This window comes from Ambystoma mexicanum, chromosome 2q (genome assembly GCF_040938575.1).
Source record: "Ambystoma mexicanum isolate Mex_15411 chromosome 2q, UKY_AmexF1_1, whole genome shotgun sequence".
Classification (NCBI taxonomy): Eukaryota; Metazoa; Chordata; class Amphibia; order Caudata; family Ambystomatidae; genus Ambystoma; species Ambystoma mexicanum.
The window spans coordinates 326235139-326379317 of NC_090924.1; the positions used below are offsets into that span (position 1 = coordinate 326235139).

The 144179-nt window shown below is 45.5% G+C and overlaps 1 protein-coding gene across 1 annotated transcript; it reads right to left on the reverse strand.

Moving 5' to 3' along the window:
- Positions 1-52039: 52039 nt before the first annotated feature.
- LOC138568944 (high choriolytic enzyme 2-like) lies at positions 52040-118549 on the reverse strand. Its single transcript, XM_069646704.1, has 12 exons — positions 118412-118549; positions 114789-114834; positions 100602-100655; positions 92973-93125; positions 90032-90149; positions 66020-66198; positions 63774-63858; positions 61556-61683; positions 59819-60277; positions 57046-57155; positions 56301-56520; positions 52040-52144 (listed from the first exon to the last, which is right to left on the reverse strand). The coding sequence occupies exons 1-12, from the start codon at positions 118475-118477 to the stop codon at positions 52140-52142; spliced, it is 1623 nt and encodes a 540-aa protein (XP_069502805.1). The 5' UTR covers positions 118478-118549; the 3' UTR covers positions 52040-52139.
- Positions 118550-144179: the final 25630 nt, after the last annotated feature.

Below are 144179 nucleotides of genomic sequence, written 5' to 3' on the forward strand. Positions count from 1 at the left end.
AACTGCTAGGCCAGGTCCCCTCTGCACAGAAAACCAAGCAACCCCAGACATTTTTCGGCCTTGTTGGACCTCCTCAGTGAGGTGCAGCCTGGTTTCCTGTGGCGCAGCGAGCAAGGGACCCACGTCTGGGCATAGCCTCTCTCACAAGGAGAAAAAAACTGACCACAAAAGTGATGGGTGGAAGGTTTCGAATGAATCTAAACCACTGGCAATTGCTCTGGGCAACCTTCCACACCACCGTTTTTTAGCCCGTCTGCGCCATTGGAAAAGGGGACCAGCCATGTGCAAATCAGTCAGCAGCTGCCGCCACCGAAGGTAGCAGCCCAGCCCGAACTGCTAGGCCAGGTCCCCTCTGCACAGAAAACCAAGCAACCCCAGACATGTTTCGGCCTTGTTGGACCTCCTCAGTGAGGTGCAGCCTGGTTTCCTGTGGCGCAGCGAGCAAGGGACCCACGTCTGGGCATACCCTCTCTCACAAGGAGAAACAAACTGACCACAAAAGTGATCGGTGGAAGGTTTCAAATGAATCTAAACCACTGGCAATTGCTCTGGGCAACCTTCCACACCACCGTTTTTTAGCCCGTCTGCACCATTGCAAATGGGGACCAGCCATGTGCAAATCAGTCAGCAGCTGCCGCCACCGAAGGTAGCAGCCCAGCCCGAACTGCTAGGCCAGGTCCCCTCTGCACAGAAAACCAAGCAACCCCAGACATGTTTCGGCCTTGTTGGACCTCCTCAGTGAGGTGCAGCCTGGTTTCCTGTGGCGCAGCGAGCAAGGGACCCACGTCTGGGCATACCGTCTCTCACAAGGAGAAACAAACTGACCACAAAAGTGATGGGTGGAAGGTTTCGAATGAATCTAAACCACTGGCAATTTCTCTGGGCAACCTTCCACACCACCATTTTTTAGCCCATCTGCGCCATTGCAAAAGGGGACCAGCCATGTGCAAATCAGTCAGCAGCTGCCGCCACCGAAGGTAGCAGCCCAGCCCGAACTGCTAGGCCAGGTCCCCTCTGCACAGAAAACCAAGCAACCCCAGACATGTTTCGGCCTTGTTGGACCTCCTCAGTGAGGTGCAGCCTGGTTTCCTGTGGCGCAGCGAGCAAGGGACCCACGTCTGAGCATACCCTCTCTCACAAGGAGAAACAAACTGACCACAAAAGTGATGGGTGGAAGGTTTCGAATGAATCTAAACCACTGGCAATTGCTCTGGGCAACCTTCCACACCACCGTTTTTTAGCCTGTCTGCGCCATTGCAAAAGGGGACCAGCCATGTGCAAATCAGTCAGCAGCTGCCGCCACCGAAGGTAGCAGCCCAGCCCGAACTGCTAGGCCAGGTCCCCTCTGCACAGAAAACCAAGCAACCCCAGACATGTTTCGGCCTTGTTGGACCTCCTCAGTGAGGTGCAGCCTGGTTTCCTGTGGCGCAGCGAGCAAGGGGCCCACGTCTGGGCATACCCTCTCTCACAAGGAGAAACAAACTGACCACAAAAGTGATGGGTGGAAGGTTTCAAATGAATCTAAACCACTGGCAATTGCTCTGGGCAACCTTCCACACCACCGTTTTTTAGCCCGTCTGCGCCATTGCAAAAGGGTCCAGCCATGTGCAAATCAGTCAGCAGCTGCCGCCACCGAAGCTAGCAGCCCAGCCCGAACTGCTAGGCCAGGTCCCCTCTGCACAGAAAACCAAGCAACCCCAGACATTTTTCGGCCTTGTTGGACCTCCTCAGTGAGGTGCAGCCTGGTTTCCTGTGGCGCAGCGAGCAAGGGACCCACGTCTGGGCATAGCCTCTCTCACAAGGAGAAAAAAACTGACCACAAAAGTGATGGGTGGAAGGTTTCGAATGAATCTAAACCACTGGCAATTGCTCTGGGCAACCTTCCACACCACCGTTTTTTAGCCCGTCTGCGCCATTGGAAAAGGGGACCAGCCATGTGCAAATCAGTCAGCAGCTGCCGCCACCGAAGGTAGCAGCCCAGCCCGAACTGCTAGGCCAGGTCCCCTCTGCACAGAAAACCAAGCAACCCCAGACATGTTTCGGCCTTGTTGGACCTCCTCAGTGAGGTGCAGCCTGGTTTCCTGTGGCGCAGCGAGCAAGGGACCCACGTCTGGGCATAGCCTCTCTCACAAGGAGAAACAAACTGACCACAAAAGTGATGGGTGGAAGGTTTCGAATGAATCTAAACCACTGGCAATTGCTCTGGGCAACCTTCCACACCACCGTTTTTTAGCCCGTCTGCGCCATTGGAAAAGGGGACCAGCCATGTGCAAATCAGTCAGCAGCTGCCGCCACCGAAGGTAGCAGCCCAGCCCGAACTGCTAGGCCAGGTCCCCTCTGCACAGAAAACCAAGCAACCCCAGACATGTTTCGGCCTTGTTGGACCTCCTCAGTGAGGTGCAGCCTGGTTTCCTGTGGCGCAGCGAGCAAGGGACCCACATCTGGGCATACCCTCTCTCACAAGGAGAAACAAACTGACCACAAAAGTGATGGGTGGAAGGTTTCGAATGAATCTAAACCACTGGCAATTGCTCTGGGCAACCTTCCACACCACCGTTTTTTAGCCCGTCTGCGCCATTGCAAAAGGGGACCAGCCATGTGCAAATCAGTCAGCAGCTGCCGCCACCGAAGGTAGCAGCCCAGCCCGAACTGCTAGGCCAGGTCCCCTCTGCACAGAAAACCAGGCAACCCCAGACATGTTTCGGCCTTGTTGGACCTCCTCAGTGAGGTGCAGCCTGGTTTTCTGTGGCGCAGCGAGCAAGGGACCCACGTCTGGGCATACCCTCTCTCACAAGGAGAAACAAACTGACCACAAAAGTGATGGGTGGAAGGTTTCGAATGAATCTAAACCACTGGCAATTGCTCTGGGCAATTGGGTTGCCCAGAGCTTTGCCCGTGGTTATGATTTATTCAAAACCTTCCAGCCATCACCTTTTCGTTTTGCTAAAGTCACCCCGAGTGGGACGGGTATGCCCAGACGTGGGTCCCGATTCTGCCGGGCCTAGAGACCCAAGCTACTCCTCACTGATGACGCCCAACAAGGCTGAAACATGTCTGGGGATGCTTGTGGTCTCGTGCAGAGGGGATGTGACCTAGCAGTTCGGGCTGGACTGCCCCTTTTGGGGTAGGACCATGCCTGATTTGTATATGGTTTTTCCCCTTCTGTAATGGTTTGGCAGACTGAAAAACAATGGTCTGGAGGATTGCCCAGAGCTTTGCCCGTGGTTATGATTTATTCAAAACCTTCCAGCCATCACCTTTTCGTTTTGCTAAAGTCACCTCTGGTGTGGCCTGTTGTTGTTGGTGCTGCACTGCTATCATGTAGTCAAGGCTGTCATGTCATGCTGCTGCTATTGGGACCATCTTGGTGTGGGAAGGGGTGTGGGTAGGGGTGTGGTGTGCTCTTTTGTGCTGCCTGTCTCCATTGCATGCACCTGTGCTGATTGTGTCCACCTATAGTTGATGGGTACACTGCTCAGGTCTCTTAATGGGTGCTTTTCGATGCCGTTATTAGCGCCATTCCGGTAAGGGGTTTTTGGGTGTTTTACATGCCGCTAATACCATGTCCGCATGGCTTGTGATGGCCTGGTATTAGCGCCATGGCGCTAATTCCGGCCTGGGGGTCGCGCGCCCGCGGCCTTGCCGCCATTAGTGACACCGTAATTAACGGGTGCGCAGATAGCGGTGGGTCCGGGTCGTGATTGGCTTAGGGAATTAACGGTACCGGTAAAACTTTACCTGTACCGGTATTCCATTACCGCACAACGTGTAATGAGGCCCTATGTCTAGAAGAGAGGCCAAATTTACCATCAAGCGTGAAGGTCCGATTGAACTGTTACACGCAGGCTTTCATCCTGGATTTTACAGCAGTATACAAGCTTTGTTAGAGGCTATCAATAAAAGTCTCGCAAACATTGAACGCCATTCTGATATACAGTTGTTTCTGGATAAGGTGCAGAGAAAAGTATTTCTAAAATCGACGGATTTTACCACCGAGTTTATATGTACTGGGAAACCTTTTCGGGTTTTGGGAACCATTCAACATGTAAAAAGTACTGAAGATTTGGACAGAACACGTGCTGATATTGATGGGGGCTTTTACAGTTTTATGATCTACAGTGATATAGTAGAATATCAAAGGGTCGGTGACTCCTACGCCCCCTAATGACAACAGCCCAGGTGAAAGGTGAAAATAATGGCATTGTTAATATACAATATATTAAACCTGATTATATACCGATTTCTAAGAGTCATTTTGACACCATCAATATATAGATATGGGATGATCAGGGGGAGTTGGTTCCATTTAAATACGGGAAGGTCCTTGTGAAACTACACCTCCGTCCTAGGAGAGAAAAAGACTATTAAAAACATGGTATTTATGAAAAACTACGGGGAGCTGTACGTTTATAGGGATTATTACCGCCGACAAGCTGGTTATGGCAATCAACCTTACTTTCAATGGGCGCCTGTTATTTATGGAGTGGGTTTAGGAAGTATTTTTAGAAGCCCCCTTCGAAGGGCTATGCCGTTTCTACGAAAGGGGTTTGAATTAGCCAAACCACATGTGAAAACAGCAGCTACAAATATTGCTAAGGATGTGGTGTCTATGGCTACAACCTCCATTGCAAATCGTTTTAACCAACCACCGCAAGAGGGTTCTGGCCTTGTTTATGTGAAAAAAACACAAACAAAAGAAAAAGGAGAACATCGCACAGATGGGGGCCTCCAGGGATGCATAAAAAACCAGGATCAGCAACGAAAACTGCTCAGAAGAGAAAAAGAACTTGCAAGAACAGATCGATCAAGAAAAATAAAACTAGCCCCGGCATCAATATTTTCTAAAAGATGGCATTTATCCATTGTGCGTCGGGGGAATGTGTCAAATCTGAACTCGATCTGTTTGCTGTACCCCCGACACAAACTAGCATCGAAAACAGCTTTTTCATGGAAGCGGCTCCCCTTGCTGCACTATCTCCGCTAGCGCCTATAGAGTTTTAGATATCAGGCTCAATAGAGATGTATCTGGATTTAAATGACACGTCACTTTACCTCACTTGTAAAATAACAAAGGCTGATGGATCAGCTATCCCAGCAACAGCTAAAGTTGCTATGATTGCTTACCCTGTGGCTACCCTCTTTAATCAGGTGGATATTACTCTAGGCGACCGTCTGATTACACAGAGCGACAACATGTACGCCTATAGGGTCTATATAGAAAGCATTTTGAACTACAGCAATGATGCTTTGGACACTCAATTTACAGCGGGACTTTTCTATAAGGACACAGCAGGCCATATGGAGGATTATGCTCTAGATGGGGCTAATGCCGGTTTTATAAAAAGAGCAACACATGCCACAGGGAGCAGAAATTTTGATTTACTAGGCCGTCTATACTCCGATCTATTTTTCCAGGAGAAACTAATTGTAAACAGCGTTGATCTGAAAATTAAACTTTCTAGAAATAAAGATGCTTTTTGCCTCAACAGCGATGATGCTGAAGCCTACAAGCTGATCATAGTATCAGCTAGTTTATTTATTAAAAGGGTGAATGTGTCCTCCACGGTCAGATTAGCTCATGCTGATGCTCTACAAGTATCAAACTTAAAATATCCGGTGGAGCGGACATATTTGAAAATGTTCAGTGTTCCAGCGGCTAGCCGTGTCGCCCGTCAGGATAACTTATTCCTTGGACAGTTACCGAAAAATAATCATCATTGGTTTTGTGGACAATACAGCATTTTCTGGGGCTTACGCCAACAACCCTCTTAATTTTAAACTTTACAACATCAACTACGCAGCTCTTTTTAAAGACGGGGTCGTTATATCGTCTAAAGCTTACAGCCCCAGTTTTCAACAAAAAAATACAATTAGGGAGTATTTGGGACCATCAGCGGTAAACACTTGCATGATAAAGGTTTTGTGATACCCCGTGATATTATGATGGTGGTTATACTCTGCTAGCTTTTGATTTGAGACCTGATAATACATCAACCGGACATTATAATCTTATTAGGAATGGTAATCTACGCATAGAGGGACGCTTTGCTGAAAATGTACCCAACACTGTGAATCTAATTATTATGGCTCTATTTGACTCGGTTATGGAACCCAACAATCAACGACAAGTATTGTACGACATGTAATGGATACTTACCAGATCAAACGTTTTCTAAGTAAATACAAACACGCTAAGAAAACATTGAAGGGTGTGTATTCATGTGATAACCTTCCAAGAGACATAAGTAATGAGCGACCCATTAGTCTTCTGGCGAACACCGATCCCCAAGATCAGGAAGGCACACATTGGATAGGTATGTTTATTAACAAGGATACAATAACCGTCTTTGACAGCCTGGGGCATTTCCCAAGCCACCCCATATACAGAGGCGCAATCCTGGACTATGTGAAGGATATAGCTCCCGTCATACATTATAATAGAACACCTGTGCAACATCCTGAAGACATCATGTGTGGACAGCACTCCTGTTACTTTGTATCTAACATGTCTGAGAAACACTCTCTGATAAGGATTATGCAGACCTATTCACTGGGCCTCCGGCAAAATGATGTCATGGTTACTGCTTTTGTGAATAAGAACAGCTTTCGGAGATCCCCTGTAAATGTTTTTGATCGTTGGCAAAAATGTACTCTTGTTACTAAACCTTAAAATTGTGCACACATATAAATAAACACAATTTCTTTTTAATTGAAACAGTCTTTTTTGTCTTATATTTTATTTATTTAATATTTTATAAGCATGCATAGTTAGACATGATCGAAATGATTAGACGTAACGCATTTGAAAGTATGAATAATGTTTTCATTGTAATTATAACCTTTTTTTTTTACATATTTGACAACGGTTAAAGAATTTGTTGAAGAAAAAAAGAGTTTACACCTTAAACCAAGAGGCGCGTTTACTGGATTTATTTATTTTTTCTTTTTTTTATTGACATTTCAGATGATCCAATAGCTGATGTTAAGAGTTTGATCTCAGAGTCTTTTAAATTTTCCAACATTTCGCTATGTCCCCTATATCCAATCAAGGTTGCGGGCAGGTTCACATCGGCAGCTGCTTGCATAAACAGGTCCCACCCTCAAGGTTTTGTGTGTCATCCAAAAGCCTGAGGATTGGTAATGCTGCAAACTAAATCGTGAACATTTGATCCTTTAACAACTGTTCCTTTATAGACAAATTCTTCCTTGTTGTTCCATGTTGCCACATTTTTTTCACTTCCCATTTGGTTCAGCAAAAGTTCTGCATTTTTCCGATAACAGGGGTTAATAGTGTCCAAAACTTCCGTTACAATAGGATCCGGGGCAGAGGTTGATAGGGAGGATTTAGAGCTAATTGCAGGGCCTTCATGGGGCATCTACAACGTCAGTTTATTTTTCTCATTTTCGGCCTGTCTAAAGTATGTTAAGTATTTTTGTAGAATAGTTGAATAGAGCCCCACCTTATCATAGTCTGATAAATCATGCCGTTTTAAAACCTCTTGCATTTCAGAGTCAAGCCTTAAAGTGGCTGATTTTCGGATATCTGTTTCTTCCCGACTCAGAGTACTTATACCCTCCAACTGGCGTTTGTCAACCAAATACATCTTTTGGGCATGCTCCATTAACCATCCCCTAAAAGCTTAGTAATCAGAGCAATGCCAAAGCTAGTAGTGCGCCTATAAAACCCCCAGATTGTTTTAAAAGCTTACTTTTGGTTTTTATAGACAACCTGTTGTTACTCAGCTTTTTAAGGAGGGTTTTTTTCTTTTTTAAAGCCCCTAGCTGCCGGGTGGATAACGGAACGTTACCCTTTATAGTGTTGAAGGCAATCTCTGCTATAGCCGATACTAGATCATCAGAAGCTGAGCACAAAATGGCCTTTCGTTGTTGGGGTGGAGCTGTTACTAGCATTTTAAGAAGAGCAAAGCTCCTACGTATACGGGCCACCATGGTAGCTGGTTGTCGTCGCTAATGAGGAAAGATTGTTTTTTACCGGGGTTATCTAGATGTCTTTTGTACGTAAACCACTGGTATATCCGGAGGGAAAACATCGGCCCTCAATCTGTAGTCTTCTAAAGTGTTTGTTTTTAGATCCACCAAGAGGTAACCGTAAGGTTTTAAGGTAGCGTCTTCAAAAGCCTCCATAAAAAAACGGGCATTACCCGGGTACATTTGTCTCGCTAGGACGGTTAGTTGGTGTTTATCTCTAGGGTTTTTAAACAACACTTTATAACTGGTGTTTAATTTTATCGAGCGGTTGCCCTTTCTGCGGTAGAATACATTTTGAACAATGTAACAAATGCTAAGGTTCCGATGATGTGATTATTGTGTAAAGGCTTTTTCGATTTCCGAGCTATGCCCTCCTTCCATCATAAGATCATCTACAATAATCATATTGACAAGGTCTAGTGGTAGCAAACGGTCGCCATTCAAAGAATTCGGTAAGCCCTCCACAAACTTCAGATGTGGTATTTTAGATGCCAATTCATTATACAAGGGCTGCCAGCAAGAAAAAAAACAGATCACATTTTCAGGAATCGTATTCATAACAGAGGGTGCATTTTCTAATAGCTGTTTAATAAAATAGCTTTTACCACAGCTAGAAGGTCCCGCTAACACGCATGAAAAAGTGTGTTGTAACCGGGTATCCATCGTATACGATGTTCCCTTTTCAATAACCATAGGGTAATGTCTTGTAATTAGCAGTGATCACACGCTTATCAAATACTAACCTCAAGGTTTTTTGCAGCGTTTCACTGCTAATCTCCCATTGTTTCTTTTTTCGCACTATTGAAGGTTGTTGAACTGTGATATTTCTGGTTATATTGTTTAAAGAGTACGTCTGCGCCAGCTCCTTTAAACTGTCAAAATTAATTTTTATACTGTTGCTAACATTTAAAGAGATACCCTTTACTTTCATACAGACAGCACCGTTGGATGTCCTATAGGAATAGGTTTTGGGACCTGCAGAAACAAATTCTACAATGTGTTCGCCTGGAGCTAGTTCGCTTGTTAAATTACCTAGATAATCCCCCAGGGGTGGGTCCTCGTCACCGGGTGAGCTGACAAAAATAACAGAGTCAGTTTCGTGGTACAAACAACGTTCTTGGAGGGAGGGTGGAGGGCATCCATGACTTTATAGAGCTCCAAACAGGCATGGGCTGTTGTAAAACATGAAATAAAAATATTTATGTTGTTGGAGCACGTTGGGTACTCTTTGGCATACTTCCAACAAAGACACGCTGTTTCCTCCTCTATAAACTGTAAGCTTAAAATGTCAAAGCCCAGGTCAAAAAGATAAGCGGTCAACTCTTCGGGGTCCGTTATAATGGCTGTGTTTGGAAGGTTGGTTCTTTGCGCAAATTTACCCCATAAGGAATTTAAACACAGTTTAGCTAATTGGCGTCTAGAGGGATTGTTTTCAATAAACTCGGGTCTTAACCGTATCCCTTGGTGTTTGTAATACTCGTCTATATACCGTTGCCGGGATTCAGCATCCTTGCAACTCTCGGGGTAACCCGATGCTTCCTGTTTGTCTCGAAGAAAAAGACAAATGTATTTTGTAAACAGCTCTACTGTAGCTTTCCCAAAGTGCCATATTTCATAAATCCTACCCAGCCGGTATCCGTTCTGCAAGGCCACTTGTAGCTCAACAGTGCACCAGGTACCAGTAATAGATTGTTCCTCGTCACTGTGTGTGCATTTTTCAGTTTGCTTTGTAGTGGCACAAGTCATACATAGCGGGAACATTAGTTTTCCAGAAACTCTTTGAGGGAGCACTGGAAAATAAAGTTTTTTAGGTCGGTATACCTGACATTTAATCAGCCCAAAATATTGTTTAACATCTCCAAAATCTTCATAGATCATTTGGGGGTGCCCTAATGGGTATGGTTCTGAATTGTTAACAAAGGGGTAGAGACTGGTATAGTCCAAGTAATGTATCTTTTCACCAGTAGCTATCGCGTGGTAAAGTTTAACAACATTAGTGCTTCCCCCAAAAAGAGCATCACGGGGGTTCTAAGGGTTCTGGTAGATTTGTTTGTTTCAAAAAACTGTTTAGCCCCTCATCATTTTTTAGCATATCTGTCCATTCATGCTCCCAAAGTGTAATAACGCGCAAACCATTGTTTTCAAGAAACTTCTTTTTTAAAAGTGTTCTTCTATGTGGATGGTGATTAGTACAGCCCATCATGGTGTTCTAGTCATTTTCCTTATAGCAGCGGGGGCACTCATGAAAAAAACAACCATTAAATTCGTAGGCCAATTCTTTCCCATTTAGACACTTCCCTGCCTTCACTTCTCAGTACAAGGTTTGGACCAAGTGCCTCCAGTAGTGGGTTCGCCCCTTGCCCTTATGCGATGTTAACTTTCGTTGACTTTCGTGTAGATGGGACCACTGAGCAGGACACAGGGCATCCATCTTTTGTACCCCCTTTCGACTCCATCTTGGTGACCAGGCCTCACTGCGATAGTACGAAACGCTTCTCTCACTCTCCCCACTGTGATCAGGCACACAGAGCACATGGCCCCCACCTTCGTTCCCACTCTGACTGGAAAACTCAGCGACTCCATTCTCACGCTGAAGCCGGAGGCATTCGCAACAACTAATAAATGTATCACATCAGTATTCCTCTGAGATCACTGTCCTGCATGTGAACTAAGGACATGGCTCGTTCATCTCCACAAACGTGTCCTTGCCCCCGCACCCTCAGCGATGGAAACTTGCTGCCATTCTGACCCTGTGTCCCTGCAAGATATTCCTTTCATGTGCCAGAGCACCGGCCATGCCATGATGCCCACCCAGCAGACCCCTAAATAACATTAGACCCCTGCTGCAGTGTATCGTGCCTAATACTAACAAATGCCACATACATGAGATTCTTGTGAGACTAACCCTACAGTTCAATGAGAGTATTATAGTGGTCAAGACCCTTAAACCTGTGACCTGTATAACCCAAATGTTATAGGTGATATAGACACCTGTGTGATTTGTATAGTGACATGGTAAACTACTGAGAGTCTTTTGATCAATCATTATTTAGTGCATGCATTATTTAGAATATATTCATTAGCTTAGATAGTGACCACCCTGCTTCACGGTGACCTGACCTTCACCCATTCAGAGCATAGATATCTGACATCCATCCTCCCGCCAACCAAGCAACCAACCAGGAGGAAGAGATGATGCCCACACCTAAGACACCACCCTGGCTGACCAATCCGGCTCCAATGTAGCATCATATGTTAGACACGCCGTGTGCCTATATAATGTACTGTAACATTAATTTTGCCAGAGCGCTCTCGGAGATCTAGATAAACTTTTCCTTGAACTCTCGCAGCCTGCTCTCTTTGCCTTATTCCCCATCCGGGGAGTGTCCGTTTTATTCTCTTCCACGTTGAAGACGGGGAGGGCACAAACAACACACGTAGCCATCTAAAAAATAGGGACCAATCTTTTTTTCCCGTCCAAGCAGGGCATGTTGTATAGGTATACCATATTGATGGGACACATACATCAACCACTGTATGGAAGGGGTAGAAAAGTGTTTTTGTTTTCCATGGTACAAGTCGATTGGCACAAGGGCTATTGTTTCAGGCTCTAGAAACAGTTGCTTGTATATATGCATACACATGCTAGCCAGCGTGATAAAAGTGAATGGATCTACATACGTAACATATTTTAACTCCTCAGGAGTATCGGGTTTCAAAAGGTGCTCCTTTTGGGTTAGCTCAATGATACCGTTTCTAAAAATGTTACAGGCTGTTCTCAAAATATTTCCATCTTCGCGACAATACCTTTTTAGCTCCCTCTTAAAATCAAAAACATCTTTACGGGCCTCTGAGTACCATTTTAGAAATGCCTCCTTTTCTTCAGACATCATAAATTCTGAACCATAACACTCCACAGGGGGAATAGGGCCCACGTAGTTTTGATTCTGCTGGGTATTAAAAAAATGTGGAAAATAACCTTTCGACCCTGGAAATCCAAAAGCTTTAGGCAAATTACTTAACTTCATAGGCAAGAAATTCAAGCTGTTAATAAACCGAATTTTAAAGTCTATTACCTCTAGAAGTTTTAGCTTTGCACCTTGCATTATCAGTTTGACTGCTACTCATCCTTTAATCATTTCGTGTATCAAAAAGAAAGAATCATACCCTTGACTGTTGTGTGCCAAAAAGCTATACCCCCTAAATTTTTGATCCAAGAAATTAGTAATAAAACGCTTAATGCAGTCTATACAATAAAAGGACCACGTCTTATCACCTGTCAAATGTTTGGCATAAACATAGTTTGGGATATGTATGCCTGTCTCTTGCATACACTCTATATCAAACACAATGTAATCCTCAGTTTTAGTCACATCTTTTGGAATGGTCATTTAACACAAATGGTCCTCCAATGAAACAATTTCAATTTTACATCTGGGACAAATCTTACCACGGCATTCATGATTAGCTTTTATAAAGCGACCGCATTAAACACAGTCCATTTTCAAATAGCATTGGGACATTTAAACTTCGATTCATCCATCACAAGACACCCGTCTCTTTGACACATGTGATAATGAAATCTACATTTGTGAGACATTCGATTGCTGTATATATGACAACAAAAAGGGCATAAATTCTGTACCCCTAGAAAACCTTGTAGATTTAAAATACCGTAATAGTGTTTCTCATGATGTAAAAGGTAGACAGTGTTTTATTAAAAGTGTCACCCTGGGGGAAAATATTTCCAAGTCCGGTCTTCATTATACAAAATTTTGATCGGCACCCCAAAGTAATCTTCAAATAGACACACTTCATTAAAACCAAACATGAAGTCGGGGGGTATACCCAGAGTCTGGTGGACCTCTAAAGCCTTTCTTTGTATGTAACCGTCAGTAACAGTTCTAGGCTCCAGCAGACCTATGATACTGGCAGCCATACATATATTTAAGTCCCCATAGTTAAAATCCAAAATCCAACGCTTCTTCTTAGCCACAATCATACTATAGAGTGTTTTCTTTAAAGGCCTGTACACGCCTCCCTCTCTAGATCTAACAATCACAGTTACAATTCTTAAGGGCTCCGTTACAAGAAGCTCCGCCTTACTTTGTAGCAAACGGCCAATGTTTTCTAAAAACTCTAAAACATCAAACACCTGGCGTTGGGATCGTCTGGTAAAAAGAGGTCTGTTTAAAGTAGAACTGTCTAAACGGATCTGGACAAAGTCATTAGGATCAGTTGATTCCAAAATGTGGGAAACAAGCCTCTCAACCGATTCTGTTATCAGTAATAGTGCATGACCTGTTGAAGTTATCCGATCTAGATTCATAAAACGAAAAACTTCATAGTATTCAAAACTTTTATATTTTGGTATATCATGATGGTATGTTCCCAAACTCTGTACAAAAACTGTTTCTGTATCAGACATGTCAGGTGTATTTGGAGAGTGAAGCTCTAAATCTTTCTTTGCGCGGCGGCAAATGATAGCTTTGCTTTTTTTAAACATTTCAAAAACATTTTCCTCTGTCTCCTAGAGGGAAGCCATTTTAAACGCAAGGCGTCTGTACCTTTTACAGATAAATGTGTTATGTCTACAGGCTGAGGGGGTGTATGCACATCTTCCAAACCATGCCCTGTGGTGCTAGGGGGTGTCATTACGTCTACACCATTTGTGGACTTCCCAAGACCTAGCCCAGTCCTTAATGCGGTTATGGGGGTTGTCAACTGTTTTGTAGCAGTCCTAGCTTTATTTTTTAAAGACTGCTTTTTATAGTTTTGAGCCATTGCATTGGTTTTAGATTTCATGTTGAACAAAAGGTGTTTGGCCTTACAAACACGTCTACGCGTATCAATATAAGATTTTTTAGTACACTTATGCTTTAATCTATACCTCTGGCGTCATAGGTTTACTTTCTTATGTAAAGCTGGTAAATGTTTTCCTTTTTTACTATTTAAGACATTTACCTCAAATAACCGGTTAGCAGCGCAACCCTTTTTATAGCTGTGAACCGTCACCCTGTCGGCTGGTGTGTTAACATGTTTAAAGGTATGTAGGGCAGACAATGGTTTATTATCAGTCTTGTGAAAATTGTTCACTGCACACACCTGTTTCTTTACACCATTTGTCCCCGTGCTTCAAAGATCTAGCGGCTTAGGGGGATCATTTAACCTACAAATAACAGAGGCATATACAAATTCTTCACAATCTAATTTTATGTGGGAGACTGAGTTAACTATAATAGGCTCTTTTATAGGAGGATTTACAATAGGCTCTTTTACAGGGGAGTCTACAGTTATTATAACAGTTTCAGAAGCAGGGGCTGTTCGTATATCTGGTACCAACGGGCCCTGTTTGAAATTTTGGAAAATATCAGCACACTGCTCGCTATTGGGGATTGTGGGTGAATACGTATGGGGTGTTGTATGGTCTCCACAATCCAGAGACTGCTGCCTAACGGTGTCCGGTATTGGGTCTAAAGCAGAAGAATCTCCAAGAGGTTCTTCTATAGGGGAGTCTATAATTATTATAACAGTTTCAGAATCAGGGCATATTGGTATACCTGGTACCACCGAGGCCTGTTCTAAATTTTGGGGAATATCAACATACGTCTCACTGTTGGGGATTTTGGGTGAATAGGTATGGGGCGGTGTACAGTATCCATAATCCGGAGACCGCGCCGTAGCGACGGCAGGTGTTGGGTCTAAAGTGGTTCCGGCCTTTAAAGATAAACGCACATGAGGTGGGGTAATCTCACCACAACCTATACTCTCAGCCGCGAACTATCAGCTGATGGGGCTATAGGCGTTATAACCTTTACCCAGGACCGTATATTTTTATCACAGCTAACAGACCGGGGCTGAGGGTCATCCGCCGGAGTGACCTGAATACTTTGAGCTTCCACAGTTTTAAGAGTTAGTAACATTTAAAACATGTTGAACCCCTTTAAACCATACATCTTTTTTCAAACTTAGTTTATGTTTTTTTTCTTTAAAATATTTTAGAGCCCCACACATTCCTCATAACCCCCATCTGTTGTGGTGTCAAAGTGTTCTGTGTAGGGCTGACCTGTTTTCTTCACACGAGTCATTGGTGGGACCGCAAAGGTCATAAGCGCAACACTAGACCCTAAAAAGAAACATAATTAAAAGAAAATTAGATACATAATTACAAACTAAAAGCAAAAGCCTATTCCTTAAAAACATACACCATCCTAAAGCCTAATACATGTTTCCTTTTAAAACATCCAAAACCCATAAAAACCTATAATAAAATACGCCCTAAATACCTTTATAAACCTTAAAGCTGCAAAAATATTTCGTTAGCAGACATAAATAACATACCGTGCGTACTGTCCCCTGAATAGGTCCTTTTCAAAATCCCCTCAAAACGCTCTAAGGTCTGGCCTGTTTTTTTCACACGATCCGCTGCCTGGCCTCCAGAGGTAGCATGTGCTAAGCCTTTAGCCTTCTGCACAACACTAGGCCCTAAAAAATGACCATAACATAATTAAATACATATTTACAAAACTAGAAGCATGAGTCTGATTCCTTATAACCATAAAACCTCGTAACCCCCTGATACATGTTTCCTTCTAAATCATCCAAAACTCATTAAAAAAAAAAACTATAATAAAATATACCCTAGATACATTTTTTTTTATAAATCTTAAAGCTGCAAGAATATTTTTGTTAGCAAACATATACAACATACCGTGCGTATCTGTCTCCAAATGCTTCCTTTTGAGCTGACCCTCAAAATGTTCTGCTCGGCTCACCAATTGTAAATCTATATAAAAAACATTATAACATAAATCCAAACTTATATAACACACACACACAGACACACGCACACACAATAAAATAAAAATATTTTATTACCTTTGACTCAACCCAACTATAGCATTCATATGCTTTCTCTTCTTTGAGGCCTTTCTGCCATAGGCATGGTCTACTGTAATGTTAATACAAATGCATATATTTTTTATTCCTATGTGATTACACCTTAAATCCTGATGCCCTAATGCTGTAGGTGTTCAAAGAAAAATCAACACTGTAAATATAATTTCTATAATTTACAAAACGCCTTGTGTCTTTACACAGTATAATAGCCACACCACAACCCTATGCAAACTAAAAAATCCCTTTAAAGGTTGCACCAGCCCCTTTAAAACAAACCCATGTTAAACATACATGGTTCAACTACCGTTTAAAAAGTCATATTTCTGCTCTGCTTCGAAATTAAAGAGACATATTTTTCATAAAATCCAATCATCTTGTAAACACAATGATTCAACTTAAAAGGTTTCGTAGTCCCTGTCCATTTATACATTGCTGTACAATATTTATTCACGGTGTCCTGTTCGAAGAAAGAAATCAATATTATAGATTGCTTAGACAAATACCTCTTCTTTTTTTTTTACATAGCGCGAGTCACCAGACCCATGTTAAACAACCTTATTACGTCTAAAGTGTCGTATTGCTGCTGTTTTTTTTATTCATTCATTTCTAGAATAAAAATATATTTTATTTTAATAGGCTCAAATAATCTTCTGTCCGGCCTGGATTCAAATCTCTCAAATTCACGAGTCTAAAACATTTACTGCCTGGAGCCTTTAGAAAAAAGCTCAAAGTCCTTTAGCGCTCCACCGTTGGTCTAACTAATCAATATTAGAGATTACCTATACAAATACCTTTTACAGAGTGCAAAGCAACAAACATCTTTTAAACAGTGCAATTACCTTCTAAAGCGCAGACGTCCTGATCTTTTACAACATCTATTATAAATAAAACACATAGGGCCTCATCACGACTTGGGCGGTAACGCCGGCGGTATTTCCGCCGGCGGTATTAGCCCTACTGCCGAACTCCCCAGCGCTAATAGCGCCGGATCACGAGTTAGGCGGTAATGTTAATCCCCATTCCCCATTGAGCCCATTCGGGAATGGCCCATTCCCCATTGGGCTCAATGGGGAAATTTCACGCTAATACCGGCGGCGGATTTCCCACCGGCGGTATGAGCACGAATTTTCAGCGGATTTCGCCCCTGCTAAGAGCTGGGGCGAAATCCGCTGAAGTCCTGATTTGGCGGACCTTAAATACAGCGGTAATAGCGCTACCGCCGGATTTAAGGGTTACCACCAAAGTCATGATGAGGCCCATAGTGTAGCTTTATTAATTGGCCATAAACTCCTATTCCGCCCCTAAATACAACTCTTTTGATTTTGCAGACCCTCCTACATTTACATTGCCTTTTTTTGTTATTCACGGGACTCTTTTTCAAACAACTTAAACACCTTTCAACTGTAACATTAATTCAACACTTATGAAACAAAATACACATACCCTTACCTAATCTTTTTTTGAAGTCGAAGTCATTGTAAAAGGACGGTGCTTCGTATCTCTAAATAAAAGGAATCAATAATTATACACCTTAAAGCATTTTAAAACATTAAAAAAAATGCACTTACTTCGTTTCCAAATTCCATGGCCCCCTTTCTTTTAAAAGATAGGCGTAGAAGTGTAAAAAGAAAAGAGCGCTTCCCTCTTACCGTTATATGTATATACTAGCTTGTTTAATATTTAGCCAGTCACCCCACATTATAACTATTTACATAAAAACATATATCGTCAGAGACAGGCACTAGCCTCTTACATCTACCGACGTGGCCTTTTCCAAATGGTACACGTACACTCTACAAATGTATACAATGACACTGCTTAAAATTCCATGCTCCATTCAAAACGAAAGTAATGCTTGTTTTACAAACATGAGCCAAATGCTACACATCAGAGTGTGACCGAAATATTGATCGTTCCCAGATCCTTCTATAAAGCACCAAACTTTTGCCACACATTTTACCACAACACAGCTCAACATTTATAACTTTTAAACTTTTCATTTTACCCTGCTTATTTTTTAAACACACACACACACGCACACACACACAAACATCTTTTAACATCCTATACCAAAACGTACACGTTTGGAAATATATTTATCAATTAAAAAAGCTCCACAGTCTACCAAGCATATGGTCAGACCATGCATACTAGCGCAGACTACAAGAGCGCCGCCTACCTCTCTCCAGTGCTCCTTCTCTATATATACACCTCACTTTGCCCCTATGGGAGGTGCACATAACTACATCACCCCCACAACGCCCCCCATCCTTCCCCCCTGAAATCACAACGTCATGCCTACATCATCTCCCCAGAGCCCTGGACCTTGACACCGTCGGGATGTCAGCATTCCTGCTGGGCCCGCATAGCCCCAAAATCATACCTCACCCACGACATCACTGCCGGGAAACGCCCTTTCCTAAACCTGCACGCCCCCGAACACAAAACATGATGTCACTATTAAGTTAGGCCTTAGGGGAAACTTCAGGCACACGCCCTTGATATCACCATCCCTGCTGCACCACGCCTAGCCCAAAATCCTACCTCACCCACGACATCACTGCCGGGAAACGCCTTTTCCTACGCCTACACTTCCCCCAACACAACGCATGATGTCACTATTAAGTTAAGCCCTAGGGGAAACTACAGGGACACGCCCGTGATGTCACCATCCCTGCTGGGCCACGCCTAGTCCCAAACTCATAGCTCAGCCATGACATCCCTGCAGGGAAACGCCCTTTTCCTACGCCTACACTTACCCCAACACAACGCATGACGTCACTACAGCACAGGGACATCCCGTAGGGCGGAACATCCGCTAGCACAGACCGTCTGGTAGGGTGGGACTTCCGGGCAACCCCCATTTCACTTCCGGGGTGGGACTTCCTGGCAACCCTCATGATGTCACTTCTGGGGCGGGAATTCCTGGCAATCCCCACAATGTCAGTTCCGGGACGGGACTTCCGGTAGGGCGGGACTTCCGGGTAAAGGGGGCGTGGCTACCTGCCACATTATGCAAACCTCGCCCCCTTCTGAGTTTGATGGAAGGTACAGTTTTGCACTACTCACAACAACCATGTTGGGTCCAACTCAGGAAGTCCTCTCATTGATCCCTCTGAGTAGAGTTCTCACTTTCCTCCTGGGAACAGAAGCACTCCCTGAGAGGTCCCTTGGGAACCAGTCTCTCAAATACAATCCTGTAATTAAAGTGACCCCTCATACCAGTGTGCTGTTTACTGGAGACTGTTTGATGTAACCAGACAGAGGAAGGGGCAGAGTTAGCATAGCCCAGAGGAGAGATTCAATCCACAGAGGGGTATCCCCATCTTGCATTTTGCTAGGGTCCTAAACTTCCTGTGCCCCTCCCCACTTCCTGCTGAAAAGGTGCTCTGGGTATGACATCAGCAAGCGAAAGACACCTGTTGCAGCAGCCAAGATTCGACCTTTACCAACAGGCTTGCAGTTTGATAATATGCTATAAAATATTGCCTATATCAGGGGGGCCTCCCCTTAGTTAATTCATCCTTGGACACTGATTAAAGAAGGATTAACTGGAACTTTTATAGGAGTACAGTCCATTCCAAAGTTTCCTGCCAGAGAGGTAAAGACCAGGAGCTCCAAGTGAGAGAAAATATCTTCTCCTTATCCATCCAAAGGCCTATTTGGGATGAAAAATGTTCTGGACAAGGCCTACTGTAACTGACAGACTGGTACCTTGGACCCTGCTCACTGGAGGTAGCAAAACCCTTCTAGAGCTCTCTACAAACGTTCCTGGTTGGGAAGGGCAGAAGAAAGGGCTCACCTTGCCACAGAGACCATGCACACGTTCTCACAGTACCCAAAGACCTGAGAATGTGAGCCCTGGCTGACCCTGCATCACTGAATTGCATTGACACCGAGTTCGGTACCTTCAACACCAGCCAAGCTGCAGCAAAGGAACCACAGGAGCTTTCTTCAACCTTGACACTTGACCGCCTCTTCATCTCCGAGTTTCATTCAACGCTAACACCAAAGCTCTGCTGATGCCACATCTGAGATCTATTGAAAGTTTTAGTGCCCCCAACTCAACATCGCCTGCCTGGTTACTAGCCTGTTCGATCTCCAAGCCACTGCAGTACCACCATACCGTATCGAGCCAGTCAGGCCTGCTTGGTGTAGAAGGAATGTCTCTGCTTCTCTGCACCCAAGGGCGTCAAGTCTTTCAGCACAGCCGACCCGACATTGCCTTCATTTTTTTCCCATCGTCCTTGACAACACCATGTCGTTGAATCCCGTTGATGGCACCCCCTGATCCCGCCTTGGCCCTGAAAGCACCCAGAACCTAAGTTCGATGCTGAAAAACCTGATAAGCAAGAACTAAAGGTATTTGAAGTGGCTCTTTCCCCCAGCCCATGTTAAAGCACCTTAGTGACTTTTTAGCCCCTACTAACTATGACATTCTGCTGATTATATCTTTCCCTGTGCCCCATGTTTAAAATCCTGAGGCCCCTTTATTTGAAAGTGTGCTTTCTCTGTGTTATCCCTTACAGGGACTTCTGAGCAGATAAATATTCTTCCGTCCCAAGGCCAAATAATCTACTGAATTGTCTATGGTTGCAGGGCTGGCCACTCTCTGGCTGGACTATGCAGTTGAAAACTCATTATTCTGTGGCAAAACATTTTTAGTTTGCACTCAGGAGCCGAAAAAGTAATCTGGGTTACTGGTCTAGTGATGCCTGTTGGTCTTGCTGTGGTTGCTATGGTGTTTAAAGTGGAACATAAGGGATAATGTGCAACACCTGCTTTAATGTGCAACACCTGCTTTAATGTGCAACACCTGGGTGCTGTAAGAAGGATAATTCTAGGCCACTAAGATTCCTCTCCATGCTCATAACAAAGGTTCCAAGTCCAGGTTCTGAGGGGCTGCTTTTCTTAAACCTATCTGGATGTCTTGGGGCATCACATTTCTCATAAGTGCAAGCCTGTATTCCAAAAATGGGACCCTGATAAAAACCAATTGGGTGGTCTTCAGCATTCCCACGCCCATGGTATTAGTGCAAACGACAAATCAAAAAAACCATCAGGCAGCATCATTCCTTTAGGTCATAGCTTCAGATCGCACTGTTATTTTATTCACACATCGCTGCACTGTAGCCACTGTACCCCCATGGTAAACTCCTGTGATGGCTAACTTTGGTGATATACGCATGTGATTTTACAACCTTTCATAAACTCTTCTCTAATTTTTAGTTGGTCAATTATCTGGATCGTATGCTATCACAAATATGGACATTGCAAGATCAACGAGAAAGAGCATAGGACAGTGCTCTAGTGGCATATGTATGTGGCTCAAACAACCCAATGGAAATGTGTATGTTCCTTATACAAAGACAAATGGCTACAGTAAGTATTGATTGTGTGGTGAATGTGCATCAGAATTGGTGACATTTTTGGCTCATGTGAAGTTTAGCTGTTGACTCATCTAGACCCCTGATTTTTAAGGAGACCACCGATGCCACTTGGGGAAGTGTCCTGGACAATGCAGATCGAGAAAGCAATGCAATGGGCAAACAATGCAATGTTAGCTTTACTGCAGCGCAAGGTGTCATATGTTCTGAACACTATGACCTTCAGGATATTCAATAAACACTCTTACAGCACCACTAGTTCTACTGAATCCATAGGTGAATTGGCATCAACCAACTCCCCTATTCTTGAGTCTTACTTGGATTGTTTAACTACTGTCAGGTTTTGATTTTTAATTTGTTTGTTTCAAGTGAATCTGTTCGAACCCTGTACTGATATAATACTGCCAGCACCTCCATCTCCACGACCCCTGCTGACGCTGCTGGGCACCAGCTCCAACCGCCGAGCCTCCTGCTCGGGTGCAGAGCACAGCTGTGCAGAATCAGGTGTAGAGTTGACAACATGGCCATAAGAACAGTGATGGGAGGAATTTCCTTGAGGCTCTCTCCGGAACAGTGTACAGTGAACAGTGAGAATCCTTGAATCTTTTCAGGCGAGATCTCTGCACTCAACCTCTTTAACACATCTTCCCAAACACAGAACATGACACAAGATCAGCCTCTAGACGCTTCGACATGGCTTTCCATATGGCTGCAGGCTGTTGTCCATGCCTCACCTTAGGCTTTCATAAATTCCTGAGTAGGTTGTAGAACACTGCTTTAATGTTAATGTTAATGTTAAAGGACATTTGTACCGCGCACTATCACCACCGTAGTGGTCCCTTGCCGCTCTGGCGGTTCTGAAAGAGGAGGAGAGGTTGAGTTAGTGGGAGGAAGCAGGAAAAGTGCAAGAGAGCAGTGATGTGCTGTTGGCGGCCTCAGCCCTGTGGGTCCGTTGGCTCGGCCTGGGGTGTTTGCGGCCGGTAGTCGTCGTGTGCTGTTGTGCAAGGCTATGTTTGTTTTTGTTTTGTTGTTGCAATGTGGTGAAGTTTGTGTGGTTTGTTGTGCTGTAGGTTTTGGTTGTATTTGGTTTGGAGTTTGAGAGGTGTATGCAGAAAGGGAAATTGTTAGTAGGGTGGTTAGTTTGCATCTCTATCCTGAATTGAAGCGTAGTCTCCCCTGTTGCGGCTCTGTCCTGATCTGGGTCTGACTGGCATACAGGTTCCATACTCCTCTAGTCCCTGCCTCTAACATGCTCTCTGATAGCTCCCCTTATCCTCCATTTAGACTCTAGTGGCCAGTGCATCTGCCAATGACATGCTAACATTCACAATTCCATCTAGATGCGACGCAGGCTAGTGTTCACAATTCTATCTAACTGTGGACATGCGAGTATTCACAGTTCTATCTAAGTGTGGACTTGCTAACATTCACAATTCCATCTAGATGCGACGCAGGCTAATGTTCCCAGTTCTATCTAAGTGTGGACATGCTAACATTCACAATTCCATCTAGATGCGACGCAGGCTAATGTTCCCAGTTCAGTCTAAGTGTGGACATGCTAACATTCACAGTTCTATCTAAGTGTGAAGATGCTAGTATTCACAATTCCATCTAGATGCGACGCAGGCTAATGTTCCCAGTTCAGTCTAAGTGTGGACATGCTAACATTCACAGTTCTATCTAAGTGTGAAGATGCTAGTATTCACAATTCCATCTAGATGCGACGCAGGCTAATGTTCACATTTCTATCTAAGTGTGGACATGCTAGTATTCACAGTTCTATCTAAGTGTGGACATGCTAGTATTCACAGTTCTATCTAAGTGTGGACATGCTAGTATTCACAGTTCTATCTAAGTGTGGGCATGCTAGTATTCACAGTTCTATCTAAGCTTGGACATGCTAGTATTCACAGTTCTATCTAAGTGTGGACATGATAGTATTCACAGTTCTATCAAAGTGTGGACATGCTAGTATTCACAGTTCTATCTAAGTGTGGACATGCTAGTATTCACAGTTCTATCTAAGTGTGGACATGCTAGTATTCACAGTTCTATCTAAGTGTGGGCATGCTAATATTATGGCACTCTATGTTATTGGGAAGTAAGATAGAGTGGCAGGGTTTTTCTGGAGTAGAGTGATTGCTCTACTCCCCACCCATGTCACACTCACGGTTTTTGTTGGTGTCTGTTGGCTGCTGGCTTCCTTGGCGTCCCCTGCGGACACCTGCAGACACATCTTGGGGCCGTCCTTTGCCTCGGGGTCCTTCGCCGCAGGGCTGCCGGGCAGAGGGCTGCCCTAGGGTGTCCTTGAAGTGGGGTATGTGGCCCAATCCGGATGGGGTCGGCGTGTTGGGAGGCGGGCAGAGGGATACCAGGAAGCGGGTGGGCAGGGGTTGGGCTGGGAGGCGGGCTGAGGGAGGGAAGGGGAACCCAGAAAACGGGGCTGCAGGCCGGGGCAGGGGGCCCCAACCACGTGCCAAAATGGTGCCTTTAGAAGCCCAGGAGGGTCTTCTCGAGCCCCAACACACCTGCAGCGCCAGATGGAATGGTGGCTGCAGGGAGCGGGGCTCCAAACAGGCCTGGCTAGGCTCGGCAGTTGTGTTCCCAATCAGAGGCCAGGGGCTGGCCTGGGAGGCGGGCTGAGGGAGGGAAGGTGAACCCAGAAAACGGGGCTGGAGGCCGGGGCAGGGGGCCCCAACCACGTGCCAAAATGGTGCCTTTAGAAGCCCAGGAGGGTCTTCTCGAGCCCCAACTCACCTGCAGTGCCGGATGGAATGGCGGCTGCAGGGAGTGGGGCTCCAAACAGGCCTGGCGAGGCTTGGCAGTTGTATGCCCAATCAGAGGCCAGGGGCTGGCCTGAGAGGCGGGCTGAGGGAGGGAAGGGGAACCCAGAAAACGGGGCTGCAGGCCGGGGTAGGGGGCCCCAACCATGCTCCAAAATGGTGCCTTTAGAAGCCCACGAGGGTCTTCTCGAGCCCCAACTCACCTGCAGCGCCGGATGGAATGGCGGATGCAGGGAGCGGGGCTCCAAACAGGCCTGGCGAGGCTCGGCAGTTGTCTGCCAATCAGAGGCCAGGGGCTGGCCTGGAGGCAGCTGAGGCAGGGAAGGGGAACCCAGGAAACGGGGCTACAGGCCGAGGCAGGGGGCCCCAACCACATGTCAAAATGGTGCCTTTAGAAGCCCAGGAGGGTCTTCTCGAGCCCCAACTCACCTGCAGCGCAGGATGGAATCCATCGCTTCCATCTCCCTTTTGTCTCAACCGCTGCCAACGTGAACGCTGGCGTACCCCAAGGCGCCTGAATCTCTGCACTCCTTTTCAACCTCTATCTGACCACCCTACCAGGGATCATCTGCGCGCACAATCTCACCTGCTACAACTACACTGACGATATCCAAATTATCCGGAGAATTCCCAAAACAAGTTCCAACCCACGTCCCGACCTTGAAGCTTGCCGAAATATTGCCGAAATATTGACCGATGGATGACAAGAAACCACCTCCTTGTGAACTCAGATAAAACTGAGATCATGGTGTGTGGCAATGCTGCCCTTCTCCTGCAAACACTTCCATGGCCCCCCTCCTACCTCCAATATAGTCAAAAACGTTGGCTGCACTATGGACTCAGGCTTAACCCTCTCCCATCAGATCAATAATGTATCAAAATCCTGTCACTACCGCCTAAGACGCATTTTCCCTTATCTCACCTACCACAACAGACTTGCAGCTATTATGTCCATTGTTATGTCAAGACTGGACTATGCCAACTCCTTATACTTGGGTACACCGGCATACTAACTTAACAAACTCCAAAGAGCCCAAGACACTGCCACCAGACTCCTTCTTGCTCTGGGACACAGGGATCACATCTCCCCCGCTCCCCGCAGCCTTCACTGACTCCCTCTTGGACGAAGGGCCACTTTGAAAATCCTATGCATTACCAACCGAGCAGTGCACATGACTGGCCCAGCATACCTAGAACAGAAGATTGCACCCTAGCACCCATCACAACCTAAGGTCAAGCACTTCCCTCTTACTAGTGATTCCAGCCTCCAATTTTGCCAGGATTGGAGGTTTCGCCTCCTCAGCCTTGGCTCCAACTGTGTAGAACTCACTCCCTCCGTACGATCAACACAACTAAGACTACATGGCCTTCCGCAAAGCTCTAAAACCTGGCTCTTTCCGTACACCATGATTACGACCATCTAAGGCCGCTGAAACCCACCAACAACAGGAATCATGACTTCAACGACATTACTTTGGAGAGTAATGACAGCCAGCCGACAAATATTACAGCCGGCTGACAAATGTCCAGTCTGTCCTTTATCATCGCTGCCTCGGTGTGACTACATTGGTGCGAGATATCTCCTGTCCTATAACCAAGTATCCTGCCTAGACGTACCATGCAACCCACCATAAACCACAACCAGAGACCCGGAAAATGGGCTCCTGAGACACATAGTGCTGAGCCTAAGAATAAAATGTACCGGTCCTACCTGTGAATCTACCTCAGAGGGCCACTACCGTGAAACATGAGGACGACTACTGCCAGCTAATCCAGATCCAGAATGTAATCCAGGAACAGTGGGCTCCTAAAAGTAAATCATCCACTCCAGACTCTCACCTCTCCTACTGCTATGCTCTCTCTCTACTTTACACCAACACACAATAGACCGCATCTATACCCCTCAATCAATTTCAGCCTAGCTGCACACATACGAACAATACTCCATAAGCACCTTAACATCCTGCTAGAACGCAGAACTACCCCGCGAAAAAATCGGCCCTAGCTGCACACATAAATGTCCTACACAGGCCTAATGCTGCCAGAATGCAGTCTCGGAGACCAACCACCTGGCTGCACACATTCGACTGATCTACCACTGCACATAATGTTAGGATGCAGCTGCCATCAGGCAAATCACACTAGCTGCACACACATTGAGTGCACCCAAGCACCCTATACTACCCTACTCTCTCGATTGACCTGGACTACGGTCCCCAAGGGCATTCAACCAACAAGCCCTTTGAGATCATACCAATGATATATAGGGTGCTATATAAATGCCAAATAACAATAACAAATAACAATAACAATATGTGTCCCGCCTCCTCTCCTGTCTCTCGCAGTGGTGGTTCATGACTGGAAGACCATTTTCTGAAAGAAATCAACTCTGAATTTTAATAACCGAAAAATACTCTTTCATTGCTCAGTGGGATGACGCTTCTTTTTCCTCACTTTAGGTCGCTTTGATGACGTTGGCTTTCTCGCCACGTACCAAGCATTTAGGGAAGCCACATGCATTCGATTTGTGCCGCGTTTCAACGAAATTGACTACATCACCTTCAATTCATCTAACGGGTAAGAATTAATGCAGTGTGTTGGCTTTGAACTTGCTTTGTGATGGCAGAGCACATTGCATTTGTACTACTCATGATAAACCTTTGTATCTCAAAATATGGCATATTTACAGCGCTCAATGCCATCATTCACCAAGCCGCATTAGAGCAACAGAAATGTCCATTGCGGCAGACAGTCTTCATAGTACTTTGCCAAGTGTCTATTTTCTTGTGTGGGGACAGGCAAATCCACTAATGTATTTTTTTATCACTTTCCATTATTTGAATTTATTGTGGTTCCTGATGAGTTTTTTTGAACGATATCAAAGAGGGGATATATACTGAGCATTGGGGGATAGGAAAAGGTTTAAGGCTGGCCGATTCCAAAACAAGAATAAGGGTCACAGGTAGTACAGCATAGCGAAAATTCATGCTTCTAACCTCACGACAACAGCTGTTTGTGTTTGGGAAATCAGCAGTGATAGTGCTCATACTGAGCCTGGTCTGTTTGTGAAGACGAGATGCATTGGTTGCGCAAGTACTTACCCCTGTATGTTTGTGTGAAGGAAGTCTGCACTGATACTGCCTTAACCTCATATAGCTAGTGTTGGTACTTGCTACCAGATAAGGGTTATGATCAAGTAGCTACTCATGAATTTCAGTGGGAGGAGGTGGAGCAGAGAGAGGTGGAGGCGTACCGAGAGCTCATTGATTGGTTGTTGTGTATGCTTGAAGGAAGGACACTAGTTCTTCTGTGGGTGTATGATCCAAGACTTGTTGTGGTTATCTGCTGGATGAAGGGAGGACACTGGTGCTTCTGTAGGTGCAGGAAGGAAGGCCTCTTGTGGTACCCGTGTGGATAATGGAGGAACTCTAGTGATTCTGTGGGTATGGGCAGCAAAGTGTCTTGTGGGTACCTGGGTAGATGAAGGAAGAGTGCTTGTGCTCCTGTGTTTGCAGAAAAATGCAGCCTGACTGCTTCCCTTAGTAGAGACTGACAAGGTTACACCACTCCACTGGATGAAGAATGGACAACAATGAAGGAATCTTGTGCCCTTTAGACTGAGTATTTGTTATGTATTGTATCATCCCTTGCAAAGTGCTTCTATCACCAGAGGCGGTGGCTTCTTGGTGTGAAAGATCCATTGCATTTTAAACAAAGACCTGTGAGAGGTGGATACAAGTAAACACATGTTTGTGACTGTAGGTGTGTTTTCCTAGAAGAAATGTGACCTATGTCATTGAACCTCTATTTTTTCTCCTAGGTGCTGGTCATCGATAGGCCGCACTGGAAACCAGCAGTTTGTCTCCATCAGTAGACCACTCTGTGTTTCGACAGGTTTCATAGCTCATGAACTGATGCATGTTCTTGGCTTCCACCATGAGCACGTCCGAAAGGACCGAGACACTTACGTGTCAGTGCAGTGGAAGAACATTTTAAATGGTAGGTCCTTTTGTGCTTTTCACTTGTTGGTTGTTGCATATTTTCTATTTAAATGTTGTCAAATGTCATCATATTTTATTGTTATAGCTTTGCTACTTCTGACATTCTTGTGTTATGTATTGAAAGAACTCAAAATCACAGCGTGTGTTGAAATTTCAGCATATGAAAAAGAGCAAATGCTTGCAATGGCTTGGCAAAGACTCACCAAAGGTGACTTTATCTCAAGTTACCAAGTGAGCCTGGACTTCCCGAGTCTAACCCAGACTCCCATCCCCCTCCTCGTTTACAGTAAGGAAATTAACAGTTTATTTATACAAACCTCCAAAATAGTCAACCAGTTCAATGAATCAAAAGTAAGATGGCCATTACAATGCAACAATGGCTGGTTAGGGATCCACAATAGCCATTGTGTGGGTGATTACTACTGTCTTTCAGTTGGATTAACACAGTCGCATAATATCTTGGATGCAGACTTTGTTTCTCGTGATAATTGCTTCCTGGTTCGAGTATCGACCTCATTTGGTGAAGATAACTGTCATTGCAGGCACTTGGGGACCCATTGAAGAAGGCGAGCAGAAGTACCCCTGCCATGAATAGGAACACTTGAGTAAGTGGGCGTGACTGCCACTCAATCTGTGACCTGCACAAGCTTGGCACCATGTTCAAAGGAGGCTACAACTCCATCTGACACCTGAATGGGTCCATGCCTTGTTCAGAGGAGACGCACATTCCAACTGCCACTCCGGCAGATCATCCGTCATCAAAGAGAGAGAAGAAATGCATCTCTCAAGTCTATGGTACCAAGTGAGTTCTTAGAGGAGAGTACCACTCAATCGTGAACTGTCTGAGCCCATGCACCCCATCGGTTGATTTCATAGGACTATACTTCATTCAGAACAGACAATCATGCCACCGTACCCCAATCTGAAAAGACCCCCTCTTCAGGCTTCCCTTGCCTGAAAATGTCAAATTGTATGGCTATTTTCACAGGTTCCATGTGAGATCGCTTACAGGTTGGAGCCATTACTTCAAATCCATGTCATCTCCGAACGATCATATCTGGTGCAATTGGCAAACAGATTTAGCTAGAAAGAACAGAGGATGAGACATTTAAATGTTCATTTTGATCCCCCATTTCTGTTAGCATTAGGAAAATTCAAACCAAAGCAAATTAACGGCTGTTATTTTTGCATCATGAAATGTGTGAAGGCTAATCTGCCTACTAAACCACAAATCACTGAGAATGAAAACTCAGGATTAAGAGATATATCTTCATGAAACAGGTTTTGATGTTTTTGGTTGGTTCGATTGCTCTCTTTTCCAGACTCAGCTGAATTGGTCATTGTATAATGATTAGTGGTTAGAGGGCAGGGCAGGGCACTTCCTGTTGTATAATATTCTAGTTGAAGAGTTGATGACCGCTTGTCCACCGGGGAAATCCCAGACATCGTACACATCAGCCTAAGAACATTGCTTGCTGCTGTGAACTATTCACCACCAATATAACACCCATTTCTCAGGTGCTTCTGGAAGTACACCAAACTTCACATGCCCAAGGTAGGGCATCCCTTGCAGGAGTTAATGACCCCTGAATTTAATACTTTTGTCCAACCAGAGTGTCAGAGTATCCTGCCTTGGAAGTATGACTCTCACGTTAACCTGGCTTATGGCAGGGTCCTACTAATTGACTGGGAATCCTGACTTTTGAACAGAAGATTTGTTCAATAAGTGTTACATTGTAAATGATGTGTTTCTTTTGTATTATTTTGACATTAGGTATGGATGGTTGCTGATATGTATGACTGGTATGCTTGAGTACAATTGACATATTAGGTTTATGTATGATTGTTCCATTTTATTATGTCAATAGTGGGTAGTTCATTTTTATTTTTATGACGTTGTTTCTAACATAATTATATAACTAAAATAAATAAAATAAATATGTACTGAACTAATATGACCTAGAACATTTTTATGTTCCTCTCCCGTTCACCTAACCACAGTCATATAAGCCGGATACACTATCATGCTAGCATATGTGATCAATGGTGGCTATCTGATTTGGTGGCCAGCCACAGCACATGCTTATTGATGAACCAAGGGTCTGTTTTTCAAGTCATTTATAAATTCAATTTTCTTTCAGATTATGAGTCCAACTTTGAAATCACTGACACCAACAACATTAAATATTCTTCTTATGACTACGGCTCTATTCTGCACTACGGAAAGTAAGTACAACGTGGCTCAGAAATGTGGCTCTCTATGGATGTTGATTGTTTCTAGCCAAACAGATGCATACAAGAGTAGCAGGTTTTTTGTTCATAGGTAAATCAGCGAGAACATACAAGGCAACACCTGCCAGGCACGCCCACCTTTCAGACAAGTGCAGCGCAGGGCCGCAAATTGAAGCCAGCAACACAAAGACCTTTTAACGCTGGAAGTCAATTGACTGCATTTAATTTTTTTTACTTCATATTTATAAAATGGAAGACAAAATAAATGTGACAAACAAAACATAAATAATTATTAACAAATATTCAAAGAACTAGTGTAGAAAGGAAGTCCTTGATAAAAATTCTTCAGAAATATGCCAAAAAGTGTAAAAACGTTGCCTTCATGTGTTGATTACAGTTCCCTTTCCCTTTTCCGAAAACAAAATGTTTTTACCCTCTGGTATCCATTTGTTTGTTCTGGATTCAAAAACGATTTTGATCTCTGAGCCGTCCAGTCCACATACTCATCCCAGATCAGCGCCAGGGCGAGAGCTCAGAGGTCACTTTGTCCAGACATCACTAATCACCATCCCACGAAATCAGGGAGGCAAAGCAACCAGAGTAACATTATTGAGAAGATCTGTGAGATGCGACAACATTCTGTCAGTACAAATATCGAAAATAAATCTCTGCCAGAGCACTACTACTTCTACTGGAAAAGAGTGCTTCCCCTGAGCTCTGAACTCCTATATTATTCCACTACCAGCAGCACAGTCTTGACCGTTGTCAGAATTTCTGAAATAAAAACCTTGGCCCCTCGATAAAAAGATGTGTCCCATCTCTGTGCCACATTCCTTCCCCCTGATAAGACCGTACAAACACCACAATCCTCCCTTCTCAAAAACTATAGCGTTCATTCCACTATAAAGCAGCACCCTTATTCTAAACCACAGAACAGAAAGGTAAGCAGCAACTAGAAAGCAGCGAAGCAGTCAAGAGACCCAAAGGAGTAACCAACTACAATAAAGGAGCTGCATGGGACCAGGTTATGGAAAAGGAGCATCCACATATGACAGTGAGCAAGGAAGCAGAAAAACCACAAATAGCATCCAGATTAGCTGCTGGAGTTCTGTGCACCCTCATCCCGACCAACCATCTGATTGCGTTTTCCGCACGCAAACACATTTGTCATCTGCAAATGTGATGAAAAATGTCTGGAATACCACACAGAAAGGTGTAAAATTAAATATTTTACCCATTTGGACTCATTTTAATGCATCAGAAAGGAAATCAATGTCATTTTCTGATATCTGTTGCCCATACAGCTAGTGATTAAATGGAGAGTCGCCCTCTGTGAGATCTTGTTTTCAACCTGGAGACACAGTAAGGACATCAGCAATGTCCTGTTCGCTTTTCTTGGTCTTGGGAAAATATTTCTAGATTGTTGTGGCAGCAACTGCATCCTTTTTAACTTCAGGTGTAAGGTGGTGAAGATCAGATAATGACATTCTATATGCATTTATGTTATTAGTTAGTTTTTATTGCACATCATTCCCTCAAAAAACATACAGAAATACATCAGAAGTAACAATTACAGGATGTTCCAATAATGACGTGTCCGGGTGCTGGTGGCATTTAAGAGCTTCTTGAAATGAAGGCCTGTTCGTAACTGGCTGTTGATGCCCTGAATTATTACTTTTGATCCTGAAACTCTGAATGTTTTTTCTTTCCTAGCCTAGAAACAGAATAGTCCTGTTCATCCCTCAGTGGATAGTAAGAGCTCATTCTAGAAGCACAGGATTGCATATATACAAAGAACAAGCCTGGGCTCCATATGGTACCCATAGTGTGGCAACAATATATAAGGTCTATGCTGGCCGACAGTTGGCACATCCCATCCAACAGGCTTAAGGCTGTCTCAGGTCCTTTACTCGATTCACAAAGGCAATTTGCAATGTGCATTAATCACCTGCACAATCTACATATGTGCACACAGCCTCCATGCTCTTCAAGGTGATCTTTTTTTACATGGGTTTCCGACTGCATGTTCCTTTTGCGTTAAACACCCTTCTAAAGAGGACAAATTTAGAAAACAAAGGCATTTCCTGCCAATTTTCCTTGACCGTCATGTGTTTTTCACTTTGTGTATTTACCAGGACGGCATATTCAAAGGATGGCATTGCCCAGACTCTCATCCCTATTCCTGACAGCAGCGTCAACATTGGTCAAACGACTGCGATGAGCAAAACAGATATCCAGAAGATCAACCTGCTTTATCGTTGCGGTAAGTCCAGTGGATCACAATGCCCTCATAGATGTATCTGTGAGCGAACTGAGTGCACCATCTTAGTCCAGATTGAAAGCAGGGCGAGGGGCACCACTCTTTAGTTCCATTTGAAATGTTCTAGTGGACAGCTGGATCCCCTTCCAAGAGTTGGCATGGAACTCCAACTGGTGATAACCAGCCACACGGTCAAGCTTTGAGAAAAGGCAGTGGGTTTGACTGAGCAGTGGTGAGTAAACTGGGTGAACTACACAGATGTGGATGACATGTGCGGGGGCTTGGCAGGGTATTATGAGCCTATGGCACTTGCTGGTGGAAGTCAAGCCATGTAGTGAGTCGTTTGGGCTAAAAGATGCAGGACCTATTTTCAAAGTCTGAAGTGAAATTGGCTTGGAAGAGAACATGACCACTGAGAGCATGAGCTCAAACTCTCTGATTGTCAGTCTTATGTGCATGCTTGGTGGACCCAAAGGAGGAGCAAACATTGTAAGGTCCGCCTTTATTTAAACTTTAGTCACGTTGGTGTCCGAGGCGCATACTCCAGACAATGGTTAGGGCTTTGGTACCTTAGCATATTTTCTACCATTGTGTCTTCCACCCTGTGCATGCCCACCTTGGGATTCTGAGATAGTCTCATGTGTGACCGCTCATCTCTCAAGTTTTCCCATCCTGATGTGAGTAGCCCATGCAGTTTGCATTCTTGTACTTGCACCTTTTATTTCCTAAAATAAAGGCTGCAAGTACAAGCATGCAAACAGAAACTACGAGTGGATGAACTACACAACTCTGACACGGGATAGATAGGGACTTGGCTTTCAATCGCTGCACTCTCATCAGTGCATTTGCTTCTTTTTTTTCTTTTTTTTCAAGAAACCAGTGTTATACAGGTTATAAAGAGTAAGGGGATGTGAATTAAAGGGGTATATTTAATGGGGCTTGCCTCCTTCCTTTTATATAAAATAATGCAAATACCCTAATGTAAGTACCCTGATGGACAGGCATATAGGTGGAGTGCAGCAATGTAAAGACATGGAATCCACTGACGATTTAAAACTCTCTAAACAGCCTCTGGCCTTTGCATAACACCTGCAAATTATTCGTCTGACATATTGATATCCTGTAATTATATCACGTTTCATGTGGTTACAGGTGCAACTTTCCATGCAGTGACTTGGTACTTGTAAGCGAGCAAGAGCTATCTTATTATTGCATTACTACTGTTCTACTTTTGATGGACATCTAACCACATTGAGGGCTTTTAGAAAGAATTGTATATATCGTAAGTACTTATTTGCCATTGTTTGATTTTCTGACAGATCGATACATACAGTTGCCCACCACCGCTCAGTCCACCAGCACTAGAACACCAAGCACAACTTCGACCACTGCTAAAACCACCATCTCTACTACACCAAGGACGATGAAGACCACAGATGAGGCCAGTACCACAACAAAGAAGACCACTGCCACTTTATCGACCACCATCTGAAGAGTTTGGAAATCAGCAAACCCCATTAATCAAACTGAGGAGTTCACAACAATCAGGCTCTTTGGCACCAGGCTATACCATCAATTGAAACAAAAGCACCCTGAATATTATTCAGAAATACTCCTGTGTGTGGGCTGCAGACCACACAAACCCAGGGAAACACCTAACAAACGAACCAATTGAACATCTAGTTCATAACTGACAAGTCTTGTGACTATTATCAATTTTCTTTTTGTGATAGGGAATCCAACTATACTGATTCTTTGTAGCTTTTTCTTTCTTTAATATTGGGGTTGCAGACCGCACAACCCAGGATAAGCCTAACAAATAAACCAATTGAACAATGTAACGCTCACCTGTTATCTATGGGGACGTCACTCAGCCTGTTCTGACCTCTTACGACCTCAAACCCTTCTCTGGAGGCTATTCGACTGGAGACTGGGCCTGAAACACAGGATTGGTAGAGTTTAACTCCCTGTTGTCTCTGTGTACTTGAACCCCTTCTTCCCCGGGGTCCAACAATTCCCTTTGATCCACAGCTCACCTTGTTTTCTTGAATAGTTTGCTCTCCGTCCTGCTTTCAGCGCAGGGGAGCGTTGATTGATGCGGGCTCGTTGCTGCCTAGTTACTTCACTGGCAAGAGTCCGACATGTAAGTATAATGAGTCTTTTGAACAGTTCTCTAACTTCATTCCTTTCCTTCCTTAGATGATGGCTGGGGTCTGGGGATGACGGCGTGCTGCTGAGATGAGTAGTGCTGAAGGTGAGTTATTTTTCTGTGTCTTTTAGGTGCCGCAACGTTTTCAGCGTGGGTGCCGGTTATGAAGAACAAATGCGGTGGGTAAGCGCGGTATGCGATGCCTCTAGATGTTTCCACGCTAACCTGGAGTGTCATTTCCCTCTTGCAGATGGATGAGAAGTTCCGGAGACAGAGTTCCCCCAGAGCGGCTGGGATTCAGGTAAGCGTTTGAAGCTCGTACAGTATTTAAAAATAAGCAAAGATTTGCAGAATGCTTACTAATGCCCTTTTTCTGTTCTTTTCCCTTTTCCTTAGGAAGCGGCGTGCCGGGATGGGAATGACACCGCCGAAGATGCCCGCAGAACAGAAGAAGCGATGAATGATGGGCAGAAGCGCCGCATGGTAAGGCTGTTCCTAGGTGTTCTTGTTCTTCCAGGAGCTGAGCGCAGAAGAAAGATGCAGGCCTACTGGATACTGATCCGAACACGGTGAGTGTCACGCTGCAGGTGCAGAAAACGCAAAGCATGTTTCTCAGCCTGGGTGTGGCTTAAATAGTCTCTGGGTATCCCAGGTGTCTTTGGGCTGAACCACACCCAAAGGACTAGACCGCACATGCAGTTCTGGGAACCGAACTATGTGGGGGCATCCATCTTGTCCCCATCAATGCACTACAAGTCCAATCCCCAATGTTATCCTATGGGAGTGAGTGAGTCTGGTGCCACAAGCGCCAAGTCTGACTCCAAGTGGGTCTTTGGAGGGATGGAGAGGCCGTTGAGGGCCATGTAGGTCATTGTGGCCTGGCTCCAGCCTGACATCTTGGAGGGCTGGGGACATGAGGGGCAGGAATCATGACAAACAATCAGCCTGAAACTGACAAGTTATTATGACTACTACTAATTCTCTTTCCTGTGATGGTGAATTCAACTATACCGATGTTTGTTTCTTACAATTTTTGTTCTCTTTAAAGTCAAGGCCTTCACATGATCGCCATTAAAACGTAATCTATTTTCACAAAATCCAAATTTGTACTAATCATTTATTGTACAGAGAAGCGCAACCAGCGGACATCAAGTTTTAGATTTGTTCGAGCCCAGGTCAGCCTCTGTGGAAACCCTCAATTGCAGCATCTCTGTCGGTCAGCATCAAACCCTCAGTTAACCTACATATTGATTAAACGCAAGTGGGCGCCATCACTGTTTAAAAAGACTGAAAGTCTCCTTCATCAATTAAAGTTGTATACATGCCTTAAGGCAATACCGGAAAGTGTTTTATCATGGATAGGATTTTTGACAGGAATTTTGTAGTGACACCTCGTTAGGTAAGACTATTCACAGAGTGTCAGACAATGCCAATGGGGAATGTTTTAAGGTCTGATCCAATGAAGGATTTGCTTCCTACTCATGGCGTCATAGGCAGGGGTACCTGAGGACACCCATCTAGAGTTCAAGAGAAGATTCTCCTTCCTTTTGAGTCAAGTATTTGAAAGGGGGGACAAAGCAATGTTCCTTATTCTACCCAACATTGTCCCTTTGTTTCTGCAAAATCATAGTATTGGGTCCAGGTTTTCATCCTACACAGGTGAAGGATCACCATTGTAGTGTATTTTGCAACATTAGCTCTGCATAACTGTATCAGCGGTAGGGTATTTTGTTTCAGCCTTATGTCAAAGTGGGTATATAGATTAAGGGGGGTTGTGTTCATTAGGGGTCTCCCTTGTTTCAGTTCCCTCTGGGTTTTCATAAACCTTTAAGGTTGACATCTCCTATTTTCATAAATACCCACTTATAGGGTTTCCGTTGGGAACCACACTTTTATTAGAACTCCCTTAGAATTTCAGGGGTGATTGTTTCATTTGCCCAGGAATTGTTCTCAAGGATCCGCGAAAGCTTGCAAACACAGGGGATTACATACCATTCCTGTTATGAGATGGTCTCATACGTAAATACAACTCTTATTTTAACAGAGGAAATGTCCTTCCTTCATATAGAAGGGGTTGCTAATTCCACTGACAGCCGTTCTTTATTTAAAAAAAAACTCATGTACACGGATGCCATGAAATAAAAGTGCATTTTAATATTTTTTCCAGTATTACACCAAGGTGGTTTAGTATGTTATAGTGATAGTTGTATCCATTCTAATAGCTATGGCATGTCTTGCATCAAAAAGCTGGTTTGGCATTATTTCTCCTATAAACATTGGGGTTTATTTTCCTGTGTCTTATACTCCACAACTGTTTATCATTCTTGTTTTAAATGTTACGTTATGTAAATATGAAGAACAGGTGTTTTCCAGGTTTCAAAAGGTTTTATCATTGTAAGAACAGTCTGTAATGACATTGCCGCTAGTAAATATAGTACTTAATATTGTTGGGTAAACGCTCCCACACGTATTTTCCCACTTTAGTAAACGATAATAATATTGCTATGTGTTTTCCCTTTCAAGGTTTCTCGCAGTTTTACCAATGCTGGATGTTTCATAATTACTACATATTTATGTTTTTTAAGGCAAAAGCAATAAGCACTCGTAAGACTATATGTGCCTCCCAACCACCATGTTGTTTCCCTCTTCTTCGCACATGTACTAAATACAGCTGAAAAGTGTTTCAGGGGCTATTCTTCATGCTACATAATGATTTGGGGTCTGGTAAAATGTGGCGTGGCAAAGTTGTTCCAAGCGCTAAAGAAGAGTAAGAAGGGCTCATGACAAAGACCTTTATCTGCTGTGACCTGTATTGATTGGTTGTTCTGGGGGTCATAAACTCAGCTCATTAGGAGCTCCATTTCAGGTTCTTTGTGAATCTTTTAATGTTATATAGAAAAAATAACTTTAAAGTGTATTTTTTCTTTGCTACTGGACGAGTAGATAAAGACGTTAATGCATAATACTCGCCTCTGTGTCTTTAATAGAATCTAAACCCCCCACTCACGATAGTGAGGGGGGAAAGCCATTGTGGTTTCCTACACAATAAGTCATTACAAATCTATACATCCTCAGGTGGATAGCTCATAATTAAAGACTTGCTTGCGTGCGCATCTGCAAGTGCCTTCTGAAGTACCTGTTATCCCTGGGGACGCTGGAGGCTGACGTTTTGCCTTACATCTCATCTTCTAAAATCAAGTTGTGACAAGCTCCGCCCACTGCTACCCAGCAGCCCCATATTAGGCATGGGTGCACACATCAACGTGCACACATCTGTAAGTGCCTTTTGAAGTGCCTGTTATGGTTGGGGACGCTGGAGGCTGACGTTTTGCTTTACATCTCATCTTCTACAATCAAGGTCAGCTCTGCAAACCATGGACTACCTTACTCTTAGGACACTATTTGGACTCTTAGAAGAATATATAAGCCTGGTCATATCATTAATATATTATATTTCCTTTTGATTCTATAGTTGTGACAAGCTCCGCCCACCACTATCCAGCAGTCCTATATTAGGCACGGGCGGGCGCGTATCTGAAAGTGCCTTCTGAAGTGCCTGTTATGCCTGTTGGAGGGTGGGGGGGGGGACCAAGGATTTTCTTCAAAAATCGGTGAGTCCCACTGTAATTCACATAGTTTGTTAGTGATAATGCGTGGATGACTGAATACGAGCGTCTAGCGGTTTTCTTTTCTTTGGTGTACTGCTATTTGTGTTTGTGTTTGCTGAGCTACATTACACTTCTACTCCACCCTCTAGGCTGTGATTGGGGTGACCCTATGTGGAGACGACGAGAGCGCCAGTGAAGCGGTCCGCTCGAGCGCAGCTCCTCATAAGGAAACCTACTGACTACAGGTCCCCAAGGGCTATGGAGCCTGGCTTCCAGGAGCGTAAATCCAATGCCATAGAAGGCCTCATAGGTGCCCTGGAAGCCTACAGCGTGCCATCAATGTGCACACTCTGCCTCCAGTGAAGTAACTGGAAGGCCCCTGACCACAACTGTGAGTACTGCTTCTGCCCCATGCATGGACAATAAGATATCCGCCTTTTGTAACTCCTCAATAAATACAGTTAGAGGCACTCCTGGCGTCCTGTCATCCTTTAAGGCCATCACACCCTACGTGTCAGCCTTCAAATAAAACGTTTTATTGCTTTTGCTGCGTCTGCACTGATACGCGGATCTCCGGCCTGCGATTAATGCAGGAGACTGTTTGCTTCTAGCATTTACTTAACTTTCACGTTTCGGAACGTGTTTTGACTGATGAAATCTCTTCTCTCTGCATTTCTGCCACCCAGCCAATAATTGAGTGCATACAAGTTCATGCCGCACTATCTGTGCGAGATAGGTTGATCTCTATTGGTGTATGTTTTTTCTGTAGCGCATGACACAAGCATCAAACTCGCTTGCCTCTTTACGTTTTATTGAGCCTTTCCTCACGTGCAGTGTACACAACATTTCTAAGTTAATGTGTGTAATTGGAGCTGCATGTTCATCTCGTAACAAGTGAATAAAGCGCTCTGTCTAGTCTTAGTTATTACAAGCAAGGCTCATTTTTTCCATACCCGCATACTAAACTACTGCGCTCAGGTTATTGTGGGCATATTGACCTGTACAACTCAAATTCCTTGTGTTCTCCACATAAGGGGAGGGAAAGGGGTCTTAGTTAAAATCACTACAAGACAAAAATAAATACAAAATAATCATGTCAGGGGGTCTAAGAAGCGGGAGACAGCTCGCACTAGACTCTAAATGTGAATGTACGGCACAGCAAGCTCCCGCATTATCGCCTACTACTTCCGAAGATGTAATTTATCCACCACGTACAACAGTATCCAATACTGCTGTTAGCTTGAGTTGTGCTCTAACGGCGCCAATTACACAGTCCCTCTCGCAATCGAGAGGAAACACTGGTACGCCAAGCTTTGTTATTGCACAGGTGCATCGTGCCTCATCAATCAAACATGACTCCTCAACTTTTTCCCTTCATAAGATAGGCGACATTGGGCCTCATTACACGGATGGCGGTAGGGATTTAACGTTACCGGTAATGTATTACCGGTAACGTTAAATCCCCATGTGGATCACGACCCGGCACACCGCTATTAGCGGCACCGCTAATCACGGTGCCACTAATAGCGGGCAGGCCGCGTGCGCGCGACCCTCCATCCCGTTAATTACACCATGCCGCTATTAGCACAGCATCACAAGGCCAGTGCACATGCTAATAGCGGCATGGTAAATGCCCCCAAACTCCTTACCGCCATGGTGCAAATACCGGCATCGCGGACCACCCGTTAAGGGAAATGAGCAGTGTTCCCACCTGCCACAGGTGCACCAAAACAGCACAGGTGAAGGCAATGGAGACTGTGGCAGCTCAAAAGGAGCACACCACACCCCTTCCCACACCCCTCCCCACACCAAGATGGTTCCAATACTGGCAGCATTACATGGCCTGGAGGACCTCATTGCAGCGCAGCTGCTACAACAACAGGCAGCACAAAGGAGACGCAGGAGGAGGAGGAGGAGGGCAAGACAGGCACAGCAGGCACCACAACGCCACCTAATCATACCACAGGGGCACCCACCAATACCCAGTATCAGAGCCAGTCCATTCAACCTGACCCCTGAGCAGATACACACCCTGTACCGTCTGGACAGGGCTACCATCACCAGCATCGTGGACATGATCCACGACGACATTGTGAGCCTCATAGACATCAGAACTGCCATCCCCCCGCTACTGAAGGTGGTGAGTGTGCTCTACTTCCTGGCCACAGGCACCTATCAGCATACAGTGGGACAGATGCATGGCATCTCACAACCAGTATTCTCACGCACGCTGAACCAGGTACTCGATGCACTCCTGAAGCATGCACCTGAACACATATCCATGCCACAGACTGCCCAGGAGATTGCAAACACAAAGGTTGGCTTCCATTCACTGGCAGACATTCCAAGTTGCATCGGGGCCATCGACTGTACCCATGTGGAATTGGTGGTCCCACATCACAATGAAGTAGTGTACCGAAACAGGAAGCAATTCCACTCCATCAATGTCCAAATGGTATGTGACGCTAACAAGATAATCACACATTGCTGTGCCAGATTCCCAGGATCAACACATGATTCCATGGTTCTGCGGAACTCAACTATCCCACGCTACATGGAGCGACACACCGGACAACGTTCGTGGCTACTTGGTGAGTAGCAGGGCAAGCACATGGCTGCGTGATTTGGGGGGGGAGAGATACATACTCCAACTGGGTGTGAATGGGGGGGAGAGATACATACTCCAACTGGGTGTGAATGGGGGGGGGGAGATACATACTCCAACTGGGTGTTGACTGGCGTCTGTAGGGAAAATGGACATACAGATGTATGCCAATGTCCACCAGGGAAGGCCACGATGTACTTGAGAGGAACCCACATGCAATTCAAAGGTGCAGAACATTGAGAACAATGCAGGTTGCAAAATATCACACATCCATCCACATTGCACATCATGCCACGCCACATATTACACAAACCTGCAACATGGTGTCAAGACCGTAATACAGAATCAGTGCAGCACAACATCAATCCAGCAACGCGCCCTTGAATGCATGCAAAGGGATCACCCCTAGACATAGCACTGAACCACACACCTATGGCACCACTGAAGTGATGCTTCACAGCATGGCAACATCGGTGTCAGGATGTCAGTACACTAGCAGTGTGTTACCTAATTTGTATGGGCCAGGGACACCTAAGACCTGGCCTCACCCAGGACATGTCAATTACTGTTGGAGGCATGAATGTGGCATTTCTACTTGCAGGGTCGACCTCCCCCTTGCACGTTGCTGTCACACAGACCATCTGCATGAATGCTGTCAATTTAGTACTTGAATCACAATGCAATGTCAATTTGTGTGATGTGAACAGGCCGATCTTGAGGTGAACAGTAACAGGACCCCGTTCATTCCCCCATACAGGTGATGCGGGCTATCCCCTGAAGCCCTGGCTCCTCACACCTGTACGGAACCCACAGAACAGGCACGAGGAGGAATACAATCGTGCACATACCCGTACCCGCATCGTGATCGAGCAGACTTTTGGACAATTGAAGTCACGTTTCAGGTGCATTAGCAGGTCTGGTGGTGCTCTCCTGTATGGACATGAGAAGTTGTCCAAGATCACCATGGCATGTGTCATGTTGCACAATATGTGTATCAGACGGAATGTGCCACTGCCCCCTGACGTAGAAATAGAAGCACCTGATGAGGATGATGATGGTGATGAGGACGGAGGTGAAGGGGATGCAGGTGTTGCAAGAGGGGATGGCCAGGAGGGACGTGCTGTGAGACAGCATCTGATCCATCAAATATTCTGAGGAACATGTTTCCGTACTGTCACATGGATATGGGGGGTAATGCACTGGTGTATGTTTTGAAGCACGCTATGGACCCTGTTGCCAATAAAGTACACACACACACAATGAAGATGTCCAAGCCTGTGTTTTGTTCAGAAACCAGTGTATTGAGTGACATGAAGGTGTAGTAGTGCAAGCCCAAAAACATCCCACCACCCTTCCCCCCCAACAGACCCATAACACCCTTCCCACCCCCCCCCACAACATCCCAACACCCTTCCCCCCCAACAGACCCATAACACCCCCCCCAACAGACCCATAACACCCTTCCCACCACCCCCCACAACAGTCCCTCATGTCTTTGCCATTTCTGCCATGGCCAATGCACGCCGGGGTATCCCCATTAGCCCCCTAATTGCAATTGTCCTTGGAAGGGTCTTGAGGGTTGCCAGACGTGCGCCTGGTGGTTCTCATCGAGCGCCTGAGGGGGCTTGTTTGAGTCGACCCGGAAGTCGAGGATGGGGCAGACTGGCCTTGTCGGTGAATGTGGCGGTCCATTGTGTCTGCCATGCGGACAAGCACCTCCCTAAGACTTGCAATTTCATTGCATATCCTGTCCGTGTTGGCGTCCATGCGCTCAGTGGAGTGCCTCGCCGTCTGGACTATCTTCTCGGTGAGATTTGCTGCCTCAGCGACATGCTGCCCAACCAGCACGGTCAGCTCCTGTTGGCGCTGCATGATGGCGGTGAATTGCTGATCAGTGCCGGGTGACCGTGCATTGGATGCCGTGCCCACAGATGGCTCCAATGCAACTGGTGATGGTAGCATGGGTGACATTATTGGAGGGTTGGTGTCCTCGTAAGTCCCATCAGAACCAGGGGTCTGGGATGCCATGGGCTCTGGGCTTCCTGGGGGGCTTGGGGTGTGCATCTCCATGTGCTGGAGTAGGGTGTCCTCTGGATCGGACTGGGGGCCAGTGGCGGCTGCCTCACCAGCAGAGCTTGCCGCAGCTGATGGTGGGCCCTGGGTGTCTGGCATTGTTGCCAGTGGGTTTGCCTCCGGTGGTGGGGCCACAGTTGGTGGTGCAGCTACTGCTGCCCTGGCAGTGGCACTGTGACGTAGGCTGCCACTCTTCAGGTGTGGCCTACCACCCTTGCCCCTGGATGTTGCAGGGGTTTCCTCCGGCTCCTGTGCCCTTGGCCTCTTTGATGTAGGTGGTGCCTTTGATGCATCAGCAGCATCCTCCCCATCTGTATGTGAGCCTGTCAGGGACGAGAAGGGGGATGTCATTGGTTGCGTTTCAATATACTCAATGTAAATTACAGGGATTATGCAGATGTGGACATTGGGACTTAGCAGTTATGGATGCAGGTGATGTGCCAGTTCAGTGCCTCATCCATGCATGTTTGAGTTTGGGACTTGTCTCTGGTGATGTGTGCATGTGTGTGTATTTGGGTCTGACACTGACATGGTGATGGATGGGTGCATGTGTGGATGTGTGTCCATGCATGAGTGGGGTCTGGGCTCACATATGGGGGTGACTGTGCATTCACACCGCATCCTGTCATGTGTACACTCACCTGCATCAGAAGTGGTAGCTACGCCGACCTCCATGCTGCCCACTCCCTCAATGCTCTCGGTGGCAATCATGTTGGCGCATGTCTCCTCCCATTCCTTCAGGCGTATTGGGGAGCCATCTCCGCCAGCAGTGGCAATGCGGTGGTTCTCCGCCAGGATGCCCCTCACCCGCAGCCTGAGGTCGTTCCACCTCTTCCTGCATTCGCGCACAGTGCGCGTGCTGGTGCCCACGGCACTGACTTTGACTGCCACCTCCTCCCAGATGGCTTTCTTCTTGAGCAAGGTGGCACGGCGCATATCATTTGCAAAGACGACCGCTGCATGCTCTGCAAGGGTCTGCGTCAACATGACCAGTTCCTCGTTGGTGTACTTTTCCTTCCGCTGCCTGTCACATGTTTTCTTCAGGGCCTTGGGCATGATGCAGGTGTCACGGTCGATTTCACACAGCTCACTACTCCAATATGGTCCAGGGGGCAGAGGATGGCAATGGATTGTGTTTTTAAAGATGGCCGCCGTGCTCTTTCCCGTTCCGGTGCGATGACGCTATTTCCGCTTCCGCTATTTAACGGTCGATGCAAATAGCGGTCACCGCTAATAGCGGTCATCGCTAATAGCGGTGACCGCAAATAGCATGTACAGTGAGGGCGGAGGTGCTATCAGCACTTTGGGCGGGCCCGGTAAGGTGCTTTTGCGCCATGGCGGTAGGGTCATTTACCGGCATGGCCCAATGCGCGTGTCCGCTTACTCGTAATGGTGCGCTATTGGCGGTCTCCTGTGAGGGCGGACACGCTAATAGCGCCATGCCGGTAAATCCCGTTTTTTAGCGCCTACCGTGTAATGAGGCCCATTGACTTTCCACTATTGGCTAATCCCACGAACAGCTGGACGAATGCTACTTCCCCTCTACAGGAAGCACCCATGCAGGAAAGTTTTAACCATTCTTTGTCGATGTCTCCATTTTAGCCCCAGCTATTATGGAAGAACTCGGTAAACGAGTTAGACTCTCCTTAGGGCCTTGCATCCTTAATCTTTTTCCTTTAGATCATATTGAGAAAGTGTACCTCTTTTCCACTGTTACTACCCCTCACACTACCTTGATGTGTTCCGACAAGCTACCTTCTACGTTCATCAATGTGGTAAACGCAGCTAGGGTTAACTCCCCAACTTCTTCCACTGATGAATTAAGGGCAAGTTCTCTTTCCTCTCCCACCAATGAATCATCCAGTGAAATTAAAGGCAGCTTGCAGAAACAAGATCAGGCTCCTTATGCAAATAATAATGCCATTCCTTATTCTAACCCAGAGACACCTTATGCTCATGTATCTCCATCCCATAACTATCTATTTCAAGATTCAGACACCTCTGAATCCTATTCCTTTCCAGTTCTAACACGAATACTGAATTTGTTGGACAAAGGTTATGATCTGACCCATCTTGAGATCTGTAACATGAAAGCCAGCCTTTCAGAAGTCTTAATAAAACTGAGTTGTTCGGAGGGTTTTGTGTGTGCTTATGAAAGGTTTGTGCCTCCCAAACCCATCATAGTTGTGGTAAATACTAATTTTCCTATCGCTTCCTCTGCTTCTTAAACTGAATTCACACAAGTACGAAATATGACGACACAAACTGAAGCCTTCATTGCAACATTTCCTCTGCTCAAGCCCTCATATGGCTACCTTGTTTGTAACGTTGGTCCTCTGTCTGAAGCCATATGTCTACGCAATTTAAGAGAAGTGTGGGATTGCATTAACATCAACGCAAAAAAGATCTTCGACCTACAAAATCATGTGCTACCTTCTCATGCTCCTACTCCTCCCATATTGTGTAATGAACACACTAGTCACCAAAAAGATCTGGCAGAGGGTGATGTGAGTAGTGCATACCCAAATAGCTCCTCTCCACTCATAGACTTGATAAATGCTTCCGCAACTTTCAACAGTCTGGAGATACAGTCGGCTGCGGACAGTATGCATTTGGCTACAAACATTAGTCCTCCCCTCAATTTCTTTCTCGAAAATTAAAAAGGATGGAGCTTCGAGCCAAAAACATACAAAATAACAGAATTAATACTACATAATCCATGGGCCAAAAAACTATCAATCAACCAAATACAAAAATTATTGGTCATAATTCCAACCTGAAAATACTCTCCAATCTCCCCACTGATGGTGAGATTCTTGATCTTCACCAATTGGATGAAGAAAGCAAAATGCTTTTACAGGTGCAGGAGGACTCATCGCCCCCTATGCCCACTTCTAATGTTGCGCCTAAAAAGAACAAAAAATCGCAAACAATTGATACAAAACATAAACATGGAAGTACTCCACCTGAAAACTCTGCCAATGCTAGATCAATTGACTCTTTTGCAGTCCCTGCCCGTTTTATGATGGATAACTGTGGGACTAAGCAAACACAGCTTTATAGATTTTACTCAGTGATAGCTAAAAAATCATGTCAACTTCCATCAGTGTCTAAAAACACTACTCCACCCATCAAAAATACTGATATTGCTGATGTTATTCCTGATGTGGATTCTCAGCCTCAGTCTGAGCCTAAAGTGCCTCATGCTGTTCATGTCAATTCCTGCCTCAGTCCAACAGCGCTGTTGTCAGATGCTGCTCATAATTACATTAATTTGGACACAAACAATCTTCTCAATCTGGAGCTTAACACTAAAATCTGTACAATCATGGGGTGGACGAGTGACCCTGTGATTAATGGCTCCTCTCGCTTAAATCACTAATTTATCCTCAAACTATTTAATCAGATTCCTACTTTGAGGATTGTTCAGACGACATTGACTGGGTTTCTTTGGCATTAACCAATAACCATAGAATGATATGTCAAGTGCATTCCTTAATCATCCTAAAATTGATGTGGAACCATTGTGATGATCTTAATCTCCTAGGTATCCATATCTCGCTTTTTCAATCAGAGGAGCACGCCCGTTCTTTCATTGAGTATCAAACTCCACTGATAAAGCAAGGAATTGGGTCATCTTCCACTAACAACAAATCTGAAGCATTGAATCCTGTGCTTATTTCACAGGTTGCAACAATCGCATTCAACATTAAGGACTGGTCATGGGTCGAAACACTTCTGAAAACAATTATGACTATAAATAATTCCAACTCTAATTAGTAGCTTCACAAACCTGCTTTTTCATACATGGAAAACATGTGGCTTCAATAACCTCTTTTCATATCTTTCGACAAATTCTATTTTTCACACCCCATCGATAATCTTTGTACAGGAAACTATGTGCATGCAACATCTTTGTATTGATAGATATACTTCCTTTGCTGTCTTGGGCAAGGAAGCAATGGCTGGGCGCCTCTCTGGTGGGTTGGCCATATTTGTAAATAACAATCTCAAAGCTTTCGTTAAGTCAATACACTCGTCTGATGCTCTTCTAGCTATCGAATTTCTTCCTGACACTCATTTGTCTAGTATGTATTTACTAATATGTCTTTATTGGAACCCTGCTAAAAGATCCATGAACACTATTTTCTACCATCTTGATATTCTCCTGGAGAATGCGCTGTTGCTTAATCCCCAGTATGAAATAATCTTGGGTGGAGACTTCAATTCTAATTGTTTTAAACTTCCGAAGGATTCTCCTATGCAAGATATTGCACACAGTGACCCGACCTCCTCAATTAGAGGTCGAAGTTGGATTTAATATCTAGCGATTTGGGATCTTCACATGGTTGATAACGATAGCAACACATTTCCGTATACGTGGCATAGGGGACTCTCTTACTCAACAATAGATAATTTATTTGTCTCTGCAAATCTACTCAATACTTGCCGACCAATTAGTACAACTGAGGTTGGCTTTAGTGATCATCAGTTCATTTTGCTTATGGTAGCTGTGGTATGTAAACAATTAGACAATGGGCCTCATTACGAGTTTGGCGGCAGCCATGGAGTTATTAGCTCCATGGCTGCCGCCAAACCGGGCTCCTTTACCGGGTTCCCTGAATGGGGAAATACCGGGCCATTCCGAGTTCGGAGGGCCCGGTAATTCCTCCTTCAGGCAACCCGGGCCCGGACCTTCCCCATTCTCATTTGAGCCCCTATAGGGCTCAATGGGAATGGGAGAGGGAGCTAACAACGGGCCGATTACGACCGGCCCATCGTTAGCTCCCTCTTCCCCTCGCAGAACCCAGTAACTACGCCTGGTTTTACCAGGCGTCCTTACCGGGTCCCGCGAGGGGACCTCATAATCAGGCGGAATGGTGTTAACGGGCCCGCCACCATTAGCGGAGCCCGTTAACCCATTCCGCCTGACTTGTAATGAGGCCCAATGTTCTTGAACTTAGTCTCATAGAGATAGATCGTCCTCTTGTATCCGTACATTGGAATATTAGACTGTGCAGACGTCTCATTTCACAGCTCAAAAACACTGTACTGTTTGGTGAACACGCATTGTACACACTAGCTAGTGACATCAAACGCATCGAAGAACGTAACAACTCAATTATTAATTTCCAGCGCATTCAAATATCCAAACAGAAATAATTATGTTCTCACCCACATAAACTATCTTCGGGAAGTTGCGATCCTAAAACGGGGAAAAAGCTAAAGACTAAGGGAGATCACGAGGCAGGTCCTTTCATTAAAACAATTTATAAGATTAAAAAAACACATAGTTCAGACACAAAAGAATTCAATCAAGGCTCTTAAGTATAACTTGCACATTGCCGAGAATCAGGCTATGATCTGCTATTTGTGTAAGCACGACTCTAAATCTACCTGGGCAATGATAAACAGTGTTACAATCAAGACCCCTGTCACTATGAACTCCTCTATTTCAGCTGACACATGGACACAGCATGTTGCTTATGCATTTCAGATTTCAGAATCACACTCCATGATTTCTTTTCAAATTGCGAAAGTCTCCTCTATGACACGAACTGTAGAATGTCTGCCCAAACAATTTCTGTAGAAGACATTGGGCCTCATTACACGGTAGGAGGTAACCATGGCGCGGCTACCCCCTACCGACTTCTGGGTCTGGTTAGGTGGTATGGGGACTTACCGGGTCATTTCGACCCTGGAGGACCCGTTAAGTCCCTATGCCAATTACCATTCCCATTTGAGCCCCCATAGGGCTCAATGGGAATGGGGAAGGAGCAAATAACTGTACCGCTTTTAGTGGTACCGTTATTTGCTCTGAAGTCCCTCAGTGGGTCCCGTCCTTAACGTGTGGTCTGACCACACGTTAAGGGCGGGACCCGCTGAAGGACCTCGTAGTAGTGCGGTAAGGGATTACCGGCACCGGTGCCCTTACTGGTGCCGGTAATCCCTTACCGCATAACGTGTAATGAGGCCCATAGTTTGGCCAATAAATAAACTCAACTTCTCTAAGGCCTTCGGCCTGGACGGATTTCCGGCATGCGTAATCAAAATTGATGCAACTTTTTGGGCAGGCATCCTTAGAGTAAAGTTTCAGAACATCTTCAAGATCAACAGTGTCTCTCGCTTGTGGCTTACTTCAGTAATAATACCTATATATAAAAAAGGGAACCCGCCTAAACCGTCATATTATCATCCCGTTGCTCTTATGGATGTCTCTTATAAAGTATTTTCAATATTACTACTCCATGAGCTGGATGGGTTTATTCGAGAACATGAATCCTTGTCCCACCTTCAAACTGGGTTCCGTAAGCACATGCCCTCAATGCCACGGTGCTCTCCCATGTCCTAGAAGCATCAAAGAAAATGGCTAGTGGACCAGTGTTCATGGCCGCAGTAGACATGAGTTCCGCTTTCGATTGTGTGATACACAACTTGCTGTGGTCCAAAATGGCTCAGTTGGGTTTCCCCTCCTTCATCACCCACACGATTGCCATGCTCCATCGTGATACTTGTTATAGAGTCTGTATCAATCAGGCAGGTACTTTCACAGCTGAGATCCCCACACATACAGGAGTCAAGCAAGGATATAACCTTGCTTCAACCCTCTTTAATTTATATCTGTGTGACATGGATACAATTTGGCAACAGCAAATCATGTTCCCCATCAGGATAGGTTGTCTGTGTCTGCATTGGTTAGCTTTCGCAGATGATCTTTTTTTTTATAGGACTCCCTATGGTCTCCTAAATAAGTTGAATGCTTTTTCCATCTATGCCCCCCACCATAACTTACAAGCCAACACACTGAAAACTAAAATTATAATGTTTACCAGCAGAAAAAAGATTCTCCCTTACAGATGGACTCTAAATGGTTCACCTATTGAGAGGACATCAGAACTATGCTATTTAGGATATGATTTGTCCGACATGTCATCTTTAGCAAATTGGCACAAATCACTCAGGCAGAAATTAAGATCTCTTACATCACAATTAAAAATTGTCTATAAAAAGTACTGCAAGTTTTCATTAATTCCTGCCATTGAATTCTACTCACTCAAGGCATAAGCTATTCTTTTATATGGCCTATATATGTGCCTTCTTGATACTGGTAACATCTTGAATTCATTCCAAGCGCAAATGTGGAAACGTACTTTGGGGTTGTCCAATTTGTTGCCAAATTCTTGTTTACGCCACAAACTGTGCCTGTACTTCCTGTCTGCCCGTTTGCAGTGGAGATAATTAAACACTTATGCACGGATCCTCAATCCACCAAGAAATTAGCTCTACGAAGACCTTTCCAAGATGCTTCTCAAATCTAATCCTCCGTCCATGGTACGGTTTAACAATAGAATGAGAATGATCTTGGATAACATTAACATTACGGCACTTGATCTCAGTGCATGTCCTGCTTACGCGAAAAAAACATCTATCAATGTGATTGGGCGCATATTATTGATGAACTGGGAGGTTACAAATCATACCAAGAATACTCTCTATTCACGAGAGAGAGGACACCAAGGCTGATTTACTTGGTATGTTTTCCATGTGAAAAAGCTTGCACCATGTACATGAGGTTCAAATGTAATCAGTTGCACACCTTCGGGAGCTCAAAGCATTGGCAACAAGGTAGTATCACAAACTCAGGGTCCTGCAGATTTTGTAAACACAGTTCACAACTGGAAACCCTAAACCAACTAGTGATCTACTGTCCTTATTGTGAAAAACAGAGAATTTCCTACTTCGGTGAAGCAAATATAGGAAATACTCCCCTATCGAGGGAACTTCTATGGTCAAGATGTATGGGGGAACAAATAAAACTCTGGTTCTCTCCCTAGTTCGCATGTTGATAATAATTGACGCTGACCTGTCTAGCGCTCCTCAGATAGTATGAACACAGTATTTTTCCATAACCCTGGCAGATGAATATTGCAAAAACACCTCGCACTGTACCACTTTAGGCCATAAGGAGGCAGGTCAGTTGGGTACGACGTCCTTTCATCGCCTGCCTGTTCATCCCCAGGCATTTTAACGAGCACATTCCATCGAATGTGGTCATCAAATTTTTTAGGGGGGCGGGAAAGGGCAGATAAGGGTTTGGGCGGGTAGGCAATAGCAAAAATAAGTGTGGAAGAGTGCGTGGGGGAGGGAACCACCCCCAAAAAAAACGATGGTCATTTTCGATGGAATGTGCACGTTAAAATGACAGGGGATGAAATTACAGGCGATGAAATGACATGGAACCGGTCTGTTGCATGCTTTCTCATTGTTGACTACACCTTGTAAAAATCATTGCAACAGCATTGTAGATGTGGGACTGTATTTAAAATGTATGGTATCCATTTTATGCTGTATTAAGGTGTAAATTCTCTATGGTGATAAAAACGTATATGCTCTTTTATCTTTAAACGTTTACATGCTCTAAAAGTATGAGTGGACATGAAAATGCATGATTTAACTATATAGGTAGAGGATACATTGCACTGCTGGTATTTTGAGCATACCTTTTTGCATTAGATTGTATATAGTCTCCTATTGAAGAGTTCTTGCACTGATTGCACTTTGTATTTCGATTCTTTTTTTTAATACTGTTTCTATGAAGAAAGTGCTCTGTCATATGTACATTTTATGTGTATTTTAACTTTAAAATGCATTTGACCTGTTTGTAAAACATATAAATATATTTTGTAAAGGTTTCGTGCAAACCAAGAACAAATAAAAAAAAAAAAAAAAAAAAAGACTTGCTTGCACATTGTAAGTCCGTATTCCAGCAGGACCGACTCAGCCCTTCATCCTTGCAAGGTTAATGCATTGAGTAGTGTTACATTGGGTAACAACAGTTGTTATTACAGTGCGTAGAAATGGAAGTTATCTGGCATGAAGCACAAAATATAATCCCAATATTATATAAACACATGATTTATTAAACATCAATTTTCATGATAAATAAACTAAATACATCTTTAAACAAAACTTCACTGCATAACAAGACAATACTTGTGTAAAAAATGTGAAATCAAAGAAAGTATAACGATTCCATAAAATGAACATTGATTGTGCTTTGGAGGCAATGCAGCTTGATGCCTGTGCAAAGTTCTTCGTCCAATCTCATTTGGTACCGTCCGGTTAGTTCCATAAGGCACTGCTCCTTGTGTTTCATTCTAGAGTAGGAAAAGGAGAATTGGTTAGTGTTGTGAAGTGACCCTTCTAAATAAAAAAAAATATGCGTATTGATTCACCAAGAGTTGATGATGGTCAGAGTGTGTTAATTCAGTGCAGAGAGTGACATCCATTCCAGTGAGTCATAAAAATGAAGTTGCAGCAACGTTTTTCTGGTATCATGGCAGCGCAGAGAAAGCTTTGTTATCTGGAATCATTGGGACTTCAATCATGCCAGATAAGTATATGCGCCAGATAAGCGAAAGCTGGTTATCCCAGGTGCAAAGAGATAGTTCACAAAGTAAAAAGTTTAGATAACAAAGCTTCCTGGCCTTTTTGCTCGGTTTCCAGCATTTTCTGTAACCAGAACGGTTCTGTTACTGACAATATGCGCTGCCGGTTGTGTCAGTTAATTAAGTGCTGGATAGCAAAGCTGTTACTGTATTCCTTTTCTGCACTGAACGTTGGCCTTAGCAAGTCCGCTTTACTCATTATGGCCATTTTTAGAAATATCAAAGATTGAATGGAAGGAAAGTCCCAAAGTATGAATAATTAACAGTCAAAATTGATGATTTCTAAAGGCAACATGTATACATAATTTAATTGGGAGAGGTGGAGTGTAGACACAATTGCTTTATTGCTTTTACTTGGCAATAGTTGGATTTCTGTTGGAAAGAGCACAAGAACCATGTGGCAGACACTGCAAATCCATAAATCGCAGTTAAAAACATTCATGATTTACACATGGACTCTTGCCTCTTATTGTATTTGTGGCTCATATGAAGAGGATTAATGGTTCACAGAGCAATGTTACGACTTTAATGGCTCATATTTTGGGCAGTTCAGGGCTCATATCGGGGAGCTTTTGCCAGGCTTCAGTGGGGAAATCTCTTGGTGACGTGCCTGGGAATTCCCTGGCAATTGCATGACTATTAAGACAGTGAATGTACACTTTTATAATGTTTTTGGAAGATACATAAGCAAAAAACGAGTATACAAGTATTGTTCTTCAATATATTATTGCTGGCAACAGGTTCTTTAAGAAAGAAAAATGCTTGCATTTACTAAATAGACAATTTGACAAATCTGCAAACTATGCCACTGCAAACAAATCCCATTAATGAATCGTGGTTTGACAATCATAGGCCAGACTGGCTTACATAATGTATTTTGCTGCTCGCCGGTTGCAAAACCTTTTGCATACAGTGGATTAATTCTACCTTTGCAAATGTTTCTCTTAGATGTATTCTCTAGGGGCAAGCAGGACCACTACTGAGACGTCACCCAAAGGACAACCCAACTGAGACCTCACCCAAGGGCCAACCCTACTGAGACATCACCCAAGGGTTACTCCAATGGGTAACCCTACTGGGATGTCACCCAAGGGGCAACCCTACTGAGTCGTCACCCATGGGTTACCCCAATGGGCAACCCTACTGAGACATCACCCAAGGGGCAAGCCTGCTGAGGCGCTGTCATGTCCACACTGGATGGATGCTCCGGGATGTCCTCCGCTAAACTCCCTGCACTAACATTCTCAAACTCTACACTCAAACACACCATACACATACCAACTAAGCCACCCACACATGGTACCTGAACAATATTTGTTTATAGTAGATTTATGAGGTGACACCTGTGAATCACAGTGACTTCGAGGCACAACCGACCTCAAACAGAATGCTACACCCCAACAATCGTCAGCCGTAAGCCTATCCTGACTCCCTATTGACGGAGCCCAATAGGAGAAGGTTTTGCAGCCACCGCCCTCCTTCACTGAGCAAACCTTCAGGCTGTGCATCGGTAACTCGTCTGCCTATGCCTTCGCGCTCTCTGAAAAGTTGGACTAATCCAGCAACTCACGAACCGGCAGCCACAACAGTGGCAAGGAGTTTCACTGCTCCCCCGTTTGTGCCCATTTCGTTTTCTTTCTCAGCTTCGATTCAAATCCGAGCTGTATTGAAACATACTGTTTTATTTGCCTTCAGGCACAGCCGTTCAAATCACATTTTTTTGCCTTCTTCTTTTCTTTTTGTCTCTTTTTCTGCACAGCAAGAGACAGCCTTCATTGCGTTCTTTTCCTCGTGTTCGGAAAGGCACGAGTCATTCTGCCCTCTGCTCCAAGCATTATTTCAGACTACTAGCTGACCCCAAAGGCGCTTGTTATTTTTCACTGGTGTTACAAAAAAAAATTCTGGTGCAATGAGTATTCAAGTCCTCTCCTAACATTCAGTCAAAGTATATTTACACGCATTAAATTCCCTGCAGGTTTAACTTCTGATGCTAACCCTTGAACTCAGGATTCATTCCGCAACGTGCTGAATAACGCCATATCAGCATACTATAGATTTTCCTGGAAACTTCAATTTTTCAGGCAACCTTGAATGACAGGTAGTTCTGGAACTCCACAGCAACCGAATTTTGAAATATTTGTTTAAAAATAAACTTCAGACTATTTTACTTTCAATTTTATATTTTTCCTTTAGAGAGAGTTTTCTCCAAAGCATTCCCCTCCCTTGATGATGTAGCACTGTTATGGGTCACCCCGGGCCCAATTATCCAGACGCCTTGCCCCACAGGGTCCAGCTGTTGTGTGTTATTTCGCCCTGAGGAAGGCAACTATAATCATGTATTGGAATTACTTGCCAGACAGGTGGCTTCTTTGCCGAAACGTGTCAAGATGTCTATTTAATTTGTTGTTTTCTTATCATTAATCTATTTTGGACAAATACACGTAGGCAGACCTGTCAGTTAAATGAAGAATATTCAATAATTCAATTTTGTCAATTTAGAAATCTGTGTATTGTCATAATACACGCCATACGCGAGTGTGCTGGCTCAGTTTCAGGCCACCACTTAGTTTGTATAATTTCTGTTTCATTTTTCAATTCTTGAAATAAGATTACTATTTCTGTCTTTGTTTTTGTCTAGATCAGTTATTTATTTTTTCAATTATTCATGCAAAAATGTCTTTGTCTACGTTGCTTTACTGCAAAATAAACATGTTTACTGGTTTTAGCTAGAGACTACCTTGATTGCTTTTTGAGTCTACAGTAGCCTAATTTGAATGGTTCAGTGATACCTTTTTGGTACACCTATTAAATAGCTTACACACACATTTTTTAATTGAATTCATAGCAGTATGGACCCCATTGGTTTTGCTTAGATTACAGTCCATTTCCATTACTGCTTTTTGGGACACTTCCCCCTCTCTTTGTGTCGAACACCCCAACAATCAATATACACATCACAGCCCCAGTCAATGCATCCTGGCACTACAGGCACACAAGATTCCCCAATGGACAACAAATGCCTCTGTGCCTCTGTCACATGACACTTAGAAAAAGACCTGCACACTGAGCTCAGTGTTCTTCCAGTCTACATTCATCAAGATAACAGCAACACTATCTTGTATTTTCCCTGTCTCCCCACTAACCTAGCCCACTGCATTCTGATTCAGATCCACCAGAGTTCTTGGAGACCATAGACATAGCACTGGTGTGCAGCATAAGTCCTAATTGCATAACATGACAGAAGTTTTTGCAATCTCTACATGGCTGCTCGTTTTTTTTGTAGAAGTAGAGATCTCCAACTCTCTCTCTCTTCATAGAAATAGTTTCTTGACCCCCTCACTAAGACTCTTCGCACTTTCATGTTTTCGAATAAGCTGTCCCTGTTATGATGTGTCGTGATGTGTTGCAATGTTTGTACTCATGTAACCAGCGCCTTGATGCCTATGGGTTTAGTGCGGTTTATAAAAGCAAAAATAAATGAATATGTTATCTAAAAATGCCCAATGTTCCCCATGTCTATACGAAATGTTGTTGGGCAGAATTAGGAATAATGCTTTGCAATTGTTTGTCTTGGCTGTATCAAATTCTCTCAAAATGGCTGCCCCTTGCTCACAACTTGATTTCTCCCTTGTCTTGCTAGGACACTCCGGCCAAGATCCCAAATCTAGAAGGTGTTGGTCCACATTCCAAGGGTTCCTCTGAAGGAGCGCCGGCATTTTCTGTGATGTTCGCCCACACTCGTTTCACATTGCAATGCGTTGCCACCCAAGTGAAGGTCTAGTAATAGTTGTTTGCGATGTAGGGTTAGCTTCGCTAGAAGAATGCCTGATGATGTCACTGCCACACAGAACTTTCTCTCTCTTACCTGCCGTATACTGTAGCTTGAACCCTCTCATCTGCACCGTGGCGTCACTGACAAAGATAACTTGAACAGACCCATGAAAGGATACCCATGTGTTTGGTGCAACATGGCCGCAGATTTTCGGTGTGTATGTCGGAATTGGAGCGAGGTCGTCAAACTTCATGTAGTCAAATATGCAACCAATACTGCTTTCTATATCAAAATCGAGAATTGTAATGTTCACCTACGAGAAGAAAGCAGGGCACTGTTAGGAATCACAAGAAAAATGCTAATTTGATCCCAGCATGCAACCGTTCCATCCTCGGTAATCAGGGGGGTTCTGTGGCGGCAATGTGTGTATAAACTAAGGGGGAGCTTCGGAGCAGGAAGCTTATGCACAAAGGGTGCACTGTGGTGCAGTGTGTTCCACCAAACCTCAGAGTGAAAGTAGTCAACTTTATGTATTCTGCTTTTATATAGCCCTTTTGCAAAAGCAACCAATGTTTCCCATTACAACTCCTCTCAGGCCCATCCCTCATACTAAATGGCGAGGGGTCATGGGAGTCATAGTCCAAAAGACTGGAAGGTGCAGATTGAAGACCCACTTCTCTAAAAAAGTGTTTGAATATAATACAGATTTATGTTATCAAATGATTACAGTGGCAGAAACAGACTCTATCACCACTGTCTCCAGTAATTTCATCGAAAATGCCTAGGAGCCAGTGAATTTTTGCATATATCTCCCAATCACAGAGTGCACCCATCTTACCATTCTAGTAGCCGTGATCGTCCAGAGGCAGTAGGACAATGGCTGGTACTGGTCGGGGTAGTTTGGTGTCGTAAGTACTCCAGATCGAGCCGTCAACTTTCCCCCACAAGCTGCAAGGACATTTCAGAAGTAATGGTTAATACTTATTAAGTGACAGCTGAAATCACTGGACAGCAGCAGACAGACTTCACAGGTATAATTAACATGCTCTACTACCATGCAGCAACCATAGGCCCTCGAGGCCAGGGCATTGGCATCTCTTTTGGGCACATTCATGTAACATATTCAAAGTTCCTGGTTGAGGCCAGTCAGGACCTTTGATCCAATGTCCTTGCGGTGGTCCATAGTGCTATTTAATACCTGAAACCGCTACAGAACATGTACACACATCCACCAGTTAAACAAAAGTGTGTTTACCAAAACGAGTCTATGAGGCACTTTTAAGGGGATTTTTTGGAAGAATGTCCTACAGATAGGTCGCATGTCATACGTTACTGAAGCCATTTGCGAGGCACCATTTCTGCTACATCTGAGCACATTAAAAAAGCGATGCAAACCCCATGGCCAATCATTTTAGAGACTAAATGAAAGCGTGCATACTAAGCACGTACTTGATGGACTGCTCCCTGGCTACCTCAGAGTTCGTCCTTATTTGGGCTATTCAATGTCCCTTCCACCTTGTCCTTTGCTTCATATTAAACTTCAGGAGTGAAATGGCATGCCTTTGTTTGCTTAACTAGGCAACTCGGGGCTATGTGCCCATGGATGCTTTGCAATTCCATGTGGAGCAAGCCCACACTTACCCCCACCCTACCTCCCAGAATGGCTCCTTGTCCAAATCAGGTTACTGTGACCTTCGATAGAACTGGCAGAAAAGGTAGGGTTTGGCTCTATTAGCACATGTATCACAATGGTCCAAACTCTGCCCAAATATCCCACGGCTGTAGACACGCATTTGGCAAGAGCTATCCTTAAGATCTCTGCCGGTGGCGTGAGTCCCACCAGAATCTAACCTGCATTGTAGGGTCTGCAATGGCCAAGCACAGAAGCAATGCTTGATGAAAGGAGAAGGATTTTTTTTAATGTTCTTTAACAAATAACCCGACTCTCCCCAATTGACCATTGCCTGTCTGATGTCTAATCCTGCCCCCCTCTCCACAGCCCAATCTTGCAAACCTGCCAGGAGATCAAGTCCGACCCTCCAATGGGACTGTGCCCAATGGACCAGTAGGAGGTAAGCCATAAGCATTTTACTTATTCAAGTGTCATTCATTTACTGTTATGAGTGAAAAAAGGGGAAGGTGGAGGGCAAAATGAGAAAGGGAAAGGTGGAGGGCAAAATGTTGCAACCAATTGTTCAGGTGCCAAGCACACGAAGCACCTCACTACCTCTTGCAATCAACGCAGTGTTACCTATCTACTCACTGGCCTCATGTGTCATTTCAAACCCTCACACAACAATCACCACAGATTTATCCACACACACTATGCCCTACCAACTCCACACAATGCTTCTGCATGTAGCTGATAGCTATAATCACTGGACAGCCACAGAACTGTATTGTATGTTGTAATTACTACGTCATTATGAAGGCAATGTAGGCTATGTTTCAGACTACGGTTTACCGGAAACCCAGTAAGGTGCACCAATGCACTACCACATAGCCAGTCAGTGCTCCGAATCCACATCAGTTGGCTATTAGCACTTGACAACGCCAAATAAAATAATAAAATCTAACACACCGTCACTATTCAGACTCCCCTCAACGCTTCAATCATCTTCAGAGCCCTTTGACTCACGCACACATTGACCCATCGGAGAACCCCAAAATACCTCAGAAACAAAACACAACACTGCCTTTCCGGACAATGTGTGCATTCATCTAATAGAAAACTGTTTCAGTTCCCTGCTCCTCCAGCCCGCTGACATAGTGTAGATTTACAATAAGTAATCCAGAGGGCCAGTCTATGGAACATGCTACCTGGAACCATCCGTAATCGAGCCCCTCCTGACCATCTTCACTGAAACAAATCACCTCACCTCTGAACTCATCTTTACTCAATTCTCTGTGCACCCGCTCCCCCTAAACTGTGGATTCTGCAGGGACACACACGCGAAGCTATCCTGCCTGAAGTGATCCTGCAGTAGGAGCTACCCTGTCCTCATGGAGCAGGTATGGCACACTAAGGGTCTGTATCTGCAACCCTACAATACCCTTTGTCTCTCTGCAATTATCAGCCTCCTTCCGTCAGCACTCATTGAGTTACCTGCACTTCTCCCCCTCCCTCCTCTCTGCAAATTGCGCGATCGGAATGACACAAGGTCTAGTAAAATCGTTGTTTTGTCCTCCCTCCTTGTCTTGTCGCGCATAGAAAAACTTGTGTACAGGTGTATTATAAATGGCTAATCATATCATAACATAAGTGCAGCACGTGCAATATTGGCTCAACACTAGAAGTTGTCCTCAGCATAGATTCAGGACACTGAGAGCTGCCGCAAGAGCAATGACAACAACACTGGAATACGTCATTTCTGCAGGAATACCACATGGGCCCTTCATAATAGATATATCAACACAAATAGGGTTAGAAAAATGAAAAACACAAAACTGTGATACAAAAGGCAGTGCTCAGTGGGGAACACACCTAAAGTGATAAACAGGAAAATAACAAAGCCTGAAAAAGCCATACAAAATGTTCCCAAAAAGTACATTACAGTGTTGGAAGAAGCATCAGGAAACAGGAGGTTCAAGCAATAAGTGTATAGACCTACCTTTGCCATTGTAAGTAGTGGTAGGGATCACTGGTGTGGTTGTACTGAGTATGGTGGTACTGGTGGTAGTTGTTTTTGGAGTCATGGTGGTGGTGGTCATCTTTGGTATGGTACTCGTCCAAGCTGTGGTTGGCACAGTCCTTGGTGTAGTAGAGATGGTGGTTTTAGCAGTGGTCGATGTCGGACTTGGTGTGGTAGTGATGGTGGTCGATGCAGTGGTAGTGGTCTTCTTTGGTGTGGTACTGGCCCCATCTGTGATCTTCATCGTCCTTGATGTGGTAGTTATGGTGGTTTTAACAGTGGTCGATGTTGGGCTTGGTGTTCTCAAGTTGGTAATCTGAGCTGTGGTGGTCGTTGTCCTTGGTGTGGTAGTGATGGTGGTTTTAGCAGTGGTCGAAGTTGTGCTTGGTGTTCTAGTGCTGGTGGTCTGAGCGGTGGTGGGCAACTGTATGTATCGATCTGTCCGAAAATCAAATAATGGCAAATAAGTACTTACGATATATACTACTTTTATTTAAAAGCCCTCAATGTGGTTAGAAGTCCATCAAAAGTGGAACCGTAGTAATTCAATAATAACATAGCTCTTGCTCGATTACAAGTTCCAAGTCACTGCATGGAAAGTTGCACCTGTAACCACATGAAACGTGATATAATTACAGGAAAATCAATATATCAGACGAATAATTTGGAAGTGTTATGCAAAGGCCGAGGCTGTTTAGAGAATTCTAAAATAGTGAGTGGATTCCATGTCTTTACATTGCTGCACTCCACCTATATGCCTGTCCATCAGGGTACTTACATTAGGGTATTTGCTTTTTTTTTTTTAAAGGAGCGGGAGAAGCCCAATTCAATATACCCCTTTTTTAATTCATGTCCCCTTACTCTTGATAACCTGTATAACACTTGATCCTTGAAAAAAAGCAAAAAAAGAAGCAAATGCACTGATGAGAGTGCAGCGATGGAAAGCCATGTCACTATCTATCCCCTGGCAGTGTTGTGTAGTTCATCCACTCGTAGTTTTTGTTTGCATGCTTGTACTTGTAGCCTTTATTTTAGGAAATAAAAGGTGCAAGAATGTAAACTGCATGGGCTACTCACATCAGGATGGGAAAACTTGAGAGATGACAGGTTACCCATGAGACTATCTCAGAATCCCAAGGGGGGCATGCAGAGGGTGGCAGATACAATGGTAGAAAATATGCTGAGGTACCAAAGCACTACACATGGTCTGGAGTATGCGCCTCGGACACTGACGTGACTAAATTTTAAATAAGGGCGGACCTTACAATGTTTTCTCCTTCTTAGGATCCACCATGCACGCACATAAGACTGACAATTTTGACCTCATGCTTTCAGAGGTCATGTTCTCTTCCAAGCCAATTTCATTTCACACTTTGAAAATAGGTCCTGCATCTTTTAGCCCAAAGGACTCACAAGATGGCTTGACTTCTACCAGCAAGTGCCAGAGGCTCATTATACCCTGCTAAGGCCCCGCACATGTCATCCACATCTGTGGAAGCCCTCTGCTTCCACAGTCTCAAAGCTCGACCTAGTGGCTGGGTATCACCAGTTAGAGTTCCATGCCAACTCTTGAAAGGGGATCCAGCTGTCCACTAGAACATTTCAAATGGAACTAACGAGTGGTGCCCCTCCCCCTGCTTTCAATCTGGACTAAGCTGGTGCACTCGGTTCGCTCACTGATAAAACTATGAGGGCATTGTGATCCACTGGACCTACCGCATCGATATAGCAGGTTGATCTTCTGGATATCTGTTTTGCTCATTGCAGTTGTGTGACCAATGTTGACACTGCTGTCAGGAATAGGGATGAGAGTCTGGGCAATGCCATCCTTTGAATATGCTGTCCTGGTAAATACACAAAGTGAAAAACACATGAAGGTCAACGAAAATTGGCAGGAAATGCCTTAGTTTTCTAAATCTGTCATCTTTAGAAGGGTGCTTAACGCAAAAGGAACATGCAGTAGGTAACCCATGTAAAACAAGATCACCTGGAAGAGCATGGAGGCGGTGTGCAGCTGTGCAGATTGTGCAGCTGATTAATGCACATTGCAAATTGCCTTTGTGAATTGAGTGAAGGACCTCAGACAGCATTAAGCCTGTTGTATGGGATGTGACAGCTGTCAGCCAGCGTAGACCTTTTATATTGTTGGCACACTATGGGTGGCTTGTTTTTTGTATATATGCAAGCCTGCACTTCTAGCATGAGCGTGTGTGTGTGTGTGTGTGTGTGTGTGTGTGCTGGCCTGGGTAAGAACACCTTCTTGTGAGTTCTAAGTAAGTGTTGATGAACAGGCTTCCATTTGTTGTTCTGAGTGCTATTCATTATTGTTTTGTGCACTTAGGGCGCCAATTGTTTTGCTCAGTGATATTCAGAGTGCATCACGGTGCATTGTTGGTGTGCTACATTGTTGTCTGGTACTTATCTGCAGACCTTCAGGATACAGAGGTATTGAGTTCACAATTTTAAGGTAAGAAAAAGGAAATCATGCACTAAACGTGTGTAACCTGAGCAGTAGTTATGCTTAGTAAAAATAGTAAGTTATCTACTGAAATCACTGAAGTCCATTGCTGATGTCCTTACTGTGTCTCCAGGTTGAAAACAAGATCTCACAGAGGGCGACTCTCCATTTAACCACTAGCTGTATGGGCAACAGATATCAGCAATTGACATTGATTTCCTTTCTGATGCATTAAAATGAGTCCAAATGGGTAAAATATTTAATTTCACATCTTTCTGTGTGGTATTTCTGAAATTGTTCATCACAAATGTGGTTTTTTTGAAGCGTGCGGAAAATCGCAATCAGATGGAGTGTCTGGATGAGGGTGCACAGAACTCCAGCAGCTAATTTTGATGCTCTTTGTGGTTTTTCTGCTTCCTTGCTGACTGCCATATGCAGATGCTCCTCTTCCATAGCCTGGTCACAAGCAGCTCCTTTAGTGTAGTTGGCTACTCCTGTGGGTCTTTTGACTGCTTGCTTGCTTTCTAGTTGATCCTAACCTTTCTGTTCTGTGGTGTAGAATAAGGGTGGTTCTGTATGGTGGAATGGACTCTATAGTTTTTGAGGAGGGAGGACTGTGGTGTTTGTACAGTCTCATCAGGGGGAAGGAATGTGGCACAGAGATGGGACACATTTTTTTATCGAGGGGACCAAGGTTTTCATTTCAGAAATTCTGACAACGGTCAAGACTGTGCTGCTGGTAGTGTAATAATATAGGAGTTCAGAACTCATGGGAAGCACTCTTTTCCAGTAGAAGTAGTGGTTCGCCGGCAGAGGGATTTTTCTGACAGAATTTTCTCACCTCTCATAGATCTTCTCAATAATTTTACTATGGTTGATTTGACTCTCTGATTGGGGTGGGATGGTGATTAGTGATGTCTGGCCAAAGTGACTTCTGGCCTCTCGCCCTGGCGCTGAGCTGGGATGAGTATGTAGACCGGACGACTCAAAGATCAAAATCGTATTTGAAGGCAGAACGAACAAATGGATAGCAGAGGGTAAAAACCTTTTGTTTTTGGACAAGGGAAAGGGAACTGTAATCAACACACAAAGGCAATGTTTTTATTCTTTTTGGCATATTTTTGAAGAATTTTTATCAAGGAGCTCCTTTTTACACTAGTTCTTTGAATATTTGTTAATAATTATTTATGTTTTGTTTGTCAGATTAATTTTGTCTTCCATTTCATAAATATTAAGTAAAAAAATTAAATGCAGCCAATTGACTCCCAGTGTTAAAAGGTCTTTGTGTTGCTGGCTTCAATTTGCGGGCCTGCGCTGCACTTGTCCTGAAAGGTGGGCGTGCCTGACGGGTGTTGAGTTGTATGTTCTTGCTGATTTACTTATGAACAAAAAACCTGCTACTCTTGTAAGCATCTGGTTGGCTAGAAACAATCAACATCCATAGAGAGCCAAAGTTCTCAGCCACGTTGTACTTACTTTCCGTAGTGCAGAATAGAGCCGTAGTCATAAGAAGAATATTTAATGTTGTTGGTGTCAGTGATTTCAAAGTTGGACTCATAATCTGAAAGAACATTGAATTTGTAAATGACTATAAAAACAGACCTTTGTTTCACCAAAAAGCATATGCTGTGGCTGGCCACCAAATCAGATATCCACCATTGATCACATATGCTGGCATGATAGTGTATCCAGTTTATATGACTGTGGTTAGGTTAACGGGAGAGGAAACAAGAAAAATGTTCTGGGTCATATTAGTTCAGCACATACTTTATTTCTTTTAGTTATAAAGATGAAAAATAAATCATATAATTATATTAGAAACAAAGTAAAAAAAAAAAAAAATGCACTACCCACTATTGACATAATAAAATGGAACAATCATACATAAACCTAATATGTCAATTGTACTCGAGCATACCAGTCATACATATCAGCAACCATCAATACCTAATGACAAAAGTATACAAAAGAAACACATAATTTACAATGTGACACTTGTTGAACAAATCTTCTGCTCAAATGTCAGGATTCCCAGTAGATTTTAGGACCCTGCCATCAGCCAGGTTAACGTGAGAGTCATACTTCCAAGGCAAGATACTCTGACACTCTGGTTGGACAAAAGTATTAAATTCAGAGGTAATTAACTCCTGCAAGGGATGCCCTACCTTGGGCATGTGAAGTTTGGTGTACCTCCAGAAGCATCTGAGAAATGGGTGTTATATTGGTGGTGAATAGTTCACAGCAGCAAGCAATGTTCTTAGGCTGATGTGTACGATGTCTGGGATTTCCCTGATGAACAAGCAACCATCAACTCTTCAACTAGAATATTATACAACAGGAAATGCCCAGCCCGCTAACCACTAATTATTATACAATGACCAATTCAGCTGAGTCTGGAAAAGAGAGGAATCAAACCAACCGAAAACCTCAAAACCTGTTTCATGAAGATATAGCTCTTACTCCTGATTATCATTCCCAGTGCTTTGTGGTATAGTAGACAGATTAGCCTTCACAGATTTCATGATGCAAACATAACATCTGTTAATTTGCTTTGGTTTGAATTTTCCTATTGTTAAAAAAGGGGGCTCAAAATGTACATGTAAATGTCTCATCCTCCATTCTTTCTAGCTAAATCTGTTTGCCAATTGGACCAGGTATGTACGTTCGGGTATGACATGGATTTGAAGTAATGGCTCCGACCTGTGTACAATCTCACAAATGGGAACTGTGAAAATAGCCATACAATGTGACATTTTCAGACAGGGGAAGCAGTAGGAGGGAGTCTTCTCTTCTGATTGGGCTATGGTGGCGTGACTGTCTGCTCGGAATGCGGTCCTATGAAATCAACGGATGGGGTGCAGGGGCTCAGACAGTTCACGATTGAGCAGTATTCTCCTCTAGGAACACACTTGGTACCATAGACTTGGGAGATGCATTTATTCTCTCTCTCTTTGATGACGGATGATCTCCGGGAGTGGCAGCTGGAGTGTGTGTCTCCTCTGAACAAGGCATGGACCCATTCAGGTGTCAGATGGAGCTGTAGCCTCCTTTGAACATGGTGCCAAGCTTGTGCAGGTCACAGATTGAGTGGCAGTCTCGTCCACTTACTCAAGTGTTCCTATTCATGGCAGGGGTACTTCTGCTCGCCTTCTTCAATGATCCCCCAAGTGCTTGCAATGGCGGTTATCTTTTCCAAACGAGGTCGATACTCGAATCTGGAAGCAATTATCACTAGAAACTAAGACTGCATCCCAGATATTATGAGATTGTGTTAATCCAATTGGCAGACAATAATAATCACCCCTACGATGGCTATGGTGGACCCCTAACTCAACCGGCAAAGGTTGCATTGTAGGCTCATGGCAATCTTACTTTTTATGCTTGAACTGGTTAAATATTTTGGAGGGTTACATAAATAAACTGTTCATTTCTGACTGTAAAAGAGGAGGAGGATGGGAGTTTGGGTTAGACCCAAAAGTTCAGGCTCACTTGGTAACTTGGGGTAATGTCCCCTTTGGTGAGTCTTTGCCAAGCCATTGCAAGCGTTTGCTCTTTTTCATATGCTGAAATTTCAACACACAGTGTGCTTTGGAGTTCGTTCAATTCATAACGCAAAAATGTCAGAACTAGCAAAACTTTAACAATCAGATATGATGACATTTGACAACATATAAATGGAAAATATGCAACAACCAAAAAGTGAGAAGCACAAAAGAACCTACCATTTAAAATGTTGTTCCACTGCACTGACACGTAGGTGTCTCGGTCCTTTCGGACGTGCTCATGGTTGAAGCCGAGAACGTGCATCAGTTCATGAGATATGACACCTCTCGAAACACAGCGTGGTTTACTGATGGAGACAAACTGCTGGTTTCCAGTGCGGCCTATCGGTGACCAGCACCTAGGAGAAGAAAAAGAGAGGTTCAATGACATAGGTCACATTTCTTCTGGGCAAACACACGTACAGTCACAAACATGTGTTTACTTGTATCCACCTCTCACAGGACTTTGTTTAACATGCAATGGATCTTTCACACCAAGAAGCCACGGCCTCTGGTGATAGAAGCACTTTGCAAGGGCTGATACAATACATAACATATACTCAGTGTAAGGGGCACAAGATTCCTTCATTGTTGTCCTTCCTTCATCCAGAGGAGCGGTGTAACCTTGCCAGTCTCTACTCAGGGGAGCAGTCGGGCTGCATTTTTCTGCAAACACAGGAGCACATGCCCTCTTCCTTCACCTACCCACGTACCCTTTAGACACTTTGCTGCACATACCCACTGAATCACTAGAGTTCCTCCATCATCCACATGGGTATCACAAGAGGCCTTCCTTCCTACACCTACAGAAGCACCAGTGTCCTCCCTTCATCCAACAGACAACCACAACAAGAATTGGTTCCTACACCTACAGAAGAACTAGTGTCCTTCCTTCATCCACCCAATCACCACAATAGGCATTCCTTCCTACACCCACAGAAGCACTAGTGTCTATCCTTTATCCACCCAAGCACAACTGGAGACCTTACTTCTCACACTGACAGAAGCATTATAACTCTATCGTCATCCACCCAATCACGACAAGAGACTTTCCATCTTGGTCCTACAAAAGCACAAAATCTTCCTTCATAAACACGCACAAGGGGGAGTCTTTCCTGCACCCACAGAAGCAGTGGAGACTTACCTTTCTACAAATAAGTAACACGAGAGAGCTTTGTTCCTGCACCCACAGAAGAACTATAGCCTTTTCTTCAATTAATCCATCACCACAAGTGTCCTTTCCCTCTGCCTCCACGCAAGTGTAGAGGAGGTCCCAGATATGGCCTGCACCCCTGCCCCCCAGTGCGAGTTGCCAGTAAAATACTCGCCAAGGTATGTGAGGTATGAGGAGCAACCGAACCAACAGAGAGCCGCATTGGGCCTCTGCCCTGTGTACATTAGAAGATCAGTACCTGTTGAAATGCCAATAAGCAGACAGCTCTGGGCAGCACGGTACCCAATCAGACAACCATACCAGCCGCTGATACGAAACGATGAGTATTTACAGACTGTCCATGAGGAGACACAAAGAGCCCTAATGGAAGGCAAACGATGATGAGAAGAGGGCCTGGACAGACTAACGCATAAGGAAAGGCAACACGCGAATGCGTGTATCCACGAAAACAGGTGCAAGAGACACGAAGGACAACACAATATTAAAACGTAAGTAACGTCATAGTGAAAGAACCAAGATGGAAGAATCGAACCCGTTAAACGTGTGTAAACAGGCTTGAAACGCAAGATGCTAAGAAATCGATACTGCTTGCAATGCTTAGTAGAGGATAGAGCGACAAGCGCCAACCATATATCTACCTCAATAAGGCACTATGTACACATGCAACTCCATTTTGTAAAAGCAGACGTACGCCCAGGCGGCCAAGGCCTAACTGGTCGGGTTTCATATCCATGCCCAAGCCAGGGGAAAGAGCGGAATCGAAACTCAACAAAGGACGGCTCAAGCTTGGGAAATCGAGGTCAACCCAAGAGAGGGGGCGAGCTTCAGCTAAGGAGAATCGAAACTTCAGAGCATACCAGCCTGCCCTGTGAAGGTCAAGATAAGGAGGCCCGGGCAGGTGGTGGAGCTACATGGAGAATTAAATACACGAAAAGCTGGAAGCTGAAGCAGATTCAAAGGGAACTAACACGTGACCAGCCAGGCGCGAAGATGTACCACCGTCGATTTCACCCAGAACCAAGGGGTACCATCACTTTTCCTGATAAGAGACTACAGTTTCGAGGTCTTCCTTAGCCAACTAATTGAAACATCGCCCTAAAACCACTGATTGATGGAAGAGAGGCAGGGTGAATTTTGGGACACTAGGCACCTGGGTGTCCAGCCTGCTTGCTGCTAATTAAAGTGGAGATTTATGGTTAGGGGTGTAACTTGCCCAATCACAATGGACCATGTAATCTAGGGTCCTATAGACACTGTAACCAATAGGACGTTGTACTTATAGTGACGTCCACCCCGTGTGATGTAGAGGGATGGGCGTAGACGCCCACCAGATAAGAGTTAACCAATCTGCATGCTCTATTGTCATATACAGCTATAACACCTATACTGAAGTTACCTTTCCCAACCAATTATATTGCGTGATGATTTTTTATAGAATTAGACGTCAATGATGACGAGTTTAGCCTATAAAAAAGGCTGTTGAACTAAAGTTAGAGGAAGTTGGAGCGAGACAGGTGTTCGCAATGCTGCTGATTTCCATATGCTGATGTATGTATCATTAAACCGACTTCCCTTTGCCAACTTACTGAGTCCTGATTTTTGAGATGTGCTGGAGTATGTCAATCCTGCACCCTGTCCTCACACGGTGCAGCTATCCAGTATTACAAGTTCTCGGGGGTTGAGTACTGACCAATGGGCCCGTCAGTAATTTCCTCTCCTCGTGAACACTTGGTAGCAGAGGATAGTTTCGGCCATCGATTATTGATAATCGATTAATATAGTTATAAGACACCCTTAGACCGACAGCACGAAGTAACTCTGGGCCTTCGGTTACATCACGAGTCCTTTCGCCATTCCGGCTGAGTAGGCCGAGAAGCTCCCCGTGGACAACTTCAATATGTTCAGCCTGTATTTTTCATAGGCTGCATCCTTGCTGTTCTCGAGCTTTGGAAGATGTTTGAGCAAACGAAGGAAGAAGAACCAGCTGCAGACTGGATATTAAATGTATGCACAGAGGGGGGTGAGACGCCTACCGCGCCACCAGACCCGCCAGAACCAGTCATTGAGGGAAGCAAATCAGAGGGTCTTTACCCGTTACGAGAACTCAAAGAAGCCACAGGGTACAGTAACCCTGCATATGAGTCACCTACATGTAGTAGTGATGAAACTAAAGAACAGGAGCAGGAATTGATTTGGCCTCCACAGTCCCAAGGGACAAGGAGAGGCGCGGCGATAGTAGTAAGGATCGGGCACAGGCTAGTGCACCTCTCGATAAAGAGAGAGGGAAAGAAGCAGAAAGGAAGTGATGAAACAGCATTCGCGAAAGACGAATGGATGGGAGCACAGATACTATTAAAGCTAGATGGAAAGGGAAGTAATGATGTGCGGATGAGAGGAAGGCACGACGAAGAGCAAAGAAAGGAGAAAGAAGCAAGGGATGAAAGGACGAGAAAGAAGGATAGATTAAGGCGAGAACAACTATATCGCGAAGAGCAAGGAATACTGCTCAGTAGCACACAGTATGCAGCCTATGAAAAATACAGGCTGAACATATTGAAGTTGGAGGAAGAAAGGAGAGTGCACGAAAGGAAGGTGAAAAAGCGGGAAGACGAGGAGAGTAGAAGGGCAAAGGAATGTAGAAATGAACGAATGAGAGAAGTAGGTAAGGCTAGAGAAGAAGCGAAAGAGTGAAAGGAGATAGACGAGGAATTGGAACGAAAACGCAGACAAAGGGCACGAGATCTTGAGTATTTGGAGTGGGTAGTCATTAAACCCAATCCTACAGTAGAATGGGAAGACATAGAAGAATTCTTTCCTGCAAGCAATGCGGTACCAAGTACAAGCAGGATAAATATTGACGACTTCAATACCAGAAGCATCGGGGAAATGATTGATAAAATCTATTATGAAATGGGGCTGGAACTAATTTCCCAAGGGGAAAAGGAAGATGAGCGCTTAGGGAGCACTCAGCTATATGACACTGAGGATGTTACTCGAAGTAGTGGGAGTAGAGGACTGTCCCTAGATAGACTAGAAATTGGACTGAACGAAAATGATGCAAGAAGTTGTGTAAACTGTGAATGTTCAGAGTCTGACTCCGGTGGGGATACAGAGGATGAGGCACAGGAGGAAGGGAGGCGATGTGAAAAGCCGCTCCCTCGAGGCCAAGGGGTACGATGGTCCGACGCCAGTGAATCTGAACCATCGAAGCCTACCAAGGCACATGGCAAACGTGAGGGAACACGTCGCGATCAGATGGGGGAGCCAGCATCCACCTATACAGGCAGATTAAGGGCGTTGCTGGGTAGACGGCAAGGTGGTAATACTGCCCCGCCAGTACACGGGAGGAGTGGGGGAAAAGAAAAGGAAGATTGTGCCTTTCAATACCAGCTGCTAGAAAAAGGGGGAGTGAGGCCACAAAACATTCCATGGCCACACATGGACCGAGAAAACTTAAAAAATAAGCTTCCAATGCTGACATCGGGGGCTGGGAAATGGATACACGAGTTAGAAAAGATGACCGGGGGAGTCACCCTAGCTATAGGGAACATCAAGGGCCTCCTCATCGCCATACTTGGTGAAAGGGCTGACGATGTGTGGAAACGGGCTGGGTATCCAGGGGTAACGATAACTAACACTACCCATGACGGAGCACCGTTTAATAATTGTAGAGCAGCAGTGTGGAAAGCGCTGCGAACGCTATACCCAGACACATCAGCATGGGAGCTATAATGACTCGGAAAATGAAAGAGTCAGAGGATCCGTTGATTTATATCCAAAATGTTCAAGACGCGTGGGTGCTCGAAACGCATGAGTCTTGGTCAAAGTCCATCCCTGTCTTTTACCACATACTGTACCAAGGGTTGCCTGAACCAGTGCAAAAACAGCTCAAGAAATTGGTAGGGATCGAAGCCAAACCGTGGGCCGAAATTCAACTGACAATTGCACACTACTGCAGATTGTTACAAGAAAAGAACCGAAAAAAGGAAACAACCCGTAAGGGGGAAGAAGCGAAGCTGGTACAAAAGAAGCTCTCTAAGTATACTCTCGAGGGAGCCATGTTGACCAGCCCAGGCGAGCCCAGCACGCAGCAAGCAAATTACCAAGCGAATACGGGATATTACCCGAGGATTTAGAGGAAGAGGATGGCATGGTGGCCACGGAGGTTTACATGGTAATCAGGGAGGTTTTCAAAATAACCAAGGCGGATTTCAGAATGAACAGATGAGCGGTCAAGCCATGCCGGATGGGCAGATGGTCCGACCACCACCAGTATGCTGGCTGTGCAGAATGACAGGACATGTGGCGCGCATGTGCAGAAACCAAGGCATGTGGCAAAATGGCCAAGGAATGGTAGCAGGTATGGTGAATCAGCCTGCCGCCCCACAACAAGGCAGTGCGCCGGGCCACATAGTGCAGCAGCAGGCAGCAAGCTTGCAGCAAGGTGCACTAGGGTTTCAACCCTCAAACATGGGGAACTTGCAACAGGGGCAGCCCCACCAGGCACCACGGCCGGTGCCACAAGGAATGAACAATGGAGGTGGAACCAACCCCGGGAATGGGGGTATTCCACAAACTTACAGTGGGCCAAACCTATACATAAAATAGGACAGCTCATGGGAAACTCTGATGTGCTCTATCCTATCGGTGACACCAGACCCTAATAAGGAACCCAGGGTGAATGTCACCATAGGGGGTAAAGAATATTCCTTCTTAGTTGACACGGGTGCGACGCGTTCGTGCATACGAGAAGGCACGTTTTCCCTGTCCGGCGAGGCTATAGATACTCAGAGTTTCACTGGAGCTCATAGCAGAGTTCCCTTTACAGACACACTCCCAGTCTCAGTGGGAGAGCGTGAAATGAAGGTGCCCTTATTGTACTCACGTCAGCCCCCAGTAAACATTATGGGTCGAGATTTGATGACAAAGTTGAATATGACAATCTTGTTTACTGAGGATGGTATAGTGTGCTCCACGCCAGGAATGCACTATTCTAATGTGTGCAAAATGATCAGAGCATACTCTGGACGTGCAGCCATGAGAGCTATACCGCTGGAGCCAGAGATTTTTGCATATGGCGTACGAGTATTTATGGCTGGATTGCCAGGCCTTGCAGAAAAACCTACGAGAACCCCTGACGAATTTCTATTTAGACCAAGAATACCCATGCATGAGGAGGAGGGACACATATTTCCCTTTGAAATACAATCTGCTGCAGTAAAGGGGAAGGTGGTCCTGGTAGAAGGATATGATGATGAAGGAAGGCAATGGTGCGCTATTATCGCCATTGAAGAAGGGTATCGAGTGACTGACGTCACGGATGACGATCTGTTCGAAGAACACCCTGACTTAGAAGAGACAAGAGTGGAAGTAAGTCTCATATTCTGGGTCAAAATGATCAAACGAGAAGTGCCACAGAGAATGATGTTGGCGATGGTATGTCCAGAATACTTTGAGGAGGACATGGCCCAGGTGCCTGTCGCAGTATGGACAACAGGGCCTTATGACGTAGGACTCCTGAAGGGGGCGGGAGAGGTGAAAATCAAAATAAAGCCAGGAGCGATCCTACCAAGAGTGTGACAATATCCCATGTCCAGAGAAGCGGATGAGGGGATCGTGAAGACAATTTACGCCATGATGGAACAGGGCATCCTAGTGACGTCAGAATCACCCTGTAACACAGTGATCTATCCCGTCAAGAAATCGAAGGGCGGGTCTTGGCGTTTAATCCAGGATTTAAGGGCATTAAATGACATTGTCAAAGCCGAGTTCCCTCTAGTCCCTAACCCGTCTACAGTTTTGTGCAACATACCCACTGAGGCAAAATATTTCACGGTGATCGATTTGAAAAATGCATTTTTCTCAATTCCGTTGCACCGTGACTCGCAAGACTTGACATTGTTTACGTTCAGGCAAATGCGCCTGAAAAGCATGAGGCTGCCACAGGGGTATTGTGAGTCCCCATCCATTTTTAACAGAGTCCTGCAAATGGACCTAAGCAATATTGCGGTAGATAGTGTTGTTTTGCAGTATGTAGATGACATTCTGATCTGCAGCACCACTGAGGAGCAATGCACGAGTGACTCTGTCCAGCTACTAACGATATTAGCAGAGAAGGGGTACAAAGTTGATAAAAAAAAGTTGCAATACTGTCAGCGGGAAGTGCTGTACATAGGGCAACTAATCTCTCATGAAGGGAAAAAGATAACCCCAGAAAGGGCTGAAGCCATCATGAACACGGCCAAGCCACGCACAATCAAGTTTAGTTTAGTTTAGTTTATTCATTTGTATTGCGCACCAGACCCGAGGGTATGAGGGCGCATGAGCAGCAAGGTGATTCAAAGCTTGGTTACAGGATGCTTATACTTTACATTACATAATTATACATTACATTACATAATTACAGTGTGACGATGAAGGAACATGTGTACAGTTTGGCAGGAGAAAATGCAGTAGATGTATACATCAAGCAAATGCAAAGCTTTTTAGGCCTGTGCAATTATGTCCGAGCCTGGGTCTTTGACTACAGCTCGTACACCAAGCCCTTGCTTCAGGCCCTGAAGAAGGCCCAAGCGACAAAGGAAGAAATTGAGTGGACTGAGGCAATGGAAAAGAGTTTTTCAGAACTCAAAGGGGCAATTTGTAAGGCCCCGGTTCTCGGCATCCCTAATTATATAGAAGAATTCTATCTGTTCTCACATACCGATGGCAATTTTATGACGGCATTACTTGCCCAACGAACATCGCTGGAGTGCAAACCTCTAGCGTATTACAGCAGGAGTCTGGACCCAGTTATGAGGGGCGACTTCCCATGCGAACAAAATCTGGCCGCCGCCGCGTTTGCCATCGAGAAGGTGTCTTCCATTGTGATGGGGTGCTCCATGACATTGTATGTCGAGCACTCACTGTTTGCCATATTGGAGAAGCCAAAAGGCACATTGACATCATAGAGAGCATCCACCTATGAGGTGATCATCTCTAATCCATCAATCAAAATAGTTTGATGTAAAACGGTGAACCCTGCAACGTTCATAATAGAACCAGTAACCGAGGGTGAACCAGTCCATGACTGTGCAAACTATGAAGAATTCTACGATGAAATCCCAAGGGTAAAGGAAAATGCCCTGCCAAGTGGGGAGGTCGTCTTCATTGACGGGTCTTCTAGAATCGACCAAGAAGACGGACAAAGGTATACAGGCGTAGCCGTGGTGAAACACCTGGCGAATGGAGAGTTTCAGGTACTCGTCAGTGCGCGAATACCCTCTCACTATTCAGCCCAAGCTGCAGAACTGGTGGCACTGATACTCGCCATCGAAAATCACGCGGATCAGGAAGTGACGGTGTACAGTGATTCCGCCTATGTGACTTCCACCGTGCACGCAGGCTTAGCACGATAGAAAAGGAGGGGTTACCTCCAAGCAGTCGGCACGCCAGTGCAACATGCAGCCTTACTGGATAGGCTGATAAAAGCACTACAGCTCCCAGTGTGCATAGTGGTCGTGAAATGCGCCGCTCACACCAAGGGGACAGATTTCGTGTCACGTGGAAACCATGAAGCGGACACGGAAGCCAAGCGCATGGCATCCAAGAATGAAACAATCATGGACATCGAGGTGGCACGTACCCATGAACGAATGATGGTAGCGCGAGCCACATCAGAAGCCTATAGCAATATGTGGTAGACTCAGTTAATGGAGCTCCAAGGGGAGGCACCTCAGGAGGAGGAAAATGTATGGAAGCGTCAAGGATGTTCTTTAAACCCCTCTGACAGATTGTGGAGGCAAGACAGCACTGGTAAACCAGTAATGCCTGTCACCCTTCCAAAGGTAGCGTTAGAACAGCTCCACTACCCATTACACATGCCAAAAGAAAATCTTGCTGCAACGCTCACAGAAGACTGGTTCACGCCGAATTTAGTGGAGCATGTTGCATTTTTTATGGTAAACTGCATAATTTGTCAGCAATTCACCTCTGGGCACACATTAAAAGTAGTAAGAGGAAGCATTCCCACACCTAATGAACCGTTCCAGCACCTACATATCGATTATGTCGATATGATTCAGGTGTGTAATAGGTACAGGTATTTAATTGTTGTGTTGTGTCCTTTCTCAAGATGAATAGAAGCAGGTCCCTGTACACACCCTGATGCAGCCTGTGCTGCAAAGTTTCTGGTGAGGGAAGTATTCCCTAGGTGGGGGGTATGCGAGGTAATGAGATCAGATAATGGGCCCCATTTTGTAAACACAGTGTTTGAGCAGATTAGCTTGTTGCTTGGTATAAAGCACAAGTTCTCGTCGGCGTATTACCAGAGGGAAATGGGATTTGTGAGCGGCTCAACGGCCTGTTAAAAGAGAGAATAGCCAAGTTGAAGCTCACATTAAAGAAGGGATGGTTACACTGTCTACCACTGGCATTGTATGCTCTTCGGAACCAACCAGGCTCCGACCATTATCTTACGCCGCACAAAATTGTTACTGGTAGAAGGATGAGGACCCCTCTTACCCCCCGAGACAGGGCTAGATGTGATGCCCAGCCTGCTAGGGAGGTTCTGGGAGCGGAGATGAAGGATTACCTTGACTGTCTCACATCCAGCGCCACTGTCAGCTGCAGCGACGGCGTAAAGGGAACAGCACAGCACAAACCACAACAGACAGTGCTGATACAGGCGCAGCTCACAGCCTTCGTGCGCCCCTTGTCTTCCCTGGCGACAGCGTCATTGTACGGAATTTTACAAGGAAAAAATGGGACGAGCCAAGGTTTAATGGCCCTTTCATCATAGAGGACTGCACCGCGTCGGCCGTCAAGCTCGAGGGCAGAAGAGCCTGGATCTTCCTAAACGACATCAAACCGTTTATAGGAGAGAGCACTTCTACTGCATCCACCTCCGAGGAATCCACAGACAACAGGGAAGGACCTCAGCACGTACAGACAAGATCTATGGCGAGGAAGAAGGACGCATGAGCAGAGAAGAAAAGAAAAGAGCCCGTTTGTGAAAATCGTGTCCACACTGAACTTTTCCTTTATGCACAGAAAGAGACAAAACCAAGCAAACGAACACTCTGTGCAGCCAAAAGTGCAGGGTAAAAATGAGAATCATATATTCCGAAACCGCAGTGACACTGGTAACTCGAACACGTTGAACCACACGAAGCATTGAACATGAACTCTAAGACTCTGATAAGTAGTAAAATAAGACATTTCTGAGAACCAAAAAACATTATTCTAAAGCATCCAGTACCAAGACTTTGTGCACAGAACTTATGGTACATCCCGGCAGAAGTCTCAAGTGGGATGTACTCACCTATTTTCAGCTCGTGCTCCTAACATATACGTCACTCATAGGGAGAGGAACAAGTGTCACAGAATACATTCAAGATCCAGAAAATAAGAAGGTAATCAGGCAACTACTGACTGTCATCACAGAGGTCTTCGCCGAGTTGTCCGAGCACAGTGAACAAGAGACTAATGCTCCCACCCCAAGTGATCATTGATGAAATAATGTATACATTATTCTTCCGAATCATAGAGGAGTGCCCACGACTTGTCCGGAGAACCACAGATACTCTGGCCCTCATTACGACCCTGGCGGAAATCGTGGTGCAATATGCACCATGGAGCACGGCGGAAAGCTGCCGATACCGCCATGGGGGTTGGCGGATTTACCGCCCCATTCCGACCTTGGCGGGGCGGTAAATCCCCATTCCCCATTTTACCCTTCCCCATTCCCATTTTTGCCCCATAGGGCATAATGGGAGTGGGGAAGGCGTTAATTACGCCACCGTAAGATACGGTGGCGTAATTAACAACAAGGTCCCGTAGCGCCATGGATTTCTCCGCCCGGAAAAACCAGGCGGAAAACGCTCCATGGCGCTACGGGAACTCGTAGTAGGGCGGACGGGTCCGCCGCGAATACCGCTGGCGTAAACCCACTCCGCCAGGGTCGTAATGAGGCCCTCTGACTTTCATCAGAGATCCCCGAAACAATAACTTTTTGAACCAAGTGTGGTATAAACTGAACCATGTGGTAGCAATCCACGCAGCAGGAAAGTGCAAAAACTGCTCACGACAAAAGAAAGACTTGTGATCGGGATCTAGCAAAACAAAGCAAATGTCCCTGTCCCCTGCAGACACGCAGCTAGCCCACAATGTCCTGATTATACTAGTGACAGACTATCCAGAAATGGTGGGAAGGCCTGCTGATGTTGATGTTGTCACTTTCCTCAGAGATCCAGTCAATTTCCTACACATGAAGACTCTTCTCCACGGGATCATGCTCCAAGTGGAACTTCCAGCGAGAATTCCTAAGGAGATTCCTGTGAGACTTTTCGCCAAGGGACAGATCGAGGGAAGTACAAAGACTGTTCATGGCACAAAAAAGGGCCTGTGATCTAGAGGCTGGAAAGTAAGAGCGAATGTCGTTGACACCAGAAGACAGCAGATACGCATTCCGAGTCTTCTTCCACCTCATTGAGAACTTTCCAGAAGTAGTGGGTAGACCCATCACTGTTGACGTGCTCACCTTCCTCAGCGACCCAGCAAAGAACGCACAACTCAACATGCTCCTGAGAGCTATCATCTTGCAGCTGAGAAGCAATTACGGACATCCATTGCTGAGGAGAGCCTTGGGGGGGGATCCACGATAAAACTCTTCATCTTCCTTCCGCCGAGGACAGAGTAAGAAAACAAGGACAAAGTTCTCCATTCTGCTAACATAGGACAGTTTGAGAAGAGCGGAAACAAGAATAACCACATCGTGTTCGTATTTTATTTTTATTTTTATTTCTGTATTTGTCTTCTATTTTTCATTATCTTTCTGCCGTGGCGCAGATGGAGGAAAGAGACACTACTCTTCAACGTGTCAACGAACGACCAGTTGGAAGGAACGGACACAAGAATTTCACCATCGTGTTTCCCATTTTCAACATCTTTCTTATATCTTCCTACCTTCTCATATGTTCACTTTTATTTTTATTTTTATTTTTTCGACATTTTATTTTTGTGTGATTTGTAGCGAATCCATCTATTCATGGTGTAATTGCGAACAGATTCCTGCATGTCCTCAGGGCCATGGTGAATTAGAAGGGTGCCCTGGGACTGTGTTTATTATAGAAATGCAAAATGAAAATGATATGATAAAGACGGTAGTCTAACTTTTCTCCATAGTCTAGCTAAACGGTACTGTGCCGCATATCTCGAGACTACTGGTTACACCCATAAGGGGGACATTTGAATAATACTCGTCACTTTAATATTTGCTGAACCTTTTGAGCAACGAGATCAAAGTAAGAAAGGAAATAAACTATTGACTATGGACTTGATCGTCATGGGGGCCCAGAACAGCAACCTAGTTTTGCCATCCGCGGAGGGGCGCCCCCGCTTCCCTGGAAGGAGATGCTGCAAGCTATTGTTTAAAGCCATTATATGTATATGCATAGTGATTATTATTGTGTTTTTGTCTCTAACTATCAGAACTGCATTTTTTATTGGTGCACGAAGTGTCCCATTGTCTGTGCATCCACCAGATAACGAATATCTGGGTCCCACAAAAGCACCCAGACCATATATCGTCATCCCTGTTCCTAGAAAAACTGGCGGTAAAGCTAACAAACTGAAACTGAATATAATAAATAGTGACAGCTACACGCTTAAGGTTATTAATGATGAGAAAAGCTGGAGGCAGGGTCAGCTCGGAATGAATGATAACATAGCACTGTCCACAGCACGCACCCACACACTGAGTGCACATGAACAAGGGCAAGTGTCAACGGCTACGGGACCTCAGCCCAAATCAACAGTAAAAGAAAAACTGCCTAAGGAACGACCAGCTCCAGAAAATAGTGGAAGTAAACAAGAGGAGCCAGGTGAGAGCCCAAGCAGAGGGCGCATGACAGAAGCCCTCAAAGAACCGGAAGAAGCCACGAAGGAACTTACTGAGAAAACACATGCGTTGGTTGAATATGTGTTCCTGCTCATACTTAGAGCAAAGAAGCTACATGAGGAGCTGAGCAAGAAAACCACAGAAACTGTAATAACGAGCGCGCCTGCTCCAACGCCAGAAATAAGCATCAGGCCTACAATGCCGCCACGCGTTGGGAAGATAACGAGCAAATGGTGGTGGGAGGAGGTCTACAAAAGAATGCACGAGGGAAGGAAATGAAACCTGCCCCACCAAGGATAATACCTGAAAGCCTACCGAATGGAAGAGCAGTACAGACGCATTCAGAGACATAGTGATAGCCAATTACAGAAAAACATTAAGAATCAAGAGAAGCCCATATGAAACCGACAACAAACTAAACGATTACTTGGACAGCACAGCCCATCTAGGAAACAACATTTGGTACCAACACATGAAGGAAGTTGGAAGGAGGCAATCAGAAGGGGAATGTTTCGTCTGTGCACTCCTGCCATACAGCATGGGCAAGTCCAAAATCTTTGTGGCGACAGAAGTTGATGTCCCCACTACACACTGCATGTCACACGTAGCAATGTGAAACACCAGAGGGCAGTTTATGGGGAGAGACGCCTCCCTGATATGGGCCAACGAAAAGGATTTCCCTGATGAAGATGGTTTTGTTCAGGACATCAAAACAAGAAACAGGGCGCACACCAAGAATCATATGATTAGATATGAGAACCCTGACATCAAAGGATCAGGAATAAGATGGGAAATAAACCCGAGACTGAATATCCAAGGGAAAACAGCTGAAGAAGCTCAAATCTGGAAGAACCAAGGCCAAATGCAGATCTGGGGGTCAGTAGTGTCCCCAAACGGATGAGAAGAAGGGGTCGTGATCTGCCGAGCCTGGATGGTCCTTGGAGCCTGCCAAGAAGCAATAGAAAATTCACAAAAACTATGCAAACCATTGTGGCCAAGATTGGTGAAGCTGCTAACATGGGTCGAAGACAGAGGAGGACCCCTGCAAATAGTACCACTGGAAAACCCGAAACTATGCTTCAGAAGTAATGGCACAAGGAAGATGGGGGAGAATCAAAACTGCGGACAAATATATGAAGCCCCAGGGATGTTGCAAGGAACTGCAGTCGTGATGGACCATTACTGAGCATGTGGATCCAAGGCATACATAAGGCTACCAAGGAACTTGGCAGGCATATGGACACTGGTGAACGTCCACGTTCCGGCACTGGTGATTCCAAGAATTTGGACAGCTTCCCAAAAGCAGATGCTCACCTGAGGAAAAGGAGGTCTGTGAAGTTAATGTTGAGGATGAAGAAAGAAAATTACTTCTCCACCAAATCAGAGGACGCATTTCATGCCATTCCCTACGAACACAGGCTGTTTAGCCTAACCTCATCCATATTCACAACAATACTCTTGCCACATATCCAAGTTAGTGCAAATACTAAATGGTTGCAGATAACCAGATGGGAAATACTGCAGACCATCAATACCAACATAAAAGGATTCAACGCGATTAAAGAAGAACTAAGAGCAGTCCGTCTGATGAATCTCCAGAACAGATATGTGCTTGACATGATTACAGCGATGGATGGAGGTGTTTGTGAAAAAATCGGAGAATCATGTTGCACATTTATACCATCGCACAATGAGGAAAATGGAACCCTCACTGAGGCCATAGGCATGCTGACAAGCCTAAAGAACCAGATGACCGAGGAAACAGATGAAGTGGACGATGACAGCTGGTTTTGGAATTTATTCTCCTGGGTCCTGCAATGGATGGCTGACATATTCAAGTTTCTGGGAGCCTTACTAGTTATGGTGCTGCTAGGATTCTGTGTTATCAATATAATCATCACATAGTGCCAGAAAACTGCAAAGAAGGCCATTGGGATGAAAATTATGGTCGATATCGAGCCAGGTTAGAAGCCCAGAGACCTGACAGACGAAAAGATAAAGGACTTCGAGAAGGCCAGTGAGTTTGCACCAGAGGGAACAAAATTGACTTATCCCAAGAAACGAAGAAGGTATGAAGGAAAATGGATTTATTGCAGTCCAAATGGACAATGCCAGCTGATGACCTGGAACAAAGATGAGCATGTGAAAACAGCAGGGAGTTTGAAAGGGGTGATAAAGATATGGACACCAAAATTGCATGCATTCACGCCATCTTGTGTAAACCCGGAAGACGATGAACAAGACATTGAAGAAACAAAGAAACTAAATATAAAGGAGGAAGCAGAAGTGGTCGATGAACCGACCAGAGGGGGGAGTGTAGAGGAGGTCCAAGATATGGCCTGCACCCCTGCCCCCCAGTGCGAGTTGCCAGTAAAATACTCGCCAAGGTATGTGATGTATGAGGAGCAACTGAACCAACAGAGAGCCGCATTGGGACTCTGCCCTGTCTACATTAGAAGGTCAGTACCTGTTGAAATGCCAATAAGCAGACAGCCCTGGGCAGCACGGTACCCAATCAGACAACCATACCAGCCGCTGATACGAAACGATGAGTATTTACAGACTGTCCATGAGGAGACACAAAGAGCCCTAATGGAAGGCAAACGATGATGAGAAGAGGGCCTGGACAGACTAACGCATGAGGAAAGGCAACACGCGAACGCGTGTATCCACGAAAACAGGTGCAAGAGACACGAAGGACAATACAATGTTAAAACGTAAGAAACGTCATAGCGAAAGAACCAAGATGGAAGAATCAACCCGTTAAACGTGTGTAAATAGGCTTGAAACGCAAGATGCTAAAAAATCGATACTGCTTGCAATGCTTAGTAGAGAATAGAGCGGCAAGCGCCAACCATATATCTACCTCAATAAGGCACAATGTACACGTGCAACTCCATTTTGTAAAAGCAGAAGTACGCCCAGGCGGCCATGGCCTAACTGGTCGGGTTTCATATCCATGCCCAAGCCAGGGGAAAGAACGGAATCGAAACTCAACAAAGGACAGCTCAGGCCTGGGAAATCAAGGTCAACCCAAGAGACGGGGCGAGCTTCAGCTAAGGAGAATCGAAACTTCAGAGCATACCAGCCTGCCCTGTGAAGGTCAAGATAAGGAGGCCCGGGCAGGTGGTGGAGCTACATGGAGAATTAAATACACGAAAAGCTGGAAACTGAAGCAGATTCACAGTGAACTAACACGTGACCAGCCAGGTGCGAAGATGTACCACCGTCTGATGTCACCCAGATCCAAGGGGTGCCATAACTTTTCCTGATAAGAGACTACAGTTTCGAGGTCTTCCTTAGCCAACTAATTGACACATCGCCCTAAAACCACTGATTGATGGAAGGGAGGCAGGGTGAATCTTGGGACACTAGGCACCTGGGTGTCCAGCCTGCTTGCTGCTAATTAAAGTGGAGATTTATGGTTAGGGGTGTAACTTGCCCAATCACAATGGACCATGTAATCTAGGGTCCTATAGACACTGTAACCAATAGGACGTCGTACTTATAGTGACGTCCATCGTGTGTGATGTAGAGGGATGGGCGTAGACGCCCACCAGATAAGAGTTAACCAATCCGCATGCTCTATTGTCATATACAGATATAACACCTATACTTAAAGGGATGGTCTAGTAAAAATTTTTATTTAAAAAATAGATAGGCCACATAAAAAAAAAATACTAGCATCCTCCGTTTTAAAACTTCCTATGTAAAATTTTGAGCTATTCAAGCTCAAAATTCGAAAAAGCAAGCACAGGGGAGCAGCCATTTTGTGAAATTAAGGCCCTCCTGTGCTGGCTTTTGCTTTTGCGGCACTAATGAAGGAAAAGCCAGCCAGCTGTAGTAAACAAAGTCTACCGCTGGGTGGCTTTCCCTTCATTAGTGCCGGGACTCGGAGGACGCGGACCGGAGACCAGAGCAGGAAGCTGCAGCTGAATCTCGGTAAGTGCTATTTATTTTTTTTTACAAAAAATAAGCACTAGCTGCGGTTTTTTTTCTACGTTTTCCGGGCTGGAGGAGCCCGGAAAACTTAGAAATAAAACCGCAGCTTTAAAAACGTTGTATTTATGTTTGCGGTCGCTTTTGAAGCGACCGCAAACATAAATACAACGTTATTGTGTTGGAAAACGCTGTGGTTTTTCTTTCCAAGTTTCTCAGGCTCCTCCGCCACGGGGAGCCCGAGAGCCCCAAATGGTAAAGCAGATTCAGGCAGACACAACGTGGCATTGCGGAAAACAACCGCGTTGTGTCTGCCTGAATCTGCTTTACCATTTGGGGCTCTCGGGCTCCCCAGCCGAGAGCCCCAAATGGTAAAGCAGATTCAGGCAGACACAACGCGGCATTGCGGAAAACAACCGCGTTGTGTCTGCCTGAATCTGCTTTCCCATTTGGGGCTCTCGGGCTCCCCATAGGGAGCCCGAGAGCCCCAAATGGGAAAGCAGATTTAGGCAGACAACGCAGCATTTAGCATTTCCCATTTGGGGCTCTCGGGCTCCCCACGGGGAGCCCGAGAGCCCCAAATGGGAAATCAGCTGCAGGTAGAAACACTATGCGGCATGTAAACATAACCACGTGTGTTTCTGCCTGCTGTGGCTTTCACTTTGGGTCTCCGGTGCTCCCACCGGAGACCCAAAGTGATAGCCACAGCAGGCAGAAACACACGCGGTTGTGTTGGAAAACGCTGCGGTTTTTCTTTCCAAGTTTCTCAGGCTCCTCCGAGCCGGAGGAGCCTGAGAAACTTGGAAAGAAAAACCGCAGCGTTTTCCAACACAATAACGTTGTATTTATGTTTGCGGTCGCTTCAAAAGCGACCGCAAACATAAATACAACGTTCTTAAAGCTGCGGTTTTATTTCTAAGTTTTCCGGGCTCCTCCAGCCCGGAAAACTTAGAAAAAAAACCACAGCTAGTGCTTATTTTTTGTAAAAAAAATAAATAGCACTTACCGAGATTCAGCTGCAGCTTTCCTGCTCTGGTCTCCGGTCCGCGTCCTCCGAGTCCCGGCACTAATGAAGGGAAAGCCACCCAGCGGTAGACTTTGTTTACTACAGCTGGCTGGCTTTTCCTTCATTAGTGCCGCAAAAGCAAAAGCCAGCACAGGAGGGCCTCCATTTCACAAAATGGCTGCGCCCCTGTGCTTGCTTTTTTGAATTTTGAGCTTGAATAGCTCAAAATTTTACATAGGAAGTTTTAAAACGGAGGATGCTAGTATTTTTTTTTAATGTGGCCTATCTATTTTTTAAATAAAAATGTTTACTAGACCATCCCTTTAAGTTGCTTTTCCCAACCAATTATATTGCGTGATGATTTTTTATAGAATTAGATGTCAATGATGACGAGTTTAGCCTATGGCTGTTGGTTAAAGTTCGAGGAAGTCGGAGCGAGACAGGTGTTCCCAATGCTGCTGATTTCCATATGCTGATGTATGTATCATTAAACGGACTTCCCTTTGCCAATTTACTGAGTCCTGATTTTTGAGGTGTGCTGGAGTATGTGAATCCTGCACCCTGTCCTCACACGGTGCAGCTATCCAGTATTACAAGTTCTCGGGGGTTGATTGACCAATGGGCCCGTCAGTAATTTCCTCTCCTTGTGAACACAAGCACTAGACTAATTTCTTTAAATGAACAGGGGTGCACCATGACCATTTTCCAGTATACCCAGTATTGCATAACACCTTGGCCATCATATACTCAGAGGGGTTGAGTAAGTACTGCCGCTGGTCTATTTTGCATACAGTTAGTGTATTTTCCTTTAGCTTGGTCTGCATATCTCACAGCAGAAAAGGAACACAATACAACCATCATCTTCATCCAATTAGCTTCTCTACCACTCACTTACTTGTGAATCTTCCATGACATGTCCCTGGTGCTACCATATTTGCCCACTGGCCAGATTGCACAGGTACTTCCACTGATTCGTGGATAACCCCCTGCCCCCGCACCTCTCCTCTCCTTCACCTGTCAACGCACTTGCACGCTCCAAAAGTATAATGCTCAAAGATCGTCCATATGGCTTTCCCTTGTCTCCCTTCCCTGCATGGTAGCACCTCAATGCACTTGGAAAAACTGCAGAATCGTCGTCAGACCTATTTGCTTGTTATCTACGCTGTTAATTGTATTATATATACTTGTTCCATGCACTTACTCTGCCTAGTGGAGACTTGCATCGTTCAGAAATTCAAGGGCTCTGAATCACTGTTGTTTTTTACCCTTGTTCCCTACCTCCTTGAGCGCTTTGTAACACTTGCCTTGTGTATAGCTGTTTTACAAATAAACAATACCATACCAACACAGTCTGTTGTGTTTGGGAACCTACCACATTGCTAAAAACCAGCCAAAGGGCACGGACGCTGTTATGTTATGCATATCTCATGACATCAGAGCAGTGCACAGCCATGGTCTTCATAAACTGGGAAGTCATCACAAAACCAGAAGACAAGTTGCACTTTTGCTGGTCATACTTACAGAAAAAGAGCTGCCGACCACTTCATCAAGGCTCAGCTCATACAGCACAGCTCAACTACACTACTTTTCAAAGACCTCTGCCGCTCGTGGTCCGCACCCTTAAAAGAGGCTCCAGCCATTTGTCCAGCAAGCATGATCCTCAGAACAAAATGAACTACTGAAATACTAAAGCATACACAACCACCAATCAATAAGCTCTCGCTACCCCTTCGTCTCTCTCTCTCCACCTCCTCCCACTGAAATTCATGAGTAGCTACTTGATCATAACCCTTATCTGGTAGCAAGTACCAACACTAGCTATATGAGGTTAAGGCAATATCTGTGCAGGCTTCCTTCACACAAACATACAGGGGTAAGTACATGCGGAACCAATGCATCTCTTCTTCATAAACAGACCAGGATCAGTATGAGCACTGTCACTGCTGATTTCCCAAACACAAACAGCAGTTGCTGTGAGTTTAGAAGCATGAATTTTCGCTACGCTGTACTACCCGTGACCCTTATTCTTGTTTTGGAATCGGTCAGCCTTAAACCTTTTCCTATCCCCCAATGCTCAGTATATAGCACCTCATGGATATCGTTAAAAAAACTCCTCAGGAAGCACAATAAATACAAATAGTGGAAAGTGATAAAAATACATGAGTGGTTTTGCCTGTCCCCACACAACAAAATAGACACTGTTATGTTATGTTATGTTATGTGTTTGTTTATAAGGCGCCGATAGCCTGCAGGCATCAGGGCGCGGGAGTGTCCGGAATAATTCAGTGCGCATAATATTATATGCTGTAGAGGGCGGTCTGCGGAAAGATAATGAGATTATCATTGGAAGAGGTGGGTTTTCAACGATTTCCTGAAACTCCTGTAGTTCTCTTATAGTCGTAGAGTTAGTGGCAATTCGTTCCAGCATTTTGCTGCCTTAACTGGGAAAGATTTCCCCCGCCCTTGCACACGTTTAGCTCTAGGAATATTCAGATAAGCCTTATCCTCTGATCTAGGGTGTCTTTGAGGCAGGTACAAAGAAAATTGCTTCTTAAAATATCTCAGGGCTTCTCCATACAGACATCTGTGAACTATGGTCATCGCCTGAAAGTGTACTCTCTCTTCCACTCTTAGCCAGTGAAGGGATCTTCTCCCCATAGTCACATGCTCCCTTTTTTTGATTCTTTTGGTCAGGGGTGTTGCTAGGTCTGGAAAAGACCCGGGGCTACGCTAATGTTGGAACTGTCGGGACTGGGGGCTAGCTAGCCTTTTGGTTGTAGCTCCTGAGATTCTATCCGGGGCTACAACCAAAAGACCAGGGGCTAGACCCCCCTTAGTCCCCCCCTAGCAACGCCTCTGCTTTTGGTAGCTCGAACTGCGTCATTTTCCATGACCTGACACTTTTGTATATCCCTCTTCGTGGCTCCTATCAGTAAGGCGTTACTATAGTCAAGGCGTCACAGATGACCGCTCTTGCTATAATTGCTGCATTTGCTTCATTAATAAATGGCCTTATGGCTCTCATGAGACGCATGTAGTAGGCATGGTTTTTCTGCAGGTAGTTAACCTGAGCCTCGGATCCTACTGATGCTTCCACAACCATCCCTAGGGTTTTTACGTGGGGCACCACTGGGATTTTATCCTGTTTGATAGTAAAGGTCTGGTATTCTGTCCCTAACTTGGATCTGGCCTGTTGCGCTCCAAAAATCATCAGTTCGGTTTTCGCATTATTAAGACACATCCAATGACGTTGCATCCAAATGTCAATAATGCGATAAACCTCTGATATTTTCGCGCTGTCGATGCTGAATTCTCCCTTGAGTTCAAAAATGAGCTGCGTGTCATCGCCGTAGTTAGTAAAGAACACGCCAATTTGTTCCAGGAGCTCACATAGTTTTCTCATATATAAATTAAATAGCAGCGGTGACAGGCTAGCATCCTGGGGGACACCAAACAAGATAGGGGCAGCTTCAGAGAATGTGTCACCCCATCTTAGCACTCCTGTCTTTCAAAAATGATGCTAACCACTCCAACGCCTTAGGCGTGCAACCAACTGTTTTATCCAGTGCTTCCTGCAGGAGTTGGTGATCTAACAAGTCGAAAGCTGCGCTGAGATCCAACAGCATAAGGATACCAGTGCTGCCGTTGTCTATCAGGTCTAACATGTAGGTCTGAAGATCGAGCACAGCTGATTCTGTGCTGTGGGAGGCTTGAAAGCCCGATTGCTTTTCATGCAGTAGGTTGCAGTCTTCTACATGCTTTTGTAGTTGGTTCGTGGCAACTTTATCAAGGACCTTCAGGATAAAATTTGAATTCGTTATGGGCCTCAGATTACTGGGGTCCTTCGGATCCAGCCCTGGTTTCTTCACTAATGGGGTAATAGTCACCTTATAAATTTCCTTTGGTACTACCCCCTCCCTAAAGGAGGCATTAACTTTCTTTGTCTGTACTGGAACAAAAATGTCAATATTTTCCAGTATGATTTTGGAAGGCAGAATATTTTCTGCGCAGGAGGTGGGTTTCATTTTAGCCTACACTCTACATAGCTCCTCCTCGGTTATAATGAGGAAGCTGAAATTCTGTCTTCCTTCCTGGTTACTTATTTCCTCTGGAAGGATAAGGGGCTCTCCTTCTCTTATGGGTGTAATGGTGTTATTTCGAGCCTTAGAGATCTTGGCAGCGAAAGCTTCTTGTACCCTATCACATTCTTCCCTAGCGGGAGTATGTGGAGGGGCGAGTGATTTTGGCTTTTCAATCCCTTTAAGTATTTCAAAGATTTTACTGGATGTGTTGGTCGCTGCCTCTATTTCTTTGTTGTAATGATTCTTCTTTTCTTCCCTCATACCTTTCCTATACCTGTAATGGGCCTTTTTCCAATCCTCTTTGTTTGCTAAAGTGGGATTTTGGTGCCATGATCTTTCTTTGACCCTTTTCTCCTGTTTTAGTTTATTTAGTTCTTCGCTATACCAAATCTGGTGATTACTATTTTTTCTCAACAGTTTGTGTTTAAGTGGGGCTTTCTCCTTTACCAGTTCTTGCATGTGTTTATTATATTTTTCCAACAAGGTCTCGCAGTTGTCCTTTTTTGCGAAAGAGTCGGTGATGCTCTGTAGGCATGGTTTCAGAATCTCGGGATCAATACTCTTAAAATTTCTGCTCCATGCTTAAGTATGGGGATTTTCAATATAAGATGCCGGTTGATTCAATTGCGCTATAAAGGTAACCAAGTGATGGTCTGACCAGATACTTGGTTCCTTGACAACATTATATGCTTTCAGGTTGTTGGTAAACACCCAGTCAAACTGGTTACCTTGAGGGGTTGTAGGTTCGTTGTTTAATACAGGGAAATCCAAGTTATTCATTGCTGTTTCCAGCATTATGGCCTCCTTGTCCACTTTATTCCCTCTCCACCTATTCATGTCACCAACTACCAAGGTGGAAGTTTTATTAGATATAAGTCGAGAGGCTTGAGATGTAACTTCATTCTCAAAATCACTAATTAAGGAAGGGGGTCTGTATATGACAAAAATGTTTAAACTATCATTTGGGGTATATGTGAGTTTTAGTTGAATGGTTTCACAGCCTGTGCATTAAAAATTGGCTCTGAAGAGGTTCAATGTTTAGCGAGCTATAACGGCAACACCTCCTCCCATTCCAGTCTCTCTATTAATGTTATACATAATGTACCCTTCGGGAACCGCAGCTTTGCATACTGGCCCGATAGGATCTTTTAACCATGTTTTTGATAAACATAAAATATCTAGAGCTTTCTCCGTTATCAGATCATTTACATTATGTGCGTGTTTGTTCAAAGATTGTGTGTTAAGTAGTCCCACTTTGAGACTCTTCAACTTGCAAGGCAATCTGTTTTCTTTTCACTGCCTTCCCGTTCTGTTTGTCTAGAAGGGTTATTGTCAGTGCTTGGTTCCTCTTTCTTGTTAAGCTACTGGAGGATGCAACCTTCATTTCTTCCCTGTTGCTCTCTCTAGTTTCCATTGTTCTATCTTATCACCCAGTCAAAGTCTACTTTCAGTTTTTTTACCGCCGCCGCTCACTGGCGCGTATTGGGTGGAGGACAGAGTAGTGATAGGGAAACTGTACTTACGTCTGTGGCCCCCGTGCACCTCCTTACACAGACTGTGCCGGCCCGTGCGCGCCGGCACATTCGAGCCGGGTTTGTGGGTAAGTAGTGCTCTAGGACTACAATCCTTCTGGGTATTGTAGTTCTTAGAGCAGGGAGCGCGTACAGTGGCTTGCTTCCTAGCAATACAAATGCTACTATTTACAAATGCTGCAATTCGTTTTACTTCTACCACTAAGGCTCTGAATCTGGCTATACCTTACTTCAGTGCAGCAGAGGCTTCACACTATAGCACAATACAATGAAAATAATTTTAAAAGTAATTTAAAAACGAACTTGGCTATAAACTCTTATTTCACAAAATAAAATACACAATTAAATTACAAAGACTAACCCACTGGGCAAAGTACTGTGAAGACTGTCTGCCGCAATAGGAAATCACAGCATTTCAATGTACATTTCTGTTGCTGTAATGCGGCTTGGTGAATGATGGCATTGAGCGCTGTAAATTTACCACATTCTGAGATACAAGGGTTAATCATGAGTAGCACAAATGCAATGTGTTCTGCCATCACAAAGCCAGTTCAAAGCCAACACGCTGCATTAATTCTTACCCGTCAGATGAACTGAAGGTGATGTAGTCAGTTTCGTTGAAACGCGGCACAAATCGAATACATGTGGCTTCACTAAATGCTTGGAACGCGGCGAGAAAGACAAGGTCATCGAAGCGACCTAAAGTGAGGAAAAAGAAGCATTAACCAAGTGAGCAATGAAAGAGTATTTTTTGTTTCTTAAGATCCAGAAAATGGTCTTCCACTTACGAACCACCACACCGAGAGACAGGAGAGCAGGCGGGACACACAAAGTTATTGTTATTTGGCATTAATATAGCACCCTATATATCATTGGTATGATCTCAAAGAGCTTGTGGGTGACTGCCCTTGGGGACCGTAGTCCAGGACAATAGAGAGTGTAGGGTTGTATAGGGTGCTTGGGTGCACTTAATATGTGTGCAGCTAGTGGGATTTGCCTGATGGTAGCTTCATCCTAACATTAGGTGCGGTGGTAGTGAGATATCAGTCGAATGTGTGCAGTCAGGTGGTTGGTCTCTGAGACTGCATTCTGGCAGCAATAGGCCTGCATAGGACGTTTATGTGTGCAACTAGACCAATTTTTTCATGGGGTATAGCTGTGTTCTAGCAGGATGTTCAGGTGTTCATGGAGTATTGTTTGTATGTGTGCAGCTAGGCAGAAATTGATCAAGGGGTATAGCTGCGCTCTATTGTGTGTTGGTGTAAAGTAGAAAGTGAGCATAGCGGTAGGAGAGGTGAGTGTCTGGAGTGGATGATTTACTATTAGGAGCCCACTGTTCCTGGATTACATTTTGGATCTGGATAACCTGGCAGTGGTCATCCTCATGTTTTTCAGTAGCGGCACTCTGAGGTAGATTCACAGGTATGACCGTAAGTTATGTTTTGCTCGGTTAGAGGGTCATTATTCCCAGGCTCAGCACTATGTCTCTCAGAAGCCCATTTTCCGGGTCTCTGGTTGTGGTTTATGGTGGGTTGCAGGGTAGGTCTAGGCAGGATACTTGGTTATAGGACAGGAGATATCTCGCACCAACGTAGTCACACCAAGGCAGTGATGCTAAAGGACAGGGTGGACATTTGTCAGCCGGCTGTAACATTTGTCGGCCGGCTGTAATTACTTTCCAAAGTAATGTCGTTGAAGTCATGATTCCTGATGTTGGTGGGTTTCAGCGGTCCTAGATGGTCCTAATCCTGGTTTACGGAAGGAGACAGGTTTTTAGAGCTTTGCGGAAGGCCATGTAGGCTTGGTTGTATCGAATGTGCGGAGGGAGTGAGTTCCACTGAGTTAGAGCCAAGGCTGAGAAGGCGAACCCTCCAATACTGGATAAATTTTGAGGCTGGACTCACTAGTAAGAGGGCAGTGGTTGACTTTAGGGTGCGTAATGGGTGCTAGGGTGAAATCATCTTTTGTAGGTATGCTGGGTCGGTCATGTGCACTGCTTGGTGGGTAATGCCTAGGATTTTGAAAGTGGCCCTTCGTCCAACAGGGAGCCAGTGAAGGGTACGGAGAACGGGGGAGATGTGATCCCTGTGTCCCAGAGCAAGAAGGAGTCTGGCGGCAGCGTTTTGGGCTCTTTGGTGTTTGTTAAGTTAGTATGCCAGTGCACCAAGGTATAACGAGTTGGCATAGTCCAGCCTTGACATAACAATGGACATAATAGCGGCAAGTCTGTTGGGGTAGATGAGGTGAGGGAAAATGCATCTTAGGAGTTTGAGGTGGTAGTGACAGGATTTTTATATATTATTGATGTGATGGGAGAGGGTTAAGCCCGAGTCCATAGTGCAGGCAAGGTTTTTGAATATATTGGAGGTAGGAAGGGGGGTGCCAAGGGAGGGTAGCCATGGGAGTGGTTGCGAAGGGCAGTGTTGCCGCACACCATGATCTCAGTTGTATCTAGGTTCAGAAGGAGGTGGTTTCTTGTCATCCATCGGTCAATATCTCTGAGGCAAGCTTCAAGGTCGGGACAAGGGTTGGAGCCTGTTTTGGGAATTCTCAGGATAATTTGGGCATTGTCAGCGCAGTTGTAGCAGGTGAGGTTGTGTGCGTGGATGATCCCTGGTAGAGTGGTCAGTTAGAGATTCAAAAGGATAGCAGAGAGGCAGGCGCTGTTGGGGTACTCCAGTGTTCACAGTGCGAGCGGTTGAGACAAAAGGGGGAGGAAAGCAATGGAGCTTCCTCTTTATTAAAGCAGTGTTCTACAACCTACACAGGAATTTATCAAAGCCTAAGGTGATGCATGGACAACAGCCTGCAGCCATATGGAGGACCATGTCGAAGCATGGAGACGCTGATCTGGTGTCACGTCCTGTGTTTGGGAAGATGTGTGAAAGAGGTTGAGTGCAGGGATCTCGCCTGAAAAGATTCAAGGATTCTCAACCTCCACTGCACTGTTCCGGAGAGAGCCTCAATGAGATTCCTCCCATCACCATCCATATGGCCAGGATATCAGCTCTAAAACTGACTCTGCACAGCTGTGCTCTGCACCTGAGCAGGAGGCTAAGCGGTTGGAGCTGGTGCAAAGCGGCATCAGCAGAGGACGTGGAGATGGAGGTGCTGGCAATAATATATCAGTGCAAGGTTCGAACAGATTCACTTGAAACAAACAAATAAAAAATCAAAACCTGACAGTAGTTAAACTATCTAAATAAGACTCAAGAATATGTGAATTGGTTGATGCCAATTCGCCTATGGATTCTGCAGAACTAGTGGTGCTGTAATGTTTACTGAATAACCTGAAGGGTATAGTGTTCAGAGTATATGACACCTTGCGCTACAGTAAAGCTATCATGGCATTGTTTGAACATTGCATTGCTTTCTCTGATCTGCAAGGTCCAGGACACTTCCCCAAGTGGCTTTGGTGATCTCCTTAAAAATCAAGGGTCTAGATGAGTCAACAGCTCAACTTCATATGAGCCAAAAATGTCACCAATTCTGAGGCACATTCACCACACCATCAATACTTACTGTAGCCAATAGTCTTTGTATACGGAATATACACATTTCCATTGGGTTGTTTGGGCCACATACAGATGCCACTAGAGCACTGTCCTGTGCTCCTTCTGGTTGATCTTGCAATGTCCATATTTGTGATAGCATACGATCCAGATAATTGACCAACTAAAAAGAAGAGAAGAGTTCATGAAAGGTTGTAAAATCACATGCGTATATCACCAAAGTTAGCCATCACAGGAGTCTGCCATGGGGGTACAGTGGCTACAGTGCAGCAATGTGTGAATAAAATAACAGTGCAATCTGAAGATATGACCTAAAGAAATTATGCTGCCTGGTGCTTTTTTCGATTTGTCGTTTGCACTAGTGGGTGCATCCACAGCAGAATATTGCGGCATTACTTTTTTAGGTCATAATACCATGGGCAAAGGAACGCTGAAGACCACCTCATTGGTTTTATTAGGGCCCCATTTTTGGAACACAGCCCTGCACTTATGAGGAATGTGATGCCCCAAGACGTCCAGATAGGTTCAAGAAAAGCAATCACAGGTGCCGTCCAGCTACTCCTGTAACTATTATCAGGATGCTAAACGAACCCAAGAAAACTATGTCTCTTCTTCATCAACATCAGTAAAAAAAAAAGCACCCACCGAACAAAGCCTCGGTAACCCTTACAATATGACAAATACAGATCAAGAGAAGAAGAACAGTGAAAACAACTAATGCCAATCACAGGAGGAAATTAGTTTCCTGTTAACCCCAGGAGCTGGGTTAGAGCAGTTAGGTGGGTAGCACCAGGCAATGAGCTTCCTCTGGAAACTGCTGCACCCAGAACCTGGACTTGGCACCTTTGTTCTGAGCATGGACAGGAATCTTCCTGGCCTAGAATTATCCTACTTAGAGCACCCATATGTTGCACCTTAAAGCAGGCTTCGCACATTAAAGCAGGTGTTGCACATTATCTCTTATTTGTTCTACTTTAAACACCTTGGACATAGCAACCATAGCAAGAGCAACAGGCATCACTAGACCAGTAACCCAGATTACTTTTTCGGCTCCTGAGTGCAACCTAAAGTTGTTTTGTCACAGAACAATGAGTTTTCAACTGCATAGTCCAGCCAGAGAGTGGCCCGCCCTGCAACCATAGACAATTCAGTAGATTATTTGGCCTTGGGACAGAAGAATATTTATCTGCTCAGACGTCCCTGCAAGGGATAACACAGAGAAGCACACTTTCAAATAAAAAGGGCACTCTGGATTTTAAACAGGGGGCTCAGGCAAAGATATAATCAGCAAAATGTCATAGTAGAGAAGGGGGCTAAAAAGTCACTATGGTGCTTTAAGATGGGCTGGGGGAAAGAGCCACTTCAAATACCTTTAGTTCTTACCTTTCAGGTTTTTCAGCACCGAACTTAGGGTCTGGGTGCTTTTAGGGCCAAGCTGGGGTCAGGGAGTGCCATCGACGGGATTCAACGACATGGTGTGGTCAAGGGCGATGGGAAAATGAAGGCAATGTCGGGTCAGCTGTGATGAAAGGCTTGACGCCCTTTGGTGCAGAGAAGCAGAGACCTTCCTTCTACACCAAGCGGGCTTGATTGGCTCCATACAGTATGGTGGTACTGCAGTAGCAAAGACTTGGAGATCGAACAGGCTAGTAACCAGGCAGGCGATGTTGGGTTGGGAGCACTAAAACTTTCAACATATCTCAGATGTGACTTCAGCAGAGCTTTGGTGTCAGCGTCGAGTGAAACTCTGAGATGCAGAGGCGGTCAAGTGTCAAGGTTGAAGAAAGCTCCTGTGGTTCCCTTGCCGCAGCTTGGCTGGTGTTGAAGGTACCCAACTCGGTGTCAATGCAGTTCAGTGTTGCAGGGTCAGCCAGTGCTCACATTCTCAGGTCTTTGGGTACAGTGAGACCTTGTCCATGATATCCGGGGATAGTCCTTTCTCCTGCCCTTCCCAACCAAGAAGGTTTGTAGAGAGCTCTAGAAGGGTTTTGTTACCTCCAGTGAGCAGGGTCCAGGGTACCAGTCTCTCAGTTATAGTAGGCCTTGTCCAAAAAGATTTTCATCCCAAATAGGCTCTTTGGATGGCTAGGGAGAAGATATTTTCTCTCACATGGAACTCCTGGTCTTTACCTCTCAGGCAGGAAACTTTGGAATGGACTGTACTCCTATAGAGGTTCCAGTGAATCATTATTTAATCGGTGTCCAAGGATGAATTAACTAAGGGGAGGCCCCCCTGATATGGGCAATATTTGACAGCATATTATCAAACTGCAAGCCTGTTGTTAAAGGTCCAATCTTGGCTGCTGCAACAAGTGTGCTTTGCCTGCTGACGTCATACCCAGCACACCTTTTCTGCAGGAAGTGGGCAGGGGGACAGGAAGTTTAGGAGCCCTAGCAAAATGAAAGATGGGGATACCCCACTGTGGAATGAAGCTCTTCTCTGGGCTATGCTAACTCTGCCCCTTCCTCTGTCTGCTTACATCAAACAGTCTCCAGTATGCAGCACACTGGTGTGAGGGGTCCCTTTAATTACAGGACTGTATTTGAAGCACTGGTTCCCCCAAGGGACCTCTCACGGCGTGTTCCCGTTCCCAGGAGGAAAGTGAGAACTCTTCTCAGGGGGATCAATGAGAGGACTTCCTGAGTTGGACCCAGCATGGTTGTTGAGGATACACAAAAGCCAAGACAATTTAATACACATCAGGCCCTGATACGACTGAGCCGCTGTTCACCAAGCTGAAAATGAATGACATCAAGTTCTTGTGGCTGTATAATTGTGTAATCTAAGCGGCCATCATGTCAAAACTAGACATGCCTTATATTTAGATGAAATAGTGAAAGAACACTTTTTACAAAAAGAATTAAGATTAATCTTACAAAATGAAAGTCTACAAACAGTAGAAATAACAATGTCACGGTACAAACAATGACTCTATTATTATTATTATTATCATGATTTTTTTGTTTGGTGCAACAAAGGAAAAGGCCTCAATGTGGGGAAGAATAAGGATCCTCACATGAGAAACGAAAGGTCAAACCGAGATATAAACTAACAGAAAACTAATAAGATTTTTTTTTTTAAAAAAATATTTTGTTTTTGGTAGTAAAATTAATTACACCTTTACAAAAAATATTGCAAAAGAAAAAGATACAATATTCCATATCTCAAAGCAAAATGGTTACGAATCTTCGCTATTTCATCTCATTTAAATAAAAACCATTGGCAAATCGCAATATATTAACAAACTTACAAACATTTTTACTAAAATAAAAAGGTATTTCATAACCTTCTACACAAAAACACTTCTGAAATTAAAATCTTCGTCCACACCGATAACCAAGTAGTTCTATCTTTAAAAAAAAAAAGGAAAATTTGCTAGGCAAGAACACCAACCATGCTAGCCTTAGTGATTTCAAAAGATTCTCGTTTTTGTAACACTAAGCCAATTATCAGTTTCCCAACCGGACATCTTAGATCACCCGCGATTAGCCACCTCACCATTTTATAAGAACATTGGCACTAGTCACAAGTGCAAGATTCTTCTCCTATTTAAATTCACCATTTTCCCAGCTAGAATGTCTCATTTACCACACATGTTAGCACCACAGGGGAGTGGTTATACCCACTCACTGACATTTTGCAACCCACTATTCTTTTCCTTGAGTGCAGCCTCAATTATATTGACAAGTCTCACAGTAGCCAGTATAATTGAATTGTTGAGTCCCTAATAAGATTAGTTCTTAGAATTAAAAATAAAAGTTGTAATAGCTTTCTTAAAGTGGCAAAGGTCAGGGGTATTTCTAAGGTCTAGTGGAATTGAGTTCCAGACAAGAGGAGCAAGAACATCAAAACTGGTGCCACTAATATTATGTAATTTAAAGCGTGACTGTGAAAGTTTGTCAAGACCATTTAAGCGGAGGGCCTGAGTAACCGGAGCCTTCTGAATTCTCCTTTCAAATACCTGGGGGCTTGATTTGACAGACATTTATAGGTTAGAGATCAAATGTTATGTGTGATTCTGTGTTTAACTGGTAGCCAATGCGGGATCTGTGGGCCTGAGTTATATGTTCTGTTCTCGCAATTCCACATACAGCCCTGACTGCAGAGTCCTAACATTAGTTTTAGAGGTACCTGCCAAAAGGCTGTTGCAATAGTCAATTTTAGAATTAACAAGGGCTGTGGCCAGGGCAGCAACATTAGTATCAGACAAATATGGCTTGTTCTGTCTCATAGGCTTGGTGGTATACGTGCACCTAGACTTAATAAATGGGATATGCTTTTTCATATTATGATTGGCATCAAGAACGACGGCAAGGGTCTAATTCTCAGGAGCATTTTATAATGGCAAAACGCCATTGGAAAACGTTCTGTGAATTAGGCTGCAAGTGTTTTCACCCACAGACTTGTCTTAATTACACAATCTGAGATAATAAATTGACCATATTTGGCATCAAATTTAGACAATCGTTGATTAGAGCCCACTAACATAATCTCCATTTGATTACCATTTAAGGCAAGAGAATTATCATTCATCCAACTTTGATGTCATAGATCTGGTCAACAATACGAAAATCCCTTTCATAATCGCCCATCATCTCTAGGACCACCTGGGAATCATCGGCATAGTTGATATATTTGATGCCACGATCATCCAGGAGGCCAAAGAGAGGGCAGGTATATAGATTAAAAACGGTGGGCGAAGGGCAGGCTCCCTGCGGGACACCACTGGAACGCATCTCTGGAGGAGATGTGAATCCTCCTGAAGCCACTCTAGCAGTTCTAGGTCCTAGAAAAGAAGCTAGCCAAGATATTGCACATTCAGAACAATTCACTAATGTATCTAGTCTCTCAAGAAGCAGGCCATGATCGACAACGCCAAATGCCGCCGAGAGATCAAGCAGCATGAACAGAGCTATCTGCCTTGATTCCAAGATGTGGGTCAAATTAGCTCTAAAATCAAGCCTGGTAGTCTCTGAAAAGGACCCAAAAGATCCAGTTCTTCAAGAATTGGGACATGAGTGTTTATACTTTGAGTTTCATGGTTTAACTTGTAGTGATATAGAGTGTGTATTTGTACCTTAACTTTGTCATTTCTACTGCTAGTAGAATTTACTCTTTAACCTCGATTAACATGAACTCTATTTTGTAAAAATGTTTTTTACTACTTTATTTCATTTTTTGTGTGATGATTATGGTGTAAGAGCTTGTGGCAACAGAGCACGTGGTGTAAGTGTGTGTGGCGTTTGTATGCGTGGTGTAATGCAAATAAGTGTTTGGTGTGTAACTATATAACATGTGAGTACATGTAAAATCACATGAAATGCAAGTCTTATACACCTTTTATACATAAGAAAACTCACATTAAAGTGAGGTCTGACTTTATTGTGAGTTATTATGCATATAAAAGGTATATAGGGGTTTTACATTTTGTGCATGTGGACAATTTGCATATCCTATACATGTCATATATATATATGAAAATGTATATTAAAGTCAGTGATATTCCTAAGTATATCAGGGTACATGAACAAAATGTAGAGTATGCTGTAAGAGTGTGTGGCATGAGAGCATGTGACGTGAATGTGTGTGCCATGAGAGTATTTGGCTTAACAACATGTGAGTGTATGTCGTATAAGCAGCAATACACATGTTGTATATGCCGCCTATAAATATAAAAAGTCGCATTAAAGTGAGGACAGACTATAATGTGAGTTTGTATATGTATGGCAGGCCTATACGCCTATATATTCTGTACATGTGCACAATTTATCTATCCTATGCGTCTCATATTCCCAGAATAAAGTTAGTGTTTACATTAATGTGAGTTTTCATACGTGTAATAGATTATATGTAAGAAATATAGCGAATTGGGTAAGTATGTTTGGCATAACACTGTGGCGCTGCTGGATTCTAATGATCTAGTGAACATGGACTAGAGAGGTCTACGGGAGACAGTGTGGTCAGAGTGGCTTGGGTAGCTAGGCTCTCCCCAGAAGCAATTTAGTATAGTCTAGGGTGGTGATTCCCAGAAATCATTACGACATCAGTCTGCGATCCAGGCCCCAAATGTATTGGTGCAGAAACGCAAACTGGATATGGCCAGACTGACATTAAGGCAAGTCCATGTGAGCAACAGTCCTTGTCAGAGAGGACAGCAAGGTTTACATGGATAGGGCGCACCTTTTGGACAGAGGGACTGATGAAATCTTGAGAACCTCTAATTGCTGTTCACAGCCCTCTGCAGAAGACATCAGGAATGCAAAGAGACTGGCTCATCACCCTGCAGAGCTTGAGCGATCATCAAAACCAACTCAAACCCGATGCTGAAAATCGCAGGTGACCATTGCACGATGTGCAGGATGTGAGTTTATGATCTTTTGATCAGGATGTTGACATTTAAGGCATCCTTCTAGCCAGGGCCAGTTGACACCAGTGCATGGATTAGGCGCTCCCGTGGAAGAAAGGATCAAAATCCCTGTCCTTAGATCAAAACGAAACCTTTACCTACAGTGGCCACCACTCAGGTGTGCATATTCAGATTGGGGTCAAAGAGGACAGAGGGGTTGCACACCTGCTTTAGAAAGTATAGACACAGGCCGTTCATTACTGATCACTCACACTCTGCCCAATTTGTGCTGGTGGGAGTGGGGGGCAAGAAGGATTTGCATAAAGTGTATTCCTTTTTGTAACTGTATAGACAAGATGATTAGAAAGGGCGTGGAATATTACTTCGGGGTATTCCCAGAGATTAGGCTGTATTTCTGCAAGCATTGTCGCACTTTGCTCTTGGTTTGCTCAGGGGGTTCCTCTTAGTAGAGGGGGGCTTGCGAGTTCAGTTAGGAGGAAGCTGGCCCAGGAGTTCTACATACTATGAATGTGAAATTAATGGCACAGCTCCATTCACACACCCACCATTATAATCTTCTGTCAGTTATGGCATGTGGGCCATCCCCTCTGGGCGCTACAATTGATCATGAAAAACAGTTCCAAGCCATGTGCATAGAACAAAGGCGGTGCATGGATGTTGTCGTGTCTGAAGGAAGGCACCGTTTTGGCACCCACCCCCCTTGCAGTGAGGCCATATTTGATGTTTTTGAGGTGCAATGCCTTACAGTAGCATCGGCACTGGGTAAAACATCAACATGCAAACATGGGACAGTGACCCGTTCTGATGGCACACATCATGAGTTTATGTTTACAGTCTTATTTCCTGAAAGAGTACGCTTAGGCTCCTTGTTGACATCACATGCCGATGAAACTTAATCTATGTGTTAAAATCGTGGCAAAAATGGCCGTGGACACAAAGTATCGCAGCAAAAAGGCTGTGGCTTTGTCGCCGCAATCCATATAAAGGGTGCGGGGGACACCCCCGCAACTCCTGGACCCATTTTACCATTAAGGGGAGTGGGTGACACCACCGCAACCCACACTCCCCTTAAATGGTGTAATGGGGTACACCTTTAACGGGTCAAACCACTGCATTTTTGCCGCAATTTTTTGTCAAGGCAACATTTTTGCAGTGATTTTATCACTGCATACCCTTTATTTGCACACAGTGGTGCTCGCCCATGTTACCTTCAAAACATCAACATGCAAATTAAAAAAAAAGAAAAGTCTACTGAAAATGTTTGGACTCACCCTTTGTATTGATTTCATAGATAGTATCGAAGGTGCTCTGCGTCTCTGGGTTGCCTGGAAATTGAGGAACAGAGATTGAAATGATACAACAGCTGACATGTTTACGATGCATTGTGTACAGTCTAAGGTGTTTAATGATAGAAGGAACTGTTGCATTATTATAAGCTCGCAGGACTAAGGCAACAGCTGCCGCTCCATGCCAATATGCACCAGCCCACCCATATCTTATAAAAGTGGGTACAGGGAAACACTGCACCTGCTCCAGCCCGCTGAGGCTGAGCTGCTCATGCGCAAATCTTCGCAGAGTGGCGGCAGTACCTGTGACTCGCGTTGCGCTTGGCTTCCCTTGGCCTCACTTTGAAAGAGAGCAAGATTCGTCCTTGCTCTCCTTCCAAGTGGTGCTCGTGTCTGAGCTACTCGGGGCACGCCATGAAGATTTGCACATGCGCAGCACAGCCTCAACATTTGAGTGGAGGCCTACGGTTCCCACTAGGAGGTGGGCAGCCTATCACTGCTCCACCATGCCCCCTTCTAAGCCCCTCCCCCCAGGATGTTGCTAAATCTTCACTGCCCCGTGGACAGCTAACACTCAGCACATCTTTCAGAAGGCCTGGTTGTCCTAATAGATGCTTTTGTGAACCCAGACTAGGAAGCAAGTTGGGCTATATTTACCTTTCTCCAAAATAAGTACACTTAAAAAGAATATGAGCATGCATTTTCCCACTCTGGACACTTCTATTATTAAAGTAATAACTACTCTACACAAACCCATGCTTCGTCTCTAAAAAATAATCCCGAATTAAGGCGTTAATCACATTTGCATGACCCAATAATAAACGTAGCAGATTCTAAAATGAAAGTCGCCAGTTGCGGAATTACCTTTAGACGTTCACCCTACATTGGGCACGACGCTCTGACGGTTGTCAGCATCTTTGATTACAGAGGGCTAGGGTTTTCCAGCTTGTTACTTTGGTATGGTCCAGCGGCAGGCGTAATGCCAGGAAAGCCCTGGGGCCTCCTTCAGAGGCTTATTGGGCAAGGTTTGTTGCCCCAGCCCTTCATGGTGCTCATGGGCATAGGACATGGGGGACAAATCCCCCCAACAATTTGAAGTGGGAGGATATAATGGCATATGTCCCCCTCAGAATCTCGTGTTGTGCACAGACAGTGCGCTGTCACTGTCTGCTGTTGCACATAATTCCTGGCACAGCCAGTAATGCCTGCCAGTGCCGGGCACAGGGCTGTCACAAGGGGGTGCAGGAGGGGCAAACTGCCCCAGGCCTTGCACTTGGGGGGGTCTCGTGGCACATTCGACTGACTGTCATTCCACACCTATAGAGGCCCAGGGAACGCTGTCTCATGGAGCTGTGGCAATGCGGAGCGAGTTTAGCCGCTACTGGACAGTGGCCCATCTTTTGGCTTGACAGCTATAGATCCCTGATAACTAGGGCGGTAGCAAGTCAAAGACTCTGGGCCTCATTACGAGGTAGGCGGTAGTCATGGTGCTAATAGCTGGCCCGTTATTAGCTCCGTGGTTCCTTAGTGGCTCCCGCTAATGGCGCCTGCTAAAACCAGGCGCCCATAGCGGGACCCGCTAAGGGACCTCGGAATAGGGCGGTAAGGGTTTACCGGCACCGGTCTCCTTACCGGTGCCCGTTAACCCTTACCGCTCACCTCATAATGAGGCCCTCTGAGAGCTTGTATACTGTGAGTGAGGGGACAAACAACACTCACAAAACCACACATGCGCGTGCTGCGGGAGTTAGATGGCGCAGATTTTACTAATGGATTATGGAACATAATTTTCAGAAGGAGCAGTGACTCCTATTAAGCTAAAGAACCAGAAAAAAAACGTTTCTGCTGCTGGCCTTCCAGACCACGCTCAGAATGAGTGTTGCCGACCTTCCATAACTCTAACTGGGTGGGATGTACTCTTGCCAACCTTACAAACCACACTCAGGTTTAAGGTGCATTTCTCCTCTTATAAAGCATACTTGAAATGGGTAAAATATAAACTTTCCATCTTCGAATGCACAATAACATGGAAAAATTATATGTTCTGCATAAACCCACAATAACACAGAAGAGTGATATGTACTGGATGAAACCACTACAAACGAGCATTGATAAAGCCAACAGATTTGGCTTTTGTGCAGCCATGGGATAGGCATTTGGCATGCACTGTCGGAATGTCGATACTTGACCATGATACGACAATGGCTGCAAAATGGTGTGAACACCTGGGCAAACGATACCACTGCTTGGCAAACACCTATGATATCTATACACAATCCAAAACAGTTGTCTTTGAGAATGCTTGTTTTTCACATGACTTCAGTGCAAGGAAGAGATGCAAGGACACACACACTACTTATAGATCAAGTGGCTGAAGGCACACTTGGTTAAGACACATTCTACTACACCAGTAGCACAATTACAGCTGCAATTATTATTTGTATTTCTATTATTAGTATTAGGGTATTGATTGAGCAGAGACCGTGCTTCGGCAAGCAACAACGCGCATTACAAGTCTTAGGAGAAAGTACACACTGAGGAAAGCAGAGATTAAACGGATCGGGGAGCGAAGAATGGGGTGGGGGAGGTTAGGCAGTTTGGCCGCAATGGATATGCAAGCAAACAGGGGAGGAAAGAGGAGGGAGCAGATCCCCCAGTCTCAGGATAGGTGGGGAGTTGAGCCAATAACTCTCAGAAGACTGCTTAGAAATAACACTGTAAGGCCCTCTACTGCACAAAGCTTGGTTTTACTGTTTGACAGAGATTGCTCAAAGAGTTCTCATGAGGATTTGTTTTGGTTGGGAAGATGCGGGTAGAGGGTTGGTATGTCGATAGGGATTATTAGCATGGGGTAGTCAATGGGTGAGTCAATAACCAAACAACACCCGCAAGCTGTGTGCCTCTCCTGATATCCTATATCTCTCCTATATGTAATCCAGTGTAACAGTTTTGGCTCATAGGTGGCACTTAGGTACCACCTAATAACCAAAACTAATAAGGGGTGCATCCTACCACTCTGAAACAGAGGGGAGAATCCACATATTGCATTAAGAACACTGACATTGAAATTAGCTATAGCCTTCCACCTTTGCAGCAAATCTGAAAATGTAAAATGTGCCTACTTCCAACCTCCCAGGCATCTCACTCTGTGATCCACTCTGAGAACAATCAAACATGTACTGGCCTTAGAATAAATATATTGACTGCCCAATACCTCTGAACGACTTATAGGGATGTTGCAGAGTCTGTCAGTGGTTACTCAGAGCCTGATGTGAGACTGGCAGAGTCTATCCCAACCCTGCTGACCTCTCAGAGGCACAGACCCTTTGAGAAAAGCCCTAATGTGTCCAGCGGTGGGGGAGCCAGCTTGCCCCCACACTGTCTCCACAGTGCAGAAACCTTCCCATGGTCATGTTAATCCCTATGGCAATCCCTACCCAGTTCCTGCCTACCCCCATCCAAAACACCTTCTCATTGGAACTCTTTGAGCTAACTTCAATCAAGTCTTACCATCAAACGTGGCCCTCAAAGTGTCTGCGAGTGGTTTCTCAAACGAGTCTTCTGAGATTTAATGATTAATTGAAGTTGTAAACACGCTACTGCTGTAATATATATGTCTTGACCAGGTCTGCCTTCAGCAGAAGTCCTGTCAAAAACAAGCAATGGCAAAGCCAACGGTTTTGGCTTGTGCATAAGTATTAGGCATTTGCCAGGCACTGCTATTAGATGCTCAGGTACTCAAACCATTTTGCACCTGCTACCATCAACCAGTTAATACCAATACAGCAGTGCCTTTCCCATGCCTACACAAACGCCCAAACTGTTAGCATTGCTAATGCTTGTTTTGCTTTGCCCTTGATTTACAGGACCATGCATCGGGGTAAATTAAATATACTACTTGGCTAAACTGAAACACATTGAATATAGGCCGGTCTAGTCGGTAATAACATTTATGGTACATAGTCGGCCTGGACATACTTTCTTTTACTGGCTGGGAGTCCTTATATGGTAGTAATGGCATATATTGGTGCAACCTGAATGGACATACATGGGAACAACCAGCACAAATATATATTTATATTAGCATATGCTGTGTGCAAAAACGGCATGACATATATTGGAAAATGTTCCTGTGAATGGTTGGTGACTTGCAACTATTGGGTTTTTTCATGTGCTTCCGTACAAAACCAATTGCAAACTGTATGGATTTCTACCCAATTTTGCAAAGAAAGTGCTGTAAAATGCATCATTTTAACCCAATGTTTCAAAGATTTTCTTGGGAGTGAGACACCCCTCAAACTGCCCTAGTTTGGTTTGGTCTCCCTCACTGTGCTTTGTCGATCCCACATAATTGATGCAAACATTTAAGCCTCTACAGTTCAGAAATGCACCAGTCCTACTTCACATCATCTATCTGTCACTGTTTATGTGTGTTTTAATGTGCACATGGGGGCAGGATGCTCCTTAATGCTGATATGACGTACCACACACCGTCATACCATCCTATATATCTTTATGCATACGATACAAAAGTTAGTCTGGCATAAACCTTTATTCATGACAGAAACCTAACTTTGCTGTAGTTGATTTGCAGTTGTAATAATTACCCATATTTGGGTTCCTCCACACAAATTCAAGGGGAGACTTCTTGTGTCTGCTGTTTGCGACTGTGCCGCTGCTGGCCCAGTGCAAAAAATGGTAAGGGGGCCTCACCCAATTTTTTGCCCCGGGCCTCACCACACCTTGTGACAACCCTGTCCGGGCAGTTGCTTGCAACTTCACTTGCATGCAAAGATGAAGGTTCTGCTCGTGGCGTGCCACGGCCCGAGCCACGTGCCTGCGCATATGACTCCAGGCACTGCCCGGGCGAGAAACAAACTGCACATGCCCCTTCGCAGTGCACTGCTGCGCAGCCTCTGGAGTCCAGTCACAGTGCTGCTGACTACTGTTGTCGAAAGCGAGCACGGAGCATGAGCGAGCAGGCTGACTGAAGCAGCAATGTCACGTGCTGAGTCTCAGGCTGGGCAGGGACATTCACATCCTATTTGCTTTTGCAGCAGCGACCAGCAAAATTCAAGTGGTTGCAGTCTCACTCGCTGCTTGCTGGGCTGTCTGCCAGCCTGCTTGCACCTAATCAATCCGATTGTGCATTTGGAATCTATTACTCTGACTGTCTGAGACCATGAGTTTGCTGCTAACCTTATGGTAGTGTGTCTGTGTGTCAGTGGGTGTGTGGCCCACCAACTTAGCAACAAACGTTCATTGTGAGATTTAAAGCCGATGTGCCTCGCCTCTTGCCTGTTTGGAAGGATGCACTGGGATGCCAGGTGGTGTTGTGTAAGAATCAAATCTTTGCTGATATCATTTGTTTTTTGTACAGCAAGGCAGCCCTTTCTATGTGGGGTCTCTTGCTGCATTTAGCAAGCGTTTCCTCTTCATTGTGGAGTGTTCCAATCCATGTTCCTTCCAACATGCTCAGCTGCATTTAAAAACAAATGCTGACAAAGCCAAGGGCAAGGAGAGAAGGATACATGAAAAGGACACAAGGGTACTATTGAGGGTGGACTGGTCATACATGACCAGGCTGGAGGCAGAGGCTTTGATTCGCTGCAATAGCTGGCAGTGTAGATGATAGATACAAGGTGTGTCTGGACATAGAACTTTAATGCTGTGAGATTGCAGAGGTCTTCTTGAGAGCTCTCCGATAAGGGCTCTACGATAGGGGCTGTGAATCTGTGTAATGTGCCCTGGGAACCCTAGGCATAGACTTTCACAGCAGTAGCAGCACTAGAAGGAGAGAGCAATTCCTGGGGAGTCTCAATTTTGGGCCGGTAGCATGTAAGATGATCCTGAGAAATTGATTATATATATATATATATATAAAATTAGCAATGTTCCAGGTGTGTTGATGTAGTTCCTTGTACTGGCCGATAATGTTTTAGGTGAGAGGGGGTAGGGACGGGTCCCAGGTATGGACTCGTAGTGTATGAATTGACTGCGGGGGGTGGGGTGCTCACAGATGTTGGCCACAATGTTTCCCAGGTGAGCTTGAACTGTTGTCAGGAATGGATATGCCCATGGAGACAGGAGCATGGACGTTGCCATGGGTGTCTTTCAGGAATGGGCAGGTAGTATGCGAAAAGAGACAGGAGAGAAGGGCCCTCAGGCATGGGATGGCAAGTATTGTGCAAGGTGGACAAAAGGTGCACTATGGATACTCAGAAATGGGTAGGTGGAGAGCAAGGAAATATGCCATTCAGTCAAAGCTAGGCTGCTTAGTTTATAGGCTAAACAGATATGGGAAGAGTTAGGCCTGGAGGTTCTAGGATGGTCAATATGGGTAGAGGTAGCCCTGAAGCAGAGAGTCTGGTGTGGGCAGAGGAGGGTTTCAGCAGAGATTCTGATGTGGGCAGCAGGACAGGCCTGCAGTAGAGATTCTGATTTGGGCAGATGTAGGCCTGCAGCAGGGATTCCTATGTGGGCAGAGGTAGGCCTGCAGCAGGGATTCTGGTGTTGACATAGGTAAACCCTGCAGCAGGTATTCTGGTGTGGACAGAGGTATGCCTGCAGCAGGGATTCTGGTGTGGACAGAGGTATCCCTGCAGCAGGGGTTCTGGTGTGGGCAGGGGTATGCTTGTAGCAGGGATTCTGGTGTGGACAGAGGTATCCCTGCAGCAGGGGTTCTGGTGTGGGCAGGGGTATGCTTGTAGCAGGGATTCGGGTGTGGACAGAGGTATCCCTGCAGCAGGGGTTCTGGTGTGGGCAGGGGTAGGCCTGCAGCAGGGATTCTGGTGTTGACATAGGTAAACCCTGCAGCAGGGATTCTGGTGTGGACAGAGGTATCCCTGCAGCAGGGGTTCTGGTGTGGGCAGGGGTATGCTTGTAGCAGGGATTCGGGTGTGGGCAGAGGTCAGTGGTTGTTCATTGCATAGGTGGACAAGTGTTTAATTTGGATCCACCTTTAAAAATATAGAAACTGCTTTTTATTTCTTCCACATTTGCCTATGTGTCTCCCGGCCTTCTCTGTCCCAGTTTTCTTTTATCCTGCCTCTTGTTCTCACACCTCTCTGCTTATGGGTGGGGTGACGGGTCGGGTCGGCTGCCTGAAAGGAGAACAGTCGTACTCATACCGTAACCCACCCTGGCCCCATGCCACATCAGGGATCGGGTCACTGTGACCCGGTCAACCTGCAGCTACCCTGAAACGCAATAGGTGAACTGCAGCACAGTGCGTATATTAGGGGACGTGTGGTATTTGGATGATTACTGAAAAGCTTAGCACTGGCCACTGGCTTAAGAGGTGCTCTGTGTGTCGTTTCAACACCTGTGAAACTGCCAAGTGTAATAGGCCAGCCGGTTGTCTCATGGCAGCCAACTGTTTTGCACCCCTTACATTCTGTGTTGTGCATGTGCACCACCTGTCAAAAGGCTGCCGCCAGCCCCTAACTGATGTGCATGCATTAAGGGGGCCTAGAAAATGTCCAGGCTTCGAAGGCTCAGAACCGACCATGTCTCTTGTTCTAACCATTAATGGTCAACAATGGGAATCGCCAATGGTGGAAATTTGGGAGAGAATTGGAGGTTACCCACCTTTGTAATCAAGGTACAGTGGTGGAAGGGAACTTCTAGTTGGAGGGATGATGAAAAGAATACATTTTAGGACTAGAAACACTTTTTAAGTATCTTAAATGGAGAAAGTGAACCGAGGCGCGTGTGTTCTGCAACCTGGCAGAACTGCCACCCTTAATCCGAAGCTTATCGCGCTACACAGGACAATTGTTCACTGTAGCATGTAAGCTTTCCCAGGTTATGCCACACTTTCTCGACAGTAGTAAGGAATTGCTCAATGGAATAATCCCTGACAGTGGCACTAAACCATTTCTTGCCTGAATGGAAGATTCTAGGAGTGCCCTCGCAATGCTACCCACATCCAGTCCAAACTGAGCCAATCCTTAGAACGCTGGCGTTCCTCTGCTTTTGGGATTCAGCATGTGCTGGGTTTGTCACCCCTGCTGAAAGAATATGGGTTTGCTTGAAAGCAATAGTTCATTAATTACACGCTTCTATTTCCTGTAATGACATGAAGCAGCTTTGGGTGCCCTCATTGTAGCCTCGCTTTCACAAGCACAGTTTTCACATGAGTGCCTTGATGTGGGGAAGTCGCCTCTGGGGGCTAGACAGGTAGGTTCTCATGCTGTGTAACATTCACTCTCTGTGAATTACCCTGCATTCCTGTTGAGGCTCTCCCTTTGTCTTCCTATATTACCGCTCACAGTTTTGGGTGTTCATGCACACTTGACTAAACAAGGCAGGACAGATCTACCCCCCTCCCCAATGTGCTCTGGCTCTCTCTGCCTGATTCACTGCCACCATTCGAATTCACTTGCAAATATTAAAGCAGATAGTGGGGTGACCATGCATTTTAAGCGGTCGTTACTCTGCCACGACACACAAAAGTATAGTATAGTGTATGTTTCTTGACCTTGATTCGAACTTCAGCTTTGTTCCTGTATGTGGTCATGGCTCTCCTCGGTCGATGACTGCAATATACTTTATCCCATGTGCAATTTGCAGGTGCTGTGATTAAAAACACACTGCTGTTGCAAACGTGATTAACCTTTGGCACTCGAAACACCTGTGTTTCTGCTGTGGGTATGATCATGTTAAAACTCTCATTTGTTTGTCTCTTGTATCGCTTGCATACGAAATTGCACAGATGAGCCGAGTGTCTCTCGGGAGCCCCCTCGCCAATATTCACATTGCACATTAGACTCAATCATGTTTGTGTGTGCAATATACATAAAGATATAATGGATCTGGCTGACATACAAACAATAGCAAAAGAATGTATCATGCGTACAGAGCGCGCACAAATATTGTGGTTTTTTGAACAAATGTGCGTGATCATCACTCACTACAAATACATTGACGGATCATTTTACTCTGTGGTTTGTGTCTGTAGCAAAGTCCCCAAGGTGTCTCCTGCCCCCACCCCCACCACTCCCCAGAATGTATGTGTCTCCTACACTCCTGATGGTGCTGAGCTCTGAGGAACATTTAGGGCCACCAGTGTTTAATCGCAGGAGAACGTTTCCTCGTAAAGCCCTAGCCCTATGCATGGCCATTCTGTCCTCCTAGAAGTTAGCCTCATCCTGTTACCCATCTCCTAGGATTGGCTTCCCTTCTGTGGTTGATATATGATGTATTTTCTAGACAGGTCCTTATCGATATTCTGTCTTCAAGCAGGGCTGGTAATGTTCCCCAGCTTCGATAGGCCAGAGTAGTATTGAATGAGATTGATTTACGGTTCCTTTGGGTTAACCCTTTGGCTTTAAAATGTTCTGACCTGGCGTGCTAATGGATGCACCCCAATCTTACAGATTTACAACATGCACAGGTGTCACTATGAATACCGCCTTGACTCTGTACTTGGTAAGGAACGTCTCAATGCGGCTGGCACCGTACTATGACAATGTTTAGGGTTCTATCACATTTAATCATGAGAGACATTTTGCTGAATTTTACTGTGGCGTTGTTATGGTGGGCGGCGCCACGTGCCCCCAGGCTACCGCCCCCTCTCCAAAGCTCCTATATCCCCACCTTACCTCCTATTTTACCCTCAATCTGCCCCCTTCTCTGTTGCAGTAAAATGCAGTCAAATATCCTGCACCCAAACGCAGTGAAACTGCTGGGGGGAATGGGAAGTGGGGGGATAGATAGTATGTTGAGTGCCCTTGAGAGTGCACTCTTCTTGTAAAGCTAAGTGCCGCTCAATAATAATAAGTTGTGTTCCTGCATAGCACTTCATGGCAGGTTCCTCCAGCATCTAAGTGCTCAACGTATGATCCTCGACAGGATTAAAAGCTAAGGGCCTGATGCATGGAACATTTAGTGCGGTGCAAAGTGACTTTGCACTGGTGCAACGTGACTTTGCACTGCCAACTAATACCCTGATTCATAGGGTGGTACAAAGTGTATTTTTGCATTGCACCGCTCTATGAATCAGGAGGTTTGTTGGCAGTGCAAAGTCACTTTCCACAAGTGCTAAAAGTTCCATGAATCAGGCCCTCGGTCGGCACTGCTGAGAAATTAAAACTTGCAATGTGGGGGCTGCCGCAATGTCAGAGAGATGGGCATTACTCATAAGTAATGTAAGTGCACTATATGGCTTATCCTCGAAAACATCAGAGCTCTTTATTGTATTTTGACCCCGGTACAAGGCAAATGGGAAGTACTGGTTTCATCCAAATACCAGTTTAGTGTGGCATTCAGATTTGTGACTTGGCAGTGCAATGCAGGCCACGATGTTGCTTCGGCTTTATCTAATGGACACCTTGCAGCTGCCCAAAACTAATTTGAACCCTCGAAAGGCCTGCAGGACCCTGTGCACTCAAGACCCAATTGCTACCTCTGCAGCCTCCAGACTCTTGGCAAATATTCCCTAGTATGTTCATATGTTCATAGTTTTTACACTGTGCCAAATCACCGCCTTGGTAGTCTCAGAGTTGCCCCCAATTGGTTTGTTACGGTTCCCTATGAGGAAAATGCATAGGGCACTGGCATACGTTTGTGGTGAGGGCAGGATCACTGTGTCAATGGCGCTGCAGTCGAGAAGTACATACTTCCGAACACAGTTAAATGGTGTAACCCAGCCCTACAAATCGGGCTTGTATTGGTTACTTTTACTCTCTAAAAATAAGGAAATACTCCCAAATAATAAAAATGGGGAGTAAAAATACTTTCAACAAAAAATAGGAAACAAACACGTACAACCGTGGGCCCCTGCTTTCACCAGCACAGCTCCGTGGATGTTTTAGGACCAGTAGTGCAGTAAGGAACTACCATTATTACTGCCTGATCGGGGGTAAGCATGTATCTTTTAATGTGCATGAATAAATAAGTGCAAAGAAATAATTATTTCAAAAAGTGTCCGTTTTCCAGTTAAAACATATTTTGACTCGCTTACAAAATACTTCCATTGATATGATATGATAGGTTATTTATAACGTGCTTTGTACCCAGTGTTCTAAGCGCGGACCCAGGGATCGAACCTGTGGTGCTCCGTGATCTTGTGCTTCCAAGGCGAGCACGTTGACCCTGAGGAATGGAATTGGTATTACATTTTTACTGCCTAAAAAATTATTTTATTACCAACTTTAAAAAATAGGGACTAAATTACTCCCACTTCCAAATCTTGTCTGGAGCACTGGTGTAACCATAGGACAACTTCCGACAAAGGTTCTTTCTTGAAGCAGTCAGAAACATGAATGTTGACATGCAGTTGATTAGACTCGTTTTTTAAGCGGAGAAAATGAATGAAAAAACATCTGTATGAAAGAATAACCTTATGGTTCATCACGGAATGGAGTGAATAAGGACCAGGCCTGGTGTGCACATTTCTAAAGTGAGTGGTACAGACACTATTGGGTTTTTCTGCTCTGTCTCTGGGGACTCCAATTTAAAATTCCAGTTCTGCCTGATTTTCTTGCCACCAGAAAATCCTTGTATGCGCGACTTTCTGAACTCTCTTGGGGACTGGCTTTGAAGTGAAATTCGGCTCCACGTCTACACAACGCTGGGGCTACAAGCCAAATCTAACTAATTTTCTAGGGTGCCACCATCAGAAAAGCACTTGAGACTCCCATTTTGACCCTCAAAAGCAGCAATAGTAAAACGAGGGAATGCCAAAAAGGGCACCTCACTTGAGGCCAGCGCACTGATGTTTGGTTGGATGGTACAAAGTTTGGGGTGGGAGCAAATGGGATTTGTGGATAGGATGATGGCAGGGGTGGGGCAGCTGCTCTGCTACCCCGGCTTCTTGCTACCACCTCTGAAGCCTGGCACCCAAAGAAGAACCTGCAAACTGGCACCTGTAGGCAGAAGAGTGCTTGTGTTAGGGTGAATGGTGCAGATGTTGGGATGGGGGCGAGTGGTTTGTCATTGAGGTGGTGGGAGGACTGGGAGTCATGTAAGCCGGCCACAGCTGGAGGGTATATCCTGGCTGATGAGGGGGTCTCTTCCCCTCAAGTTTCCATTTCAGCCCCAGTCGCTTCCACTGTGGAGATGGGAAATGGGAAGTTGTCAGGGACAATAACATTCTTGGGGGTGGAGGGAGCCCTCCAAATCAGGCCCAGAAACAATGCCTTTGGTTGCATTCTTAAAACTTCCTCACCTGATGAGGAGACATTCTCGCCTACGTCTGGCTAACAGCTGAGTCAATATCTCATTATTGAAACCAATTTTACAGTTTAGTGTGTCTTTTTTACATACTAGAAATTGTACATAAACCTGTCTGTCTGATATCGGAGGAGGTGTTTAAGAAATCATTAAATCTATCCACGTAAAGATGCATACTTACCTTGCCCAGCTATATTCGTAAGTATATAAACAGAATGTGTAACATGGCTGATGCATCACCTCTTTTCGTGATTGTGACTTGTCTGGTGGACAAAGACCTTCCATCTCTTTTCCCAAAATAAAACCCATTGAGACACTTTGGGCCGGCCTTCTAGCTTTTTTTAAATCAAAATAGTTGTGGCTTTGGAGGTCCGGCCTGTCAAGGTGCTTTAGGGCAATTCCTACCCTAAAGCATGTCACTGTTACCTCCTGCATGCATATGCACCTTGCAATTCCTACCCTAAAGCATGTCACTGTTAGCTCCTGCATGCATATGCACCTTCCAATTCCTACCCTAAAGCATGTCACTGTTAGCTCCTGCATGCATATGCACCTTCCAATTCCTACCCTAAAGCATGTCACTGTTAGCTCCTGCATGCATATGCACCTTCCAATTCCTACCCTAAAGCATGTCACTGTTACCTCCTGCATTCATATGCACCTTCCAATTCCTACCCTAAAGCATGTCACTGTTAGCTCCTGCATGCATATGCACCTTCCAATTCCTACCCTAAAGCATGTCACTGTTACCTCCTGCATTCATATGCACCTTGCAATTCCTACCCTAAAGCATGTCACTGTTAGCTCCTGCATTCATATTCACCTTGCAATTCCTACCCTAAAGCATTTCACTGTTAGCTCCTGCATTCATATGCACCTCGCAATTCCTACCCTAAAGCATGTCACTGTTACCTCCTGCATTCATATGCACCTTCCAATTCCTACCCTAAAGCATGTCACTGTTACCTCCTGCATTCATATGCACCTTGCAATTCCTACCCTAAAGCATGTCACTGTTAGCTCCTGCATTCATATTCACCTTGCAATTCCTACCCTAAAGCATTTCACTGTTAGCTACTGCATTCATATGCACCTTGCAATTCCTACCTTAAAGCATGTCACTGTTAGAGCCTGCATTCATATGCATCTTGCAGGTATAGTTTGGTGAAAATGCTTCTGTTGGACTTGAACCAAAATGAACTGTATGTCGCGACTCCCTGAGTTGTGGTTGGAAAAAGCCAATTAAAACCACTCAAGAAACTGATGCTACATAAATACTCATATTCGAGACACTGGCAAGTTTTAGGTTTGAAAAACAAAAGTTAGTTTAATTATTATTATTATTTTTTTGGTGTTGTAGTTGCCCTTGTTGATAACACGTGTTTCGGCTTTACTACCAGCCTTTTTCAAATCAGGGCCTTTTTTCTATTACACATACAACTTGTGGTTGCATGTCCCCGTTCAGATTGTCAGTAAGAGGCAAGCCTCATACTGACAATCTGAACGGGGACATGCAATCATAACTTTTTTTTAAACTCCAGAGCAGCTCTCAAACTATAAAAAGTGCCTGGTCTTGTGAACAGATCGTGTGAGTTGGCAAGACAAGGGGCCTCATTCCAAGTGAAGGTGGTGCGGTAAAAAAGTTGCAATACTGGATTTACCACCATTTTTACCACGCATCAGTAGTGCATGTTTGCAGAAAAGGTGGAGGAAGTGCTTCCGACACTTGGTTGGGCGTTTTCCCTCCACATTCCCTCTTATACACGGAGGAATTACCAGCAGCAGATTTAACTCTGGTGATAATTCCTCCAAACCCCTATGGGGTCCAACAGCGCCTCACCACTGCTCACAATCTGACAGATGTTCCTGCCCATTGGGGTGATGGTAACTGAATATGGGGGAATTGCCAGGGGTAAAAACCGCAGTACTCATCAGTTTAATGAGGATCCAAGAAAAATGGCAGGCCATATGATATAGCAGTGTTAGCTTGCTCACCTTCCGGGTCACTAGTCGGTCTTGGTTCTCCTTCCGCTGGACGATTCTGAAAATAAAAGACACGACACGTCATTGGGTGGGTCAGTGTGTGCGCTCAAACTCCCTCAACACTCGCGCAATGTTGACCCAGTCTGTACTACGCAATAATACACTTTCATGAAAGAACGGGAGTGAGGGGATCGGGGGACACGAGACTCACTATGAACCCGCAAAAGCCGAGCAGCATGTGCTGGTCCCGACCACCAACCCCCGGACTAGCACAAAGACGAAGGACCTCTTAAATAAACTCACAGGTGATCTTGTTGAGCAATGCAGCGGGGGTCGGGGCCGCGATGCCCCCTAACTCGGTACAGGCGACGGCCCTGAGAACCACCGCCATTAGCATAGTCCAGAGGGAACGCGCGTGCCCCCCTCCCATTCATAGTATATTGAATACGCATTCAGGGATGTCCAGTACTGGCTCCTCGCCTTCAAAGAGTGCCCCTGAGTAAGGCACATCACAACGGACCATCTACACTCTCTCGTTTCCCATTTTCCTAAGAAACCCAGAAGCACAGAATCAATTATTGATGCTCACAGACACTGTGCCCCTTACACCTACATGCCCATTAACACGAGGACGCATACACGCAGTCGCTGTGCCCCATTGCCGGGCCCACTGCATACACATACATGCATGTCTATTAGCATATAGACTGGCACACACAGTGACGGAGCCCCTTTGCACACACGCATTCATGTTCCCTTGCATAGAAGGATAAATACAATCACTGTGCCCCTTTGCATGTATACTGACATCCGTGTCATGCATATGTGCACACAATGACTGTGCGCCATATGTACAAGCATATGTGTCCCTTTCCATAGACAGATATATACAATCACTCTGACCCGTTGCATGCATATACATATCAATTATGTACATATATATGAATATTTATATGTACACACACAATGACTGTGTCCCATTGCACATTGCATACAACCATGCATATACACGCCCCTTTGCGTAGACGGGTGCATATAATCAATGGAGGCCATTTCATATATGTCACATTGCGGGGACTGGTGCACACAACCACACACTGATAAACACATGTGTCTCATGGCAGGGACTAATGTTCAAAATGACTTTGCACCATTGCACGCATGCATACACAGCAATCTGCATGAATAACTGATGCATGCAATCCCTGTGTCCCCTGGCATGCATATATGTGTCCTTTTGCATAGGCAACTACTCACGCTGAATTCACAGCCCAATATACACAGACTCACTCTTAGGTATTGTTCCTCCCCCACCCCGAAATTGTGGGCTATGTTGACTCGACCCAGATGACCTACAAAGCCCTGGTGGACAGAAAAGGACACAGGGTTTCGGCGTTAACAAAGGCCTTGCAATTACTAACCTAAAGCATGTCACTGTTAGAGCCTGCATTCATATTCACCTTGCAATTCCTACCCTAAAGCATGTCACTGTTACCTCCTGCATGCATATGCACCTTGCAATTCCTACCCTAAAGCATGTCACTGTTAGCTCCTGCATGCATATGCACCTTCCAATTCCTACCCTAAAGCATGTCACTGTTAGCTCCTGCATGCATATGCACCTTCCAATTCCTACCCTAAAGCATGTCACTGTTAGCTCCTGCATTCATATGCACCTTGCAATTACTAACCTAAAGAATGTCACTGTTAGCGCCTGCATTCATATTCACCTTGCAATTCCTACCCTAAAACATTTCACTGTTAGCTACTGCATTCATATGCACCTTGCAATTCCTACCTTAAAGCATGTCACTGTTAGAGCCTGCATTCATATGCATCTTGCAATTCCTACCCTAAAGCATGTCACTGTTAGCTCCTGCATGCATATGCACCTTCCAAATTCCTACCCTAAAGCATGTCACTGTTAGCTCCTGCATGCATATGCACCTTCCAATTCCTACCCTAAAGCATGTCACTGTTAGCTCCTGCATTCATATGCACCTTGCAATTACTAACCTAAAGAATGTCACTGTTAGCGCCTGCATTCATATTCACCTTGCAATTCTACCCTAAAGCATGTCACTGATAGCTCCTGCATTCATATGCACCTTGCAATTACTAACCTAAAGAATGTCACTGTTAGCGCCTGCATTCATATTCACCTTGCAATTCCTACCCTAAAGCATGTCACTGTTAGCACCTGCATTCATATGCACCTTGCAATTACTACCCTAAAGCATGTCACTGTTAGCGCCTGCATTCATATGCACCTGGCAATTCCTACCTTAAAGCATTTCACTGTTAGCGCCTGCATTCATATGCACTTTGCAATTCCTACCCTAAAGCATGTCACTGTTAGCTCCTGCATGCATATGCACCTTCCAATTCCTACCCTAAAGCATGTCACTGTTAGCTCCTGCATGCATATGCACCTTCCAATTCCTACCCTAAAGCATGTCACTGTTAGCTCCTGCATTCATATGCACCTTGCAATTACTAACCTAAAGAATGTCACTGTTAGCGCCTGCATTCATATTCACCTTGCAATTCTACCCTAAAGCATGTCACTGATAGCTCCTGCATTCATATGCACCTTGCAATTACTAACCTAAAGAATGTCACTGTTAGCGCCTGCATTCATATTCACCTTGCAATTCCTACCCTAAAGCATGTCACTGTTAGCACCTGCATTCATATGCACCTTGCAATTACTACCCTAAAGCATGTCACTGTTAGCGCCTGCATTCATATGCACCTGGCAATTCCTACCTTAAAGCATTTCACTGTTAGCGCCTGCATTCATATGCACCTCGCAATTACTACCCTAAAGCATTTCACTGTTAGCTCCTGCATTCATATGCACCTTCCAATTCCTACCCTAAAGCATGTCACTGTTAGCGCCTGCATTCATATGCACCTCGCAATTACTAGCCTAAAGCATGTCACTGTTAGCTCGTGCATTCATGTGCATACATTTTTAGGACATTGAAATCGTGATGTGGGGTTAGTACTTGCATGCCTGGGGAGTGATTGGAAGGGTAGAGAGGGGACAGGAGACGCTCATTCCTAAAGGAGAGAGTTAACTGCCTGTAACATTGAAGGTGCACTAGAAAAGTCTCATTACAATGCGTAAATGAGTTAGATGCCCCCCACACAAATGAGTTTGCCCCCTGCTATCTCTGAAGTTAGCGCCTCTCCCAACATTTGAAGTGTTAACCCCCAGCCCCCAAACCCCGACTGCCCAAAACGTGGGTCTCATTGCACCACAGGCCTATTACCACATACTGAACTGTGCCCACATTGAACACCTACACAAGGCCACGTGCATAGACAAAGGGAGCATTGGCATACATTGGCACCCGACCTTACAGACTGGTACATAAGGTCACATAGTGCCATGTTATGGGGAACCATGCACGAGTGCTGAGTTTTCTGGAGTCGCCTGGCAACACATAATCACTGTGCCCTATTGAATGCAAGTGGCAGGGGTGGGCAGTACAAGGCCAGTTATCAACACATCCATGCATACCGGCATCCGCCTGCATAGCCTGAAACACACTGAACTATTGTGCCCCCTCCCCCCTTGCACACATTCATACATCATTTGGCGTTCCCCTGTCACCTTCCAGACTTACCGATGCAGGGAAGGCCCAGCCTGCAGCGCTGAGCGCCAGGAGGAGAGTCAGGGCCAGGGCGTCCATGATGCAGGCAGCAGAGGCTCTGGAGAGAGGTAACCCGGTAGCGGAAGAAGGGAAGGTCTGCACGGGCTGGAGGAGCTACACGACTTGCCATGCAACACGCACCCCAAACCTTTATACCCGGCCCTCCACACTACATGTCCGGGGGAAATGTCCCAGGGGGGAAGGGTTCAGAGGGAGGGACGTGAGGAAATCCATGTGCACCCCATGCCCGAGGCAGGGGGCCACCAGGGGCTTTGATCAGCATCCGAGCCGCACCCCTAATTGAGGCTTTTTTAGATCGCGCCCAGCTTAGAAAAGCCACAATAGAGTTTAACCTGAGGCCAGGGGGCGATAACAGCGTGGGATGCAGCTGTCAGCACCGTGCCCCATTCACACACACTCCGCGCCCGGGTCCCCCGGAGATGCTTTGGTGTCCGCAGGAGAGAGGCCAGCTACCGCGAGGCGCTGTGTTGTTTGGACGCGCTGAGGTGCCTAATCCTTCACTTGCACACTACAATATCCACAGTTCGGGTAAAACACGGAAATGTGCAAATTTGCAAGGGAAGACGACTTATTGTTTAACAGAGCAATTCATTGGTTGCTGTTGCCTATACACACCAGCATGGAAGTTCCACAATGCGTGGCAGCATTTACTACTCTGCCCAGTGCTGTCCCGAATGCGAGGTTTAGAATCTACTTGCCCAGTGCCCACCCCAAATGCTCCTTATTTTCTTACTTTGGCAAAGAAAGGCAAGAGAAAAGGAATCCAGAGGCAGCTCTGCTCGTTGTTAACTGTCATGACTCAATATGTATGAAGAATAGATCAGCGAATTAAGCACCCACTGCCTATATATATATTCAGTGAAAAAACGTTGTTAAAGGGACGTTATGGTTAAGTTGCGCTAATAAAAACCTATCAAATTCAGTGCAAAAACTTTTTAAAAGTAATGTTATAGTTACTTTGGGCTAATAACGATCTATCCATGTTATGGTTAGAAGTAAAACAAAAAAAAAACGAAATTCGCCAGTTATGGTAAGCTAAGCAACCATAACTCATGCCACCACTGTGCACTAACACCCATGACATCAGAGATGACATCACAAATGTCAGCACCGGCACCTCTTCCACAACGGCACACGCCCAAAGAAAATGAAACAGACTCTGTAAATGAAAAACTTGACAGTCTGGATGCAAAAATTGAGCTATGCTAAACATTTGCCAGTTTAAAAGATTTTGTACAAGGACATATGGAAAAAATAAAAAAACTGCTGCTCCTCCTGCACCTGTACCCCTTCGCACCGTCCCAGCCAACCATCCCCACAAATTCCTTGTGAAGTGAGAAGTTACGATGAGACCTCAATCCCTTCCTCCCCTCATACCCAAATTGTACAAAACCCCAATTCCCCTGTATGTCTCAATTTCTGCTACCCCTTCCCTTTCCTAATTGTGTCTATGTATGTGTGTAAATAAAGGTTTATATGTATACTGTTGCTGTGTGTGTGTTTTCCTTTTTTTTTAAAAAATCCAGTTATGAGTCTGCGGAGCGCAGTACTGTCTGGGATGCCTGCAATTAAACAAAATGGAGGAGATCTACAGACGCGCCACCTGTCCGGCCTGTCTGCAATCAAAATGGAGGTGTCCATAGGACGCCACACCTGTCCTCATGTCTGCAACTTTCTGTTGCACACCTACTCGCATGTGCATCTCATCCTCTGTGTCCTGGTAACACCGCCCCTGTCCAGCATTTTTGAAAAAAATTGTGATGTAGTTTCATTAGTTTGAGGCACCCACCCATGTCCGACGGACACCTGGGCACATCTGCATCCCACCACCTGGGTCCTATGAACACTGCGCCTGTTCCAAAATGTTTGCTGCACGTGTGTCACACTTTTAATTAGTTCGGGAAGGCCAACCCTGTCCGTAAAACACCTATGCACTTGCGCACAATGTATACCGTGCAATAGGTGTCCTGCGCCCAGTCATCCCATTCGAGAACATTCGTGACGTCACCATGTCACCGCACCTACGCTGAGCATCGGCCCTTATTTGCGGACATGGTCCATGGCCCCCGCACATTGAAAAAGTGCTTTTTGGGCAATCCAAGGCGTTTTACTGTGAAAGTACACCCTTAGAGAGGTCCCACACTATACCTCTGACGATCTGACCACTTTTGGGAACTTTTTGGGCCCACTTTCGGGTTCAAAGCGCTGCCCAGGACCCCTATAAAAGGCCACACCCCAGAGCTGCTCCTTATTCTGTTTTTGACTGTCCAGAACACAGCAGTGGTCCAGATTGCTCCTTCCTGCTGCAATTGCTTTCAAACGAAATCTGCTCTGCTGTGCTACCTTTGCTGCTGTGCCAGAACAATATTCCAGATTGCTTCTTGCTAGAATTGCTTTCTGCTGAATTGTGCTGTGCTGAACTACCTTTGGAGCTAATGGCAACCATGGCTGGTGCTACTGCCTCTGCCCCTACCTCAGCAGTACCCGCACCTACACCCACACCACCACCACCTTCCCAAGGGCCTGGAGAGGGGAACAGGTGTGGTGATGTAGATAGGGATCAAGAAGAGAGCGAAGATGAGGTAGATGAAGTCCCCATTGCCTGCAGCCAGCGTGAGTCTTGGGTGTGGAGGCTATTTACTACAGTTGGAAACGTGGCCAAAGCTCGTGCTAACCAGGTGAAATGCACTGAGTGCAACATGGTACACATTTGTAGAACACCAGGCTTGTACAGCTACGGCACCACCTACATGCAGCGACACCTGAGGTAAAACCACAAGGTGGCAGTTCGGAGGGCCGTCCCCTTCAAACAAGGCAGTAGGATGAATTCCTCTGCAGAATCCTCTGTATCTGCTCCTGCCACCACAAGGGACACTCCTGTGGGGCAGCAGATCCCTGAACCAGTCTTGCAGGCCATACCCACTGCAGCAGACCTTTACCTTTCGAAGGTCACTGTATTGTGCATGTACTGTGATGCAGAACTCTGCAGGGGGAACAACTTCCAAGTGCTTTCGAGGCTTCGGTCCGGGAGCATGAGAAGGAGTGCCACCTACCTAAGTGAGGCCCACCCAACATCTTCCTCTCTCCACTTGCTCTTTCTTATCCCTATGGTTGGGGCGCCTTCCCTACCGTCCCTTCCCTTCCTTTCCTTGTGTGTCATGTGTAAAAAATAAATACAAAACAACAAAAATAAAAAAGTCTCTTTTCAGAGCCACCTTTCACAGTTCAAAAATAGAATTGCCAATGAAATGAGGCAGGACGCCGCACAGCCTGTGATGTCCGCGGACAGCATCGTAGTCTGCGGACATCCAAAATAATGCGAGGGGTGGCTCTGTCAAAAATATTGCACTCTTTTCCGGGAGAAAGTGTTGGCTCTGAAAAGAGCCTTTTTTGTGGTTTATGTTTGTTTGTGGAAAGGTTGAAGTGGCCAACACCTACCGGAAAATGCTTCCTATACTTCCAAAAAAGATTACAATACATTTTGGATATTTTGCAGAAAAAGCTGACTGCCAGCATCAGTAAGATGGACTCCATCTCTGCGAAAAATGTTTGTTCTACGAAACGTAATATTTTCATTGTGGAAGGAGGACATGCCAACATCTCTGAAAGAGGCGCAAACAGCCTTGTTTCTCCATTTGCGGACCAAATGAAGAAGAACACAGCCACATCTGTCTCTGGACAATGCAAGAAACAATTACTCGGGAGTTTGGAAACATGTCCATAACTTGCCCAAGTGCCTCCTTCATCGCAAACTGAAGAGAAATGTTGGTAACATGTCGTAAACTGTTCCCTCCACAATGAATGATAATAATGTCCGGATGATCGAGCGTCACCAAAGTGGCACAAAGAGAAACCAAATTCAGCCACTTCATTCCACGCAATCCATAACAGTGGACATCCACATGATGGAATACAAGATGTGCAGCCACTCCACAGTATTTTGCATGCACTCCAACCAATGTATCCACGAGTCCCCCAAAATCCATAAACTCTGCCGCCTGAACAACACAGCCAAAACCATAGCCATATGCCCTCCCCTCTGCAGACAGACCTTCTGCCACAGTCTCTCCTTACACTCCACACCCAGGAAACCTTATTGACCGATCCCCTTGCCTCCACAGTGCCATTTCCATGCCTGCCATCCTCAAAAGGCCCCGATGTGGCACGTGCGATCCTTGAACTACTGTGATGTCCTCGGACATATTGTGCTTTGCACAAGGGTGGGGAACACATTTCAACCAGGGCAGGGGATTTCCTTTTTAGTGGTGGCTCTGAAAAGAGCCTTTTTTATTTATTTTTAGGTGCTATTGAAAAAGCACCTTTTGTTTTCTATTTTTTGGGGGGTTTCTCTTCCTTTCATCCTTACTGCCTTACATCAACCTCTGCAAAGCATCCCTAAAATTGTAAAAAAATAAAAACAAGCAATTCCAAGGAAGGATTACGAAACGCCACCTCCAATCAATTAGTGCATACTAAGGGAATCAATGTTCTCATTGTAGGAAACAGATGTCTCAGCACGTCGCAAAACCTCACCCATGCCTCTATTAACAAGGCACCTTGCAATGTTTTGCTGGGGATTGAAGACATTTGGATTGTTCCATTGTGCTCTTGGTATTATTCCAGAAAAAATCACCTTTGCATTAAGGAAAAGCACCATTAGGTCTTCCACAAACAACTTCAATACATGAAGCAAACTTAGGGCACTGATTTAGCCCAAATGCTCCCCTCCATAGTGCACCACCAAAACATCAGGACTACCAAAAGTAGCCATGTTTCTACAAATAGCAAACAGTGCCTGCAAATTGCGGCCAGGCACACTGCACCACAAAGCCTCCAGTCCTGGAAAACGAAGATCTGCAGAAAACCCTCTTGCCTTTACATAGCTCTCCAGCTCACATACAAAGGAATCTCCCTATAATCACACAGTAACGCCAGCCATCTTCTCTACACAATCAACACAGCAATGAAACAAAGTATTGACATCCTTTCCTGTTAAGCACACCCTGAACACCTGATTGGATAATCCCTATAGTACACTCCCATTTCCATGCCAATCATGCTAACAAGCCCCGGATGCAGCACGTGCGATCTCAGGACTACCACAATGTCCGCGGATCTCGTAAAACAGAGGCACCTCTTTTCCCTTTCCACTTCACTCTCTGCACCACTCCCTCATTGGCTTCTGTTAAGCAGTCACACAACCATCCACCAATCACATCCAAGACCTCTACATCTAACTCTATCATCTCTGTTCAACACTGCAGATTTACCGCTAAACGTTCAGAGTACAGGTCTCCTGTGATTGCAAACACCTCCAGCAAACAGTACTGTAAAACGATAAAAATGTCTGCTTCCAAATTCATCCACATCTCCATCCATCAACACAAACTACAGGTACCTGCCACTTACCATCCATAAATTACTCAAAAAGCATACTGTCATTTGTTCCATCACCTACCATCAAGTGGCACTCACAATGCTATGTGCTTTGAAAGTTTACATCTACCCATATCACCCTTTGCAATGTTCAAACTTTTATTCTCTTCTTTCCTTCTATCATTTTTACAACCTCTCCCCCCACTAACACACCCCATATAAAATTCCTGAAATTCACACAGAAAAAGAAAACTGAATGTATCTTACCGAAGCATGCCAAGTACACGCATTGCATTTCAACAGGGTGTCTGCCACTTACCTTGCACGGTGCACAGAATGCACCATTACATAAAAAGCAAAAAATGTATGTGTGCATTGAGAACAGCACCATTGATAAATGTCGATAAATAAATCAAACTACTCAAATGATTGCTCCACTCATGTAGCAAGAATATATCTGCAGGAAAGTTAATGGAATTGCACACACGAAAACATTCTCTTTTCCAATCTGTACATCTTTCCCAACCTTTTTCTCACTCTACTACAACTTGCACCAATCAATTTCCAAACTAAATAGCCCTACAGTAACACACACACTTCCCGAAGTGCACCTCATACAGCACACACATAAATAATGCACTGACCCCCTTACCAAAAATGCTGATGCTCCCAAGTCCACATTCATATAGAAAGCAATACAGTTTCACACACACACTAACTCTTCCTGCCAAGACATCCTCCTACCATTTTAAACAATGTATTATCCAAGTGCAATCACTATGCCATTAATAAACATATTTTCTTACTTCTTTCTTTCGCAGTTACAGTGAACACCACTCTCCTGAAAGCCAGAGGTGTCTCAAGTGGAAAATACAACCTAGAAGAAACCTAATCTGAACATCCAACAAAGCAAGTGCAATACTATCGTAGCTTTCTGCCTCTTACTCACACAGTACAGTGTTCTTGTATTGTAGGATACACAATTCCATCAACCCAACAGTATTTGCTTCAATCTTAGTCATTGCACATCACCAAGTGCCCACTTCCTATTGTCATCTGACCATCATTATAGTAACACACATATACCAATACAGCCTTCCCAAACTAAAGTAACAACCCATTACACAATCATACACCTCTATGTGTATGCCTACCCTCATATTGAAGCACTCATTCACAGTGCACACATATACATTGCACAACCTGAACCCCCACACTTTCCTTTTTTCTCCAACAGATACTACAGAATGCCTACCAAAAAGCAACTCAGTAGAAAACAACGCAGAAATAGAGCAGATCAATGTAAAAGCACACAAAATAGCCATCCGCCTCCTGCAGAATTTCTACAGAAAGTTCAAACAAAACAGATAATACAGTCACTAACGAAAACAGAAGCACCTAGCAAGAATCACACTTTAACTCCTCTTTCAAAATGTAAAAATAAATTAAATGTACTAGAAAGATTGCAACTACCACTACTACTACCAGAGCATGTACAAAAAGTAACATAGCCACAAGTAAGCATTCCAACAAACTAATTTTACAAAAAAAGTTCCACCACAGAGTTCTTCAGAACCTTATAAATACAGGGGGAAAATCACGCTCAACCCTTAAAACATACAGCAGAAAATGTATCCTGGAAGCTCTTGTAGACAGTGCAATATTCCTCAAAAGGAAATTCTTTATATTCATTTTAAACAGAATGAAACCACTAACAAAATTAAGTAGTAAATTACAACCACTACTTCGCAACAAACGCAATATCAGCATAGATACCTTTGGCAACATCTGTACAGGTGAGTGGAGTCATACCACCAGCACAGAGCCATGGTTCAATGAAGACTCATACAAACAAGTGCAAACAAACCAAATTGCCATACATAGCAGTGGGTGAGGGTATGAAAAAGTAGATAATACCATAATGGAAGAAGAAACACTGCTTCCACAAATATCCCCATCAAACTTAGAATCAACTCTCCATTCCACTCAACCAATACGCCCCATCTACAAATGGCCATACACATCAATGTGTAATGTACGCCAAAACTCTATCAAATCTTTATAGCAGTTCCTCAATCACTATGTGAAAGCCAACGACAAAAGAAAAATGAAAATACTACAAACTATGGACTCCTGTACAGTACACAAATACACAGGACTATGAGCACATTCATTAGCCTGCATTTTCTACGAGGACATCATTAGCCTGCATTTGTGGACCTGCTTGCAAAAGCACCTTCCACCACATCAAAACGTTAGCAACACACCATTCTACTGTAAGAAACCTCGTTCACAAACTGTACTATGCAAAAAGTCCTGTTTTAGCACTGCAGAATTTAAATGACATTCTCCTACACGGTACAGCCAAACAACTGCTCGAACAAATAGACCACATCCAAAGCAAATATTTTGGAACTGAAGAGCACTTACAAAATCCAGTAGCTTCAGAAACCAGTAGCGACAACCTTACACATGTCAACTTTCTATTACACACATACAAAAAAGAAATAGCCAAGTTCAAAAGCATATCTGCTGAAGTACCAAACCAAGTATGTGTCTGTTGTCAGAGAACGTTTTATACAGAGAGCACGAAAACTATAGAAATAATATACAAAATAGAAGACAATGAGGAAGCTCAATGGTTCCAATTAGCTCTCTACCTTGTAGCAGAAAACAAATAAGAAATTACTAACCCCTCAATACTGTGCATACTACTGCACTGCAAAACTTGATAATAACCAAATGCCTTCACAGGCTATCAGTAATAATTTGGAAATATTCCCACTGCCAAATGCACTCGACAGCTTATTTTGTATGAGACCATTATAATCCAAACAGTTACCCATTTCAAGCAGTAATACGACTACAACTAAAAACTGCAAAATTGCCTCCCACTGAATTACTGAGAGGCATTCGTGGCAAGGTAGTTTATTTGCCATTAGATCTGAAAGAAAATGTAGACACTCTAGGAGTGCAACGGCCAATAGAACAATCTTTAATTGTCCTGGTGAATGGTGTACCTACAAAAGAACAAAAGACAAAATAATTTGACAACAACTAGTAGACTTAAACAAAGTAAGAAAAGGCCTGCAATATCTTAAAGACAACAATGAATACTACAAAGAAATAAACATTGAAGAAAACCTGAGAGAAACGACCAAAGTTTTTCAAGACTGCCCAACAACTGGCCAATTTGAACTTCTAGATCCTACTGCAGCCTCCAATATATTAGACCACTATACAATTCACCTGCTGCACTCCAAAGACAACATAGACGATGCACTGGAAACATATCATATACGGCAAGCCAAAGGATCGCCAATCAGTATATGGGAAAAAAAGTTTAGAACCACAAGCCTTTCCTCTACTTTTTCCTACTGGAAAAGGTAGAAGATACGATGAAAGAGTCACACAAATAACAGCATTAGAATACCACTCTTTACGAATGTATTCTGAAGACCCTAAATTCAGACAATACGTTGAATACATATTCCACCTACTCTTTGAAAGTGAACTAGCAACTCTATGTTATGGAGTTGTACACACATTAAAAACAGGTTCCAATTTTCAAAACATGTCTGCTAGGCAGCTACTTCAAAAGGTGCAAGAGAAAGACGAAGTTTTACAATCAAGTATGACAACTCTCTTGGCAAACATGCGTGTTACAAAAGAATACTGGTTCAGATGGCACGCAGATGTACGGTGTATGCTACGCAATATTGGCCCGCCCAGTTTGTCACTTTAAGTTGTGCAGAGTATGCATGGGAAGACTTGCACACTTTCCTACGCATAGCAAACAAAAACAAAACAGGTATAGACATGAAAACACCAGGAGACATCTGCGCGCTTGATCCTGTAAATGTATCAAGGTACTTCCATCATCGCTTTATTGCCATGCTGCACTTCATTTGTAATAAAACACTTCCTCCCCTTGGAGAGGTGGAACACTTCTTTTGGAGAAAAGAATATCAAGCCAGAGGATCACCACAAATCCACATGCTTTTGTGGATTAAAAATGCTCCTAAATTTGGTCAGGACAGTGATGCAATATGTCACTTGCGAAATCCCTTCAGAAAGTTCACATAGCGACCTACATGCACACATTTTGTAGTCTCAAAGACACTATTGAGGCAAGTATTGTCAGCGCAAATATAAAAACAAAGGCAAATACTACACCAAATGCCGCTTTGGTTTCCCTAGACCAGTTTCAGCGACAGGACAAGTAAACAGCTTCATGTCTTCAGTTAGACACAGTGTAAAAGGCAAGTCTCCTAAGAACACATACTGCATAAAAAGAAACGAAGCATCAAAGTACATCAATGATTACAATGCAATCATTGCCCTCCTATGGAATGCAAATATAGATGTGCAGTACGTTGCAGACAATTCCACTGCAGTTGCACGATATGTCACAGCCTACTTAACCAAAGCATAGAAAACAGAGCTAAACCAACTCCGGTATGACATATCATCAGACAAAACACTGTCACAAAAATTGTACAGCTTTGGCATAAAAATGCTCTCCCATAGAGAATGTGGCTGGTACGAAGCCGCAGACAACCTGATATGGGAAATCTTAAAACATAGGGCCTCATTACGAGGTTGGAGGTAGCCATGGCACTACCATTCCAAGGTTGGCGGGACCAGTAATTCCCCATTCAGCAGGGCCCCTCCCCATTCCCATTTGAGCCCCTATAGGTAATCCCTTACCGCCAGCCTCGTAATGAGGCCCATAGTCTGGCTAAACCTTGGTCCTGCTGCATCCAGAAAAAGAGTTCTCAAATCATACCAAGACATAGAAACAATAGCAAAAACGATCCAACAGCCATGAAATTTTGAAAAACAACTTATTGGACACATACTGCCCAAACAGGACTACTGGTTTAGAATCCATGTACCTATACCACATACCCCAAAACTTCTCATACAAAAATAACATTAAACCAGATGAGAAAAAAGGTAAATACATAGTCGAAAGTTGTGAAGGCAGACTGGTGAAACTTTCCAAATGCAGCTTGATTAATCATAAAATGGTGCCTACAACATAGGTGGTGTCACTTTGCTTTCAGAAGTTAAAAGGATAGAACAATCAACAGCCTGATTCCTTCTTTTCAAAGACATATATGTACGCAGAGAACAGTTTTCTCTGTCGTTAGCAAATGCAGTCACTATTCATAAATTGCAAGGTCTAACCTTAGATCAAGCATTGATTGATATTGGCAGCACAATCTTTAAAGAAGGCATGAGTTATGTAGCACTATCACGCCTACGTACACTTGAAGGACTATTTCTAGTCAATTCTGATGCAAGTAAAGTCAAGGCTGACATTCCTTGCATCGTAGAGTACAATACACTACGTGCACTCTACACACCCCATCTCAAAATGTACACTGTTCCTCAAAAACAAAAACTGTGTAAAAGAAAACTAATGCAATCAGAACTTATATATGATCTCCCAACAGTACCACCAAAGAAATTGAAATCAGCTCATACTCCATCAACTATCAAAATCACAGAACAATGTACCGAAAATGAAAATACATACCCAACTGCACAAACAAAGAGAACTACCTCTTCGAACAAACCACATGGACTTCCATCAAATGACTCACACAGAGAACTTTCTGGACTCTTCACATTTTCCAATACAACTGTTGTAATTTGCTATGTTACTGTTGTAATTTGCTATGCAAATTTAGCAATCAATGTTCTATTCCAATTGCCACCAATTGTTGAAAACATTCATTTAAACGGCTTGGACCAGTTGTGTTTACAAATGCTATTCCTTCACAGAAATGCAACAAACAATCCTGAAAACACTTACAGTGTCTCAGGAATAAGGCAGGAATTGGACTACTTTGCTGGAATGGTTAGATTCACTATAAACACACACGAAGATCCACAGGAATTTCTAATGTACTTAGTACAAGTACTGCAAAGCAAAAACATACCTATAAATGAAATTTTCTAGATTTCATACACGTAGAAGAATACATGCACTCTCTGCAACCATGTGATGCAGGAATAAGTCCCTAATGAGCGCTTTGTCTATGTATGTGTACCTAACTGTGAATCCATTCCATTTCTGCAACTTATACAAAATGCAAACCATATCATACTATGTACTACTTGCAATTCCGTTAATCGATCCACCTTACAGATACAATCACATAGCCAATATGTAATATTAATGCTTTTAAGATACAATGTAGATGGAACCAAAAACAACTGCAAGCTTACTAGCTTCACACAATGACAAGTATCACTTGGCAAGAAAACCTTCACTACAGTAGCCATAATCTGCCACACAGGCGCCACAACTAGTGCAGGTCACTATACTGCATACATTAAAAAGCAATGTGCATGGTTTGAATGCAATTATACTTCCATTACTCTAAAGCAGATATTACCAGCAAATCTTGCAAATGCCTACTTAATATTCTTGAAACCAAAATGTATTTACTGATCTACAAAATTAGAAAAACCTACTCCCCAACACCCACCACTACATATATAATTGCAACAAAAATGACCTTCTACTCTGTGGAACTGGAACAACTTATCATACAGAAATTATGAGTTTGCCTGCTATTCAATTGTTTCCCCAATGATCCAACGATTACAGTCACAAAAACACTAAGAAGCCGATTCATGGAATCAATGTGCGCCGAAAATATCGGCGCAAGCGGCCAAAAACGTGCGAATCGCAGTGCAAGTGCGAAAATCGCAGGGAAACCAGCGCACATCGATTCATGGAAGTCCGTGCGCGAGAAAAATATTGGATGTGCGCTGAAAAAGTGCGCGGCGCATGCCGGCGCACAGGTCATCTAATGGCGTGCGCCACGGCCACAGCGAAATCGGACATAGCGCGGCGCACATAACAAAAGTAGGCGGAACACGGGGCGTAACACTCGGAATGGGGAACAACGCGTGAAAATATGGGCGTCACGGGGGAAGTACAGGAGGCAAGTGCGCGGAACGCCCACACGCTCGCCTACAACACGTATTCATGGAATCGAATAGGGCAAACCAGCGCACGGGCAAAGACGCGCACAGGCCCAAACACGTCCGCCACAAGAATGCAGGCGGTAGCGTCCCTGCGCCTGAAATAAATGTGCGCCAAAATGTGCGCTAACAAAAAGCACCTATATACAGCTATGATGAATGTCCCATACTGTGGCCCTCTAGGACAAATGACGTGCAAAGGGGTACGCAACAAACACGGACACCCGCTGCGTGAAAAATAGCGTGTGCATGCATTTCGGTGTTCGTGGGAAGTACCACACGCGATTGGCCTGGGTACGTGTATTTCGGGGTGCGCATGAAGTGTCACAGGCGAATGTAGCAGGGTACGTGTATCTCAAGGTGCGCGGGAAGTGTCACACGCGAATGCAGCAGGGTACGTGTATTTCAAGGTGCGCGGGAAGTTCCACACGCAAATTCAGCAGGGTACGTGTATTTCGGGGTGCGTGTGAAGTTCCACACACGATCACAGCAGGGTACGTGTACTTCGGGGCGCGCGTGAAGTTCCACACGCGATTACAGCAGGGTACGTGTACTTCGGGGTGCGCGTGAAGTTCCACACGCGATTACAGCAGGGTACGTGTACTTTGGGGTGCGCGGGAGGTTTCACACGCAATCACAGCAGGCTACGTGTATTCCGGGGTGCGCAGGAAGTTCCACACACGAATTCAGCAGGCTACGTGTATTCCGGGGTGCGCGGGAAGTTCCACACGCGATTTCAGCAGGGTACGTGTATTTCGGGGGTGCCGGGGAGTACTGCACGTGAATTGGCCATGTGGGTCCACCCAGGTGTTCCCTCTACACCCTCCACGGCCCCTGCAGGCAGCCCACACCACAGGGGACTACCCTGCACCCCTGGTCATGTCCCGCAGGCAGCACATCCACCATGGCCATGCCCCCCAGCCAACCCACATGTCACCTTGCACTACTGATCACCAACGCATGTCTCACAGCACCCCCACCCCCCAGCATCCAGGGGCACCCTCCACCAGGCCCCCACTCATGTCCCCCTGCACCCCCACCCCCCAGCAGTCAGGGGCACCCTCCACCAGGCCCCCACTCATGTCTCCCAGCACCCCCACCCCCCAGCAGTCAGGGACACCTGCCAGCAGGCCCCCACTCATGTCCCCCTGCACCCCCACCCCCCAGCAGTCAGGGGCACCCTCCACCAGGCCCCCACTCATGTCCCACACATGTCCCCCTGCACCCCCACCCCCCAGCAGTGCAGGGAACCTGCCAGCAGGCCCCCACTCATGTCCCACACATGTCCCCCTGCACCCCCACCCCCCAGCAGTGCAGGGCACCTGCCAGCACGCCCCCACTCATGTCCCCCTGCACCCCCACCCCACAGCAGTCAGGGGCACCCTCCACCAGGCACCCATTCATGTCCCCCTGCACCCCCACCCCCCAGCAGTCAGGGGCACCCTCCACCAGGCCCTCACTCATGTCTCCCAGCACCCCCACCCCTCAGCAGTCAGGGACACCTGCCAGCAGGCCCCCACACATGTCCCCCTGCACCCCCACCCCCCAGCAGTCAGGGGCACCCTCCACCAGGCCCCCACTCATGTCTCCCAGCACCCCCACCCCCCAGCAGTCAGGGACACCTGCCAGCAGGCCCCCACTCATGTCCCCCTGCACCCCCACCCCCCAGCAGTCAGGGGCACCCTCCACCAGGCCCCCACTCATGTCCCCCTGAACATCCAGGGTCCATGTGCCCGATCCTTTAAATGAAACCTATGAAATAAAACCCTCCCCCCCCAGCAGTGCAGGGCACCTGCCAGCAGGCCCCCACACATGTCCCACACATGTCCCCCTGCACCCCCACCCCCCAGCAGTGCAGGGCACCTGCCAGCAGGCCCCCACTCATGTCCCCCTGCACCCCCACCCCCCAGCAGTCAGGGACACCTGCCAGCAGGCCCCCACTCATGTCCCCCTGCACCCCCACCCCCCAGTGGTGCAGGGCACCTGCCAGCAGGCCCCCACTCATGTCCCAAACATGTCCCCCTGCACCCTGACCTCCCAGCAGTGCAGGGCACCTGCCAGCAGGCCCCCACTCATGTCCCCCTGCACCTCCACCCCCCAGCAGTCAGGGGCACCCTCCACCAGGCCCCCACTCATGTCCCCCTGAACATCCAGGGTCCATGTGCCCAATCCTTTAAATGAAACCTATGAAATAAAACCCTATCTAATTAAGAACTATATACAAGAAGTTGGGGCATTGTCCAACCGCCCAAAAAAAAAACAAAAAACGAAAGGAAACTTAACACTAAAGAACTATTTACAAGGGCAGCGGGCTAGTCCGACGGCTCATTTCTGGATGTTCCGGGCCAGGGCAACATCGAACTCCTGCTCAATGTCCCGGAGGCGGTCCTCTTCCATGGCCCCGAGGGTCTGCAGGGACGACGACATGTTCTCCTCCAACTCCCTGCGGATTGCCTCGAGGCACTCGGCCCGCCTCAGGGCCCTCCGCATGGAGTTCTCCGCCCTGACCATCGTGAGCCGTGCCTCTTCCGCCCGCTGCCGCTCCGCATCTATGGCGTGGCCCAACCGCTGCCACACAGAAGACACTTCCCGTCCTGGGTCCTCCTGCCCTCCGGCCGATGCCTGCCCCTCCGATGTCGAAGGCCCCGAGCCATCATGGCTCCCACCTCGTTGCTGCTGCTGTGCCTGTGCCCGTGCCCTGGCTCCTGCTGCCTGCACATCCTCCTCCGGCTGGGGTGCAGTCGATGATGTGGTCACCCCTGCTGGACGTCCGACTCCCGACTGTGGCAGGGATGTGTCCTCCACCAGCCTGTCATGATCTCTGCTTCCAAAAGATCAGGACTTGCCCGACTCCCTTGGAAGCAGACCCATAACCCCGGTTCCGAGTGCCAGCCAGTCCCAATTGGGACCTTTTGGACCCTGTCCTGGCGCCAGTGGCACCAGGCTCATAAAGATGCCCAGTCCCAGCGCTGGCAGCGCCGGGCTCATAATGCTTGGGTGGACTTACCTGCAGCAGACCATGCTGCTTACTTACCTGCCAGTTGAATCCCTGATCCTCTTCTGTTTGGGACTACTTTTCCTGTTGGGTGGGGCAGGAGCCACTCCCTAGGTTCAGAACACTGGAACTCTTCTGGAAAGCAGGAACTCTTTTCTTACCTAGGCGTGGCTGTGGAAGGAGACACCTAAGCACTACAGGAGGCTATTTAAACCACACCCGATGGATGAATCTTGCTTTGTGTTATTCTGCATTCCCTGCAGCAGAACGCTCATCGTGTCTTCTGCTTCTGATCCTGGGCCTAAGGGAACAAAGGCTTACCATCCTGGAATCCAGTCTTCAGCAGCACCTGTAAAGACAAAGAAAGAACAGGTTAGCACTACGGTCTTCAGTGGCAGCGCATCTCTTACCTGGTCCATCGGCTGTCACCAACGCCTCGCGCTACATTCCGGCATCTGAAAGACAAAGGCTTACCTACTCTTCGCATGCTCCGGAGGTCTTCGCACTGCATTCTGGCATCTGAAAGACAAAAGAAGGTGCGTTTAAAGACATTGGGCAACTTTATTACTCACGTGCCATTACTCCTTCCCACGTCGAATCCAGTGGGTATTCCAGCACCCTTCAGCTTCTCCAAAGCTCCGAACTTGTACCTGCAAGATAAAAGGGACAGTTAGTGCGCATCGTGAAGCAGGCTACAAGCGCTTACTTCCGTGCTTCCAGGCGCTTCTATTCCTCACGCGGGTTCGATCCTCAACTCTCATCAGCCCGCCATCCGCCATCGCCGGAACCCTGCAAAACAAGAGATATCATTACGAAAGACTTTTAAGACATTTGAAGTGCCCAGAACTTACCGTTCGTGCAGTTAACGACGGACAGCAGTCCTCTGAGGTCAAGAGGCCTGCACCCTTATCCAGTGAAGAAACTGGTTACGGCACCCTGCCCCGAGGCAGATGGAGAGCTCGGCGTTCACTTACCTAAGGTGAGGGCGTTAACCTTTGGGGTTCTACAGGAGAAGAGAAAGGGAAGAGGAGAGAGGCACCCAATAACCCCAGTTCATTAATCTCATATTTTCTATCTGCAGACATCTTACTCTTCGAGTCAGACATACAGTGCACAGAGGTCCAGCCCAAAGAGCCAACGGTGTGTTACACATCACCTTTGAAGATACGGCATTCACCCAGTCAAGACCGGCGCCTCTGCGGGAATCAGGTGAGCGTTACAGAACACAAAGCCTACCGCAAAACTCCCACCCAGGCGCTATGGAAACCTCGGATACCGACCAGCTAGCCCAGTTACTTGGGGAACTAAGAGCAGAAGTGCATGCAGCCCGTCAGGAAACGAATGCTCTAAGAAGGGAACTGATTATTTCCAAGGAGCGAACAGACGATCTCGCTAGACAATTGCTACAGTGACAAGCCGGACAAACTCCGTTACCCGCATCAGGGGCAAATCTTCCTTCAACATCCTCTACGAACCCAGTGCAGATCAACCTACCTGGGAATGTACCTCTGGCTCCGCCCGAACGATTTTCTGGTGACCCAAAGAGGTTTGCAGTATTTATTAATCAGTGCCGGTTGCACTTCTTATGCCGGCCAGCAGCCTTTCCAACTGATCAAGCTAAGCTAGCTTTCGTGCTTTCGTACCTTAGTGGCAATGCGGCAGACTGGTCGATCCCTCTAGTTAATCAAGATGATCCGGTTCTCCATGATTTTCAAGCTTTTCAGCTCAGTATGGAAAAACTGTTTGCAAGACATTCACAGGGGCAGGCCTTGGACAATGAGCTCCTTTCATTGCGACAGGGTAATCAACACCTTTTGGCTTATATTGCGTCTTTCAACAGACAGATAGTGGAAACTCGATGGCCTGAGGACAAAAGGATTACGCTGTTTTATAGAGGTCTACGTGGAGAGCTCAAAGATGTGTTAGCCCAAGTAGTGAATCCCCCGCAAGACTGTTCGGACTATATTGACTTAGTCGTTCAAATTGACCACAGACTGCAGAACAGGAAGGCCGATCGTTCCAAGTTTGATGCTCGAGTATTTTCCAAACCACCAACTCCTACCAAAGGAGTAGACTCCGGGGAACCCATGCAAATAGGGGGCCTGAAAGGACCACTAACACAAAAGGAGCGGGAAAGGAGAAAACAGCTGCAATTATGCCTCTATTGCGGAAACTCGGGGCACTTTCTTCGAGACTGTCCGGTGAAACCAGCCAAGAAGGCAGTAGGAGCTGCAGTTACCAGGGTCACAAACTCTGAGCAGGGAAACGCCCTCGCCCGACAAGAATAGAGGTCCTCTTGCCGAGCGTTAAAACCAGTTCAGTGACCTCGCATTTCGTGATACATATGGTCCTCATTAGCCCTGAACATCCGGATCGATTACATGCGATTGAAGCTTACGTCGACAGCGGTGCCATCGGCAATTATGTGGATCATGAAATGGTTTTGAGGATGAATCTGACTCTTTGTCCAAAGGCTGTAAAGGACGTCATTACTACGGTGGATGGTACGGAGATAGCCTCCGGACCAGTAACGCATACCACCCAAGAAGTGACGCTAGTAAGTCAAGATGGACACCATGAGAAGATTGTGTTCGATGTGATCAAGGCCCCTCAGTTCCAGATTATTCTAGGAATTCCTTGGTTAGAGAAGCACAATCCTCAGATCGATTGGCGAGCAAGAACGGTTCAGTTTCCAGAATGTGTCTCTACTTGTCACCCTCGACCTGGTGTTGCACTGGCAGCAATTTCCTCGGAGGCTCCCCAGTTACCTCCTGAATACCTAGAATTCCAAGATGTTTTCCGGAAGGATCAGGCTAACTCTCTACCTCCTCATAGGTCTTATGACTGCCAGATAGACCTGATACCTGGATCTACTCCTCCTTGTAGTAGAATTTATTCCCTCACCGAGCCTGAGAATCTTCACCTCCGACAATACCTGGATCAATACCTAGCGAATGGGTTTATTCGTCCTTCCAAGTCCCCTGCTTCCTCAGCTTTGTTCTTCGTTCCAAAAAAAGAAGGGGACCTTAGAACTTGTATAGATTATCGCGCCCTGAACCAGATCACCGTTAAGAATAGATATCCGTTACCTTTGATCCCTGAACTCCTGGACCAAGTCAGAAAAGCATGCATATATACAAAGCTGGATCTTAGAGGAGCCTACCACTTGGTACGAGTAAAAGAGGGCGATGAATGGAAGACGGCCTTCCGCACCAAGTATGGGCTATTTGAATATCAGGTCATGCCCTTCGGACTTTGCAATGCCCCGGCCGCCTTTCAATATTTTATGAACAATGTCCTCAGAGAGCTCATAGATGTGTGTGTTGTTGTTTACATTGACGACATCCTCGTTTATTCTTCATCGGAAACTGAACATCGGAAACACGTGAAAATGGTCCTCGAGAGATTGCGTCAACACAAACTTTTCGCTAAGTTGGAAAAATGTGTTTTCAACGTGACTGAAGTTGAATTCTTGGGATTCATATTATCACCTAGCGGAGTGCGTATGGATTCAAAGAAGGTCGATGCAATTCTCAAATGGCCATCGCCATCCTCCGTAAAAGGTGTTCAAAGCATGTTAGGCTTCGCTAACTTTTACCGCAGGTTTATCCCCGAATTCTCTCGAATAGTCCAGCCCATCACCGCCTTGTTAAAGAAAAACAAACGTTTTGAATGGTCTACCGAGGCGGAACAAGCTTTCCAGAATTTGAAGACTAGATTTATCTCTGCACCGATCTTAAAACATCCTCGCCCAGAACTCCCCTACATCGTTGAAACTGATGCTTCGAGCCTTGCCATGGGGGCAGTTCTATCACAAAAGGACCCAGTAACCAATCAGTTGCATCCCGTGGCATTTTGGTCCCGCAAATTCTCGCCTCCTGAAATCAATTACACTATTACTGATAAGGAACTTCTAGCTATCAAGTCCGCCTTTAAGGCTTGGCGGCATTATCTTCTGGGGGCCCGACACACCGTTACTGTGATTACAGATCACCGAAACCTGCAATATTTGAAAACCGCAAAAGCTCAATCCTCTAGGCAACTCCGTTGGGCACTATTCTTTGCCGAGTTTGACTTCATAATTACCTATCGACCTGGTACAAAAAACGGTAAAGCTGATGCCCTTTCTCGGATGGGAGTGGAAGAACATTTGATCAATCCTAAACCTGTACCTATCATTCCCGAACAAAGAATTCTAGGTGTAATCGCCACACAATCCATAGAGGAAGTTAAGGATAAAGCCAGGCTACTGGTAACTCCAGCAGACATACAGAATTGGCATCTGCAGGGAAAGGACTTTACGGTGAAGGACAACCTATTATATTTCCAAGAACGGTTATACCTGCCCAGCACAGATTTACAGAAAAAGGTAATCTCTTGTTATCACGATTCTTTAATGGAAGGACATCCCAGTATGACCAAGACCTCGGAAAAGATCAAGCGCTACTTCTGGTGGCCGTCTTGGAAAAAAGATATCAGAGACTTTATAATGTCCTGTGGAGTATGCGCCCAAAACAAGAGTCAAAAGGAAAAACCAGCCGGCCTCTTACGCCCTATTGACATCCCGCCTCGCCCTTGGCATACGCTTTCTATGGACTTCATCACCGATCTACCTCCATGCTCCGGATACAATACGATCCTAGTAATCGTGGACCTATTCTCCAAGATGGCGCATTTCATTCCACTCAAAGGCTTACCAACAGCAGCAACTCTGGCCCGAGAATTTCTCGAAAACATCGTCCGACTGCACGGTTTTCCTTCAGTTCTAATTTCGGATCGAGGTAGTCAATTTATTTCTCATTTTTGGCGAAGTTGCTGTCGGTCGGCTCAAATTGATGTGAGACTTTCGACCAGCCACCACCCTCAAACCGACGGACAAACCGAGAGGACCAATCAAACTCTGGAACAGTATTTGCGCTGCATGCTACAACAAACTGAAAAAACTTGGAAAGATATCCTTTGGATAGCCGAATATGCCTACAATAACTCTGTCCACTCGGGAACTTGGAAGACCCCGTTTTTTCTTTTATACGGTAGTCACCCTCGAACCTCGGAGTTGGATCCACTCCAAGATCTTGGAACACCAGCAGTAGACCACCTGCATTCTACAATCACCCAAGCCTTTAAGGAAGCCGTTTCTCACCTTCAAAGGGCTAAAGAACAATACAAGAAAGGAGCAGACCAACATCGGAAGGAAGCCCCCCAATATCAAGTAGGAGATCAAGTCTGGTTATCCACCAAATATCTACCTCTAAAAGGACCACGCACATTCAACCCAAGATACCTTGGTCCCTATTCCATCACTACCATAGTAAATCCAGTAGCGGTCAAGTTGGACTTGCCCCCTCACATGAAGATACATCCGGTCTTCCACGTCTCTCTATTAAAACCCGTGCAACCTCAAACCCGACTAACTACATCTCCAAAACCTATTCTAGTTGATGGAGAACTCGAGTTTGAAGTCAAAAGCATCCTGGATTCCAAGATCTCCAAATCCAAACTATTTTACCTGATTGACTGGAAAGGCTACGGTCCCCAAGAAAGATCCTGGGAACCTGCAGAATATGTCCACGCGCCTCGTCTAATCAAAAGATTTCATCGAACATTTCCTAACAAGCCCAAACCCCCGGAGAAGCCCGGTTTGGGAGGGGCCTTGAGGGGGGGTGCTGTCATGATCTCTGCTTCCAAAAGATCAGGACTTGCCCGACTCCCTTGGAAGCAGACCCATAACCCCGGTTCCGAGTGCCAGCCAGTCCCAATTGGGACCTTATGGACCCTGTCCTGGCGCCAGTGGCACCAGGCTCATAAAGATGCCCAGTCCCAGCGCTGGAAGCGCCGGGCTCATAATGCTTGGGTGGACTTACCTGCAGCAGACCATGCTGCTTACTTACCTGCCAGTTGAACCCCTGATCCTCTTCTGTTTGGGACTACTTTTCCTGTTGGGTGGGGCAGGAGCCACTCCCTAGGTTCAGAACACTGGAACTCTTCTGGAAAGCAGGAACTCTTTTCTTACCTAGGCGTGGCTGTGGAAGGAGACACCTAAGCACTACAGGAGGCTATTTAAACCACACCCGATGGATGAATCTTGCTTTGTGTTATTCTGCATTCTCTGCAGCAGAACGCTCATCGTGTCTTCTGCTTCTGATCCTGGGCCTAAGGGAACAAAGGCTTACCATCCTGGAATCCAGTCTTCAGCAGCACCTGTAAAGACAAAGAAAGAACAGGTTAGCACTACGGTCTTCAGTGGCAGCGCATCTCTTACCTGGTCCATCGGCTGTCACCAGCGCCTCGCGCTACATTCCGGCATCTGAAAGACAAAGGCTTACCTACTCTTCGCATGCTCCGGAGGTCTTCGCACTGCATTCCGGCATCTGAAAGACAAAAGAAGGTGCGTTTAAAGACATTGGGCAACTTTATTACTCACGTGCCATTACTCCTTCCCACGCCGAATCCAGTGGGTATTCCAGCACCCTTCAGCTTCTCTAAAGCTCTGAACTTGTACCTGCAAGATAAAAGGGACAGTTAGTGCGCATCGTGAAGCAGGCTACAAGCGCTTACCTACGTGCTTCCAGGCGCTTCTATTCCTCACGCGGGTTCGATCCTCAACTCTCATCAGCCCGCCATCCGCCATCGCCGGAACCCTGCAAAACAAGAGATATCATTACAAAAGACTTTTAAGACATTTGAAGTGCCCAGAACTTACCGTTCGTGCAGTTAACGACGGACAGCAGTCCTCTGAGGTCAAGAGGCCTGCACCCTTATCCAGTGAAGAAACTGGTTACGGCACCCTGCCCCGAGGCAGATGGAGAACTCGGCGTTCACTTACCTAAGGTGAGGGCGTTAACCTTTGGGGTTCTACAGGAGAAGAGAAAGGGAAGAGGAGAGAGGCACCCAATAACCCCAGTTCATTAATCCCATATTTTCTATCTGCAGACATCTTACTCTTCGAGTCAGACATACAGTGCACAGAGGTCCAGCCCAAAGAGCCAACCGTGTGTTACACATCACCTTTGAAGATACGGCATTCACCCAGTCAAGACCGGCGCCTCTGCGGGAATCAGGTGAGCGTTACAAGCCTGGCCGCACGGTCAGAGGCAGCTCCACAGGGCACCCAGGTGACAAATGGGTGGAAAGATGGCACGGAGGACGACTGGCGCATAGGGGGTTCAGTTGAGGAGGGGGTCGGAACAAGCTCCAGCAAACGGAGGAATCCGGCCTGGGTGACCCGTCCCAGTAGGCCAACGCGGTCAACGAGCCATTCGAGATGATGTGTAGTCTCCTCACGAAAAGACTGCAGGTCACCTGGCATGGCCCGTTGACGCAACGCCACACCAGTCAGGACAGGCTCAACCCGTACCTGGATAGCCACGTCCACAGGCAGAGGAAGGCCAGTTGTTGTAAGCTCATCCCCTGCCTGAAAACGGGTCTGGACGTAGGCATCCCTGCTGGTGCAAGATGATGTAGTGACAGGATCAGGGACAGGATTGCACACAGGCACCTCCGCGGCGGCCTGTGCTGCCTCCTGTCCCTGGTCCTGCACTGCACCACTAGCACCAGTGGAATCCCCACCTCCAGACCCCGTCTCTGTCGCTTGCATGGCCTCCTCCTCCACCAAACCCCCCACCAACCTGGATGACTCGGTGCCATCTTCCCCCGTTGGGCCCTGTGGGGTCTCAGCTGCCCCTTCTGCTGCCGAGGAGTCAAACTCCGAGCTCCACCTCTTGGACCTCCCCTCGGCAGCTGCGGCCTGGGACGCGGCACCGGACTCATCACTCCTCGATGAGATGACAACCTGGGAGGGGAGCCGGGCCTTGCGTCTCCGGCTGGCGGTGCGATCCCTGCCACTGTGCTCCACAGCACCTTCTCCGCCCTCTTCATCAGTTGACGCTGCAGACAGGGAGAAATAAAACACAGGCATCAGGGCACTGTACAATGGACTCATACACACATGACAGTTGTACATGAGTGGCATTGGCAAACCTCAGACATGGCATCACAATCCCCAACACACATGTCATTTCAACTCCCACACATGAGCTATACCACAGCCATATCACAACAGCCAGCACCATCCATACACATACAACAGCATGAGCAGGCAAAGGTGAGCCAGACATCACATGCAACACAGGGAGTGCACTACACATGCACACACACCACCACACTTGCATGCATGTGTACACCTCCGCCAACTGTCGCAGTGTTGAGATCGGCATCCATGTCACATCTGCCAATCAGTCTTCCACATCCCGGTGTCACATGCATCCATGTTGCATCACTGTTACACCTTTGTCAAATACACACACATGCACATGTACACGGTGCAGATACATGCAGCTGAAACCAACATCCATGTGTGACATCACCACCATGCCTACTTACATACACACATTCAAACATGTGTGCACACACATCTGCATTTGGCATGCAAGCCTACACACACAAGCACCATCCATGTCTCACACATGAGAGCCCTCGCATGTGTTAGCCTCAGGGCCCTGTACACACACCCCGATACTTGGCCCCATAAAACCACATGTGCAACCTGCACACTACTGGCACACCACCACACGGACAGCTTACAATCAGTGTGCATGTACACTTACCGCTCGACTCCAGACGGGTCTGCCTCTCAAGGACCTGGACGTGGAGCGCTGGGGATATGTGTTCCAGGACCCTCATCTGATCTTCCGACGAGTGGCCCCGGCGCCCCTTAGCATCCGCTGCCTTCAAGAGGCGCCGGGCCTTGTTCAGGGTCCTGGACCTGAAGTCCTCCCAGCGCTTCTTGACATGATGGATTTGTCGGACTGCCACCCCCTCCGCGTTGATGGCAGTCACAACGTCTGTCCAGATCCGAGTCTGTCCTTCCTTGTCGGCGCGCAAACTTCCGAAGAGGGCATCATACTGCCCCAGGACTAGCTCCACCAGGACACCAACTTCGGTGGCAGTGAAGCTGGTGCCCCTCTGCCTCTCTGGCTGGGGGTTGCCAGTGGTGCCAGATGGTGTAGTGCCCGACATGGCAACCCCAGAGGCAGGTGGGGCTGGGCTGTGGAGTGATGGAATCCCAGTCGCGAGTCTTCGTTTCCAGCAGGGGGGGTCACAGCAACAGCACCCCTGGCTGATGTGCAGGCAGCAAATGGCAGGGCACGTGGGCAGCAGGCAGTCAGGCAGCAGCAGATGGCAGGTGGGAGCATGCTCAGGGCTCTGGGGGGCAGTGATTCGTCCTTCTGGGCAGGAGCGTGGTCTTCTGTGTGCTTACACGTGGCCAGCTTGATATGGAGTGATTTGGCACGTGAAAATCCAGCACGTCTGCGTGTAAATCGAGGAAAGGCCCTTAGTGCGTAAGCGCATCAGCACACGTACCCGAATTCATTGGCCCAAAGGCCCCCAGCGTGTAGGCGCGTCTATGACGTTATGCGCACGAGCGTTTTCCATGGCGTGTGGAAAAAATAAGCACGTCCGAGTGTCAAAGCGTGTAATTGGTGGAAAGGGCCTCAGCGCGTATGCGCGTCTGTGACATGCGTGCACGGGCGTTTCCCTGTACACGGGTGCATGTTACATGTCCAATGACTGCACGTCAGAGCGTCAGCTCGTGTAATTGGAGGATAGGGCCTTAGAGCGTACGCGCGGAAGTGACGCTGGACGTGTGGGCATGTTTAAAAGGCACGTGTAGAACGCCATTTCCTTGTACGTGCTTTTCGTGGAGAGCGAGTGGGTGAAATCTGTACTTCTTGTCGGTTCACACGCAATTTACTTCACAGCGTTTCAAGTTCGTACTCCCTGTTACCTCTGACAGCTTTTTCTCTTTTTGTCTTTTTTCTGGGCCTGTTTCCTCAAACAGCGTACACTTCTTCTGTTGTCCTGTCTCCTCAGACGGCGTACAATTCTTCTTTTGGCGGGGGTGTTGCCAGCGCGCACACGCACGTCTTTTTCACGCTATTTTTCCAGGCAGACGGTGAGTCGCGCACGTATTTAACATCTGTGCTTGCCCCGTGTGTCATGTACCCCTTCAGAGGTCATTCTAGGCTGCGTGTGACACGCATACTTTCATTTTTGGATGCCACAGCGTAGTGCAGGTTTATTTTTCCACGCACGTGGTCTAGGAGGGGTTGCGTGCACGTTATCTCCCTTTTTTGGGGGGCCTGTGCGTTGCGTGACCCGTCATCTTTCCCCAGGGGTCACATACAGCCTTGCTAGAGCACTAGGGTACGTATTCCATCTAGTACCCTACCCCTTTGACCCCCAATTGCCCAGGACAATAGTTTACTGCAACTCCCATACGCACAACAACATCAGTGCCATGGTTGGGAGGCGAGCAAGCGGTAAGGGTGGCAAAGGTGGCCG

Bases quoted from the DNA above. Each gene is read 5' to 3' on its own strand.
- LOC138568944 (XM_069646704.1), bottom strand. From the start codon at position 118,477: ATGGACGCCCTGGCCCTGACTCTCCTCCTGGCGCTCAGCGCTGCAGGC. The intron at 114,835-118,411 runs GTAAGTCTGGAA...TTTTATTTTCAG, and splicing joins GCTGGGCCTTCCCTGCATCG to AATCGTCCAGCGGAAGGAGA. The intron at 60,278-61,555 runs GTAGGTCCAGTG...ATTTTCGGACAG, and splicing joins CAACCTGCTATATCGATGCG to ATCGATACATACAGTTGCCC.